Genomic DNA, 141,283 nt, shown 5'->3' with positions numbered 1-141,283 from the left:
CCCCATGTCAGTTTCAGTTTATTGGTTAATTTTTCTAGTAGGGCTGTTTCCCATACTATGTGGTACCACTGGTCCATGCTTACTCCTGACAGGTCTCTCCAGTGTCTGGCTATGATGCTTCTGGCTGCTGAAAGTAGGTGGGTAATGAGTGCTTTGTGGTGTAAATGGGCATTATTGTCTTGGAAGATGTTTAGTAGGGCCAATTCTGGGGTGATGTCTAATACTTGCGTAGTTATTTTACATATTTCTCATGTGGCTGTTGTCCAGAATAGTTGGATTTTGGGGCACTCCCACCACATGTGGAGGTATGTGCCTGTAGAGGTGCACCCTCTCCAGTATTTTGGTGAGGTTCCTGGGCATATTAGCACTAGTTTTCTTGGTGTTAGGTACCACCTGTAGTGGAGTTTCAGAGTGAGTTCTTTTCTTTTCATTGATATGGATTTAAAGGGGGGTTTAGACCACATTCTGGTCCATTGAGTGGGGTTAATCTCATAGCCTATGTCATTCTCCCATTGTTTTTTGATTGAATTTGTATACCGCCCTATACCCATAGATCTCAGGGCGGTTCACGTCATAAAAATTGCAATTTTCCTGATTATAATGCTGGCACTTCATGTTGTGCAGCTGTGGCTTTGGGGGCCGATATGCCAGCATGCCAAGCTAAATTTCATCTACATGGTATGACACAACAGGAATGCCATCGGACCATGTCGCCATTATCCCACTCTCTTGGCCCATGTGTGCTTCCTTTGCCCCACGAGTCTGCCACAGAAACAGCGGGAAAGAACCATAGGCCAGTAAGGTAAAGGTAAAGGGACCCCTGACCGTTAGGTCCAGTCGTGGCCAACTCTGGGTTTGCGACGCTCATCTCGCTTTACTGGCCGAGGGAGCCGGCGTACAGCTTCCGGGTCATGTGGCCAGCATGACTAAGCCGCTTCTGGCGAACCAGAGCAGCGCACGGAAACACCGTTTACCTTCCCGCCGGAGTGGTACCTATTTATCTACTTGCACTTTGACGTGCTTTCGAACTGCTAGGTTGGCAGGAGCAGGGACCGAGCAACGGGAGCTCACCCCATCGCGGGGATTCGAACCGCGACCTTCTGATTAGCAAGTCCTAGGCTCTGTGGTTTAACCCACAGTGCCACCCACGTCCCTTATATGTGCATTACGAAGACAATAAACGGAGCTTGATCCGGGTTTTGCTCACAGCAATTTCACATCCTCAAGGACAGGGTGTGAGACATGGCTCTGTGTGCCCAAGATTTGCTACTGTAGCTGCATCCACAAGGCAGAATATTCCTTTTCCTCCTACGTTTCCCTATCTGCTACGGTAATTTCCACATTGCATCCAGGCTTCCACACAATGTAAGAAAACCCATGCGTCATCGCACATGCTTAGTGCTCTTTCCCCCCATTATTCAGTTCCCTGTTATAGTTGAGCCACTTCTGGAAATCTAGCAAAATACAGTGGTACCTCGGGTTAAGTACTTAATTCGTTCGGGAGGTCTGTTCTTAACCTGAAACTGTTCTTAACCTGAAGCACCACTTTGGCTAATGGGGCCTCCTGCTGCTGCCGCCCCGCCGAAGCACGATTTCTGTTCTCATCCTGAAGCAAAGTTCTTAACCTGAAGCACTATTTCTGGGTTAGCGGAGTCTGTAACCTGAAGCGTATGTAACCCGAGGTACCACTGTATAATGGATGTTTAGCATGCTCCTGGCTTCTGGGGAAAGCCTGTTGCAGCCCACTTTAAGCGGGAGCAAAGGATATATCGGCCAAAATTCCGCAGGAACTGCAGCGTGAAATGAACATTCGAAAACAAGACGGATAGGGAAAGTCATACAATATTCCCCCATATCCGAATGCAACACACAGCCAGTGTACACAGCAGAGATGGCGAACCTGCGGGCCTCCAGATTCTGGTTGAACTCCAATTCCCATCATCCCCAACAGCTGGGGTTGATGGGAGCTGTAGTCCTCCGACATGTGGAAAGTCACAGGTGTCCTGCAGGCCGGTGATCATAGAACCCTACGGGGTCATCTAGCCCAACCCCTTGCAAGGCCGCAATCTATTGCCCTACATGGGACTTGAACCCACAACCATAAGAGTCTCATGCTCCTAGGTGGTTGTCCCCAATGGAGGCAAAGGCTGTGAAAAAACTTAATATGGAGTCTAAATGGCCGAAATATTGGGAAATTTTGGAGCAAGAGGGGGATATACTGAAATTGCAGAGTTATGAGAAATTGAAAGATAAAGTGCGAGACTGGCTTCATTATTATCAAATAATGGAGGTTTTTAAGTTAGACAGGAAAATTGGTTTCCAGGTGGAAAAATCAAAATTGGAGACAGAATTGTTAGAATCCAAAACTAAGAACTTGTCAAAAATGTATAACTTGCTGTTGGAATGGAATACACAGGATGAAACAGTTAAATCAGCTATGATCAAGTGGGCACAAGATATTGGTCATAACATTATGTTTGAGGACTGGGAACGGTTGTGGACCACTGGTATAAAATTTACGGCATGTAATGCCTTAAAAGAAAATATTATGAAAATGATTTATAGGTGGTACATGACCCCAGTCAAGCTCGCAAAAATTTACCACTTGTCTGATAATAAGTGTTGGAAATGTAAAGAGACTGAAGGTACATTCTTTCACCTTTGGTGGACATGCCCAAGGATTAAGGCTTTCTGGGAAGTGATTTATAACGAAATGAAAAAGGTATTTAAATATACCTTTCTGAAGAAACCAGAGGCCTTTCTTCTGGGTATGGTCGGCCAATTGGTGTCAAAGAAGGACAGAACTTTTTTTATGTATGCCACAACAGCAGCAAGAATACTCATCGCAAAGTATTGGAAGACAGATCTACCCACCGTGGAAGAATGGCAGATGAAGGTAATAGATTATATGGGACTGGCAGAAATGACCGGCAGAATCCGAGACCAGGGAAAAGAGACGGCGGAAGAAGATTGGAAGAAATTTAAGGACTATCTTAAGAAACATTGTAAAATTACTGAATGTTAGAACGGTGTTGATTTTGAAATTAAGGGGTTTTTAGCTGTAATGATTATGTAATTAAGAAAAGAAAGGTCAAAAACTATATAGAAATTAGGGGAAGGATTTGCTGAATTGAACTAATTAGAGATTGGAATACAGAAAGGGGAGGTATGAGGAGGTCGGGAAAGTAAGTTTTATGAATATTGGGGCTTGAAATTATACTTGTTGTTGTATGTGTTTTGTATGTATTTTTGTTGTTTCTGTTTGTTCTTTTGTTTTTTCTATTTTATATAAATCTTTAAAACCATAATAAATATCTTATTAAAAAAAAGAGTCTCATGCTCTACCGACTGAGTGATGTGCAGTATCACTGGGGTTGTGGCTCCCGCCCTGTGGAACGCCCTCCCAACAGATGTCAAGGAAGTAAACAACTATCTGACTTTTAGAAGACATCTGAAGGAAGCCCTGTTCAGGGAAGTTTTTCATGTTTGGAGTTTTATTCTGTATTTAGTCCTCTGTTGGGAGCTGCCCAGAGTGGCTGGGGAAACCCAGTCAGATGTGCGGGGTATGAATATTATTATTATTATTACATGTTTGAAGTTTTATTCTGGGGTTGCGGCGCTCATCTCGCTTTACTGGCCGAGGGAGCCGGCGTACAGCTTCCGGGTCATGTGGCCAGAATGACTAAGCCGCTTCGGGCAAACCAGAGCAGCGCACGGAAACGCCGTTTACCTTCCCACCGGATTGATACCTATTTATCTACTTGCACTTTGTGCTTTCAAACTGCTAGGTTGGCAGGAGCAGGGACGGAGCAACGGGAGCTCACCCCGTCGCGGGGATTCGAACCACCGACCTTCTGATAGGCAAGCCCAAGAGGCTCAGTGGTTTAGACCACAGCGCCACCCGCGTCCCTCAATATGCAGTAGTAGATGTTTAAAACAGGACTTATGGAGGGTATGGGGTGAAGTCCCGAGATTCAGAGAATCTTTATATAGTTTTTTAAAAAGAAATCTCTGTTTATGGGTACTTGGTATTTGTAAAACCAATAAAAACGAATAGTCCTCTGTTGGGAGCCGCCCAGAGTGGGGTATGAATATTGTTGTTGTTGTTATATTATAGATAGTCTTTGCGTATCCGGAAAAATGACAGGCAAATGCAAAAATAGCACAGCTTGAATTCTGAATTCCACCACCTCCAATAACCCTCCATTCACTGGGTCAAATCCTGCTCTGCCTTTGCCCTCTGCCCCAAGCTTGTTCTGACCCTCAAAGTTGGCTTTGCACTCACTTGAGCAAAGAGGACTTTGGCTCCTGATTTATTTAGCCGCAGAGGAGACAGCACCAAAGGGATGGCTCTACATAAAGGCATAGACAAAGTGGACTGTCCTCCACTGGAGGTTTTGAAGCAAAAGTTGAGGATTCTTTCCCTGTGATTCCAGCCTTGCGGGGTTGGACTAGAGGACCTTTGGAGACGACGGATTCTACGGTAAGTCTTTGCTCTGCAAATAATGCTCTCTGCTCTCCCCCAAAACCAGGCGTCTTGCAATAACGGCCGGCTAAAGAGCAGGCTTTTTGCTGCGTTTTTAAAACGAGTTCGATCAACATTTCTGCAGTTTCCCCTGAATTAAGCCCAGAGTTGTAGGAACTTAGGAATTTGCCTTATGCAGGGCTCAGCAATGCCTGCACTGACTGGCAGAGGCTTGAAGCTGGCATTTCCTGCATGCAAATGAGGCGCTCAATGGCTGAACTGATGTCCTTTCTTTCCATGCAAAGCAAGATTCTAGTCCTCATCGATTCAAACCAAAAGGGCCGATTGAGATGAGCGCATAGGAAACTGCCTGATACAAAGGTTTGCTCCACTTAGCTACACTGACTGGCAGCAGCTCCCCAGCATTTCGGGCAGGGATCCCGTTCTTTAATGAAATAATTTTTATTGGTTTTACAAATACTAAGTACAAATAAACAGAGATTTATTTTTTAAAGACTATATAAAGATTCTCCGAATCTCAGGACTTCCCCCCCATCCCCTCCATAAGTCCCATTTTAAACATCTACTACTGCATATTCAGGGACGCGGGTGGCGCTATGGGTTAAACCACAGAGCCTAGGGCTTGCCAATCAGAAGGTCGGCAGTTCGAATCCCCGCAATGATGGGGTGAGCTCCCGTTGCTCGGTCCCTGCTCCTGCCCACCTAGCAGTTCAAAAGCACATCAAAGTGCAAGTAGATAAATAGGTACCGCTCCGGCAGGAAGGTAAACGGCGTTTCCGTGCGCTGCTCTGGTTCGCCAGAAGCGGCTTAGTCCTGCAGGCCACATGACCCAAAAGCTGTACGCCGGCTCCCTCGGCCAATAAAGTGAGATGAGCGCCGCAACCCCAGAGTTGGTCATGACTGGACCTAATGGTCAAGGGTCCTGTTACCTTTTTACTGCATATTCATCCATTCTCCAGTTTCTATATCCAACCATATTATCCATGGTCATTTTTACACTACAAGTGAAATCAAAATCCTGCTTTTGTTTCCATCTCCTTACAGCGGTCTCCTGAATAACTTATAAATTACAGTGGTACCTCGGGTTACATACGCTTCAGGTTACACACTCCGCTAACCCAGAAATAGTGCTTCAGGTTAAGAACTTTGCTTCAGGATAAGAACAGAAATCGTGCTCCGGCGGCACGGCAGCAGCAGGAGGCCCCATTAGCTTAAGTGGTACTTCAGGTTAAGAACGGTTTCAGGTTAAGAACGGACCTCCAGAACGAATTAAGTACTTAACCCGAGGTATCACTGTATTCCCATTCTTTTATCAAGTTTTTGTCCTCTTGGTTTCTGAGTTTTCCAGTCGGCTTCGCCATCTCGGCATAGTCCGTCAGCTTGGTTTGCCATGGGCAGGGGTCCCTCTCAGTCTTAAGGTAAAGGTAAAGGGAACCCTGACCATTAGGTCCAGTCGTGGCCGACTCTGGGGTTGCGGCGCTCATCTCGCTTTATTGGCTGAGGGAGCCGGCGTACAGCTTCTCAGTCTTACTCGGGGGTTAAAACCGGGAACCTTCATCTCCAACCGGGAACAGCCTTTCTCAACCTGTGGGTCCCCAGATGTTGTTGAACTACAACTCCCATCACCCCTAGCTAGCAAGGCTCAGGGATGATGGGAGTTGTAGTCCAACAACATCTGGGGACCCACAGGTTGAGAACCGCTGCCCTAAAAGCAGGGGCTCTCCCACTGAACTACAAGAGACAGCCACTGCGATTTCCTTGCATTGCCGCGGGTTGGTCTGGATGACCTTTGGGGGTACCTTCCAACTCTACAGCTCCCCAAACCAACCCAAACTTCCTAAGCATCTGGCTAAGCTTGGCTGAGGAGCAATGCCCAGGGAACCCACCTCTTGTCGCTGATGAGCAGGAGGACGGACCCGTTCTGGATCTTGGCCTCCTTCACCGTCTCGTGCTCCTCAATCACCCGGGCGTTGTAGAAGAAGGTCTTCTTCCACGAGGTCACCCCTTCCCGCACCAGGTGGGCTCTCAGGTCCATCATGGTGTCGGTGGACCTCACCGTCAGAGGCAGCAGGAGGTCTTCGTCGGCCAGGTGGACCTTGATGTGGTACTTCTTCCACCGGGACAGGCTTCTCCGCAGGGTCTCCATCCCCTCCGGCTCGGCGAGAGAGGCAGGCGAGAGAGAGGCCAGCGAAAGCATGAAGCCGAGAGCAGGGAGACCAGGAACTCCCAGGGAGGTTTCGGAAAGGGAACGCCAGCCTGCCAGGCTAGACAAACCGGTCCGGCCTGAGCCCGTCAGGTGGCATGTTTCGCATTCCAGGCAAGATCTTGCCCTGTCTCTCATCCCAAGGAGTGCAGAGGCAGAGATCAGGGGCTTGGCGTGCGTCACAATATGGGGAGACCTATCACCACCACTTATTTCATAGAATCGCAGGATCGCAGAACGGGAAGGGACCACAAGGGCTATCCAGCCCACCCCCTGAAAAGCAAAGGTTTTTCTTTCTTTTTTCACAATAATATTTATTATTTTCCATACATAAACATAGCAAAAGAAACGATTAACAATAATAAAGGGGAAAGAAGAAAAAGAAAAAAGAATATAGACTATAAAATAGAACAAATCATCACTACAATAACACTTAATTAATTACTCCAAATCCATCTTCATAAACATATTATTTGACTTCCTCAAATCTCTTCCATCTGAATTTCTCAGTAATTATATGTAGCAGTTTCCAATATCATTATTTCATAAAACCATGTCACAGTCATAATCATATTTCCTAACTTTTCTTATCATACATTTTCTTCTTTATTTATTTAATCCCAATTTAGTCCTAGGCCTAATTGATTCTTTCAAGTGATTACATATCTTTAATATTACAATATTTATTCAGATAGTCTTTAAATTTCTTCCAGTCTTCTTGGTGTTCCTCTTTTTTCTGGTCGCGGATTCGCCCAGTGAGATCAGCCAGCTCCATAAACTCCATCACCTTCATCTGCCATTCTTCTACCGATGGTAGTTCTTGTATTTTCCATTTTTTGGCTAGTAAAATCCGTGCAGCAGTGGTGGCATACAAAAATACATTTACATCTTTTTTGGACAATTCAGAACCTGTTATTCCAAGGAGAAAGGCCTCTGGTTTCTTCATAAAAGTATATTCCATCTTTTTTTTTTAATTCATTATAAATTTTTTCCCAGAAGTCTTTAACCTTGGAGCAAGTCCACCACAAATGATAGAAAGTACCTTCCTTTTCTTTACATTTCCAACATAAATTATCACAATTGTGGTAGATCTTCGCCAATTTAACAGGAGTTAAGTACCATATTGTAATGGCTTTAGGGGTTGCTCGTGCGTAAGTTACCGCCGCTCTGGGCTAGGTTGCCTGGTTAAACCATTTCTCCCTGGACAGCCATCCACTCCGTGGCTGTTCAGTTGCTAGCAGAATCCGTCAGTGGGCGTTTCTTGAACCTCTTCCAGCAAAGAAGTTCTTTGACGCCAAGTCGCCGCCTACTTTCCCTGCGCAGAAGTCTTCTGTGCAGGGTGGGTGTGGGCAGCGGAGGACCTGTACTCTCCTTGCTGGTCTCCTGTGAAGAGTCCTGGAGCCTCCTCTCTGCTTCCTCCCTCGGCCCCCCTCTATCCCTGGTGTTGCGCTGATTTTCTTCCCCAGCCGGAGACGTGCCTCTCTCCCTGCTTGGCCCCTCTCCAGCATCGTTGTGGGGGCTCGCCTCCTCCTCTAGTTCCGATGGCAGTTCCCTGACATCCATCTCCCCCCCAGAACCCCCTCCACCCCCAGCCCGACCTTTGGATCCAACTTCGTCCCTGTCCTCGGCCGACGATGCAGGGAATCCCCGGAAGGAGCTGTCGCCATCCTCAGAGGATTCAAAACCCACTTCCCACCCGCTCTGATCTCTCTCCGCGGGTGGGCCTCCCAGTCTGAATCTTCCCTCTCCTACGCTTCTCCTCCCTCCTCTTCAGAGGCAGGAAAACCCTCAAAGTCCTCCTCGTCGTCGGTGGTGCCAAATTGCTCCTCCCAGAATCTCGCTGGTGGTTTTGGTTTGTGTGGGAACCAACTGTGGAACTCTTCCACTAGATACCCGTCATTGATTGCCTCCGCGGGAACCCACGTGTCTTCTAACCGGGCTTCTCCCTCCCAAGTGACCAAGTACTCTACCTTGCGCCCCCCCCCCCCGCCACCTGGAATCGAGTATTTCCGTAGCTTGGTTGTGGTGTTCCCTCTCCTCTACTTGCGGGTGTGTGGTGACTTCTCCCTCCCGTCCCGGGAATTCCCGCCCCTCCCAGTACGGAAAGAGTAGGGACCTATGGAACACCGGGTGTAACTTCATGCTGTCCGGCACCATTTTCATAACATTCTCCTTTAACATTGTACATGCAGTAAACTTAACCCCTTTCTTCCAAAGCTTCCCAATCCTGCAAAGCAAAGGTTTTTCACCCAACTCGGAGCTTGAACCCAAAACCCTGAGATTAAGAGTCTCTGCTCCACCCCAGAGCTTTCCAAACGTTTCGTGCTGGCGACACACTTTTTTATTTCATTTTTATTAAATTTTCTGTTTTACATTTCAGAATATTCATTTAAACAACCTTAAAATGTCAATGACTTCCCTCCTTCTCTTTCCATAGTTCGTTCCTCATAACATAAAGCCCTGCATATTTTACAGAAACTATACCATTCAGTATTCCATTATGGCATCCATCATAACTTATTTACACTGTTGAATTTATCTTAATGCCGCCGGCGTTTTCAGCTGTACACAGTTATTTCCCATATATTCAATAAACGTTTTCCAACCTTGTCTAAAGGGACGCGGGTGGCGCTGTGGGTTAAACCACAGAGCCTAGGACTTGCCGATCAGAAGGTCGGCGGTTCGAATTCCCGCCACAGGGTGAGCTCCCGTTGCTCGGTCCCAGCTCCTGCCAACCTAGCAGTTCGAAAGCACCTCAAAGTGCAAGTAGATAATATATTAATATTTAAATCTTAGAATAGCTTTGGAAGTGGATATAGGCTGTAGGGTTAGAAGTAGAAGATAGTGTATTTTAAAATAGTATTATTTGCAAGTTACAAAATGTGAAGATTTTTATGGTTAAAGTAAGCGTGATTTTAAAAAAAAACGGTCAGTAATTATGATATAGGTAAACTGCTAAAGATGAGGTAAAATGAAAATCAGATGGGGGGACTTGGGGAAGCCCACCTAACAATGTTTAGAAAAAATAAGGACAAGACAAGAATTTGTTTGTATTGGTTTGTTTTTCTGTTTGTGTTGTTTATTTGTGTTATAAAATGAATATTTTTTTTGGAAAAAAACAACAACAGAAAGTTCTTCCTGATGTTGAATCAGAATCTCCTTTCATCTATTTTGAATCTAATGGGTTTGGGATGTTGCAGGACTACATCTCCCATCATCCTTAACTGTTGGCTCAGGCTGATGGGGCTGGAGTCCAGCAAGATCTGGAGAGCCACAGGGTCCCCCCCCCCATCCTGAAGTCCCACGGTTCTCATGTTATTCTGACAACAACCCTGTGAGGTGGACTAAGCTGAGAGTCAATGACTGACTCCAAGATTACCCTGTGAGCTTCAGGACCAATTGGGATTTGAACCCAGGTCTCTCCCAAGTCCTAGACTCTAACCACTGCATCACACTGTATTTAGAGCTGACCCGATTGAAATGAATCGGACTAACTTGTTGTTGTTGTTGTTTAGTTGTTTAGTCGTGTCCGACTCTTTGTGACCCCCTGGACCAGAGCACGCCAGGCACTCCTGTCTTCCACTGCCTCCCGCAGTTTGGTCAAACTCATGCTGGGTAGCTTTGAGAACACTATCCAACCATCTCGTCCTCTGTCGTCCCCTTCTCCTTGTGCCCTCCATCTTTCCCAGCATCAGGGTCTTTTCCAGGGAGTCTTCTCTTCTCATGAGGTATTGGAGCCTCAGCTTCAGGTTCTGTCCTTCCAGTGAGCACTCAGGGCTGATTTCCTTCCGAATGGAGAGGTTTGATCTTCTTGCAGTCCATGGGACTCTCAAGAGTCTCCTCCAGCACCAGAATTCAAAAGCATCCATTCTTCAACGATCAGCCTTCTTTATGGTCCAGCTCTCACTTCCATACACCACTACTGGGGAAACCATGGCTTTAACTATATGGACCTTTGTTGTCAAGGTGATGTCTCTGCTTTTTAAGATGCTGTCTAGATTTGTCATCACTTTTCTCCCAAGAAGCAGGCGTCTTTTAATTTCGTGACTGCTGTCACCATCTGCAGTGATCATGGAGCCCAAGAAAGTAAAATCTCTCACTGCCTCCATTTCTTCCCCTTCTATTTGCCAGGAGGTGATGGGACCAGTGGCCATGATCTTCATTTTTTTGATGTTGAGCTTCAAACCATATTTTGCGCTCTCCTCTTTCACCCTCATTAAAAGTAATGACTCCAAAAGTAATGACTCTGTGGGTTTTACTCTGAGGAAAACTTAGCTGGATAACAATGCAGAGGATCTGTAGTTGTAAGCAGCAAAAATTGGGAAGCAAACGCAATCCCTGTAATATTTCACAGACACCAAACACAGTAGGCGAAATAATCTTTGGGATAACCTTTGGGATAAACAGACTCCCTGCAAAAACGAAAACAATACAAAGATAGATTTCTGAACATTCTCAGCTGTTCTTCAGCGGCGAGGCTGTGAAAGGAAGGGCACCCTTGTTTTACACCGCGAAGGCTTGTTTTAGTTTGGCTGCGCTTCCAAAATATGCAACAAACACAGAGGAACTGTTAAAAGATGTTGCCGTTTTCCCTTCAGGTAAGAAACCCAGGTTTCTGAAAGCATATCCAAAGGGCATCTCCACAAAGGTGCATATTTTTGCCATGGATTTGCTTTACACTGTGCCGCCAACAAGAAGGGGACGGCAGTGGACGAGATGGTGAGACAGTGTTCTCGAAGCTACCAGCATGAGTTTGACCAAACTGCAGGAGGCAGTGGAAGACAGGAGTGCCTGGCGTGCTCTGGTCCAGGGGGTCACGAAGAGGCAGACACGACTAAACAACTAAACAACAACAACAAAGTGCCACCAACATAGACGGGAAATGTAGGCAGGGCTCTGCACCCAAGGAGCTTACAAAATAAGACTGACAGCAGAGAAACAGAAGGAAGGAGGCGAAATGCGAAGCTGGCTGCAGGTTTGTGGGTGTTCTAGGTAAAGTGTCTTCAGATAGCTCTTTGTAGGCCTGGTGGAGGCTAAGGACATAAGACTAGCCTGTTGGATCAGGCCAATGGTTAGGAATGGGCCGCCCACCCATGAGGCAAGTTGAGACGACCGCCTCAGGCAGTGCCTCAGAAGAGAAGCAAGAGATAATGCCAGTGGCGGTCAGAAGGTCGAACTAGGACCTGGAGAACTGGGTTCAAATCCTCCACTCAGGCATGAATTTCACTCTCAGCTTAAACTATGCCGCAGCTTGGTTGTGGGGATTGAATGAGGAGAAGGAGAACCACTTACACCCCCTTGAGCTCCTTGGAGGAAAGGAGGGGGGCACTAATGCAATAAATGAATAACTTAAAGGTAAAGGGACCCCTGACCATTAGGTCCAGTCGTGGCCGACTCTGGGGTTGCGGCGCTCATCTCGCTTTACTGGCCGAGGGAGCCGGCATACAGCTTCCGGGTCATGTGGCCAGCATGACCAAGCTCGCAACTGGCGAACCAGAGCAGCACACGGAAACGCCATTTACCTTCCCGCTGGAGTGGTCCCTATTTATCTACTTGCACTTTGAGGTGCTTTCAAACTGCTAGGTTGGCAGGAGCAGGGACCGAGCAATGGGAGCTCACCCTGTCGTGGGGATTTGAACCGCCGATCTTCTGATCAGCAAGTCCTAGGCTCTGTTGTTTAACCCACAGCACTACCTGCGTCCCTAAATGAATAACTAAAACATGGCAAATGAGCGCATGCTGGAGGAAACAGCACCTGTTGGATTTCTGCCACGAAGCTGTTTCAAAGCTCAAAAGGTCCTCTGAATTCCTAAACGCTCCACCACCTTACTTCTCTTCCCGGCGGTGCAGCAATAAGACCGCTGGCGCTATTGCAAAGCTAAGCAGGGTCCTGTGCGGTTTCAAATTGGACGGGGGACCGCGTGTTGAGGTTTCCTGCATGGCAGGGGGTTGGACTAGATGACCCTCGGGGTTCACTTCCGATTCTGCGACCCTGTGATTCACCACAGCCAAGCGCAGCCTTGAAATATTAAGGCTCCCAAGCCCCTGTGCGATCTCCGAACGCCAGTTCCAATTAATTTTGAATTTTTCATTAAACCATTATTAAAAAGCAAGAGGGTAGCCGAAGGAAGGGGGGGTTGGGTTTCAACTCGGTCGGTATATTAACTGCCTTCGTTTTGCCTAAGGACTTTTTATTATCTGTCCCAAGCAATTATGTCAGGAAGTTCTGATGCCTCTTTGCAGGTTAACTGCGAGGATGTGCATGAACCTGGATCTTTAAAAAAATGATGGTTTCAGGGGAATCCCCAGGAATCCCTCGATTGCTCACTGGGGACGGGGCAGGGTTGCCAACAGCTATTTCTCAATGGGAAAATGGGGGGAAGTCTGGGGTCACAAAGGGAGAGGGCTCCTTCCTACAAGGTCCTTTTCTGGTGGAGAAATGTGGAGCCCCAAAAGCGAGATCTTAAATATGGGGGCAGCAAAAACTGATAACGGAATTTTATTTCTCCCTCTCTCATAACTTGTGGGCATTCAGTGAAGCCGAGCGATGGCCGGTGATGGGAATTAACGGAGGTACGCCTTAATAATAATTTTTAAAAAACTGGGATTCCCCCTTGGACTTCTCATGGGAGGATGAAGCGAATGAGACAGCAATACTAAAAAGACATATGGTCTGACAGAAAGTGAAGAAGGTGGATATTAACATGAACTGGACGCTTTAAATAGTCGTTTTCTTTCATATTTGGTGAATGGGTAATGGAGTATTGGGAAATGATTTATAATGAATTGAAAAAAAACTGTTTATAATTACTTTCTGCAATAAACCAGAGTCCTTTCTGCCGGGGATAATTCAGGCTGAAATTCCCAGGTGTCAGAAAAGGTTATTTACGTAGGCAACAACTGTGGCCCATGTTTCGCTGGCTAAAATTGGGAAATGAGCGATGCATATTCCGTCAACTTAAGTTGCCATTCCTCTTTGTAATAATAATAATAATAATTTATTATTTATACCCCGCCCATCTGGCTGGGCCTCCCCAGCCACTCTGGGCGGCTTCCATAAAAACCAAAAATACAGTAAAATATCACACGTTAAAAACTTCCCTGAACAGGGCTGCCTTAAGATGTCTTCTGAATGTCAGGTAGTTGTTTATCGCTTTGACATCTGCTGGAAGGGCGTTCCACAGGGCGGGCGCCACCACCGAGAAGGCCCTCTGCCTGGTTCCCTGTAGCTTTGCTTCTCGCAATGAGGGAACCGCCAGAAGGCCCTCGGCGCTGGACCTCAGTGTCCAGGCAGGACGATGGGGGTGGGACTTTGCTTGTTTTCCGTTTTGGGGCTAACAAAACATGGGCCGCAGTAGTGGCATACATAAATAACCTTTTTTTTGACACCTGGGAATGTCAGTCCGAATTATCCCCAAGGAAAAAAACTCTGGTTTGTTTGTTTTTTGGGAAAGTACTTTTAAACGTTTTTTTCAATTCATTATATATCATTTCCCAATACTCTTTTACCCTTTTACAAGTCCACCACATGTTGAAAGAATGTCCCCTCCGCTTTCTTGCATCTCCAGCACTTATCTGATTCAGTCTTATACACCTTAGCAAGCCTACTCGGGAGTTAAATACCACCTGTAAATCATTTTCAAGTAGTTTCCCTTCAAAGAATGTTGTTGTTGTTTAGTCGTTTAGTCGTGTCCGACTCTTTGTGACCCCCTGGACCAGAGCACACCAGGCCCTCCTGTCTTCCACTGCCTCCCGCAGTTTGGTCAAACTCATGCTGGTAGCTTCGAGAACACTATCCAACCATCTCGTCCTCCCTTCTCCTTGTGTCCTCCATATTTCCCAACATCAGGGTCTTTTCCAGGGAGTCTTCTCTTCTCATGAGGGGGGCAAAGTATTGGAGCCTCAACTTCAGGATCTGTCCTTCCAGTGAGCACTCAGGGCTGATTTCCTTCAGAATGGAGAGGTTGGATCTTCTTGCAGTCCATGGGAGTCTCAAGAGTCTCCTCCAGCACCATAATTCAAAAGCATCCATTCTTCGGCGATCAGCCTTCTTTATGGTCCAGCTCTCACTTCCATACATCACTACTGGGAAAACCATAGCTTGAACTATACGGACCTTTGTTGGCAAGGTGATGTCTCTGCTTTTGAAGATGCTGTCTAGGTTTGTCATCACTTTTCTCCCAAGAAGCAGGCGTCTTTTAATTTCGTGGCTGCTGTCACCATCTGCAGTGATCATGGAGCCCAAGTAAGCAAAATCTCTCACTGCCTCCATTTTTTCCCCTTCTAGGGAGAGTCTGTCTCAGAGTGTCACATGCAGTGACAAGGGACTGGCCTGTATCCCTGGCCATTGGTCCTTCTGGCTGGGGCTGATGGGAGATCAACAACCTGGGTTGATGCTGGGGAAAACTTTGGAAAAGCGATTTGAAATTTTACAGCATGTTATTCTTTGAAGGAAATCTTTTCTTAAGCAAACCAAGGAGAAGGGGACAACAGCGGACAAGATGGTGGGACAGTGTTCTTGAAGCTACGAACATGAGTTTGGCCAAGCTGCAGGAGGCAGTGGAAGACGGGAGTGCCTAGATGTTCCATCTCTCTCTCTCTCTCTCTCTCTCTCTCTCTCTCTCTCTCTCACACACACACACACACACACACACACACACACGCACACACACACACACACACACACACTGTGAGTCCCCAGCCTGCTTCGGAATCAGAAGGACGAGCCTAACATTAGTGCAAGTGAACCTCTCTCTCCCCACACTGCGCCTGGGCGTTATTTACAAATCAAAACCAACCTTATTGACTTAATGCTTTTTCCCCATCAGGAAGACAAACAAGAGACAGGTCTGCGCATCGCAGGGGGAGCATACATTAGGAAAACAAGGGAAGCAATTTAAAAAGGAGGCAGCCGGTGAGAGATAACACACCGATATCTCTAGCGGGGGGGACACACTGCATCAATATTAATAAAGGCGCCATCTCGATACCCCAATTTTTTTCCTCGTTCTTCATCTCCAAGTCCTGGAAAGGGCAAGGAGGGGGAGGGGGCGGGAGCCCTCCCTGAGCCACACATCGGCCCGCAGGGTGGAGGCAATGCTAAAGTGGAATCCTAGACTTGTGGAGTTGGAAGGGACACCGAGGGGTCATCTAGCCCAACCCCAACTGGAGGGGTCACAGAGCTCAAGAATCCCTGACCAGCCGGACTCCGACGAAGGAGAAGACCACCACCTTCCGAAGTCGCCTGTTCCGCTTGTCAAATGGCTCTTACAGCCAGGAAGTTCTTCCCAAGGTTTAGTGGGAATCTCATTTCTTGTCAGGACACGGGTGCCACTGTGGGTTAAACCACAGAGCCTAGGACTTGCCGATCAGAAGGTTGGTGGTTCGAATCCCCGCGACGGGGTGAGCTCCCGTTGCTCGGTCCCTGCTCCTGCCAACCTAGCAGTTCGAAAGCACGTCAAAGTGCAAGTAGATAAATAGATACCACTCCAGTGGGAAGGTAAATGGCATTTCCGTGCGCTGCTCTGGTTCGCCAGAAGCGGCTTAGTCATGCTGGCTACATGACCCGGAAGCTGTATGCTGGCACCCTCGGCCAATAAAGCGAGATGAGCGCCGCAACCCCAGAGTCGGTCACAACTGGACCTAATGGTCAGGGGTCCCTTTACCTTTACTTTACATTTCTTGTCACTTGGATCTGTTGACTCGGGGCCTACGCTTCGGAGCAGCAGAAAACAAGCTTGCTGTCCGGCTTCCATGGAGAGCCACTGACAGAGTAGTGTTATAAGAATTTTAAAGTCTCAAATATAGAACGAATATTCATAAATGCACATATATCTAAATATATGAACCATGTGTCTGAAATAGTAACGGTAAAAGTAAAGGGACCCCTGATCATTAGGTCCAGTCGTGGCCGACTCTGGCGTTGTGGCGCTCATCTTGTTTTATGGGCCGAGGGAGCCGGCGTACAGCTTCCGGGTCATGTGGCCAGCAGGACTAAGCCGCTTCTGGCGAACCAGAGCAGCGCACGGAAACGCCGTTTACCTTTACACCGGAGCGGTACCTATTTATCTACTTGCACTTTGACGTGCTTTCGAACTGCTAGGTTGGCAGGAGCAGGGACCGAGCAATGGGAGCTCACCCCATCACGGGGATTCGAACCGCCGACCTTCTGATCAGCAAGCTCTAGGCTCTGTGGTTTAATCCACAGCGCCACCTGCGTCCCTTATATATATATATATATATATATATATATATATATATATATATATATATATATATATATATATTAAAAGGATCACCAGCGGGCCTGATTTGGATGTGGAAGCTATTTCCACCCCCAAGCGACACACACACCAAAAGCCAGGTTTGCAAGGTGCTTGCAAGGCTCCGTGCCTTTTGCCCATGCAGTTTGATTTCAAACTGCACTGGCAAAAGCAACTGGCAGGTGACTGGCGGTGATTGGCAGGTGTGAGGCTCCACCCCTTGCCTCCCAGGCTCCACCCCTTAAGTCAAGAGGCCCCCGAATCCAGGCAGACTGAGCCAGGAATAAACCCGGCAATCTCCCACACCCTTCGGATGGCACCTTGTCAAGGAAGCCTGCTTTCGTTTAAGTTCATTTACCGCATCTATCAACAACCTTTCCAAACAGGTTCACGAGGCAAATGTAAAAATAATGATAATAATGCCAAAAAAAATCCAATTAAAACAGTTGTCAGCAAGTGCAAAACTGAGTTTAAAGCTGCTGTATAAAAATAGTCAACAATTGTCAACACCGACAGAGCGTTGTTGGGGCCTGTTTATATTTTTTAAAATTTCGCCTAGATCTACCTCCCACATTTCTTAGCCCCAGAAGGCCCTCCAAGGTAGCTGACGATAAAAAACCCATGGTTTATCAAATATAGCACATATATCACTAAAAACAAGAGCCACCTTAAATAGCAGAGCCTCCTATACGGGATCAGGACTGTCAACATGGGCTGGCAGCAGCTCCTTCGGACGGGTATTTTACAGAAGAAGGGGGGAAGGCAGATGTCAGAAGGGAAACTGAGGTAAAGGGAAGGAAAAGAAAGATAAGGGCTCATCCATATCTCATCTTAATGCAGATTAGTTCGCCTGACTTCCCAAGTGATGTGTTAAAATTTTCAGAGACACTGTTGATGGAATCTGTCAAGGAGCTGGAGATGGCGTTTATAAGTGATCCATGTTTCACACGCATACAGTAATGTTGGTAGTACAATAGCTTTGTAAACAAGCATTTTGGTTTCCCTGCAAATGTGCCCATCCTCAAACACTCTGCACTTCAGTTTACTTTCTTAACCAAACCAAACCATAGCACAGAGTCTTAAACCTGAGGACAGTACATTGGTCTAACTCCATAGCGTAAGATGGCCAAGCTAATATGATCAAAGTGCTTTAACTGAAGTGCTATAGAATAAAAAAAGGGGGGAGTAAGTAGAATGGAGATTAGGACAGCGTATTTTACCTTGACTGCAACAGAGAATGAATTAAGAAGCTTACGCCTCTTACATCGCTCGTTCTGACCGCTTTGGGGAGCTTCCTTGAATGACTGCTATTCTTGCAGTTAGATGGAGTAGCTTAGCTGCTTAATTCATTTGTGCAAAGGGTGTGGGGGGGAGGGATAGGGAGAATTCGATTGCAACACTCCTTGCAATAAAAGATAAGATATATGCAAGTCAAGAAGCAGATTTGTTAATCCACACTGACATCTGGCGGTGGGTCTGGAAATAGCTGGATAGGGTGGGGGGAATCTCAGGAGTCGATGAGATCACCCGATCTCAAGCTTCCCTCACCCCACTAAATATTTTGCAAATGAAAACAGGGAGGCTGTTGCAATGGATGCAGCAGGGAGGGCCGTTAAGTTAGGAGCAGAGCAAATGCAAGATTAAAGAAACTCTCAAAGCCTAGTCCAGATCATTCTGTGGGAGTGGACCCTTCTGGACTGCATTAGGGGGGTGCAGGTGGCGCTATGGTCTAAACCACTGAGCCTCTTGGGTTTGTCGATCAGAAGGTCGGCCGTTCAAATCCCCGCGACGGAGTGAGCTCCTGCTGCTCTGTCCCAGCCCCTGCCAACCTAGCAGTTCGAAAGCATGCCAGTGCAAGTAGATAAATAGGTACCGCTCTGGCAGGAAGGTAAACAGCATTTCCGTGCGTTCTGGTTTCCATCACGGTGTTCCATCTGCGGACAAACACCGGCTCCCTCGTCCTGAAAGCGAGAGGAGCGCCACAACCCCATAGCTGCCTTTGACTGGACTTAACTGTCCAGGGGTCCTTTACCTTTCTACCTTTCTCCTTTACCTGTCTAGATGAGCATCCACAACTCAATTGTTTTGCGTTTTTCCAACGGAGGAAAAAACTGATAATATTATAATTTTAGAATATCTAACTGTGAAGATACACAGAATGAAATCATTTAAGGTCAGTGAGAAAGGGGAGAATTGGTTTGAGAAGATATTGGATTATTTGGGTAGGTTTGAACAATTTGGGGCAATTAAAATGTTAAAAGTTAAATAAACCTTGTGGATGGAGGAGTGTTAACGTATATAAAACTGTACATATGGTTGATTTGAATATGTTATTGTTGATTATGTATACCCAATGTATCAGTCGCCTGGGGGAGTTTCACTGTTTGTGTTTTGGTTGTTGGTAAAAAAAAGAAAAAGTATAAGTGAATGCAGTTATATGTAATCCCAAGTAAACATGCATGGGTTTGTGGACTTGTCGCCCTATGAATGGCAGTTGGCCCACAAAGTGTGAGTCTATTAGAAAGCCCCAGCTACTGTTGGGTGGACTGTCTCTCCCCAACCGCCCCCCCCCGTGCCACCCCATCTCTCTTTGTACCACCCCTCCGCCTTCCTCTCACCCTCTCTGCTGCTGAATCTCCACTTGAGGAATGAGCCCCACAGGTTCTCCACCGCAAGCTGCCCTCAGCAGTTCAAAAATAAACATCACTAGCTGCATCCCAAGTAGCAAGCTGTGCACACTGGCAGGCCCTAGCATCCATGCACATGAATCGGAACAGGAACATACACACATGCGCAGCATCAGAAGCGGGCAGTGGGGGGTTAAAGGTAAAGGTACCCCTGCCCGTACGGGCCAGTCTTGACAGACTCTAGGGTTGTGCGCCCATCTCACTTAAGAGGCCAGGGGCCAGCGCTGTCCGGAGACACTTCCGGGTCACGTGGCCAGCGTGACATCGCTGCTCTGGCTAGCCAGAGCCGCACACGGAAACGCCGTTTACCTTCCCGCTAGAAAGCGGTCCCTATTTATCTACTTGCACCCGGGGGTGCTTTCAAACTGCTAGGTTGGCAGGCGCTGGGACCGAGCAACGGGAGCGCACCCCGCCGCAGGGATTCGAACCGCCGACCTTTCGATCGGCAAGCCCTAGGCGCTGAGGCTTTTACCCACAGCGCCACCCGCGTCCCTAGCGGGGGGTTAGCACCCTGCAAATGAGAAGCTGCAAATGAGAAGGCACTTTCACCTGTCAAAAATGTAACTGAACAAATTGCAACACTCAACACACACAGACCCAAAATCCTTCTTTTGCACATTTCACACAGCTCCACCTGAGACGCCACAAGGTGATTTATTTTTTTTGCAAGAGTGGCCTTTTGTGCATTTTGACCGCCTGTTTCTTCCAAGCGGCTCCACTTTTCACTTCCGCTTAACGTGGAGAATTGGAGCATAAAGAGGTTTAGGATTTGGGGGTTTGCTTTTAATCTCGTACAGGTTAAGTCGTAACCAAGTTAAGAAGTAATCCGACAGCACAGACAATTCTACTTTTATATGTGTATTATTAAGCGCTTAGTGGAGACGAGGAGTCTTACCAAGAATTTTTAAAGCAGGTGAATCCCTACTGGCAGGTTTGCAAATTGGGTGGGGGGAGAGGAAAAGCCAAGGTAACAGTGAAAAAGGAATAGAGGGTATGGATTGCTAGCTGCCCAGGGGAGGTGCTGTCAAAACCCTTGCCCTTGTGATGGCTTCACTAAGCTGGGGGTTGGTTCCCCTGACCAAGCTAGATCAGACTCAGGGGAAGGGAACTCAGAAAGCCATTTTGTTCACTCGAACAAGGAGTGGGGGAAATGCACAAAGCACTGCTCCTCAACCTCCTGTAGAATGGTGGTCGGAAGCAGGGAGCCTCCCCTAATTTAGGGTGGCACACCGTGCAGTTTGGAACCCAAATAATCCAGGCTTCCAAATAATGCACTGAGGCTCTACCGGGTAGTTCCACAAGTCGGACTTTCAGCCTCTGACCAGGCAACCAGGGTGGCAGCAAAGGGGGCGCGCAGAGGTCTGTGCATTCTTCCCCACTCACACAGGCTTTACTTGCAAGCACAGCACTAGAAGAGGCACTTATGCAACCAAAATTACCAGCAAGTAACAGGGACGCGGGTGGCGCTGTGAGTTACACCACAGAGCCTAGGACCTGCCGATCAGAAGTTGGGCGGTTCGAATCCCCGCAATGACGGGGTGAGCTCCCGTTGCTCGGTCCCTGCTCCTGCCAACCTAGCAGTTAAAAAGCATGTCAAAGTGCAAGTAGATAAATATGTACCGCTCTGGCGGGAAGGTAAACGGCATTTCTGTATGCTGCTCTGGTTCTCCAGAAGCGGCTTAGTCATGCTGGCCACATGACCCGGAAGCTGTATGCCGTCTCCCTCGGCCAGTAAAGTGAGATGAGCGCCACAACCCCAGAGTCGGCCACGACTGGACCTAATGGTCAGGGGTCCCTTTACCTTTACCTTACCAGCAAATACACCCTAGTCAAACCACAGTTCTGTCTTGTGTAGCACTAGGCAAACCCTTTTGCAAAGAACAGAATATTTGGGATGCGTCTTTCAATCCTTTTCCAGAAAAGGACCACCTGCCTAACACTAAACTTTCTTTAGAGACTTCAACTTTTTGTTTAGAGCACTGCTTAAACCTCTTCCACATTCCCTGAGGATTAAGATTTCTGTTGTTGCTAGCTTCATTTTTTCCCCCTCCCCAGAGAATTTTAGATTTTGCTTATTGCAAGCAGCTTCCAAAGTAGGGTACAGGTGGGGCAAGCAGGACACAGGCTTGCAAATCAAATCCAAACAGTGGTCTGGTCTGGCTTGGTGTCCCGTCCCCCCCCCCCCCAGTTCCACAAGCAGATATAAATAAAATTAGAACCATCTCACAGAAAAGGCTTCAGAGGCCTGGAGCTTTCACAGCTAGGATGTTACATCTGGTATCCCAAATGGAAGAGGTTATGTTAAAACCAAGAATATTCTCACAAGTTTGTTTTCCCCGTTCTCTCTTCCTCACATAGGCAACCAAGACTTGATATTCTGCAACGCTAGAAACCACCAGTTTCCTCCAATCCCTACAGGGGATGTACCGTATTTTTCGCTCTATAAGACGCACCAGACCACAAGACGCACCTAGTTTTTGGAGGAGGAAAACAAGAAAAAAAATATCCTGAATCTCAGAAGCCAGAACCGCAAGAGGGATCTCTGCGCAGTGAAAGCAGCAATCCCTCTTGCTGTTCTGGCTCCTGTGATAGCTGTGCAGCCTGCATTCGCTCCATAAGACGCACACACATTTCCCCTTACTTTTTAGGAGGGGGAAAGTGAGTATTATAGAGCAAAAAATACGGTAACTTCTCCTGATCTTGAATGGCTGCAAAGTTTCTTCAGGGTCCTGCGTTCCTAAACACTCCTCTAATTCTCAAGCTCCCGTCTGCCTTTGAGCTCTCCTTCACTCTTCCCAGACTTCTCCCTAGTCCTCACTGCCGTGCCATGCAAGTTTTATTCCCAACCATACTGACCACCCTCACAGAGGCTGGACTGGGAAGAAACTCCTAAAGCTCTCTGAACCTTCTGAGCTATGGCGGCGGCTCAGCCAATCAGAGTTAGAGACTTCACAAGTGCAATACAGATTTATTGTTCATGGAAAATGGAATGTTTCCTCCGAAACAACTGACTGGTGTCCTGCTAAGAACACGTTGGGGGGGGATGGGAGGCAACAAAACACACTTGAGTTCACGTCATACGCAAGCTTTAAGATAGGGCGCTGTGGTTTCGTTTCAGTTGGCAAAAGTTCAAGGCGATGACCAGGAATCAAAATTCGATGCAGTTGCCGCGCCGTGGCGAAGAAGCAAAAAGTCCTCAATAGCGCCGGGTGAATCGAGGGTCGCTGGGGCGGCTTGTTCTATCTGGGCTGGCAAAACTGCTTGGCAGACTGGCTCCCTGTGCCACTGGAGCTGGGGCGGCACCCTGCACGAACCCTCCGCGCCTGAGGACAAGAAGCAGAAAGTTGACTTCCTGCTCAAGGGCTCAGTGCAACACCCTGCACCCTCCTTAATTAATTTTGTTTCTTTATTAAATTTGTATACCACCCAATACCCGCAGATCTCAGGTCGGTTCACAACATAAAATTCCAATATATATAAGAAACACAGACTACATAATAAAAATAAAAACAACCCAAGAAGCCCCCATTCCACTGTTCAAAGGGCAGTCTTTAAAATCCTGGCCTCCAGGTTTCTTAATCCATACATTTTTCCTGACCAAGCATGCGTGCTAAGAGGCCACTGGGTCATCGCCACCCACCCCAAAGTCTTTTGCATGTGCACACAAACCTATCTATTACCTAACAAAGAGAACAACTATGACTTAAAATATTTCAACCACAATCCAAAGCCCCTTCAAACTCTCGGCAGAAGTAATGTGGGGTTTTTGCAGGGCGGGGAGAAGCAAAACCCTTTCAAGTAACTCTTACCCCGACATTCCTCCTCTGTTTATCACATGGCCAGGCCCTGACTGAGCAGGGGCACTCCTCTCACCAGCTAAGAAATGAAAAGAATGGGGCAGGGAGGCGGGAGGGAACAAGTCACTAAGGAATTATTGTATTGTTTAATTTTTTTAACAAATGCCTGCAGTCCCAACCACCCTTGCCCTTACCCTGAATTCAGTAGGACTTACTTCTGGGTAGACATGGTTAGGATTGCGTTGCCATGTTTCATTTATTTGTGCTTTTCTATACCCCCAAGGCTCCTGCCAAGCTAGCAGTTCGAAAGCACAAAGTGCAAGTAGATAAATAGGTACCGCTCCGGCGGGAAGGTAGACGGCGTTTCCATGCGCTGCTCTGGTTCGCCAGAAGTGGCTTAGTCATGCTGGCCACATGACCCGGAAGCTGTATGCCGGCTCCCTCGGCCAGTAAAGCGAGATGAGCGCCGCAACCCCAGAGTCGGCCACGACTGGACCTAATGGTCAGGGGTCCCTTTACCTTTTATACCCCCAAGGCAGCATTCGTGGTTCTCGTGCTTAGGTTACGCTATGAAACGGCGACAGGCCCAAGATCACTCAGTGTGCTTTATGGCTGAGGAAGGATTCAAACTCTAATCTTCCCATGTCTAACCAGGATGATGCTCTGGTATTCAAGCTCTCTGCACACTGGCTTTCCAGCTGACTTCTGCACACAGTTCAAGGTTTGGCTCATACACCTGTGGTCAATCTCCTTTCGTCTCCAAGAGAATGCAGGAAGCTGCCCTGTCGATTAATTTGTCCATTTAGCCTAGTGTGGCCTGACTCTGGTGGCCAGCAGATGGCCAGGGTCTATCTCAGGGAGTCTTTCATCACCAGCTGTCTGCCCTTTAAACCTGGGGCCTCTTTTGTGCATTTAGAGAGGGGGTCTTCCACCTGTCGGTTTGCATTTCTTAGTACAGAAAGTATTGATCTGATGTGTTGAGATCTTTCCTATTCTGCTTAATTCAAGAGTGTTCTAGGTGGTTTCTTTCTATGTGAAAGAAACAGGCAGGAAGTTCTTGTCTGGGTTATTCCTTCTGGGAAGCCAAGTACAGCTGGTTGAAACTGGTTCTGTTATCCTTTCTGTCAAGGTCATGCTGACTATAATAGTCAGGGCTGGAGGAGGCTGGGTTTCTCATTTCCTCCTTCTATCTCTTTGTTCTGGTGCAGTGTTCTGTTCTGTATGTAGTGTTAAGGTTTATATAAGCTGTAAGTTAAATTTAAGATAAGTCTGCTGCAACTGAGTTTCTGAGAGCCAGTGTGGTATAGTGGTTAAGAGCGGTAGACTCATAATCTGGTGAACAGGGTTCGATTCCCTGCTCCTCCACCTGCAGCTGCTGGGTGACCTTGGGCCAGTCACACTTCTCTGATGTCTCTCAGCCTCACTCACCTCACAGAGTGTTTGTTGTGGGGGAGGAAGGGAAAGGAGATTGTTAGCTGCTTTGAGACTCCTTCGGGTAGTGATAAAGCGGGATATCAAATCCAAACTCTTCTTCTTCTTCTTATGGACTGTGCCAATCTTGAATGTATTGGATTTGTGACCTCTATGCTCATTTGCCTTCAGCAGTAGTAAAACTCTGCTGAATGAAGCACAACTGCCTCTGGTCTATGTTGGGGGGAACGCTGCAGTGTGTTTAAGTTTTTGCTCCACACACGTCACCACCCAACTCCAGCCCTAGGCTCTTGGGAGCCGTTAGCGGCGCGCCTACAAATGGGGCTTGTTACAATTAACTTTTTTTCAATTACAGGCCTGAATCAGACATGCTGAGCCTCAGGAAGTGGGAAACCCACCAGGGAACACTTCGCTCCCCTGACTGTGCCACCCTTGCCCTTGGTTCTGAAATGCACCGCTGAACTGTGCTTGTTGGAAACAAAACATTTCGAAGGTAGAGAGGGGAGCGCCCTGCAAAGTTTCCTTTGATTTCTTTTTACCTTGCCACCTTTCATGCTCCCGGCCGATGATCCCTTCTTCCACACTGCCCTGCCAGGAACGGTCTTGGTGACCTTCAAGTTTGCGGCTGTGATCTCCCCAGTCGCGCCCGTCTCTGGATGAGGGAGCCGCCCACCCAAAAGAGAGAAGAGTGCCATTAGCAAGCATGGAAGGAAGCTAGTGACATTTCCTCGTAAATATGACTAGCCTTGACAGTGTACTTAGGTTACCTCTGGAGGGGAACCTCAAAGAGGGAGTCCAGCTCCCTTATGACAGAACATAAGACCTCCACTGGTGATCTTAGGGTGTGGGCAGAGGCCAGCCTTAAGATTTAAAATGGTTTAGTGAAATCCAATTTTAACATTCAGAGGCAGTCTACCTCCGAGTACCAGGCGCTGGGGATAAAACAAAAGGGGAGCCATTGTGTCTCCCTTCAATGACTTGTTGGCTTCCCAGAAGCATCTCCTGCTGGCTAGCAATACCACTCCTGTGCCCTTAGACCCCAGTTCTCTACCATCCAGACACTGCTTGGATTTTTCTGGCTTACCAGGGGCTAGAAAACCAAGGTTGCCTGTTCTGTGCTGCCCAAGCACACAAGAATTCACACACCACTTCCCAGCACACTAGCAGAGTGTTCAAAATTCCCCAGGTGCCAAGCGCGTTTTACTACCAGTGCAGGTGTCCAACTGCAGCCCCAACTACATGGAGATTTCTGGGCAACTGACAGCTCCGTCAAGCCTGGCTGACTCACACACAGACCTCCATCATCGCATCAAGGAAAATTAAGTGAAGGGCTGAGTACAGATATATTTGACTGTGCTGCAGGCTTTCCACAGGCATCCAAAACAGAACTCACAAAGCACTGTTTAGTCCACAGTTAATACCATTTCCATTTGTGTTTCTCCTTCTGGGGCCAGACACTGAGATCCAGCGCCGAGGGCCTTCTGGCGGTTCCCTCGCTGCGAGAAGTGCGGTTACAGGGAACCAGGCAGAGGGCCTTCTCGGTAGTGGCGCCTGCCCTGTGGAACGCCCTCCCATCTGATGTCAAGGCAATAAACAACTATTTTACTTTTAAAAGACGGCCCCCTTTAGGAAGTTTTAAATGTCTGACGCTGTATTGCTTTTAATATTTGGTTGGAAGCCGTCCAGTGTGGCTGGGGAAACCCAGCCAGATGGGCAGGGTATTAATAATAAATTATTATTATTATTATTATTATTATTAGAGCAAGCAGTGCAGTTGAGGCAATAGAATCGCAGAATTGTAGCACTGAAGGAAGAGGCCCCCAGCGACATCCGGTCCAATCCCCTGGCGAAGATATTCTGTTGTGGTGACTGCAACCTAGGTTTAAGGCGCCACCTGGTGCCCGGCTTCTATATCCAAGTTTCTAACACGGCACCGGCGTGCGACAGCTCTGCTGTACGGACACTCACCGGGACGGCAGAGGCAACCCTCGCCCTTTGCTGAGCCTCCTCTCCGACCCGTAACTTCCCCAGCTGTCCCGCGAGTGGCGGTCAGGCCCTCCGTGCCGCTCGTCAGAGTAGTGCTGAAAAGGCAAGCCCACACAGTTGGAGTAAAGCACAAGGCATTACCATCTGCAAAAAATGGGGGCAGGTGGATAGCTCCAGCCTATAGGCCACCGGTGAACCATCCTTGCCCTAGCCTGGTCACCACAATGGCTCAGAGAGCGCACCACCCGACTACAAGGACAGAGATGCACCAGCGGGGTTTTCTTGTACTTCTTGGGAAGGCTGCAGTGGATCTTCCTACAGCATCCAGGAGCTTTCCCTATTGGCCTTCAGCTTTAATCCTCCTTTCTCTGCCTTGCCCGCGATGGCTCTTCCGCAAAACCCGAGATGACGCTTCAGCAATCAAGCAATGAAGAAGGACATGAAAGAGAGTCCGTGGTGCTGAAGCAGCCGATGAGAATTTTGTGGCAGGGATCCGGATAAAGGGATCTTAGACCCTGGCTTGCCCAAGGTGTGAGCAATAGCCAACCTGGCTATGCTTCTCATGTGCAAATTGAGACAAATCATCTGCCACTCTTGTCTGGCCTGCTGCACTTCCAGCATATTTATAATGTCATGTTCTTATTGCTTTTAATTATTGCTGCTTTTTCATATTGTGGCTGCAAACCGGCCAGAGCAATTTTTTTAGCTGGAAAAACAGAGGTAGAAGGTATTTGAAATATATGTTTTTCTTCAAGAACACATGAAGCCAGAGGTTCGCGGTCTCTCTGCTACGAACAGTTCACTCCACTGCCAAGAGAACAGACCATTATCCAGGTGTAGGCTGTCTTTGGTAAAGGTAAAGGTACCCCTGCCCGTACGGGCCAGTCTTGACAGACTCTAGGGTTGTGCGCCCATCTCACTTAAGAGGCCGGGGGCCAGCGCTGTCCGGAGACACTTCCGGGTCACGTGGCCAGCGTGACAAGCTGCATCTAGCGAGCCAGAGCCGCACACGGAAACGCCGTTTACCTTCCCGCTAGTAAGCGGTCCCTATTTATCTACTTGCACCCGGGAGTGCTTTCGAACTGCTAGGTTGGCAGGCGCTGGGACCGAACAACAGGAGCGCACCCCGCCGCGGGGATTCGAACCGCCGACCTTTCGATCGGCAAGCCCTAGGCGCTGAGGCTTTTACCCACAGCGCCACCCGCGTCCCCGGGCTGTCTTTGGTTCTTGTTTAAAAAGGCTTGCCTCTTCAGCAGTGGGAATCGCTGAAGAGACACAAGTAGAATGTTAGTGCCTGTCTCTTATGGATAACAGGCTGGTGTTTTGAGTCTGATTTTCCAGGTATTTGGGATGTGGTGCAGCCAACAGGAAGCGATCATGCCTGGAAAACATGGCTCGAGAACAGTTCTTCTTAATCTGTCCCTACGCAGGAAGACACGCAAAAGCTCTCACGTAGCAGCAGGTAGTCCCTTCGTTTTACTTGTAATCTGTTTCTCTTTCCAAGAATCCAAATCGCCTTTCTTGACCAGGATCCCCAAATCTCTGACAGCCGAGGCTGTCATCAAGAATGTGGAGTTACACTTCATACGAATTCCTAATGGGATTTATTCTCAGACTATGTCAGGATTATCTGCTTTCCAAGGATCCCACCCCAGAAACAAATTGAGTGAAATGATCCCAGCGATGCTCACATGTGTGAGAATTGCACACACCCCTGTTGCATGGAGTGAGGCAGTGCCAGAGCAGGAATCATGCAGAGTTGCGACAGTTAGCTCTCTGTGGCTGCCGTATTTTTCGCTCTACAAGACGCACCTAGTTTTGGAGGAGGAAAACAAGAAAAAACATATTCTGAATCTCAGAAGCCAGAACAGCAAGAGGGATCGCTGCGCAGTGAAAGCAGCAATCTCTCTTGCTGTTCTGGCTTCTGGGATAGCTGCGCAGCCTGCATTCGCTCCATAAGACGCACACACATTTCCCTTTATTTTTTAGGAGGGAAAAAGTGAGTCTTATAGAGCAAAAAATACGGTACTTGTCTCCCGCTTGCTGCAGCCTTTGCCTGAATTAAATTGCTTGTGGCACTGCCTCAGCCTACTGCTCACAGCCTGGGAATTCCCAACCCATACCGTAAGACCATAAACCATTGTGCAAGCTTTTTGGACATCAAAGTATTTTTTATAACAATACTGCTTCGCATGGGCATACCTGTCCATCCCGATCTGGCACAGTTCTTGAACTTTCTCTCCTGGTTGGGAGGGAAGAGGAAATCCGTGTTAATGCACATAGGTGGGTAAGCTTTGGAAACAAGCAGGGGACAGGCTGCCACCTAGTGGTAGAGCCACTGGTTTGCATGCAGTTGCCCTGGTTCGATTCCCAAGGTGGGCCGGGAAACTCTGGAGAGCTGCTGGCAGTCAGCGCATTCAGTATTGAGATGCATGGACCATAGTCTGACTCAGGGACAGTTCCCTATATTCCTAAATTCTGCTGCTGTGCATCTTGTTAAAGGTAAAGGCAAAGGGACCCCTGACCATTAGGTCCAGTCGTGACTGACTCTGGGGTTGCGGCGCTCATCTCGCTTTACTGGCCGAGGGAGCCGGCGTACAGCTTCCGGGTCATGTGGCCAGCATGACTAAGCCGCTTCTGGCGAACCAGAGCAGCGCATGGAAACGCCATTTACCTTCCCGCCAGAGTGGTACCTATTTATCTACTTGCACTTTGACTTGCTTTCGAAATGCTAGGTTGGCAGGAGTGCATCTTGTTACTTTGGGATTAATCAATAGGAAATTACGATAACCACTGGCATCTTTTCAACTTCTTACAGGTCATGGCCAGGAGAAACCAACTTGGCAACTCTTAACTGGTCTGCTATCTGCCATGTGCATGGTGACTCAAGGTCGTTCCACACATTACAAAGCAAGAAACTGAACCGTTTTGGGTTCTGAGGTCAGTATACCAGTACAGCACGCTTGTCTTCAAACGCCAAAACGTCACCTTTGCACTTTACATTTTTGGGTGAACAGCGAAAACTGTGAAACAGCCAAAACCCAAAGTGGCCTAGGAGCAGAGGAAGCCGCCTTTATCTAAGTCAGACACTTCATCCGCCTGGCTCCATACTGCTTTCTCTGACTGGCAGCAGCTATCCAGGATTTCGAGCAGAGAGTGGTCTTTCCCATAACCTGCTGATGCTAGGGTTGGGCCTGGGACTCTAAAAACATTCTAGTTCTGAATGAAGGGTTGGCTTAAAGAGGAAGACAGGAAAGGGCCTTAAACAGAGACAGATCTTTGGTCCATCTAGTTCAGCACTGTCTTCCCTGACTGGCACTGGCTCTCCAGGGTTTCAGACAAGGGTATCTCTCCCACTCATACATGCAGGTGCCAGGGCTGGAACTGGGGAGTTCCTGGTCTGTCAACTAAACTATGCTCACTTCCTTAAAGAGCTGCGTATGAGTGAGGAAGAAGAGCACGAAAAGTTTCCATTGCTCATTTGAACCACAATGAGCCGTGCAGTTATTTCCATGGTCAGAGGCAGTAAACGCTTTTGAATACACAGGAAGCCGCAGGAGAGGGCGCTCTTGCGCCCGGGCCTTGCTTGCAGGCCCCCACAGGCTTCCCTCCCTGTGAGACGCGAGGGTACAGGGAACCAGGCAGAGGGCCTTCTCAGTAGAGGCGCCTGCTCCCAACAGATGTCAAGGAAATAAACCACTATCTGACTTTTAGAAGATGTCTGAAGGCAGCCCTGTTTAGGGAAGTTTTTAATGTTTGATTGTGTTTTCAATATTCTGTTGGGAGCCGCCCAGAGTGGCTGGGGAAACCCAGCCAGATGGGCGAGGTATAAATAATAATAATAATAATAATAATAATAATAATTATTATTATTATTATTATTATTATTATTATTACAGTGGTACCCCGCAAGACGAACGCCTCGCAAGACGGAAAACCCGCTAGACGAAAGGGTTTTCCGTTTTGGAGGTGCTTCGCAAAACGAATTTCCTATGGGCTTGCTTCGCAAGACGAAAATGTCTTGCGAGTTCCTGCGGGGGTTTTTTCCTCCCCCCCTTTTCCCAAGCCGCTAAGCCGCTTAACAGCTGATCCGCTAAGCCGCTTAACAGCTGATCCGCTAAGCCGCTTATCAGCTGATCCGCTAAGCCGCTTATCAGCTGATCCGCTAAGCTGCTAAGCCGCTTATCAGCTGATCCGCTAAGCCGCTTATCAGCTGATCCGCTAAGCCGCTTATCAGCTGATCCGCTAATCCGGCTAAGCCGCTAATAGCGCTAATCCGCTAATCCGCTAATGGGCTTGCTTCGCAAGACGAAAAAACCGCAAGACAAAGAGACTCGCGGAACGGATTCTTTTCGTCTTGCGAGGCACCACTGTACATAGGCATCTGGTCAGCCACAATGAGAACAGGGAGCTGGTCTGGATGAGCCACCAGCCTGACCTGGCAGGCCCTGCGTGGCCTTGGGTTTCTGACAATGTAAGACACAGGAGGGAAGATTTCGCTACCTGTCTACCGAGTGGTCCTGGTACCGGCTGCGGTCTCTGTGGTCAAAGCCATGGAAGCGATCTGGTCGACTGAAGTCAGAGTGGTACCCATCATCCAGGGCCACCCGCTTCGCTTCAGGCCAATACGAGTCGTCCCGCCTGCAAGGGAAACAGATTCAGCAACTCCTTGACTCCGTCACCCATATCCAGAGAAGCTGGCCTGCCGATGGTCATTAGCCTTCCAGCACCAGGAAGAGACCTTCTGCTTCTCCCATAGTTCTTGAAATGGCAGCTCTGGGTTGTTGTTTTTTTCAGGCTGCTTTTACTGGCACTCTTTTTTTTCATTTGTATTTTTTAAAATTAAACTTTTTTAAAAAAAACTCAGCAATTCTGCAAACCTGAAATTAAAGGGTGGCGTAGAATTTAAGAATATTTAGGTTTTTTAAAAAAATCCATATGAAAAAGAACCATATTAAGAGACACGAAGAGGCAGAAAACAAGAAAAGTGAATAAAAAAAATATTATCATCACACTGTTGCTAATACAACATGTGGATGAATTGCATCCTGCACCTTATCATTCCAAAACTGGATAAAAAAATACCCCGCTTTTCAAGACATAATCCATCACAAAGATATCTCTGCTAACATAAATAAGATTATTTATTTATTTATTTTTTAAAAAGTAAAAATCCAGTAAAATCCAATTCCTGAAGTGCTTTTTAATCTCCTCCTCCTAAAATAGAGGATGGGTGCATAGGGGTCTGTAAGCAACTGGGCACATCTCCAGCACAAACTGATAATGGTTTTATACTAGCAGTGGCTTTCCCAGGACTTTTCTTTCTGCTGCCAATCTCCCCGGGAGGAACGTAGCAGGGGTCAGGTAGGATAAAAAATCAGCCTGGCAAAGAGTTCTCTGAGCTGTACTTAAGTCAGGCTGACTCCTTTGGAAAGCAGCAAGACTAGAACCAGCCGTGCATCTTGCCTTCAGTCTTACGTCTTTATCTTTATTGAATATAATTTATATTATATTTATATTAAATTTTCCATTTTACAATTTAGAATATTCATTTGGACATCCTTAAAATATCAATGACTTCCCTTCTAATCTTTCCATGGTTCATTTTACATAGCGTAAATGCCTGCATATTTTATATAAACTAAACCATTCCGTATTCCATTGTTACTTGCATCGAAACTTATTTACACTTTTGAATTTATCTTAATGCTGCCCGCGTTTTCAAGTGTACACAATTATTCCCCATATATTCAATAAACATTTTCCAATCTTCTTTAAACAAATGTTCTTCTTGTTCTCTTATTCTGTAAGTTATGTCTGCCAGCTGCGCATATTCCAACTGTTTAAGATGTTTTGTTGGCCAAAAATGGAAAACGAGTGACGCAAATTCCGTCAAATTAAGTTGCCATTCTTCTTTGGCTGGGACCTCGCTCGTTTTCCATTTTGGGGCTAACAGAACATGGGCCACAGTTGTTGCATACATAAATAACCTTTTTTGACACCTGGGCATTTCCATCTGAATTATCCCCAACGAAAAGGACTCTGGGTGTTTGTTGGTTTTCCCCCCAATACCCTTTTACCGGTCCACCACATTTGAAGGAACGTTCCCTTAGTCTCATTGCATCTCCAGTACGTACCTGATTCAGTCTTATACATCTTAGCAAGTCTGCTTGGAGAATCAGCCTTACGTCTTCATTTATTGGGTCATTGATTTCTATTCTGGCTCCGTACCTGCGGGGCTTCCCAACCACAAGCAGCCCTCCTCCCTGCTCCCCGTATGACCAGGAGGAGACCCCAACCCTCAATTTAAGGGGCGGCTCAAATGACTGACACGCTTTGCTGCATTTGGGTAAAAAGCGGGGTATTCGCGATTTGCTGCAGGGAAGCAGCCTTTAGCACAAGCTCTACAGTTCCCCGAGGCACAGCTCGGCCGCCTCACCTCCCGTCCGTGTCGTACGGCCGCCTCAAAGCCGAGCGGCGCTCCTGCTCGTAGCGCAGCTGTTCATGCTGCCGGCGCAGCTCCTCCCTCTCGCGCTGGATGCGCTCCTGCTCCCGCCTCCTCTCGTGCTCGATGTGCATCCGCTCCCGCTCCAGCCTCTCCCGCTCCATCCGCTCCCGCTCCAGACGCTGCCGCTGGAACTGCAGCCGCTCCCGCTCCCACTGCAGCTTCTGCCTCTCGTCCCGCTCCCGGACGGCCTGGATGTGCTGCTCCCGCTCCCGGCGCTCCCGCTCCCTGTTCGGTATTTAAAATACAGGTTGCGCTCAAGCAGAAACATGAGTTGTACGGTCATACCTCCGCGCTGTGGGTTAAACCACAGAGCCTAGGATTTGCCGATCAGAAGGTCGGCGGTTCGAATCCCCGCGACGGGGTGAGCTCCCGTTGTTCAGTCCCTGCTCCTGCCAACCTAGCAGTTTGAAAGCACGTCAAAGTGCAAGTTGATAAATAGGTACCACTCCGGCAGGAAGGTAAACGGCATTTCCGTGCGTTGCTCTGGTTTGCCAGAAGTGGCTTAGTCCTGCTGGTCACATGACCCGGAGCTGTACGCCGGCTCCCTCGGCCAATAAAGCGAGATGAGCGCCGCAACCCCAGAGTCGGCCACGACTGGACCTAATGGTCAGGGGTCCCTTTACCTTTACCTCCGCTTACGTATCCCTCTGGATACGTAAACTTTGGGATGCGAACGCAGCAAACCTGGAAGTATTTTTCTGGGTGTCGCCGTGCATGCATACGCAGAAGCGCTTTACGCGCCATGCACATAAGCGCTAAATTGTGCAGCGCTCATGCACAGAAGCGGTTCTCTGGTTGCGAATTCCTCGGGATGCAGCCGGACCTCCTGAACGGATTCTGTTAGCAACCGGAGGAAACGCTGAACACCCAAGAATCATACGCAAAGTTAAAGACCTGGACCTCTACAATGAATAAATCATATGTTAAAAAAACCAGAATCTTCGATCTCAAGGGAGGCTGCATGGCTTTAGGCAAGCTGCGCAGCAGTCTTCACTGAGAATTAATTAAGTTGTTGTTGTTGTTAATTATTTAATTATATACCGCCCTATACCCGGGGGTCTCAGAGTGATTCACAGAATTAAATCAAGATATAAAACCACAAAATGCATAATAAAAATAAAAACAACAACCCAATAGCCTCCCCACACACAAAAAAAACACATTTTAAAAGGGCATAGGGTGCAAATCAGATCAACCAAAGGCCAGGTTAAAAAGAAACATTTTTGCCTGGTGACTAAAGTGTACAATGAAGGCACTAAGTGAACTTCCCTGGAGAAAGCATTCCACAGACGGGGAGCCACTACAGAGAAGGCCAGATCTCGTGTAGACCTTAGCTGCATTATATGTTGCAGACCTGCCCAAATGAAATAAGGTATTTAATCTTACCCATATTCTTAGGGTAGCAACCACTACTATGCACTTCTCCAAATATTTATGCCCAAGTGTTTCCTACAATTTATAGAACCGCATATAATATATGGTGTCCTCTCAACAATACTGCATAAGCCCCCAGCCGCCGTCCTCCAGCTTTTTTAAAGTTAAAAAGTGCTTGTATAGGGTAGACCCCCCCAGGGATCCTTGCAGTGGTGGACCGGTTTCCCCAGCAAGAGGATCAGTAAGGGCAGTGTGCCAGGCTGCTACTGAACTCTGCCTCCCCAGCCCCAGCAGCAGGAAGTCACCTGAGTGCGCTGGCTGTGTCCCAGGGCAGGGAGACTGCGTAGATCGCTAGGTTGTCATCTCACTTTATTGGCCAAGGGAGCCTGCGTACAGCTTCCAGGTCATGTGGCCAGCATGACTTCTGGAGAACCAGAGCAGCGCACGGAAACGCCATTTACCTTCCCGCCGGAGCGGTACCTATTTATCTACTTGCGCTATGACTTGCTTTCAAACTGCTAGGTTGGCAGGAGTGCATCTTGTTACTTTGGGATTAATCAATAGGAAATTACAATAACCACCGGCATCTTCTCAACTTCTGACAGGTCATGGCCAGGAGAGACCAACTTGGCAGCTCTTAACTGGTCTGCTATCTGCCATGTGCATGGTGACTCAAGGTCACATTACAAAGCAAGAAACTGAACCGTTTTGGGTTCTGAGGTCAGTATACCAGTACAGCACGCTTGTCTTCAAATGCCAGAACGTCACCTTTGCACTCAAGAATCATACGCAAAGTTAAAGACCTGGACCTCTACAATGAATAAATCATATGTTTAAAAAACCAGAATCTACTGAACTCTGCATTCACAGCCCCAGCAGCAGGAAGTCACCTGAGTGTGCTGGCTGTGTCCTAGGGCAGGGAGACTGCGTAGATTGCCAGGTTGTTTGCAGTAGATTAGGAAGGGCTTTTGACTCCCAATAGGCTTCCTCAAACTCGGCCCTCCAGATGTTTTTTGGCCTACAACTCCCATGATCCCTAGCTAGCAGGACCAGTGGTCGGGGATGATGGAAATTGTAGTCTCATAACGTCTGGAAGGCCGAGTTTGAGGAAGCCTGGTTTAAGCAATAGAAAGTCCCTCGCACGTGCAAAGCATGAGTACTGATTGGCTGCCCCTGGGCATATCTTTGAACAGTTCTGTCGGCTAGTGATGAAAGCTCAGGCTTAAAATGCTCAGCCTGTGGAGTTGTGCTTTCCACTCCATCCCCAGCACATAGGTCATGGGGTGCACTGAGTAATACAGATATCTCTCTTTAAAGCCAACATTTTGTAACTGGCTGCACAAACACACACAGAGCTACTATTCTGTTCCTGGGCTAGGGGTTGTCGCAAAAGCATTAAGTAGGTTCTGAAACAGTCCCATTCCTGTTTCAAGGCACTGTTCCAGCGGCTGAGTGGGAAGCCTCAAAAGGTTTGGCTGCCCCCCCCCCGTACTGGTTGAGCTGGTTGCCCACCAAAAAAGGCTACTGGCACACTGGAGATTTGTGGCAGACCCTTCGGCATATGAGCTGCTGCAGTGAGGATTCCTTGAATGTGGAAATCAGTAAAAGTCCTTGCCCCTGAAGAAGCAAAAGCGGAAACCCAGGATCCTCCACACGTCTAGAAACTCTGGCAGAGAACTTGCAAGACCGATTGAGAAAAAATAAAATGGAGGGAGCAGGGAAGGGAAGTGACAGAGACCTATAGAGAAGTGAATATATGAGCGCTGGGGTGGGGGGAGGGAGGAGAAATGTAATAATTACGTGTCAGAAAAGACAAAAAGGTACTCGGGCAGCGTTTAATCAGCGGAACGGGAAAGGAAGAAAGAGTTTCACCAGTCAGGCTACGAGCACCCGTCTAAGAGGGAAAATGTGTCAGGCTCTTACATAACAAAGAGCCCTTTAAAATATCCACTTGGAAGAATGGGAGCGGCAGGGGGGAAATATGCAGGAGGCTTCACTCGGGAGCTGAACAATCCCCATTAAACTGAAGCAGATAGCACAGATGCCGAGGCAAGTGACAACTGCATAATAGATAATGTCAACGGAGCACAAAGTCATCACTGGATAATGATCTCTGGCTGCTGTGCCAAGGCAGAAATATTTCAAAGCCGGGGGGGGGGAACGGGCGCAGAGAGAGAGAGAGAGAGAGAAAACGAATCCTCTGGGGCGCTCGTGCCATGCATGGAAACAAGGGTGAAACAAATGAGAGTCAGCCCGTATTGGAGTTCCACTCCATTAGTGTAAAAAGCCTATCAGTTCCTTTCTTCCTCCAGCCGCAGACTTGAACCTAGCATAAGCACACGGCTATCAAGCGATAGCTGCCTTTAGCACTGCCTTATTTTAAAAAAGGACAACAGCGCCTTCTTAGCACCAGCAACCAAGTGGGCAGCCCTTAAGCTGCACAGGAGATCCAGAAGCAGTTTTGGGGCTCCCTCCAGTGGTTCTGCTGAAAGTCACCCTGTGGTAAACGCTTGCCCCACACTTTTACTCCGAATAGGAGAGGGGGAGTTTTAAGTGGCAGAGTAAGCCCACACATAAACATCCTCTCTCTCTCTCTCTCTCTCTCTCTCTTTGCTACTGCCTAACCACAAAGCCCTGACAGCTAGGGTGGCCCCGGTGAAGTGCTCTCAGGAATGCAACCGAACAAGTTCAACCCAGGGAAATGGACGAACCTAAGTTAGCTACGTCCATTACATATCACTGGGTCTGCTCTAAGCGGGGTTAACAGAACAGATTACTTCAATACGCAGAGCTGCCTCTGAAGACGGTTCGGAAACTTCAGCTAGCGCAGAATTCACTGGCCAAGTCGCTCACTGGAGCAAGACAGTTTGAGCATATTACACCGATCCTGGTCCGACTGCACAGGCTACCAGTTAGTTTCTGGGCCCAATTCAAAGTGCTGGTATTGACCTATAAAGCCTTAAACTGCTCAGGACTGCAATACCTCAAGGACCACCTCTTTCCATATGAACCTACCCAGACCCTGAGGTTCTTTTGTTTACCTCCTCCTTGAGAGGTCCGGAAGGTGGCAACACGAGAACGGGGCCTTCTCTGCAGTGGCTCCCCGTCTGTGGAATGCTCTCCTCATGGAACTTCGCTTGCTCATCATACACCTTTAGGCACCAGGCAAAAACGTTCCTTTTTAACCAGGCCTTTGGTTAATCTGAGTGACATCCTATGCCCATTTAAAATGTGGCTCTTTTGGTGGGGGGTGTTATTGGGCTATTGTCTTTTATTTTGATTTTATATATTGTGATATTTTCTGTGAACCACACTGAGACCTGCGGGCATAGGGCGGTATATAATTTCAATAAATAATTCATTATTATTATTATTATTATTATTATTATTATTATTATTATACCCTATGCAAGGTATGTCACCATTCCAAGGCTCACCACCCAGAAGACTTTGCTGGTGGACAGCATATAAATAAAATGTCTGGAGATGAGAAGATGGATTTGATGACTGTTGCAGTTAAAAACTTTGGACAAGCGGTGAATACCTATATAGAAACCATTCAGGAACCAACTCAGGAACCTGTTGCAAGTGCAAGTGCAGAAGATAATGGAGGAGGTTGCTGTTGAACCTCAAGTAACACAAATGGAGAGACCCGAGGCCCTGCAGGAGCATAAGCCACTGTCCTTGAAGATTGAATCTGGAGTGGGCCAGGGGGGGTCTGGAGTTGTGGGGGCTCTCAATTTCGGAGGGACTTTGAAATATGCTTTAAAATATTTTCTGGACTCCACTGCTGACTGTGGGGAGTGGGACTGTGGGGAATGGGCTGATCTGCTGAGGGGAGATGGAGATAATTTTGGGCTGGAGTCTCCCCGAGACCTACTCCTCAATGAGAAAGGAAAAAAATTAAGAAAGAGATCAACAAAAGACAAGGAAAAGTGCAGGTATAAACAAGAAGATCTGCAGAAGGGACATGGAAAAGACTTAAGAGCCTCGGACATAAGACTACCAGGTTGATGGACTAGATGGAATGGACAGTAAGGACTGACATAACCCGAGACCAGGAAGAAGAGACGTTGGATGGAGATTGGAAGAAAGTTTTTTAAAAAATTTATTTGGGGAATTAGTGCAAAATTAACAAATATTAGGGAAAATGTTGGAATGAAACTATTTGGCTTTAGTAGAAATGATATAAGGAGTTATGTATAAATAAGTATTAAGTTTTAAGCTTTAAGGTATTTTATGGTAAGATAAGGTTAAAATAAAACAAGGCAAATTGAATGACAGAATATAGTGAAAGATGGAAAGGACTTGCTGAGTCAATTAATAGGTTAGATTGTTAAGATAAATTACCCAACAAAAATTGAGAAAGATGGAAAGAATTTGCTGAAACAATTAATTAAACTAGAACACAAAAAGGGAGGTGTGAGGAGGTTGATGAAACAAGCAAATGAAAGATAAAGATATGGAATATTGGATGTGGGTTTTTGTGTGGGTTTTTTGCTGTATTGTTGTATTGGTTTTTATGTACTTTTTTCCTTTTTTATGCATTGTAATGTATGTTTTGCTATTTTTTTTGCTGTTTTCTTTTTTTTCCTTTTTTCTGTAATCTTTAAACTTTTAATAAATATCATTTTTTTTAAAAAAAATGTCCGGAGATGCAAGCACACCTGCGCTTAAAACAGATGATGACGAGAGGTCCCTGTTTTAAGGCTGAAGATGGTTGGAAATGCCTGCTGGTGTTTATCTCAGAAGCAGGGACACCCTTTTCAGGCTGAAAGCTACATTCCCTCTTGGGTGAGCTTCTGGGGGGCCACAGGCTGGTGTTGTGGGCGTGGCCTGGGGGCCAGAAGTAGGAGTGGCAACAGCTAGGACTCTGTGCAGGAGGATACATTCCACCCACCCACAAAACCCAGAGGTTTCTCCGCCACCAGCACCTCAACACCTCTCCATCCCGGCAAGGAAGAGGAATCACAATTTGAGGACACATTTCAGTCAGGTAAAAGCACTCAGGGGTGGCGCAGGGTGCAGCCAATGAAAAGAGAAGGGGGGGACCGAAGAGAGGAGGGAGGGTCGTCTTAGGTCCACAGGTCAGAAATTGTGTCGACGCCAATCACCTGTCATTCTGCGGAGGGCAGAATTCCGCAGGTGAGGCGAGGGGGATCCCAACCTACCTCCTCCGCTCGGTCTCTCGGATTTCTCTCTCCCGTTGCCTCTGCCGCTCTCGTTCACGCTGCTCTTTGATTTTGTCAAAAGACAGAATGTCCTGCTTCTCTTTGCTCTCCGACTTGCGGTCGTGGCTTTTTGTGCTCTGGAGTCGGGAAGCGGGATGAAAGGCAAGGGTTAGAAAGATCGACACAAAAGAATGGGGAGATGTCCACTTTCTTGCCGAGAGGACAAGGAGAGAGATTACCACCACCACCCCAATCGTCTCTTCCTCCCAACACAGCGCTGGTGTAATCCTGTTAGGAAGGGCCCACATCCCTGGCTCAAGGGGCACTTTTGGACAGATCACATTTGAGAACGTAAGCCCAGCCCTACTGGATAGCACACCAGAGAAGTCCATCTAGCCCTGTGAAAAACAGGGGTGCTCAAGTAAGCTGAGGAGCTTTAGAACACAGGTAAGGAACTGTTTTTCCCCCAGTGAAACATGCCAGGGCTGTACACTGACAGGAGGGCAGCAGCACAGGCAAAAGTGGGAAGACAGACTCTTTTATTTCTGGTACCTCCCTTTCCTCTTTCTGGCACCCGTGTGAAATTGGGCTGAGAGCCATAGGTTGAACACACCCCTGCTTTAGAAGCAGAATGATGCCTCCTTAAACTTAAATCTCTGGGTCCTCCTCTCGCTGCCCACACAGGCTCAGTTGAAACCGTTCCAACTCCCGTGACACTATTCCATTACACAAAGGGCGAGAGGACTTCTCTGCACATCCAGGGACTGCTGGGTGTGACGATTTATTGGGACTACGAAAGAGAAGGGTGTGGCCTCCTCCCCTGGCCTTCCTTTCTTTGCACCATCTACTTTCAAGACACCAAAGCTAAAACCAAGGGCTTACTCTCTCTTTTGATGTGGTTGTAGTTTTCACACTAATCACCGGCTCTCCTTTGGACTTGTCCATGACCACCGTCCGCTCTCTTCCTCGGCTTTCTGCAAGGAAACAATGGGCTTAAGGCACTTCAGATCTCTGGAACAAGTGCAAAAATCAGACTAGTCATTGCTCTTTACTGGCAGGCAACTCCCCATTTACAAAGGAGTTGCGTTCTAAGGCAGCGTGAACGTCAGGACATGCGTGAGCCAGCCATGCCCCGTTCTACCCCCTTCTGGTGCTGAAAATGGCGCACGCCAAGAGTCGCGCATGTAACCATCATGCAGAAATGCGGAATACTGACCACATTGGCTGGGACTGATGGGAGCGGGCGTTCAGCAATATGGGAAGGAAGCTGCCTTATACGGAATCAGACTATTGAGCCATCTATCTCAATTCTGCCTACACTGACTGCCAGCAGACCTCTGGGGTTTCAGACAGGGGGAGGGGGGAGTGTCTTTCAAAGCCTTACTTATCAGAGAACTGAAGCTGATAAGTTCTTTAAGCAAAGTAGATGCTCTGCTACTCAGCTGTAGCCCTTCCCCTAGCACATAGGCAAACTAAGGCCCAGGGGCAGGATCCAGCCCAATCGACTTCTAAATCCGGGCCGCGGACGGTCCGGGAATCAGCATGTTTTTACATGAGTAGAATGTGTGCTTTTATTTAAAATGCATCTCTGGGTTATTTGTGGGGCATAGGAATTCGTTCATTTTTTTTTTCCAAATTCTAGACCCCACACAAGGTCTGAAGGACAGTGGACCGGCCCCCTGCTGGAAAAGTTTGCTGAACCCTGAGACAGAGGGCCACTGGTCCCTATCGCTTGCTGTTTGACACTTAACAAGACAGAAGTCCACCGATGCTACTGTTTGCCGAAGAAAATGGGGCTGGGGGGGGATGGAGAGAGAACAATTCAAGCAAGGTAAAATTAGAGGAAAAACAAAACAAAAAATTCCTTCCAGTAGCACCTTAAAGACCAACTAAGTTAGTTCTTGGTGTGCTTTCATGTGCATGCACACTTCTTCAGATACCCTATCTGTAACTAAAATTAGAGGCTGAGAGATGCCTTCTTGTTCTTATCCTTGATAGATCAGGCAGGTTGATTTGTGTCTAGTGAGGAAACCATCACAAAAGCAAATTGAACAAAGGGAACGACATATCCATATGAAACAGGATACATCACAGAGGGTGGAGACAAAAGCAATTGCTCTGAATAGGTCAAAATGTACTTCCAAGGTACCCCTCTGAGACACACCAATGAACACAAGCCTAGCATTTTCCAAAGCAAAGGTGCATTTCCCCCTCTGAATGAAAACGGAAGGCATGTTTCAATGCTGTTCTTGAAAAGTTTGCCTTCATCAAATGAGTCTATGCTCTGTATGTTTATCTGAGTCACTGTTCTGTCCAGAGTAAGCCGTCGTGTGGAGGAACGAAAGGCAGGCTCCTCTGAAGACAGGTCATTCTGCTGCACCAGGAGCAACTGAATGATCCCATCACACCAAGTGCAGTCACATGGGCTATCAGCACCCACTAACCCAACTTAGGCCAAATGGAAGCAGGCAAGACCAGAGTTGCAGATCATGCAGAGAAGCAGCCAGCAGCCTCGTCTGGGGCTGTTTTGGGCTCGAGGAAGCTTTTCAATTTCTTTATTTTATTCCCTACAGCACAGCAGCCGCTCTCACTGCGCACAGCAATTTGGGAATGACTGGTTTTAAGCAAGCCTCTTCCGAGAGCATTTGTTCAGCTGCCAGGATTGAGCCTTCTACAAGAGCTTCCCCTTGACGAAAAGGTTCAAACTGGTTAGTGAGAGCCTCTCTGCCAATACAATCCCACACACACCTTTCCTAAGGGTAGTGTGATATTATTCAGAGGCCTTCTATATCGGATACAAATGTCCAACCCACTCACACACCCCTCACACGTATGAATCAAGCTCTCAGCAGGGCCATAAATCACACTAAAAAAGGCCACCCACCCCCCACAGCTTTTGTTACCTGATTTAATCGATCGCGAACGGTCAGAGGATCCCTTTTTTTGCTCCTCCGTTTCAATCCCCTCTTTCCCGTCTCCCACCCCTTTCTCTTCTGACTTTTTGGGGTCATCCTTTTTCTCCAGTTTTTCTTCTTTCTTAAGGCTAGGAGACCTACAAGTAGATTATAGCACACACAAAAAAACTTAAAATACACACACACCTTTGCCGTAAAGCTACGGGATTCTAAAGGCGCAGCTAAGATGTCCTTGCAGATCAGACCATCCCATCCATGTTAACAAATAAAGTGGTCAGCAAAAAGCTTTTAAGAGGAAAAAAAGAACTGAGCACCTTTAAAATAAAATCTGAAACGCTTCCTTTGTTTGCTAGTTTAATTGTATTTTCTGTTTCCTTTCCTTTTTCATTTTATTTATAAGCAGACCTAGAAACTGATTCTGAAGGGCAGCAGAGAATTTCCTTCATAAGAAGTCAAAGCTGCAGAAACCAGTTTTGAGGAGTCTAGCGCAATGAGATTCCCATTCTTGACCATTGACTGCACACATCCACAACCCTGGGCTGGAAAAGGAGGAGGCAACGTGCTTCTCTGTGTGCACAAAACACAGCTGCATCGACCAAGAGCCCTGACCTCTTTTCCTTCAACTCCTCCCAAAACAGCTCCACTGCCCCCAAACCTGGAGGGCAGCAGAGAAAACACACACACAGGCTGTCCACATTTCTGGCTTAAGAGTGGCAGTAACCTTCATTCTCTCGGTGCTAGAGCTGAGCCTGGCCCAATGCTTCCAGCAGTAGCAGCCAGATCTTGGCTTGTTCAAGCAAGTTTGCAGCCCAGAGGTGAAGAACCTCTGGACCGCAAACCAATCATAGCAATTTCCCCAAAGCCACACCCACCCACCCAGTGACATCACTGGTGACATCACCGGATGGGCAGGAAGACCCTGTTTAATTCTTCATTGGCTGCTTGCCCTAGTCTCAGTAAGGAACAGGAACGTGCAGCCTAGGCAGCAGGATTTGATCGCCGCTCATCACCTAATGAAGCCCTGTGCAGAAGCATGCTCGGAAGCAGCTGTCACGTCGCAATGGCCATTAATTTCATGGGGTTCTACTCCAAACATGACTGAAGTCCCAGTGTCCCAAGCAGGCCGCAGAATGCCAAACTGCTTTCCCTGGTGGAAGGGCTGAGCCAGCAGCAGCCCTTTGCAAGGAGGTAAAGGTACCCCTGACCATTAGGTCTAGTCGCGGAGGACTCTGGGGTTATGCGCTCATCTCACTCTATAGGCCGAGGGAGCCGGCGTACAGCTTCCGAGTCATGTGGCCAGCATGACTAAGCCGCTTCTGGCGAACCAGAGCAGCGCACGGAAACGCCGTTTACCTTCCCGCCAGAGCGGTACCTATTTATCTACTTGCACTTTGACGTGCTTTCGAACTGCTAGGTGGGCAGGAGCTGGGACCGAGCAACGGGAGCTCACCCCATCAGGGGGATTCGAACCACCAACCTTCCGATCAGCAAGTCCTAGGATCTGTAGTTTAACCCACAGCGCCACTCGCATCCCTTATTTGCAAGGAGGTAGGAAATAACATAATGCAGAACAATGTGAGAACAGAAAGACAGCCTGCCAGATCAGGCCACTGGCCCATCTAGTCGAGTATCGTATTCTCACAGTGGCCAAACTAAATGCCTGTGGGAAGTGTGCTAGCCAGACCCAAACAAAAGAACACTCTCCCCTCCTGCGGTTTCCAGCAACTGGCATTCAGAAGCATTCCTGCCTCCATTTGCTCTGCTCACTCATGCTTTGTCACGAAACGGCTTCAAAGCCCGACACACAGGGGATTATTAAAACTCCCACTTTACTTTTCCGATTTGGAGTCCGTTGAGTGACGCCTGTCCTTCTCCTTCTTGGCTTCTGTTTCTTTCTTGTCTGATGATGCTTTTTTCCCGGCAGGTTCATTTTTGGCCTGGAATGATATTGAGGAAATTGCTTAGAGCCGGGGCATGCGTGTACACGAGTCAGTAGGATCGCACAATAAGCTGCTGTTCCTGGGATGAACCACTTGCAAAATAGGGGTGGAAGAAATTTTCAAATGCTTGTCCCCACCCCTGAAACCCAAGGCGGTACACGTGGTTCCCGCTTTCTGAACACAATGCTTTCCCAGAAAATCGTTCATAAGGCATGCATTCGCATAATGTGCTGATGATTTCCATTATTCTCTATGGGAACATTTCTATGATTTGCTCAATTTCTTTCCCCTCCCCCCATGGTTCCGTCCTGAAATGGCTGCAAGCAAACCAACAAGAGGGAAACAAAGGAAAAATGATTTGCCTGATCTCTCTTGCTCCCTGATTTGTCCCATCTCCATCTCTCCCTAAATGATTTCTGCCCCAAAATATCTGCCAGTGACCAACAAAACACAAACAAGTCAGGAAGTGGGCAAACCCTGGCTGTTCGGATATCTGAATTGTGAGGTTTGGGCATAATTCTTTACGTTCAGATAACTGAATTTGTGAATAGCAAGCATTCTCACCCTGGGACCTGTGCGTACGTTTCAGGGTAAAGTTTACCACGAAGGAGTGGGCTGTTTTCGGTCACATTTCTCGTGGGTAGCAAAAAGAACTCACTTTTTCAACGGAAATCATTTTCCCATGCAGTTCTGTCCGATGCAGATGGTTGATGCATTTAGTCGCTTCCTCGGATGAAGACATGGTGACAAAGCCATAACAGCGAGCGCCGGGACTGCGGGCATTGGTCACCACTTTTGCACCCACCACCTGCCAGGGAGACAGGGAGCAAAGGGACATGGGCAACTCTGGCACAGCAATGCCGGAGGAAGCAAAATTACCAAGGGGGGGGATCCGTTCCAGGAGTCCATTCAACTCCCGAAACGGTTCGAAAACCAAGGCGCGGCTTCCGATTGGCTGCAGGAGCTTCCCGTACTCAATCGGAAGCCGCAGAAGTCGCATAAAACATTCACAAACCCGGAACACTCACTTCCAGGTTTGCAGTGTTCGGGAGCTGATTTGTTCGGGAGCCAAGTCGTTTGAGTACCAAGGTACAGTGGTACCTCAGGTTACATACGCTTCAGGTTACATATGCTTCAGGTTACATACTCTGCTAACCCAGAAATAGTGCTTCAGGTTAAGAACTTTGCTTCAGGTTGAGAACAGAAATCGTGCAGCGGGGGCGCAGCAGCAGCAGCAGGAGGCCCCATTAGCTAAAGTGGTGCTTCAGGTTAAGAACAGTTTCAGGTTAAGTACGGACCTCTGGAACGAATTAAGTACTTAACCCGAGGTACCACTGTACAGTTACGAACTTAATTCGTTCAGGAGGTCCACTCCTAACCTAAAATCGTTCTTAACCTGAGGTACCACTTTAGCTAATGGGGCCTCCCGCTGCTGCCAGCACACGATTTCTGTTCTCATCCTGAGGTAAAGTTCTTAACCCGAGGTACTACTTCTGGTTAGTGGAGTTTGAAACCCAAAGTGTTTGTAACCCAAGGTGTTTGTAACCCAAGTTACCACTGCTTTGCAATATTAGAAGCAAGTTTCTGCCAGCTGTCAGCAACTGGATTAATGCCTTCTAAAATTACCATAGGGCTGGGGCCTGGAATAAACCATAATTTCAAGCACCCGGAGTTTCCCAATCCCCCCTCCTTTTTTGCCTGTCAACAGTGCTCCCTGTTTAGGGGGTTGGTTCCTAAATGTCTCATACAGTGAAACCTCAGTTTTCAAACGTGATCCATTCCAGAAGACCATTCGACTTCCGAAACCTTAAGAAACCGAAGATCAAAAGGTGGTTGGCAAAATCCATTGATAAAATGGAGCAACGTGCCTCAGTTCAAACGGTTTTCGGCGTTTGGGTTCCGAATTGTCTGTCAACGGAGACATTCAAGAGCCAAGGTTCCACTGTATTATTACTGTATACAACACTAAAGACAATGTATTGCAGAAACAGTTTGGGGTGCCATTCAGCACCAAATATTTCTGCCAAAAAGTTTCATGATTAAATCAGACATCATTAAGGGACAAATTACAATTTTCTTCACATTTACATTTGAATGAAAGAGTGCAGGTGTGCTGGAGGGGGGGTAATGCAAGTCTCACGCCACCCCTTTGCAGGAAATCAATGTAATGTAGCCAATGTGATCATCAATATAATTGATGCATGAATAATACACTGATAGACCTTCGCTGTTTTGGTTTCTTGGAATAAGGAGCTAACTTCACTGGCGCCAGTGTTAGTTTACTGCTGACATACACTTGACAGCTAGATCATTTGCAGAGGCAAGGTGAATGAAAATCCGTTACAAAGCGAATAGGTGTTTTCAGCTTAGAATGGTTTCTTCAAAACTAGTTGCAGCTTCCAGCCTGAAGAAAGCCCAGCCTGTTTATGTTCCAGAGCTATTTATTTGGGTTGGTTTTTAGTGATATGGGTTAAATCCAAGAAGGGTAGGGGCAGTGGAAGGGAGGGAGGATGAAAGACACTCACCCTGGCATGTACAAAAGGACAACTTGAATAAAAGACTGACGAGCTCAATACTTTCAGCCTTGTTTGTTTCTGGAAAATGCTTACCTTTCCATATTTGCTAAATAGGTTCTTCAGATCTGTAGCTCTGGTTGAAGAGGAAAGACCACTAACCCACAGATTTCTGCTAGAACTACCACCAGCCCGACCTAAGTTGGAAGGGGGGAAAGGAGAGAAATGGTAAATATCTACATCCAAAAAGAAAGGAAGACAGCATCGCAGAAGCAGACAGACTTGGAAGTTTTCTTTGGTTCCAGCCCACTTGAGAGCTCATGAGGGATTCTGATCTAACTTCAACAATACTATATCAAGATGTGCTTGAACTATGACTTCCATCGGCGCCAATATATGGCCATGCAGCCGATGGGAGTTGTAGTCCCAAACCAATTTTTTCAAACCCATGTGGTGTTTTAATGCGTTTCTCTCCACAGGGGCTGAAAATGTTTAAAAGTGCTTGTTTGGGTAGAAGCAACTATAGCTAAGAACGTTGGACGAGAGCCAGAAACACCATAACCAGACACTGGAGAGACCTGTCAGGAGTAAGCATGGACCAATGGTACCAAATAGTATGGGAAACAGCCCTACTAGAAAAATTAACTAATAAACTGAAACTGACACGGGGACAAACAGAAGAAGACACCTTCACCCCGGTATGGCTCCCCTTTATCACATACACAGCCCAACAGGACAATGACAATAATCCACCAACAGCATACAAATCAATATGGCGAACCTGATCCAAAACACCCACCCACCCCACTCACACATGAAAACAAAGACCACCACAGTCAACCACAAACAAACAATCACACCCTAGGCCAACCCCAACCTCTCTCACCACCAAAGGAACACAAGTGAACAACACAAGCAACGCTGACACCAAACTCTACATACATTAAGCATAATAGTAACACCGCTACCCGACCCCACCCCCATCCATCTCCCCTCCCTCCACCCCCCTTTTTTTCTTCTCCCCCTAATGCCTTAACAAATGAAACCGATTTGTAAAAATGTTACATGAAGGGGGGGGGAATACGAGGCATTACACTTACACTGTAAAAGAAGAAAACCCTTAATAAAATATTTCTTTAAAAAAAAAGAACGTTGGACGAGCATCACCTGAAGACTTATGGAGTAGACAAGAAGGGCTAGAAAGACGAAGAGCATAACTAAGCATCACAGGAATGACCGAGGACAATGCCAAAGATACCTTATTTCGTTGGGGGGCAGGAATGCCATTGTTTTTCATCAAGTTCACAGAGGTCACTTTTCTCATTTTTTTTCCCTTGGGGGGCCCAAATCAAGCTCACAGCAGGGCCTTAAATCACACTGCTGGTTTAGGCAAATTTGACCCCCCCCCTTAATTTCAGTGTATCATGTCATACGCGCAGAAGACCCACGGATATGGCTAGCTTTCAATGTGTCTATTCCATGTTTAGCTTAGTGATACTACCCACTATGTGCAAAGAGGATTGGAACCTTTGTAGGCATTTACATTTTAGAAACCATCTTTCTTTTTTTTACTGTCTATGTGTGTGGGAGTGAGCTTTATATAGCAGGGGAATGTCCCATTATCTTCCACCCATTCAGTAGAAGCGCTGATTCAAGTTAGAAATTACATTCAAGACCATTTAATATTACCCAAATTACTCTTCCAGAGAAACTTGGGTGTCCCACTTGGTCACACTTGGAAGTAGACCTGCTGAAATTAATGGAAATTCATTTAGATCCGTTAATGTCAACAGGTCGATTCAGAGCTTAGTTGGATTCTGGTCGCTACCTGCAAGTAGGATCTGAGGATAACTATGAACGACGACAGCAAAGAATCGTTGTTACAGCTTACCTTTCTCATCCTTTGAAACACTTTTAGCCTCTGAATCCTTATTAGAGCTAAAGACAGGGGGGGAAACGAAGAACTTTACTCAACAAGAATGAGGCCGTGAGAAAAAGAGCACGCAAGGCTGTGTCTGCTATGATCAGGTACCTACCAGAAAAGTAATGTGAAAGGAATTAACCCTTTTTAAGGGGTATCTTTAAGAACTCAACAAGGAGGGTCAGAGGTGATGAAACAGAGCTACCACTTAGAGTGGACAAAGGCCAACTTGCAAAACTGAGAAATAAAATAAATGCTTAATGAGAAATGGGCTGGGGGGGTGGGGAACATAGCGAACCACGTTCTACAAAAAAGGTGCGCAAGGACAACTAAAAAAAAAAGGAAAATATTAATATTTGGAACAAGCTATCATCAGGTTAAGGCCCTTGCAACAGGGCCCCTCTGGAGGAATTCACAGCGCATTTGCATTCATAAACGAACCAACAGGGAAGAAAAAAAGAGAGCATCTGGTCTAAAACGGAGAAAAAACAAACCTCGTGTTCTGATCACCACCCTCTTGGGCAGAGGACTCTTCCTCACAATTAGCCTTGGCTTCCATCTTCTCGGCATCTTGGCTAACCACCTGGAAACCTGCGTCCTTCTCCGCAGTTTCCTCACTACTGGCTTCCAGACTTTGGGCTGCTTTGCTACTCTCACCACTTCCTTCTCCTCCTCCTCCTCCTCCTCCACCACACCTGCTCTCTACCGCTAAAGAGTCAGAGTCCAGGTTAGCTTCCTCTACTGTCTCTTCGCTCGGCTCCCCTTTCGCTACCACTAAGTGCTTCGCTTCATCCTCCTCGCTCCTGGCCGCAGCCTGGCCTGACTGGCTGTCCGTATCTAAAAGCTCTTCGTCCGACTGAGCGACGGCAGTGGCAAGTGTGTCTTCCTCTTCCTGGGCTTCCTGTTTGACCGGCAACGAGATATTCTCTTCCTGTGCCTGCTCTGCTTCAGGAGCTTCTTCTTTAAGGGGCTCAGATTTACAAGTGTCACCCAAAATGTCGAGCATTTTCTCATTTTCTATGGATTTAACAGGAATAGAATGGCACAAGGTTTAATCACCAGGGAAACACAGCAAAGACAAATGCGGAACGGGCATGGCTGCCAGACTTAACACTGAGAGAACGGCTAAGGCTACACAGAGATTGGAAAACCCCTTGGGTATACCACATTCAAATGCCTAACGCTAACTTCAGTCTTACATGGCTATCAAGGCAACGCCTGGAAAGAGAGAAGGAAGAAAAACCTTTATGTGCGGCGTTCCCAGCTTGCTCCTCATTTGTCTTCACGCGGTTGTGCTGCTTTCCGTTTTTCCGCATTTTTTTCTCTCCCCGGAAATGAGCTTTGAAAGTCCATGATGCTTATACAGACCGCACAGATTCTCTTTCAGACAGTTCAACTCCCGGATTTTATTTATTTATTCTACTGAAATTCTTTCAAGGAGACCAGTCCATACGTGAACACCAAGAACAACTTCAGGTGGGAATGAGAAGACATTCATAGTCCAGAAAAGCAAGTGATGGGAATTTCCATGACCGACCCATCTTCCGTCTTTCCAAGTATCCACTTTGCAATTTTGGTCCCTGCCTTTGCTGTACACCTCTCTAGTCAAAGTTACAGAACCAAGGCACTGGGTAATATCACAAGATCTGCTCCGCACACAGGAATTGCTCTTTAGGCTCAGAGTACTCCCCAATTAAGGGATTTAAAAGCAAACTGCTGTCTTGAAAGACTGGTCTTGGGCCATATTAATAATAGGATGCTGTTGCAGATCTGGTGATATGACCATATTTCCAATCTCTGTGGCTTTTTCTCCCTTTTTTTTTTTTGGTGTGTGTGTGTGATCTGGACTGTGCGCCAGTTACGAATAAGTGAACCACAGATACTAGTGGAATAAAACCTAAAAAAAGTAACTAAAGGGATTTGTGTGCAAAATCTATGTGGAAGGTTAAGGGCCGGGGAGAGCAAGGTGTTTCGTTTTGTTTTTAAGTATCAGTACCTGATTCCAAGGGAAATTCTTCGAGCTCCTATTAAAATAATAAACAGGGGGAGGGTGGAAACAAGCAAAAGTTACAAAACTCCATTGTACGGCAAGGTGAAAAGTCAACGCGACGCAAAATCTGCCGCAAAAGCGTAACACCTTCCCTAGCGGTGACTCGGCGGCTAGCGTGAACCATCTGTATGCTTTGTCCCATCTCTGGGTTGTCTGAAACTATGTAGGTTCATTTAAATTAATGTAACCCAAGTTAGTCCTGCCTATCAGCTTCAAGGAGCCTAGTCTGCGTCAGGCAAGCTTCGGGTACAGCCCATAATCTCAATGCCACAATGATGGCTGAGGAGCAAAGGCAAAGAGCTACCGCAAATGTTTTTAACCCAATGAACCATAGTTCGTTAGCTGAATGAATCCCACCCTACCTATTTGCCGCCACCAGAATGTATGGCTCTTTCTTTCTACATATCTACTCTCCGTCTATTCTACATCTATCTATCTAGACACACACAGAGAGGAAAGAAAAAAAGTTACCTTCACGTCTGTAAAATCAGAGGGCACCAGATCAGAGGTGTTTCTGGCCTCTTCGCCTTCCACCTATAAGTAGTGAAGAACAGCGTCAAACTTCCTGAAACACCAGTTTCTTCACTGAAAACCAATAATGAATCGGAAATAGGGAGACCCCCTCCAACTGCCCTTTAGTTGCAACCTCATCCCCCCAAACCAGCTGGTAGTTAAATAATATTTTCTACCTCTTTAAGAACAGTGGTAAACGAAACTGGGCGAATTTAAAAAAACAACAACAATGAAAAATGACAGCAAATTCTTTGAGAGTGATGTTGCTGCAATGGTTAATGGTTTTAATGGGGTTAATGGGGAAGGGCCATAGCTGAGCAGTAGAGCGTTCCAGGTTCAATCCCAGGCAACTCCAAGTCTAGCAAGGAAACTCTAGGGAGCAGCTGCCAGTCAGTGCAGGCAATTCTGAGCTAGATGGGTCAAAGGACTGACTCAATATGAGGCAGCTTACTGAGTTCCCATGTTCCAGGGCACATCATGCCTTCAGATTCCTCCCTCTTACCTCCTCTCTAAGTCACCTGTTATATACACAGTAAGAGGATGTTGCTTAGAACGGAAGCAGACCGCTGGTCTCTCCACCCACACAAAAAAAACTAAACTAAACGGTGTTACACTAAAGAAGCAGGACCTAAATGTAGCCCCGGTAGGTTTTGTCTAAACCACTAGCAGTGCTACCCCAAACTGCAAGGGACATGAGACAATGCTATTCTATCCAGGGTGAGGCTGGGGAGGGAAGAGAAGAGAAGCTTGGCCTCCAGGCGGTCAAGCTGGACTCTGAAGTAAAAAAATAAGCCCTAATAAGCCTTTAGGTTTTAAAACCAGTGCTCCAGAGTGTGGGCAGGTGCACACGTTTTGCCACAACTGAACTGGGGATCACATATACTAAGGCCCGGCCTCAGCATTTCATGCACACACATACACCCTAAAGTAACGATTCCCCAGCACGTTTCCTTTGCACAGGTAAGCCCTTGCAGAGGTAGCATTCAAGCCCGCGTCTCCCAAATGCAAGCACTCCCTGAACTAAGCTAGCTCTTGCCCTTCCCCAAGACCTCAGGGAAGTTAAGATGCTTCACAAATGAAATCATCCCTGGCACCCCAATTCTAAACACCTGGCTTTGGAATCCGCTCACAAATTCCTTTTGAAGTTGGCGGGCCTGGCGTTAGATTCAGTGTTCGAAACTCTCATTGTTCTAGGCGCATTTTGCGATAGGGAATTTCATTAGCATGAGCAGTTTCTCAGCTCTGGGTGCAGTACTGTGCATAAGATTTCAGATTAAAACTGCAGAGTAGAAGGATAGGAGGATCTTTTTCTGCCTCCCCACTTCCAGCTACTCTCTGAAGACTGGAGAAGAGATCCTCTTAAGAATATTGGGGGGGGGGGTGGGCAGGGGAAGGACTAGACCATGTGAAAAATGAATGGAATATTTTAGCTGCAGTTCATTCATTTTCAGCTTTGTATTCTTGTTATTAAAAAGTGTGCCTAGACATTCCGTTGTTGCGCCCATATGCCATTTAGCTCCTAGCTTCCATATCTCAGTTTCTAACAATGGTTAGATCCCAAGCTAGCTTAAATCTGCACAGAATGACAGGTTAGGCTTCTGGGGTTGCATCCAATTAAGTTCAGCAAAGAGGAGACGCACTAAAACGAACAAGATTTAAGCTGGCCATGTGCGTTCATTTCACCGGATCTACTCTGGAGTAGAACAAACATAGGATACAACCCCTGATTTCTTTTGTTAACTACAAGTATAGAGGAGCTAAGCTGGCTATCAATTCTCGATAGATTCAAGTGTCCTGATTCTAAGAACAACAAACGGCTTGCTCAGAACCATTTTGCTTCAAGCAAAACTTGAGCTGGGCTGCATTCGGCAAAGGCCTCCAGACACACAGGAAGATGAGCAAATGGAAATGCATGTGAAAAGAAAAAGGAAAAAAAAATAACTATTTTTTTTTAAATAAAAACTATTTCTGGAATCTTTCTACTGCAACGTTTTTGATGCATGCATTTAAAGCTTATAGGTTTTAGTAAAAAGAAATTGCAACGGCTTTGGACAAACACGAGGGGGGGCAAGAATCAAATGGGATATTTAAAAAAAAACCCAAATTATTTCCACTTTAAGAAAATTAATGGAAGTTGTGGCGATTATTCAGACGGCATGTATTTTTTAAAAGAGATGCATACCATGGCTACTGGTATTTCTCTCGATTCTTCTTTAATGTCTGACATGTGTGGAAGTGCCTCCATGTTACCTACAGGACATCCTGAAAGCTGCTCTGGAAGTTCTCTCCTTTCTGCACCAGCATTTTCTTTACTATCAGACTCAGAGGAGGAGCCAAGTCTACTATCAGCACAGTCATCTACACCACTGCCGTTATCTATTTCAGCTTCATCTAACAAATTAATATCCATCTTGTCAATATCCTGCAAGTTATCCAAACTTGCTTCAATATCCTCCTGTGAAAAGAGAAAAAGGCCGCATATATAATTGCTGTCGGGACTCCAAGGCAGAACTGTTACTGTGCAGCTGCAAGGCTAGTTGTACCTGCCCATCTCCAGAGTCCTCCTCAAGCCCGTTGTCTTCAACTCCCTCTTCCTCTGGTCTACGCCCTAGTAAGATAAGGGTTATTAAAACGCATGCATGCATACATACAGACAGACAGACAGAATAATCTTTATTCAGGGCCCATTCTGCAATGCAAATGAAAAATGTAAATAGAATCAGGTTAAACTAAGGCCTAGTCCTCACTAACAACTCTGGATCTAAGCAGAAAGCCAGGGCAGTGTAATGATTAAAGAATGCTGGACTACGTTAAAGGTAAAGGTAAATGCTGGACTTGGGACCTTGGAGACCAGGGGTCAAATTCCCGATCAGCAACGAAGCAAACAGGGTGGCCTTCAGCCAATCACTCACTCTCAGCCAGGTTTGCTTTGATGATAAAAATGGAGTAAAGTATGTATGCCACCAAGGGACGCGGGTGGAGCTGTGGGTTAAACCACAGAGCCTAGGACTTGCCGATCAGAAGGTCGGCGGTTTGAATCCCTGTGACGGGGTGAGCTCCCGTTGCTCGGTCCCAGCTCCTGCCAACCTAGCAGATCAAAGTGCAAGTAGATAAATAGGTACCGCTCTGGCGGGAAGGTAAACGGCATTTCTGTGCACTGCTCTGGATCGCCAGAAGCGGCTTAATCATGCTGGCCACATGACCCAGAAGCTGTCTGCGGACAAATGCTGGCTCCCTCAGCCAATAAAGCGAGATGAGCGCCACAACCCCAGTCAGCCACGACTGGACCTAATGGTCAGGGGTCCCTTTACCTTTACGTATACCCCCTCAAGCTCCTTAGAGGAAAAGTGGAGTATAAATTTCACAAATAAATAAGGCCCACAATGTTGTCAAGACGGGTCGATGTAATGTCTACCTCAGTACCCTTTGCCATTTTTCACTACGATTCAAACATCCATTTGGAGATCCGTTGCTAAATGCTTTGCCGTATGTACGGCAAAGTGTGCTACTGCTGCCACCCAACCTAGATCAGGCTGCAACACAGCAGCGGGTCCTGAACCACTGGTTGATGATGAACAGCCTGCTCCAAATCAGCAGCCTTTTAGGCTAAAGGGCGATATCTAAATGGCATAAATGAGTAATAATTAAATAAATGCATTGCCCCAATAGGAAAAGGAAAAACCCACCAGAAAAATCAATGTATCTGCAAAACTCTGGGGGGGTTTTTTGGTTTGGTTTTTTTTAGTTTCCGCTTTGTTAAATATGCTGTTTGGCATTTTCATTTGTTTTGGTGTAAGTTGCCTAGAAGGTATAGATTAGGCAGGTCATAAATTGAATACATACAGCAAATGAAGCAGTAAACATATTTCAATGCTGCTTCAGACTAAAGGGGAAGGGGAGGGTGACTGAGTGCTTGATATAGGAATTCTTGAGCACAACTCTGTGATTTGTCCAGACACTCTGTCTTAAGCAAATGCTCTTTCTCAGCATTTTGGGGGAGGCACAGCTATAAGCAAGTTAACCCTACACATGCAAGCAGAACTCCTCCCCTATTCCCCGGCATACCTTTGCTGTTCCTCTTGGGCGTCTTCTTTGTGGTTATTTCTGTCACTACTGGAATCTCTTCAGGGTCTCCCCCCTCCTCCTCAACAGCCTGTTAAAAAGAACATAGGGTTAAGCATTTACTTTACAACTCACTCTTCAGGACAATCCCATGGCCCTTCTCTGGACAAAATAACTATACTGCAAGATTTTGAAGCAGGAATGATTAGATCTCCGGCGGGCTAGCGACAAAGGTGAAAGCTGTTTTCTAGTTCTGCTGGATTTCTCAGCGGCCTTTGATACCATCGACCATGATATCCTTCTGGACCATCTAGAGGAAGGGGTTGGGGGCACTGTTATACAGTGGTTCCGCTCCTTCCTCCTGGGCCGTGTTCAGAAAGTGGTGTTGGGGGATGAGGGTCCTGTCCTCTCCCCCATGCTTTTTAACATCTATATGAAGCCGCTGGGAGAGGTCATCAGGGGGTTTGGGCTGGCCATTCATCAGTATGCGGATGATACCCAGCTCTACCTCTTTTTCAAATCAGGACCAGTGAAGGTCCTGTGTGAGTGCCTGGAGGTGGATGGAGGATGGATGACAGCTAACAGATTGAGGCGGAATCCTGACAAGACACAAGTACTGTTTTGGGGGTACAGGGGGTGAACAAGTGTGGGGGACTCTCTGGTTATGAATGGGGTAACTGTGCCCCTGAAGGACCAGGTGCGCAGCCTGGGAGTCATTTTGGACTCACAGCTGTTCATGGAGGCACAGGTAAGTTCTGTGTCCAGGGCAGCTGTCTACCAGCTCCCGGACTGTCTCGCCAGAGTGGTGCATGCTCTAGTTATCTCCTGCTGCTTGGATTACTGCAATACGCTCTACATGGTGCTACCTTTGAAGGTGACCTGGAAACTACAATTAATCCAGAATGCGGCAGCCAGACTGATGACTGGCTGCTGAGTCCATATAACACCGGTCCAGAAAGACTACATTGGCTCCCAGTACATTTCCGAGCACAATTCAAAGTGCTGACCTTTAAAGCCCTAAACGGCCTTAAAGGCCCAGGATACCTGAAGGAGCATCTCCACACCCATCGTTCAGCCCGGGAACTGAGGTCCAGCTCCAAGGGCCTTCTGGCGGTTCCCTCCCTGCGAGAAGTGAGGTTACAGGGAACCAACTGAGGGCCTTCTCAGTAGTGGTGCCCGCCCTGTGAAACACCCTCCTGTCAGTTGTCAAGAAAATAAACAACTACCTGAATTTTAAAAGACATCTGAAGGCAGCCCTGTTTAGGGAAGTATTTAATATTTGAAGTTTTATTCTGTTTTTAGACCTCTGTTGGGAGCCACCCAGAGTGGCTGGGGAAACTCAGCCAGGTAGGCGGGGTATGAATAATAAAACTACTATTGTTATTATCATTATTATTATTAACTGTCACAAATTACTGTTGTGTTAACTGTCACTTATCAGACAGTACTTTTGCATTATACACACACACAAATGTACAGAAAAAATGCACTAAGCTCTACATATTATACTTTCTGCATTTCATTGCCTGTTGACTTCTGTTTTTATCACTTTTCCTTCTATGTATGCGTATGTATAAATACACACAAATATGTATGTGTATATACGTTGCTACAACACACACTATTAAATATAACATTTCATGAGCTTCAGTGAAACCATGCAGGGAGGGCTTTGTCTTTTTTTACGATAGGTTCGCGTCACAATACTGCTGCCATTATGAGCCATCTTAAGCTCAAACTGCGGCCCATAACTATGTCCTGTTTCAAAACCAAGACAGACCACAAAAGCTGTAGAAATAAAGCTTGAAACATTTCCACATCATGGGTTTGGGATGATGGGCAGAGCTGGTAGGTGCAATCAAGGATACTGTGAGAGTACAGCCCACAGTTCTTACAAGGTCCCCTTGTCCCACTGTCAAACTGCTCTTATTGCCAAAATGTTCCCCCTAAAGTTTAGTTTGGTTGAGAGACTTTTGATCCAATTCACTTTTTGTACGCTTGTGTAAGCATGGCTGTGAATTTTTTTCCGGCTTTTTCATGCTTCTACCTCTTTGCAAGCAGCTTTGAAGTCGCCGTTTTGTTTGCCTGCGAGCAGGCGGTGTGTGAGATTTTATTAAATCAACAGAGAACCTCCTTTCTTTTCGTTTGAACCCATTCATCTCCTTCCATTTTGGAGGAGGAACGGCAGCAGCAGCAGCAGGATAGTAATCGTAACAATTATAAAGCTTGCTAATGTTTTACAACTTTCTATGTATTGTAAGCCGCCCAGAGTGGCTGGGGAAACCCAGCCAGATGGCCGGGGTATAAATAATAAAATTACTATAATTATGAATGATTGTTGTCATCTTCCACGTGACAGTGCTTCGGATACCAGTAGATTGTAGCCTCTTCGGGGCAGGAGGACCTAGTGCCAACGCTCGACTTTCTACAGGCAACCAGTACGTTTCCGAGCACAATTCAAAGTGTTGGTGCTGACCTTTAAAGCCCTAAACGGCCTCGGTCCAGTATACCTGAAGGAGCGTCTCCACCCCCATCATTCTGCCCGGACGCTGAGGTCCAGCGCCGAGGGCCTTCTGGCGGTTCCCTCATTGTGAGAAGCAAAGCTACAGGGAACCAGGCAGAGGGCCTTCTCGGTAGTGGCGCCCGCCCTGTGGAACGCCCTTCCAGCAGATGTCAAAGCGATAAACAACTACCTGACATTCAGAAGACATCTTAAGGCAGCCCTGTTCAGGGAAGTTTTTAACGTGTGATATTTTACTGTATTTTTGGTTTTTATGGAAGCCGCCCAGAGTGGCTGGGGAGGCCCAGCCAGATGGGCGGGGTATAAATAATAAATTATTATTATTATTATTATTATTATTATTATTATTATTATTATTATTATTACCAGCGATAGATACCTAAGCGGACTCGGAATACCGCGCTCCCAAAGGGCATCTATCTGCTCTGAGTCTACAGATCCACAGGAGGGAGGGGGAGGGGAGGGCAAAGGCCACCGGAGGCGCATGCGCAGTACCCAGTTAACCTCTTGCACGCCGGCGCGTTTTTAATCTCCCCCCCCCCGACGCTTCTTCACCTTCTTGAGCCGCTCGAGGAGGACGCTCTTGATGCCGCTGCTGTCCAAGCTGCGCCGCTTCAGCTCGGCCCGCAGGTCGATCACCCGCAGGTCGCTCAGGCGACGCGTCGCCCCGAAGGAAACATCCGACTCGCCGCCGCTGAGGGGAACCGCCGCTTCGCCGGCCAGGTTCTCCGCCGCCATCGGAAGGAACTCGCCTCCTCGGCTCTTTTCTTTTTCTTTTTTAACAAAAACTGCTTTTCTTTAGAAAGGAATATTTAAAATATACAGTAATAATTTTTTTAAAAAAATAAAGTGGCAGTTTGCGCGGCGCGCGCCTCCTCTCGCTACGCACAAAATGGCGGCCGCAGCTCTACGCGCAGGCGCAGAGCAGGCGGGGCCCGCTGCGACGCATGCTCAGAGTGCACGATCCGCTCTGGCGCATGCGCCATTGGCTGAGCGAGCCCAGGCGGGAAGGAAAGTTGCTGCTTTGCGCGCATGCGTAATAGGCAAAGTGGTGGCGGGGGGTGATTTAAGGGACAAGAATTCTCAGTAGCATTTTGTCCTGGAAAAGCCAAATGGGTGGGCAAATCACTTTTCTCTCAGCCTCAGTTCAACAAAAACAACCACAACCAAATATGCCGAAATAATAATAATAATAATAATAATAATAATAATAATAATAATTTATTATTTATACCCCACCCATCTGGCTGGGCTTCCCCAGCCACTCTGGGCGGCTTCCAAAAAAATATTAAAATACTGCAATACATCAAACATTAAAAGCTTCCCTAAACAGGGCTGCCTTCAGATGTCTTCTAAAAATCTGGTAGTTGTTGTTCTCTTTGACATCTGGTGGAAGGGCATTCCACAGGGCGGGTGCCACCACCGAGAAGGCCCTCTGCCTGGTTCCCTGTAACTTGGCTTCTTGCAGCGAGGGAACCAGAAGGCCCTTGGTGCTGGACCTCGGTGTCCGGGTAGAACGATGGGGGTGGAGATGATCCTTCAGATATACTGGACCGAGGCGTTTAGGGCTTTAAAGGTCAGCACCAACACTTTGAATTGTGCTCGGAAACGTACTGGGAGCCAATATAGGTCTTTCAAGACCGGGGTTATATGGTCTCGGCGGCTGCTCCCAGTCACCAGTCTAGCTGCCGCATTCTGGATTAGTTGTAGTTTCAAAGGTAGTCCCACACAGAGCGCATTGCAGTAGTCCAAGCGGGAGATAACCAGAGCATGCACCACTCTGGGATTATAATGTTAATAGCACATGTCAATCTCCTGAAAGGGCGTTTCCCCTGCAGATAAAACAATAGTTTATTTTGCACATTACAATACTTATGCAAGGAAAACTACATTCGTAATATGGCTTGGCTATTGCAAAAAATGGGGAATTATATGTGGCCCTTAGGGTCTATGTGGCCCTCGGGGCTCTTCCCCAGGCCAAATCCCTCACTGGCCCTGGTTGGCTTATTTACTAAATTTGTATACCACCCTTCATTGAATGGCGGTTCATAACATAAAAATACAAAATGCAAATGCAAAATAAAGCGCCTTCTCTTCAGTGTTGGGGTTTTGTTTTTTGCTTAGCTGAAATCAATATCCTTATTTTATTTATTAAATGTACATACCACTCTTCAAAAGCTTACAGGGTTCTTAAAAAGCTCTTAAACTCGGAAAATCTTTTTGCTTGCCTGGATGGAGGATATGGAGGGAGGGTGTGGAAACTAGCCTATTGTAGGAAGGTAAAATTAACACCTGTTGCTCCGCCTACTGTTGCCTCCAGCCCCGCCCATCATGCGTGTGTGGCCCTCTCAGGAGGGAATGTGGTGCTCATGCTGAAAATGGCTTCCCATCCCTGGTTCAGGATCCTTAGTTCAGGATCTGGCAGACCAGGGTTCAAATCCTTGGTCAGCCATGAAGCTCCATGAATGACCTTGACCTGGGCGCAGTCCCTCAACATTACATTACCCTTAAATTACTGTTGTGATGATAAATTAGAGGAGGGAGAGGACCTCCCTGACCTCCTTAGTAGGAAAAGTAAGATATTAATGTCATAACCAGATGAAATAATGCAATAAGTAATATAATAAATGATGTACGGAAGTGAGAGCTGGACCATCAAGAAGGCTGATCGCCGAAGAATGGATGCTTTTGAATTCTGGTGCTGGAGGAGACTCTTGAGAGTCCCATGGACTGCAAGAAGATCAAACCTCTCCATTCTGAAGGAAATCAGCCCTGAGTGCTCACTGGAAGGACAGATCCTGAAGCTGAGGCTCCAATACTTTGTCCACCTCGTGAGAAGAGAAGACTCCCTGGAAAAGACCCTGATGTTGGGAAAGATGGAGGGCACAAGGAGAAGGGGACGACAGAGGACGAGATGGTGGGACAGTGTTCTTGAAGCTACCAGCATGAGTTTGACCAAACTGCGGGAGGCAGTGGAAGACAGGAGTGCCTGACGTGCTCTGGTCCAGGGGGGTCACGGAGAGTCGGACACGACTGAACAACAATACAGTGGTACCTCGGGTTAAGTACTTAATTCGTTCTGGAGGTCCGTTCTTAACCTGAAACTGTTCTTAACCTGAAGCACCACTTTAGCTAATGGGGCCTCCTGCTGCTGCCACGCTGCCGGAGCATGATTGCTGTTCTCATCCTGAAGCAAAGTTCTTAACCTGAAGCACTATTTCTGGGTTACCGGAGTCTGTAAGCTGAAGCATATGTAACCTGAAGCATATGTAACCCGAGGTACCACTGTATAATAAATGTAATCAGCTATTTGTTGGGAGGTGTTTTACTCCTGACAAAAGAGACTCTGAAAGTAGTTTGCAATGATCGTTCGCAATACAATTCCTGCCCTGCGGTGTACAGTCTAGAAGACATGACTAGGGCTGGCCCACCCATGAGTCAAGGTGAGGCGGCTGCCTTAGGCAACAGGATGTAGAAGGCAGCCGATTCTGGCCTTTAAAGAATGCATATTATGTAGATAAACTAGCAGGAAGGATTCGAAACTGGCGGGACCAGAAATTCACGGAAGACTGGAGTAAATTTACGGACTACTTGAAAAGTATTTGTGAAGATCAGACGACGTTTGTAGGGTTGCAAGAAGTTTTGTGAGGAGTATTATTCGAAGTATTGTAAAAATGGACAAGGGGGAGGAGGATTTGTTACGAGATGTAAAGGCAATATAAAGTTAAGAAATGCATAAGAACTGGTTAAAACGGTGGATCATCAGAGGTGCTGATGGAAGTCTAAAAAGATTGTATAAGTGATAAGTTTTGTGGTACATTTTATAATTTATATGTTAAAATCAATAAAATAAAAAATGCATATTATGCGCTACTGCTACAGTGGCGGCAGCGCCAGTCGTGCTCCTTGGAGGCAACTTTTTCTACAGCGGCCTCTGGACAAATAGGAGGTGCTGCTGGTCTCCTCCCACCCTCCACTCACCCATTCTTCCCTGGTCTTGTGGGTGGGAGGTGGCACCATTTGTGACTCGCCTCAGGTGCCAAAATGCCTTGGGCCCACCCTAGACAATGCACACAACGAAGAGGCGATTGGGAGGGAGAAGGATTGTGTCCCAGACTACACAGAAGTAAGGCTGCAATCCTAGCCCCATCTACTAAAGAGTAAGCCCCACCAAGTTCAAAGGGACTTACTTCTGAGCAGATATTGTTAGGATTGTGAAGTTAGCCAAGTCCAATGGTATCGGTAGGCCTGTTATGAACTTTATTAGTCGCATACAACCCAAAATAAAAAGATATCAGCACAGAAGTAATAAATACTATGTAAAGTTCTACTGAAACCAGAAATAAAAAATATAAAGTTTGTATCCAACTAAGTGGTATTAAGGGCAGACCCAATGAATTTGATGGATCTAAGTGGTAACCTTATTTATTCATTGGATTATGTATTTAACTTTATCCATTCATTTGATTATGTATTTACAGAGTTGTATCCAACTGCAGTGATGTACGGAAGTGAGAGCTGGACCATCAAGAAGGCTGATCGCCAAAGAATTGATGCTTTTGAATTCTGGTGCTGGAGGAGACTCTTGAGAGTCCCATGGACTGCAAGAAGATCAAACCTCTCCATTCTGAAGGAAATCAGCCCTGAGTGCTCACTGGAAGGACAGATCCTGAAGCTGAGACTCCAATACTTTGGCCACCTCATGAGAAGAGAAGACTCCCTGGAAAAGAACCTGATGTTGGGGAAGATGGAGGGTACAAGGAGAAGGGGACGACAGAGGACGAGATGGTGGGACAGTGTTCTCGAAGCTACCAGCATGAGTTTGACCAAACTGCGGGAGGCAGTGGAAGACAGGAGTGCCTGACGTGCTCTGGTCCAGGTGGTCACGAAGAGGCGGACACGACTAAACAACAATACAGTGGTACCTCGGGTTAAGTACTTAATTCGTTCTGGAGGTCCGTTCTTAACCTGAAACACCACTTTAGCTAATGGGGCCTCCTGCTGCTGCCACGCTGCCGGAGCATGATTGCTGTTCTCATCCTGAAGCAAAGTTCTTAACCTGAAGCTACAAACATGAGCCTGACCAAACTGCGGGAGGCAGTAGAAGACAGGAGTGCCTGGCGTGCTCTGGTCCAGGGGGTCACGAAGAGTCGGACACAACTAAACGACTAAACAACAACAAACATCTAACTGCACTCGGAGCACTGAATTTAAAGGACCTACATATTTTAGTGCTGTCCATTAATTTCTGAGGCTCTGCTCTAAATCTGGTTGCAATCCCATTAAATGTATAATAGATATACTGTGGAAAGTTCTACTGACACAGTGTTTCCTCCTAACAAGCAAATTTTAGTTAAGAGAGCAATTTACGTCACAAAATTAATTGTGTATAAGCCGTTTACAAGAAATGCTCAAAGTGGTTAGAACCCTTTGCAAATAATTAGCAATAAAAGATCGATACACCTTAACACCTACGTGTATTTTTATCTATTTAACAAAAACAACAAAATCACCCCACCCAAGTATAAGGAAAGTTGAGAACCACTATATGACCTTAGGGGCCAGTCACTGCCTCTCAGCCCTACATACATACATAATTTCTTTGTATGCTGCCTTTCCACAGTTCAAACCATGCTCAAGGCGGCTTACGACATGAAAAAAATACATAACCACAAAATAACATACTCTCCCTGTCACCCTCTTATGCAGGACTCCCCCCCCCCCATCTTGATCTCACTAGAAGAGGGTTTGGGAGAATGTGGTGCTAATGTAATGTCGCCCCAACCTGGCCACAGTGATCCATACGATGGTCACCTCCAGGCTTGACTACTGTAATTCGCTCTATGCGGGGCTGCCCTTGAAGCTGTCCCAGAAACTCCTGCGGGTGCAGAATGCTGCAGCGAGGCTCCTCACGGGGTCTCTGCCATGGGAGCATATTCACCCGGTGCTTTTCAAACTGCACTGGCTCCCGGTGGAGTACAGGGTCAGATTTAAGGTGCTGCTTTTGACCTTTAAAGCCTTTCACGGCCTAGGACCCTCGTACCTATGGGACCGCCTCTCCTGGTATGCCCCACAGAGAGCCTCAAGGTCCATGAATAGCAACACCCTAGTGGTCCCGGGCCCTAAGGAAGTTAGATTGGCTTCAACCAGAGGCAGGGCCTTTTCAGTGATGGCTCCGGCCTGGTGGAACGCTCTGCCTCATGAGACCAGGGCCCTGCGGGATCTGATTTCTTTCCGCAGGGCCTGTAAGACAGAGTTGTTCCGCCTGGCCTTTGGCTTAGAAACAATTTGACTCCCTCCCTCTCTTCCTCTTTTTTCCTTTCTCCTCCTGTGATGAGGCTGCATTTTAATACTTTAATGTTTCAATATTTTAATGTTGTATTTTAACCTTGTTTTTAAGTTGTATTCATTCAACTTGTTTTTTATTATTGCTTGTTAGCCACCCTGAGCCTGGCCTTGGCTGGGGAGGGCAGGGTATAAATAAAAATTATTATTATTATTATTATTAATGACCAATACCAAGATGGTCTACTAGGCACTGCTTTATGGAAGTGAGACGAGGGCACCACAGAAGCGACGCCTCGACGCCTTCCACATGCACAGCACCAGCAAGACTTGGGGCATCACATGGCAGGACAGAATCTCAAAATTCTGCATGTGCTCTTCTAAGCCCACATTCCCAGCACGTTCACACTTGTCTCAGTGACATTTATAATAATAATAATAATTTATTATTTATACCCCGCCCATCTGGCTGGGCCTCCCCAGCCACTCTGGGCGGCTTCCATAAAAACCAAAAATACAGTAAAATATCACACGTTAAAAACTTCCCTGAACAGGGCTGCCTTAAGATGTCTTCTGAATGTCAGGTAGTTGTTTATCGCTTTGACATCTGCTGGAAGGGCGTTCCACAGAGTGGGCGCCACTACCGAGAAGGCCCTCTGCCTGGTTCCCTGTAGCTTTGCTTCTCGCAATGAGGGAACCGCCAGAAGGCCCTCAGCGCTGGACCTCAGCGTCCGGGCAGAATGATGGGGGTGGAGACGCTCCTTCAGGTATACTGGACCGAGGCCGTTTAGGGCTTTCAAGGTCAGCACCAACACTTTGAAAGGTGGCTTCAGGCACTAGGCCTATTGCCAGACCAACTCTGCATTACAAATATGTTTGCAAACGTGATAAGGCTGGCAACATCAACCTTGCCATGTGGGAATTCCTTGCAAACAATCCCAATGCCTGGAGTCAGTCAGGTCCTGTATCTGCAGTAGAGAGGAGGAATGACAGCTGGGAGGAGTGCAGAAAGAAGAAAAGTCACGGTGCATCTGCAGCAGCACAGGCAGATGCCTTCGTCTGCCCCAGCTGCAACAAAACATGTCTCTCCCCCATCTGTCTCCACCCCCACAGCAGGCGCTGTAACTCTCCAAAGGTTTGACTTCACCCCTGTAATAAATGAAAATCTGGCCTTATTCCCTTATGGGGGACACAAGGGCCCTTATAGAGTCCTTTGTAGGTTCTCCATCAGTAGGAGAAAATAACAGAGGCGAACCAGAGAATATTGAGAAGCAAAGCAGCTAGTAAGCCTGATCTTTATTGAACTGTTGCAACAGGGTGCTCCCCTCACACGCAGGAGAAGGAGGAGGACCCAGAACAAAGGTGTGTCCACCCTTAAATTGCCCACCTTGGGAGTCAAAGACTACCCCCAGAAACATCATACCTACATCACAGAAGGGGTGTAGCTCAAGACACACACCCCCCGATACATTATACCTACATTACAGAAAGGGTGGGCTAAAGCAGGAATCTGAGTGGGTTGCTTACCTCCTGTCTGGCAGGTTACCTATTAATGCTCACTTGATTGGATACCCTAGGGAGCCTGGCCAGTCTTTTGTAATGATAAGTACTTAGTTCCTGAGCCAAGTCACAGGCTCCCCCTATTCATACACAGACATACTCTTATGACAGGATTTGTGAAGGAAAAGACCTTGGGGAGGCTCGTCCATTTGACCTTGCAGAGAAAACACCTGGTCAGTTTGGGAGTCAAAATGGCTCCATGGCTGCTCTCCTGTGCAGCTTCAGACATGTGGCCTATACAGTGGTAATAATAATAATAATAATAATAATAATAATAATAATAATAATAATAATTTTTATTTATACCCCGCCCTCCCCAGCCAAGGCCGGGCTCAGAGCGGCTTTCAAGCAATAATAAAAGCAAGTTAAATGATTACAACTTAAAAACAAAATTAAAAAATACAACATTGAGTGGTACCTCAGGTTAAGTACTTAATTCGTTCCGGAGGTCCGTTCTTAACCTGAAACTGTTCTTAACCTGAAGCACCACTTTAGCTAATGGGGCCTCCTGATGCCGCCGCAGCGCGATTTCTGTTCTCATCCTGAAGCAAAGTTCTTAACCTGAAGCACTATTTCTGGGTTAGCGGAGTCTGTAACCTGAAGCGTATGTAACCCGAGGTACCACTGTATATCTATGTACGTGTTTGCTTGGTACCTTTATTATATACATAAGACCTTAATTTATTTATTTCACCCCACAAATGCACACTCTTCCATTGTCTCTTGAGAAAAGATGGCTGCCAAGAAGGCAACTGAGAAACCCATGGAAAGGCCAGCTCAGAGCCGTGCACCTTGTTGAGCACGGGAAGGTGGGACCAGGTGCTCCACCTTGGAAGAAAAAAAGTGGGAGGTAAACGGAATCCATTAATCAAGTTGCCGCCTTAGTGTTTTTTTCCCCCCCTGGACTACAACTCCCATCAGCCCCAAAGCCAGTGGCCGCAGGAGGGGCTGATGGGAGTTGCAGTCCAAAACCTCCCCGAAGCTACCAGATTACGGGCGGGAAGGCTGGCGGCGGCATACAACCGGAAGCAGCCGCTCTAGGAGACGCCCTTCCGCGGGAATCTATGGCGTGTTTCCCCGCCCGCCTCCTTACGCGCGCTGCTCTATAGCGACGTCTCCTCGTCCTCTCCCCCCCCCACCGACGTCCGTGCGCGTCCTCCGCGCGTGCGCACTCGCCCTCTTACGGCGTCGTCGTCGGGCCTTCCCGCCATTTTGTCTGACGGGACGCGGCGCCCGCATCTCCTACCCCCGCGGCTCCCGCTTTTTTCATGAGGGGAAAAGCGGCGGCGGCGCCGCTGCTCCTCCCGTCGCGCTTCGCTTCAAGGCTCCATGGCAGCTGCGGCCGCTGAGGGGAGCGACACCTCGGCTGCGGGGGGAGAAGACGCAGCGGCGGCGCTCCTCCTTCCTTCGTGCCCCCTCAGCGCGGGCAAAGCGGCGGGGGCCGCCTCGCCGGCGGCGGGGGCCGCCTCGCCGGCCGGGTCGACGCGTCGCCTGAGCGACCTTCGGGTGGTCGACCTGCGGGCCGAGCTGAAGCGCCGCAATTTGGACACCGGCGGCAACAAGAGCGTCCTCCTCGAGCGCCTCCGCAGCGTGAGTTGTGAGGCGGGGGGGGGGGCTCTTTTTCTCCCTCGTCTGAAAGGGTTGTGTGAAGGCCGGTTGGGGGGGGGACGAAAACATGGAGGGGGAAGCACAAACCACCCCCGTCGTGTGTTACCCCCCCCCCCGGTTTGCTTCTGAATAACGGAGAGAGGAACCCCCCCCCCACCCGACGATAATACTGAGACCTCTGGCTATATAGGCCGGTGTATAAATTCAATAAATAAATAAACGGAAATATAGAAGGGGGGTCCAGGTTCTTGCCCCTCCCCCGTATTCCTGTGTGCCCCCCGCATATAAATTCATTGAATAAATAAAATATAAACGGAAACATGGAAAGGGGGGGAGTCCAGTTTCTTGCCCCTCCCTCGTATTCCTGTGTGTCCCCCCCCGCATGTAAATTCAATGAATAAATAAAATATAAACGGAAACGTAGAAGGGGGGTCCAGGTTCTTGCCCCCCCCGTATTCCTGTGTGTCCCCCCCCCCCGCATATAAATTCAATGAATAAATAAAATAGAAACGGAAACATGGAAAGGGGGGGAGTCCAGGTTCTTGCCCCTCCCTGGTATTCCTGTGTGTCTCCCCCCCCCCCGCATATAAATTCAATGAATAGATAAAATATAAACGGAAACGTAGGAGGGGGGTCCAGGTTCTTGCCCCCCCCCGTATTCCTGTGTGTCTCCCCACCCCACCACCCGCATATAAATTCAATAAATAAATAAAATATATGCGGAAACATGGAAGGTGGGGGGGAATCCAGGTTCTTGCTGCTTCCCCCTCCCCCACTTTACTGTGTGTCTCCCCCCCCCCCGCATATAAATACAATAAATAAATAAAATATAAACGGAAACATTGAAGAGCAGTGGGGGCGATCCATTTTCTTGCTCCCCCATTTTACTGTGTCTCCCCACCACCCACCACATTTGCTTCTGGGAAAAAGGGTGTTGGGGGGAGGGTTTTTTCTTTTATTTTCCCCTCTCCCCCCCCCCCGCCCTGATTCTTCTTGTTTTTCTAGTGGCGCAGCTGTTTTTGTTTTTTTCCGCCTTGGGGAAAAGGCTACAGATGTGAACTTGTTTTCCTTGACTCTGAAGTAAATTGGGGGAGGGGGGAGCACCCCCCCTATTTTTTTGTTTTCACACCCGCACATCATCATCATTGCTTCGGGGTCCGTAGTGATGTGAAGACGCCAGGGGTTTGGGGGGGGATTAATCCTGTTTTTTGTTTTTAAGTTTAAAAAACCGTATATCTCTTTTGAAGCCTTGGGCTCTAATAATCACAGTAGTAATTTTATCATTTATATGCCGTCCATCTGATATGGGTTGCCCCAGCCACTCCAGGCCACTTCCAACGAAATATCAAAACACAGAAAAACCCTCAGACATTTTAAAAACCTCCCTGTACATGTTAAATATAAATGCTAACACTGTATTACTGGTTTTTCCTGCTGCCCACGTCCCTAGTTCCCCTTAAGCAAATGAGAGGTTGTGGGTGTCCCCCCTCTCCGATATTTGCTTTGTTTTTATTTTTCAGTTACGTACCTTGTGTGCCTCCCTGGGGGTGTGTGGAAATATTAATTGTAAACACTTAATATTATTCTTTTCCCAGGTGCTCACACCCCCAGTGCCCCTTAAGCAAATGATATGTGGGGAGGGGGACTGTTTATCCCCCTCCCCCACTTATGTGCTTTAATTTTTTTAATCATGCATCTTGCTTGCCACCCTGGGCTCGTTGGGGAGAAGTAAAAATTAAATGCTATTCATACTGTGTTGTTGTTATTCCGGACCTTCACATCCATATTGACCCCTGAAGTAAATAAGATGATGGGTTGGGGGTGGAATTAGTAAATGGGTGAGATTATGATGATGGGATTTACTGGCTGGATGTGGGGAGAAGGAGGCTTCTAAACCTGGTGCAGCATTACATGATGGTAACGTAAATGAGATGGAGTTTGCCGGGAAGGGGGCGATGATAATGATGATGACAGGGTTTGGATTTTGGTGAGGATGGAGAAGATGGTGATGGGATTTGGGGGGGGGTGCAGGAGGGAGTCTCCTTTTTAGAGAAAACCAGATGTCCGTAAAGTAAATGAGGCAGGTTTGGGGTTGCTGCAGGGGGCAGGATGGGATTCAGGAATGGAATCCTAGAGTAGAATGAAGGTGATGGCCTTTTGATGGGGGGTCCTAAATGTGGGCTTGGATTATGGCAAATGAGATGAGGGAGTATTGGGGTTTCGGGTAGGATAATGGGGACAAGAGAAGGAATAAAAAAAGAGGGAGAGTTATGGGTTCGGTTTGGGGAGGAAAGTTAGGATGTTGGGCTTTGGTTTCCTGCAAGGGGGAGCCGGAAGTAGACATCTGAATAGGTGATTGGAAGATTCAGAAGTAAATATGTGATTGGGGTTCTTTCAGGGCAGCAGGGATTGAGGGGAATCAAAGGAAGGGCGGTGGGGTTAAGGATTGATAACAGTGAAATAATAATTTATTAATTTATTTATACCCCACCCTCCCCAGCCAAGACTCAGGGCAGCTAACACCAGGTATAAAAACAATTGATTAAAATACAACTTAAAAACAAGATTAAAATACAACATTAAGATGCAGCCTCATTTCAGTAGAAACTCAAATCAAAAACTTTTTGGGGATAAAAACCTCAAATCTTCACCAAGGCCAACTATCCAGACTGGTCTTACGTGGGCCAAAAAAAAAAAGCCAGGGAAGTCCCCAGATAGGAGTTCCATCACAGAAGAAGAAAAGGAAAACGGGGGGGGGGGGGGAGAGGAGGGGACCAAGTTGATTCCAAGCCAAAGGCCAGGTGGAACAACTCTGTCTTACAGGCCCTGCGGAAAGAAATCAGATCCTGCAGGGCCCTGGTCTCATGAGACAGAGCGTTCCACCAGGCTCTGGTTGAGGTTGACTTCCTTAGGGCCCAGGACCTCTAGGGTGTTGCTATTTATGGACCTTAAGGTCCTCCGCGGGGCATACAGGGAGAGGAGGTCCCGTAGGTACCGTGAAGGGTTTTAAAGGTAAAAACCAGCAAATTGAATAAGAAAGGATTGTGGTTTCTGCAGGGGGAGAAGATGGGATTGAGGGGTGGAATTAAAAGGAGGGAGGAGGTGGTGGTGTTGGGGTTTGTCAGTTGTGGGGCGGGGGGGGGCTCCTTCAGATGATGGTGATCCTATGCTGCTTGTCATCAAGGATCACAAGGCGACTTACAATATAAAAACACAAAAGTTCACACCACAGTAACAAACGAAAACAATACCCGCAATACAGTCATGTGAAGGATGGGAGAGAACTGGGGAGGGGATTGAGGGTTGAATGACAAGATAGAAAGGGGAAATAGGCAGGTGGGGGGGGAGAAGTAGGTTGAATGATGGTGAAGTCAATGAGATGATAAGGAATTGGGTAGAATTAAAGGGCGCAAGGTGCTGGTGATGGGAGTGGCTGGGGTGGAGAAGGCTCCATTTAAAAGACAGATTAGATGACCCAGAGGTAAATGAGATGAGGGGCACTGGGGTTGCTGTGGGGTAGATGATGAGAGAATGAGGTCATACAGTGGGTGGAATCACAAGGAAGGAGAAAGTAATGAAGAGGGGATTTGCTATGGGAAGAAGGTGCCTGAAGTTGGGATTGGATGATACTGTACTGAAATAACTGAAATGAAGGGGGGATTGGGGTTACTCCAGGGGGGAGAGGGAGGAAGAAAAAAGAATTTGGGAGGGGGAAGACAGGAGGGGATTAAGGGGCGGTTTCAAAGGGAAGAAGACAGTGATGGACAGAGGGGATGTGTTTGGGATCTGTTTGTGGCAGGGGCGAGAAGAGAGAAATAGGGAGTGGGAGAAGTGGGGTGGCAAGTAGGAATGGGCTGTGAGGAAGGCCAGATGATGGAAGGAGGAAGAAAAATGGCATGTTGAAATGGAAAATACAGAAGGTGCTGTGGGGGTAAAGGTAAAGGGACCCCTGACCATTAGGTCCAGTCGTGACCGACTCTGGGGTTGTGGCGCTCATCTCACTTTACTGGCCGAGGGAGCTGGCGTACAGCTTCCGGGTCATGTGGCCAGCAGGACTAAGCCGCTTCTGGCGAACCAGAGCAGCTCACGGAAACGCCGTTTACCTTCCCTCTGGAGCGGTACCTATTTATCTACTTGCACTTTGACGTGCTTTCAAACTGCTAGGTTGGCAGGAGCAGGGACCGAGCAACGGGAGCTCACCCAGTCGCAGGTCCTAGGCTCTGTGGTTTAACCCACAGCGCCACCCGCGTCCCTTGCTGTGGGGGTAGGAAGTGGTTAATTGTCCTGAGTAAGAGTGGTGAAATTTAGGGATGCAGTGAAAGGTGTACATTGCGAAGACAGAATGAATACTGCCTTTCTTGAATGCAGGGCAGACTTGGCGTTGCTGAGCTTCCTTGCAGAGAATCATACAAAATATGCAAGTAATATAAAATAAGAAATTTGCTGTTTCTGAAATGCGCACAATCTTTTCTTCCTAACAGACCATTGAGGAAGAAGGGGGAAATCCTGATGAAATTACTGTGGTGGCAGAGAGCCCCGGCAAGAGAACTCCCAAAAGAACAGTGAAAGGTACGGAATGGGATGGCTGTGCTTGCACCCTTGGCCCTCTTGCAGATTGAATTTGCTTTTTTATCTTGTGAACAGCTGTTCTCTTTCTAGACCAGTTCGTTAGCGTGTGCAGATTTTGTGCTAGTTTGGATTTTCTGGGTCAGCTGTACAAATATTTTATTTAGTTATTTGCAAAATGGGTAGCATGTATAAGTTTGGGCACCTAGATATAAATGTTTTCCACTTCCCCCACCTCATATCTCTCTCTGTTTATGCGGTGTCTATTAGATTGTAAGACTTGAGGGCATGGCCGTGTGTGTGTGTGTGTATAAAAACTTTGCACAGTGCCTGGAAAACACCTGTTGAGCCTCCAATCTGTTTGCTGGTTTTTAGGGCGTAAGCCAGAGGAAGAAGGTGGAGAAGATAACGGGTTGGAGGAAAACTCGAGAGATGAACAGGTATGGGGAAGGAGAAAAGTGATTTAGTGTTCCTTACAAGCTCTGTTTTCAAGCTACAGGCATTGCAGTTTCCTTTTTTATTTACCCCCACCCCCCCACCCCCTTTACAGGAGGACATTGAAGCAAGTTCAGATAACATCCAGGATATGGATGTGATGGATATTAGCATTTTAGACGAAGCCGAAATAGATAACACCAGTGCTGTTGATTGTGGAGATGACTATAGCTCTGAGAACCTTCTCGACTCTGACAAAGATAACATTGATGCGGAAATGAAAGAACTTCCTGAACAGCTAATGGAAAGCGAGGTCAGTAATTGGTTGGTGGCATCTCCTCTTGTGGTGCAAACCCAAGATTTGTGCTGGTGAATTGTGTGGAAAATTCAGCCCTGCACACCCCAGTCTAATCACTATTCTTCCCTTGGAGTGTTTATTGTTTTGTTTTGTGGTTCAAACAACACAAGCCCTCTTAACCTTCACAGGTAGTCCCTCTTCCTCACTTTGATTCCTTATGTGTCAGCATTGTGTTGCCCACACCTTCACTTCAGAATTTGGAATGTTTGCAAACATTTTGTGGTTTGGTACAGAAGGGAAGGCTGGCTGGTAACAGTTAACTCTCTGTGTGACTTCTTATATCATCGCTTCAAGCGCTGGTAGCATTTTTAGTCTGTAAGGAATAACTTTTTTTCTTCTCTTAGGAGAATGGTGAAGAACTTGATGATCTGCTTGACGCTACTTCACCTGGTTTAACTGCAGTGAAGGTAATGTACCTGTCTCTTGATCAACACCTGTCAGCTTGATCATATTCTGGAGCCCTGAGCTAGCAAATTACTTTGCTGTAGTTGTTGTAATAGAGACTGTGTTTTGATGTTGGCTTAACCTAATATTTAGCTTCCATGCAAGCCGAATCAAAAGGTTTCTGAGCTCCCCATTTCCTAGTGTGAATGGTAACCTCAGTGCATAAACAGCTGGGACTGATTTAAATCAAGGCAATGCGTTGTACCCAACATTTGTCAATTCAGAATAGACCTGTTGAAATTAAGGCACATGACCAGCAGCCGTGACCATTTGTGACAATAGCTATGAGAGTATAGGAACTTTCAAACTTGGCAAATTGGCCTTTGCTTCTTTTTTCATTGTTCTTTTCTGCTTCCCTATCTTGACCCAACAGACAATAATGAAATGTTTGTGACTGATAGTTTGAAGCAAGATCTGATAGTGACTAGATAAACTAGAGCAGACTATTTTCACAAGGTGAAAATTACATGTGCCTAACAGGTAAAATTGTAAACATTGATATTTTAAAAGCTATCAGATTGGCTTTTCCTTGATATAGAAAGTATCTTATCCCCATTAATGTGGTTGGGGTACCGATTCAGGTTAGAAATTATCTGCAGAGCTAAAAAATACATGCTTATCCTCATTTTCGTGGGGGTTACGTTCTGGGCCCCCACACGTTGGCGAGGCCCACGTAAAGCATTTCGGCACTGCACAATTCTGCATCAATCAGACATGCATAAATCGGTCATTGCCTATATTCAACATTATTTGCTATTAACCAAATTATTATTCGAGAGAAACTTGTTATCTGGTGTAAGCCATGCTTGGAGTTGGCCAGATAGAATCAATGGATGTGACTAACTCGAATCTATGCTGAATAGAACCTAGTTGGATTGAGCCCTCTATATTTTTTATTGAGTTTTTATTTTCTGTCCTGTTTAAAGCTGGAAGCTGATGGCCCAGAAGGATAATTTTACTTGCCACAGCAAAGATCACATACTTTTTTTTTCCTGTCTATGATAATTGTAGAGAGGAACACAAAAAGTAGTAGGACCTCAGAGCCGTTGCTGCTTAACTACTGGAAATCTTATTCAGAGATTTTTAACAGAAGTTTCCCCACACAATTCATGTAAGTTGTAGTATATTCATATCCATAAGGCCTAGAAACATCCACACAGTTTTAAGCACCGTATTTTTCGCCCTATAAGACGCACTTTTTCCCCTCCAAAAATGAAGGGGAAATGTGTGTGCATCCTATGGGGCGAATGCAGGCTTCAGGCAGCTCTGCGCAACCCTAGGGAGCCTGGCGCGAAGTTGTGCCGGTCTCCCAAGGGTTGCGCAGAGCTGCCTGCATTCCGAAGCCTGGGGGGCGCTGAAGAGCGTGCCCGGGCTTCGCGCAGCTCTCCGTAAGCCTGGGGAGACCGGGACGACTTCCCGCCGGGCTCCCAAGGCTTGCGGATAGCAGGCTGTTCTCAGGGCTGGGGTCGGGGGAAGCTCGGGCTCCCCCCGCGCCAGCCCCGCGCCGGGGGGGGATAAATTTTTTTTCTTTGTCCCCCCCCCCAAAAAAAACCTAGGTGCGTCCTATGGGGCGAAAAATACGGTAATAGTCCCGCTTCATTCTACCTTGGTCAGCCCACACCTAGAATCCTGTGTTCCGTTCTGGGCACCGCAATTTAAGGATATCCACAAGCTAGAACATGTGCAGAGGAGGGTGACCAAGATGAGGAACAGAACAGTTCGGGGAGTTGGGTGTATTTAGCCTTAAGAGGAGACTGATAGCCATTGTCAAATACAGCGGTGCCTCGCAAGACGAAATTAATTCGTTCCGTGAGGCTCTTCGTATAGCGGTTTTTTCGTCTTGCGAAGCAAGCCCATTGACGGATTAGCGCTATTAGCGGTTTAGCGGCTTTTAGCAATCAGCTGTTAAGCGGCTTATCAGCGGATCAGCTGTTAAGCGGCTTAGCGGCTTAGGAAAAGGGAAAAAAACCCGAAGGAACTCACAAGACTTTTTCGTCTTGCGAAGGAAGCCCATAGGGAAATTCGTTTTGCGAAGCGCCTCCAAAACGGAAAACCCTTTCGTCTAGCGGGTTTTCCGTCTTGCGAGGCGTTGGTCTTGCAGGGCACCACTGTATCTAAAGGGCTGTCCCGTGGAAGATGGATGGGACCCAAACTAAGCTACAAAAAGGAAGATTCCGACTAAATATCAGGAAGAACTTCGTGACAGTAAGAGCTGTTAGACAGTGGAACAGACTCCCACAAGAGGTGGGGGCTTCTCCTACCTTGGAGGTTTTTAAGCAGAGGTTGGGTGGCCGTCTGCCATGAATCCTTTAGTTGGGATTCCTGCGTTGCAGGGGGTTGGACTAGATGACCCTCAGGTCCCTTCCAACTCTATACAGTGGTACCTCGGGTTAAGTACTTAATTCGTTCCAGAGGTCCGTTCTTAACCCGAAACTGTTCTTAACCTGAAGCATCACTTTAGCTAATGGGGCCTGCTGCCACGCCGCTGGAGCACAATTTCTGTTCTCATCCTGAAGCAAAGTTCTGGGTTAGCGGAGTCTGTAACCTGAAGCGTATTTAACCTGAAGCGTATGTAACCCGAGGTACCACTGTACCAGCTTTGCAGAAACCGTAGGCTCTTTGGAAATTATAAATTTATTTCGCAGCTGAAATAAATTACTGTTTTGAATTTGCTTTCTGTATTGGGGACAATAGTTCTGGGCCTAAATCCTATCCACAATCTTTGACACACACTCTAGTTTCCATCTCCTAAGCCTGAAATAATTACACATTATACCCTTATTTGCCTCTCCCTCCCCTCCCTCTGTTACTTTTCTAGAGCTAAAATTTAGGTTGGAAGCTTCTTGGGCCTGAGGCCATTCATGTTTATACTCTATAAAGTAAGGTGTCTAACTTTGTGGCAGTTTTTAAGACACTGAAAAATGTAATGCGGGAAACTGGGGAAACCTTTAAAGACTCATGTAACCTTTGTGTTGGGCTTTTTCCTTTTGTTGCAACAAATAAACCAGGGGTCAGCAAACTTTTTCAGCAGGGGGACGGTCCACTGCCGGACCGGGGGCGGGGAATGAACAACTTCCTATGCCCCACAAATAACCCAGAGATGCATTTTAAATAAAAGGACACATTCTACTCATGTAAAAACACACTGATTCCCAGACCGTCTGCAGGCCAGATTTAGAAGGTGATTGGGCCAGATCCGGCCCCCGGGCCTTACTTTACCTACCCATGAATTAAACTATCAGGCCTACTGGCTGCTGATTTGCTTCTTTGCTTGGCTGAAGTCTCTTGTTTTGTGACCAATCAAAGATCTGCGGGGCTAGACTGTAGCTAAGTTGGGAAACGCTTTAAGTAGCAGACCCCCAAGATTTGTCCTTTTCAGCCATCATTCCTCTGCTGCCTGGGGCTGTTGGTACAGTCGTACCGTTCGACTTCCAAAACGTTCAGAAACCAAAGCATGGCTTCTGATTGGCTGCAGGAAGATCCTGCAGCCAATCGGAAGCTGCGGAAGCCCTGTCGGATGTTCGATTCCAAAGAACGGTCGCAAACCGGAATACTCACTTCCAGGTTTGCGGCGTTCAGGACATAGCTGCCAACCTTCCCTTTTTTGACAGGAAATTCCCTTATTCCAGTGCCGTTTCCCGCTGCTATCCCAGATTGTTAGATATCCCGTAGACTGTCCCCGAGTGAGGCTGCTGATCCCTTATTTTCAAATCTGACAGCTATGGTTCGGGAGCCAAAACGTCTGAGTACCAAGGCGTTCGGGGTCCAAGGCATGGCTGTAATTGGAAGTTCAACAGCATCTGGAGGGCTACAAGTTCCCTGCAATAGGGCATTGCCTTGCTTGGATTCAACCGTCTCTATGGTGCAGAACTGTACATATTAATGCATAGTATTGCACTTTAACGCAGCACAGGAAGCCCTCAACTTACAGGGGCGTTACATTTTGGGGAATGGCGTTGAAGCGAGAATTTTTTATAGTGAAAACACATTAGGTGCCATGGCAGATGGGATTGCTGAAGTCTTTCCCCACCATCATTTTTATTTCAATATTATTTTTTTGCCAAGTGCATAATACTGAGTGTGCACAAGTTAAATGTGCACAGATTGCGGGCTTACTGTATGACCTACTTCAGGCCTTTTTTTTGCGCCATTTAACACCACACCCTTTTCTTCTTTCAGGACTTGGGAGAGCAACATTCAGAGCCAGGTACCTTTCGATTAATTTCTTCTAGCTGATTTTTAAAATGAGGTGGAGAAAAGGCCCAGGACTTTAACTAACTAGACTTCTTACATTACTGAGTAGTCAACAATCCGCGTCATTCCAAAGCTCATAAAGATTTTAAGCCTACGGTAACCCTTATTGCTAGCTCTGAGAAGTAACGCCTTTCGTTTCGCAGTTGCTCTAGACCTGAAATGTTCTTTTTTTTAAAAGAGAAAAATAATAATAATCTCTATTTAGCTTCACAAATGCACTAGAAGAAATGTTAGCATCGCGTATGAAAGCAAAAGATTTCTACCTGTAGCACAGGTTGTAATATATGATTGTGTGATCGGGGAGAATAGTGAAGGCAGTTTAAAAGTTATCATAGGGGAAATACAGTGTTTTTAAGTGAGTTACGGCGTAACAGAAGAAGGAAGACAAGAGGTTCTACTTGGAAATTCCATAATACTGTTTCCTTTCTTGGACTTTCACATGTTCACACCATCAGAAGATGTTCCAGTTGACATGTTGGACCGCCCTGCCTTAAACAAAAAGAGAGAAAGCAATTCAGAATTTGAAATGGAATTTTGTGTTCTTTGATTCATTTCTATTTAAGCCTCTTGGAATTTGGGAAGAACAAACCTCTTGAAGACTTGTCAAGAACGAGCCAGAAGGTTTTCATTAAACTAATAGGGTCATTTTCTTCTTCATAACTTATGATCTTGCTATAATAAACCATGTCTAGTTAGCGTTAGGCATTTGAATGTGGTATACCCAAGGGGTTTTCCAGTCTCTGTGTAGCCTTAGCCGTTCTCTCAGTGTTAAGTCTGGCAGCCATGCCCGTTCCGCATTTGTCTTTGCTGTGTTTCCCTGGTGATTAAACCTTGTGCCATTCTATTCCTGTTAAATCCATAGAAAATGAGAAAATGCTCGACATTTTGGGTGACACTTGTAAATCTGAGCCCCTTAAAGAAGAAGCTTCTGAAGCAGAGCAGGCACAAGAAGAGAATATCTCGTTGCCGGTCAAACAGGAAGCCCAGGAAGAGGAAGACACACTTGCCACTGCCGTCGCTCAGTCGGACGAAGAGCTTTTAGATACGGACAGCCAGTCAGGCCAGGCTGCGGCCAAGAGCGAGGAGGATGAAGCGAAGCACTTAGTGGTAGCGAAAGGGGAGCCGAGCGAAGAGACAGTAGAGGAAGCTAACCTGGACTCTGACTCTTTAGCGGTAGAGAGCAGGTGTGGTGGAGGAGGAGGAGGAGGAGGAGAAGGAAGTGGTGAGAGTAGCAAAGCAGCCCAAAGTCTGGAAGCCAGTAGTGAGGAAACTGCGGAGAAGGACGCAGGTTTCCAGGTGGTTAGCCAAGATGCCGAGAAGATGGAAGCCAAGGCTAATTGTGAGGAAGAGTCCTCTGCCCAAGAGGGTGGTGATCAGAACACGAGGTTTGTTTTTTCTCCGTTTTAGACCAGATGCTCTCTTTTTCTTTTTTTAAAAAAATCTCGTTGGTCTGTAAGAGATCAGGGTCACTGTTTTTCTTCAAAGCGTACTGAAATTATGTTACCTTATTATAAAAGCCATCTTTTAGGTTTTGTTTTCCCCATTCCCCATGTACAATTTAAAAAAAACAAAACCCAGAAAGGTTTGATTTCTTTTTTACAACCTTCAGAGGTTGTTTTCTTAAATCTTTGCCTTTAATTGTCTGTAAGATGTTCTGTCTTTAAGGTTTACTTCCCATACCTATCTTAGCAAGATGTTTTTCATTGTTGGCTTTCCTTATTTTTATTTTCTTTTTTTACAACTAATTCTGGTAGGTATTGAGTTCTAGTGTGCTATATCTATCTATCTTTTGTATTAATTTGCCTTGTTTTCTTTCCTGATTGGTTTTTCTTTTCTTTTTCTCCTTCTTTCTCCTTTAGTTCTGAGGAGATCAAAGAGGAAAAGCCAGCTTCCAAAGAGGAGAAAGGTAATATGTTTTTAAATATTGGTGCCTGTGCATAGGCAGAACTCAGCCTTCCTTTGAAGCTGTTTGATTTATTTATTTAGAATAACGGACATGATTTCGTCTTTCTTGACGTGCTTAACGTGAGTCATGCAATAGCAAAAAAAAGTTAATGCAACTCTGGGCTACATCAACAGAAATCTAGTGTCATAGTACTGCTCTATTTTGCCTTGGCTAGACGCCCACCTTGGATTCTGGGTCCAATTCTGGGAACCCCTTACATAGAATATTGGCAAGCTGGAATGTGTGCAGAGGAGGATTATCAGAGTGATCAAGGGTCTGGAAACCAAGCCTTATGAGGAACACTTGAAGGAAAAGCCATCTTCAGATATCTGAAGGGCTGTGACTTGGAAGATGGAGCAAGCTTGTTTTCTGCTCCGGAGGGGATAGGACTGGGACCAATGGATTCATATGAAAGAATATTCTGGCTAAACATTGGGAAGACCTTTCTAACAGTAATAGCTGCATGTCAGTGAAACAGAACTCCCCTTTACTGGATGTTTTCAAGCAGAGATTGGATGGCCATCTGACAGGGATTCTTTAGCTGTGATTCCTGCATTGGACTTGGAAGGTACACAAAGGATAATCCAATGCCACAAAAATTCTGTGATTCTACTCCTGAGTATGACTGCAACAGCAACGAAAGATGGCGCAGGCTTCTTCCGGTCGCCCAATACCAGATGCTAATTGTTTATTTTCAGCCGTCAAAGGCTATCATGAAACTGAAATGCAACCTTGGGACCAGATGCATCTTGTCCGAGCTACTGTTGCACTCTGAAATATCTAATTTACCTGCCTGCCTTCCCATAATACTAATATGACTAGAAGGAGCCATTCCCAGAGCCCCTGGCCATAACTCACATAGTTTAGGTGCTGTTTTCCCTGTCATGAAAGAGGAAGGTTAAGGGCCAAAGCTCAGTGACAGAGCACCTCTTTTGAATGCAGAAAGCCCCAACTGAATTCATGACATCTCCAGTTGGGTCTGGGATAAACTCCTGGTCTGGAGCCCTGGAAGGCTGTTGCCAGTCAGTGTAGGCAACACTGAGCTAATTGGACCAACTTCCTATGCCAGGCTTGCTAAAAAGGAGCTGTGTCCACCCAGTGTGGCTGGGGTCTATGGGGACTTCAAGTGTATCACCTGTTGAGAAACTGGCCCCCAAAAAGGCATCAGCTGGAAGCGTGGGATCCCCTGGGGAGTTTTCCGATCCTGCCAGTTGTTTTGCCTCTCTAGATGTTTTCTCTAGAGAGTAGTTGTGCTGTGCCTTATGTTACAGGATTTCTCATTAACTTGGGAAAACTAATAGCTCTTTTTTTAACTCACTGTATTTTAACTCACTTTTTTTTTAACTCACTGTATGTAAAAGAAGGGACGCGGGTGGCGCTGAGGGTAAAACCTCAGCGCCTAGGGCTTGCCGATCGCATGGTCGGCAGTTCAAATCCCCGCGGCGGGGTGAGCTCCCGTCTTTCGGTCCCAGCTCCTGCCCACCTAGCAGTTCGAAAGCACCCCTAAGTGCAAGTAGATAAATAGGTACCGCTTTATAGCGGGAAGGTAAACGGCGTTTCCTTGTGCTGCGCTGGCTCGCCAGAGCAGCTTCGTCACGCTGGCCACGTGACCCGGAAGTGTCTCCGGACAGCGCTGGCCCCCGGCCTCTTAAGTGAGATGGGCGCACAACCCTAGAGTCGGACACGACTGGCCCGTACGGGCAGGGGTACCTTTATGTAAAAGATAATGATAATAGTAATAATAGATTGCCCTTAGAAGAAGCCACCTCAGAATAGGCCCTGTTGAATATTTTCCAAGACAATAATGCTCACACACTATCAAAGAGCTTATAACCCACCTACTCTCAGCAGCCAGGAGCATCATAGCCAGACACTGAAGAGACCTGCCAGGAGTGAACATGGACCACTGGTACCAAATCGTATGGGAAACAGCCTTACTAGGAAAGCTAAGCAACAGATTGAAACTAACACGGGGACAGATAAAAGAGGATGCCTTCGACCCAGTGTGGGTCCCCTTTATTATGCACACACCCCAACAACAAGAACCCACCGAAAGCATACGAATTGATGTGGATAACTTGACCTAACAACCCCTTCCCTTTCAGCTGCAGTCAACTGAAGGCAACCCCAGCCTCCCCCTCCCGACCTCTCTCACTGCAAATGAAAACTAATGAATGGAAAGAGAACCTACCCAAGTGACGCTGACACAAAAAGCTCACACATACACTAAGTAAAAGAATGCAGGTTTACCACCACACGTCCCACTACTCACTCTCCCCACCTTCTCTCCCGACCTTATACTATACAGTGGTACCTCAGGTTAAGAACTTAATTCGTTCCGGAGGTCCATTCTTAACCTGAAATGGTTCTTAACCTGAAGCACCACTTTAGCTAATGGGGCCTCCTGCTGCTGCCGCGCCGCCGGAGCAGGATTTCTGTTCTTATCCTGAAGCAAAGTTCTTAACCCAAGGTACTATTTCTGGGTTAGCGGAGTCTGTAACCTGAAGCGTATGTAACCCGAGGTACCACTGTATATGACATTAACACCTTGCATCAAATGAAAATGACTTGTAGAGAAAACTCTGAAATGGAGACAAAGCATGTACAATTGAAACACAAGAAAATCCTTTAATGAAAACTCTTAGAAAGAAAGAAAGGGACTCATCAAGTCTGAGAACGAAGTACAAAATGACTTTTGGCCACATCAGTCAAGCCACTTCTTCCTCGTGGAAGTGACAATGTAGCTATGCCTCCCTCTCGTGGGGAAGAGCCTGATTTGGACGCACTGTGTGTGTGTGAGAGAGAGAGAGATCCAGAGACTCCCAAGTTTTTGAAATTCTGCTCTAGGCTTCCTCCAGAATTCCTCTTAGCAGCTCTACTCCCCGACCAGCAATTTCCCCCCCTGCTATAGCCATCGAAAAAGTGGCTTGGAATCCTGCAAAAACAGTGAACCCCAGCAATAACAAAGTGAGAAACTGGACACGTGGAATTGGCCTAGTGGTACTTCCCACCAAACAGTTTGCACGTTGCCGCGAATGAATGTTGACATACAGAGCTTGAGTGTCGGCAATCCCAGGCACATTTTGTAAATGTCCAGAAACCCATGGCCAGTCCTCACTAGCGAGTATAAACGAGGCTGTCAAGTGTTTGCAGTGAGTATCTGACAAGCGGGGATGTACATCGGTGAAGGCGGTTCTTCTGGGATTACTATCAGATTTTTGGATGTTGGGGTCTTAATGTGCCTTTTCTCCAGGTTAGATTTCCTAGGGCTGCATTTCCCCTTCCAGAGGTGGGGTGGGCTGCCTTGTCGCGCTAAATATGCTATAAACACTTCCTGTTTCCACGTAGGCCGCAGTGCTACCACAACTGGTCGGAACTTCTGGGTGAGCGGCCTCGCTTCCACCACCCGAGCGACAGACTTGAAGAACCTCTTTAGCAAATATGGGAAAGTAAGGCTGCATTGATTATTGTTGAAGCCTTGTGATGGAGAGACAAGTTGAGGGCCTGTAATAAAACGGTGCAGAGTATCGTTATCTCTTAACGAGAGTGACCTTGTTCAGGGTTCCTGCCAGCCATGTCCTTTCCCCAGGATAAGTTACAGGGAACCAGGCAGAGGGCCTTCTCGGTAGTGGCGCCCTCCCTGTGGAACGCCCTCCCACCAGATGTCAAAGAGAACAACAACTACCAGACTTTTAGAAGACATCTGAAGGCAGGCCTGTTTAGGGAAGCTTTTAATGTTTGATGTATTACAGTATTTTAATATTTTTTTGGAAGCCGCCCAGAGTGGCTGGGGAAGCCCAGCCAGATGGGTGGGGTATAAATAATAAATTATTATTATTATTATTATTATTATTATTATTATTATACATTCATCTTCTATTTTCCTGTTTTTTTCTTACATTTGGAGTTTCTGGCTACTTTTAAAAGATTTTTTTTAAAAAATTGAATTTGTTATAAAAATGTAAAGGAAACGGCAGTAATATAGAGGACATTTCATGAAGCATAGCAATATCAGCAGGCCCAGCAATGAATATAAATTTTATTAGATGATTCCGACACTACAGTTTTTGTCCCAAGGTGGTTAGCTAGGTGGCCAGCATGTGGCCTGTAATTGTTTTCTTCATCAGAAGCAAACTTAATGAAGGTGTACCATGTGTCCCAAAATTTGTCTAGTCCAGATCCCTTTCCCAGAGGTTTTAGGTTTTTGTGCTAGCTCTTGGTTCAGCACTATAGGGGATTCTGGCTACTTAGCACGAAGTCCTCATTGGGTTGGTTTTTGTGGGGGGGTGTCCCTCTTAGACTCTTCTTTTTAAAAATATGTGTTTGCTTCGGCCAACTCCAGATCGTGCTGATATCTCTGTTTCTCCGAGCCCCACTGGGGTCCATTCAGTACTCCCCACTTGCATTTACTATTACAATGAAGGCTGTAGAAAATTGCTACTTGCAAGTGAACAGAGTTATGCCTGTGAGTTATGCTACTGCATACGACAGAACGGAATAAGTCACACTGTCCTATTACAGGCTGCTTGCTGTTGAGTCTTTGGCAACCCCCCACTTTCCCTTTGTGTATGTACCAAGTAACCCAACTGGCTTTTCTTTCTCCAAAGCGAACTGGTCACTTGACACCAAGCTGTGGCTAAGTCTATTTTAAATATATGTCCTTCCTTTCTTCAAGGTTGTTGGAGCAAAAGTGGTGACTAATGCTCGGAGTCCAGGAGCGCGGTGTTACGGTTTTGTGACAATGTCCACAGCTGAAGAAGTGACAAAATGCATTGCCAATTGCCACAAAACAGAATTACATGGGAAGATAATATCTGTTGAAAGAGTAAGTGGTGGTTCTCTCTTTCCCTTCACGCTTAAAACAAAAATAACCTAAGGGATGTTTTCCCAAATGTTACTTCTTTTTCTAACAAATAAACGTAATTTCAGGCAAAAAATGAACCTGCTACAAAGAAGCTATTGGAGAAAAAGGATAGTGAGGTGAAGAATGAAGCTTCAGCCACTGATAGGTAATATGCTTTACACTTGTTTTCCTTTCATTTTAAAAACATGTTTTCAGGTTGTTTTTTTAACAGTGTGAACTGCTTTTCCCCTATGTACTTTTTCTGTTTGAAGGAATAGTTGCATTCTTAACTTAGAAACACACACAACTTCCTGAGTGAGGATGCAGTACTGGAAAACCTGCCTGAAAGTGCAGGTGCTGGAGCTACATACCTGGTGTGAAAGGACTGCATTTACAGTCCTCCCAAGATGTGTGCCATTCGGAATTCTCATCAGACTCCTTTCCTCCAAAAATTTACCACGTTGGGAAGATGAGAGACAGCTTGGCACTCTGTCTGTCCATCAGGAGAGACCATTCATACATATAATATTCTTATATTCTGAATTTTTGCCTTTCCAGAAGAAACTTAATACATGGGTGTATTTTATTGATGTAATATACATTGCCATTTCAAGGATCTATAGACTTAGCCTGAGGTTTCTTTGGGAGACTCTTGATAGGAGCAGCGAAAAACAGGAGTGCGGCCTCTGTATATATTTCACACCCACCCACACACATACACACACACACACACCCATGGCCCAAGTGTAGCAGGCAGGCAAGACTAGCTGCTTGTCAACCAACTGATTCAAGAGACCCATTTTCACTCCCTGTATTGCATCCATTTCAAAGCCCCAACAATCAGTCAAGGCTTCAGAGCAGTTTACAGCTCTGTGCAGGCTCTGGTGAAAAGCTGATAGTTTGGGTTTGCTGTAGACATGGGATTTCAAAGTGCCATACAAGCACACACACACACCCCTTTTTGGCCCAGCTCCGTCTTTGCCTATTGCACACCTGACAGCATATGAGACAGCAGGTGGGCATGGCTTGGCCAAATGGGGAGCATAATGGCCAGAGACCTGCGGCCAGAGATTAGTCTGACTCAGACCCATGTGTCAAATTGAGCCTTATTGCCCTGTTGGGTTTCCTTCCCTCTTAGTTTTCTTTCTTGCAAACCTCCCTTTATCATTGTCCCCTACTGCCCCTACCACCAAAACAGCAGACACTCCAGGGATTTGGTGTGGTTTTTCTGTCTTCAAAATTGACCGTGAAAATTGTCCTGTTTGTGGATTTTTTTTACTGCTGATACAGTCACCCTGGGTCATTTAAAAGGTGTTCTCAGGTATGCCATAGACATTGCCACAACCAGGAGAGGGATTGCGTTGTTGCCCTGCTTTTCCTTCCTGCGTTTTGAACACGCTGGTTTTGCAGGTCTGCCAGTGTGAAGAAGAGCGAGAAGGCTGACCCAAAAGAAGATGCTACAAAAGCAGAAGAAAAAGATGAGAAGGGGAAAGAGGAGTCAAGATCTGGATCGGTGGATCAGTCCAAGACACCAAAATCAGGTAAATTTACTAGGCTGCCGCATTAGGGGAGGGGGAAGAGTGTAAATGGCTGGTCACTGTCATGTTTAGAACATCAAAACCAGATTTTGTGTTGAGTATCTTAATTCCCACCCCTGTTTTTATGTAGGAAGCAAGGGTACAGAAAGGACTGTGATAATGGATAAATCCAAAGGCGAACCAGTTATCAGTGTGAAGACAACAACTAGGTCAAAAGAGAGGGTAAGTGGAACCAGAGCATTTCCCTTGATATGTGTAACTATATAAAGGTTTAATGAAACATTCAACTTGGCTCAAAAAGTTTTAAGCTTCAGCTGATAAGAAGTACGTAGATCCTAGTAAATCTTAGACAATAGAAAGGGCAGAAGTTTAGATTGGGTTTTCTCCTTCTTTTAAATGCCTCCCAAATCTTGTCAGAAATTACCTTCATTTACGACTCCCTTGCTTCAGTTCTTTAAATTTTTTGTCCAGCGGGAGAAAGAGGCATCCAGTTATCAGTTGCCTCCCGCAACTACCTTGCAGAACCTTGCGACACAGGTTCAAAGAATTATGATAGTATCTTCATTTCTACTCAGAATAGACTCATTGGATTAATGCACTGAAGCTAGTTGTGTCTGTTAATTTCTGCTCTATGATTTACGCGTATATCATTATTATTTATTTATATGCCGCCCTATACCCGTAGATCTCAGGGTGGTTCGCAACGTAAAATTACAATATAAAAAACAAGCTATCGTTAGCTTACCAGCGCTGCCTAAAATTGCAGCATGTTCTACCAGGGCTGCCTCTACCTCTGCGGCCTTTTCTACTAATGCTCCCTTAGCTGAGCTTGCAGGGCTGCAGTGCGATCTTCACCAGACATCGTTTCCAGGTACTATAAAGATGAAGGTGGCTCTTCGCAGGAGAGTGCTGTCCCTCCCATTGAATAGAGAATAGAATGGGATGCATCTAACCCAACCTAGGGCTGGGCAATGTCTGCTTTTCAACAGCTTGATATATCGGCAGCTAAGTATTGTGATATGCTGATATATCACAATATCTGCAATGGATGTCAGTTGCTTCTTCCTCAACACCTTAGCCAGAAGGTGTGAGTACGTCCTTAAACTGCTCAGCTACAGGACAGGAAGCTGTGTTATTGTGTTTTAATGGAATTTTTTTATTGTTTAGTTAAGTTACAGATATTTTGTTTATAGTTGAAGAGATAGCAAGTCATACTTGGCCAGGATTTTGGAAATTTGTTCTGTATAGAAACATGAAATAATCACTTATTTTTAAAATTAAGTCCCTCTAAGTAAATTGGAACCAGATTTGGTCAATTTGAGTTGCCTTTAAGATCCCTTGTTGGAAGCCGATTCAGACTGTTAAGAGTATATCATTTTCTCATAGCAACTGGGCCCGCATTCCTTAAGCCCACAAACGGCACAGGACACATTTGTGAAGGTTGTGCAGTAATTCTAAAATTTTTGTGTACTGCTCAATACCCACTACCTCATGTTGAAGACTACTTTGGTGCTTATAATGCTGGGAAATGTTTCCGTAAATTAGACATTTAGGAAATCGATGATCTCACTGGCATTCTGAAATTCAGCAAGAACAAATATGGGCCACAGCTACTGGTCTTCTCAAAAATGGATATCAGGAATTCAGATTGGGGAAGAGCATCTCTTTCATCTGTAAAAGCATCAAATGGCTGATTCGGTTGGGCAGTCTGCGAATTGAAGGAACATATTGGGGTTGCTGAAGTCTAGTCTTTGTCAGTTGTCTTCTGAAGAACTTTTGGAGTTTGCCATTTTTTGTGGCAACTGGATGTCATTTATTCTGGTGGTATCCTTACACGGGGAGCTAGCCAGGCGTTCAGTGATTTTGGACGGTAGATGTAAGATGCTCACATTAGTAGTCATAGGACCTTTGTTTTGCAAGGATGTTCTGTCTGGTTGAAACCTAGTTCCTCCTCATCTAGATATCTCATTTTAGTCCAAAAGCCCAGAGAGATCTCCCTGGGGGTGGTTTTCCTTTTAGGGAGCAATATACTGCCCTCCCTTATGTGTTGTGCTTTCATAATTAAAGGCGAGTTTATCTCTACCTTTACCTGGAGGTTATGTGGACACCAATCTGCTGAGTCATATTCCTGTGTAGGAATCATTTTGGAGGAAATCTGGCCCTTTTTTAGATCACCCTCCTTGGTATCGTTATATGCGTCTTTCCCAGTCAGTCTGATTCTTAATGTTTCTGGTCTTTCTAGAATTTCAGCTTGGACTGAGGACGAGAATGACCAGAATTGACTTATTAGAGTGTTTTCTTCTGTAGAGAAATTGTCCTTTCACTCGCTCACAGGGCATTCATATTGGGGTTGGGTCCCCCCCCCCCAGAGTGAAATTGCCCTAAAATCATACTTTTCTGTTAACTTTTTACAATTCTGGGTGTTTTCATTTAGAGCGTCAAGAGCCAGGATCGCAAATCGGAGAGTAGAGAAAAAAGCAGAGAGAGGCCCTTCAGCAAAGGCAGAGATCAGAAACGGCTGAGCGAAGAGCCACACCGGTAAGATCCTGTTTTGGCAAAACAAAATTTGCTTCTCAAACAAATTTTCTCCACCACCACCCTTCCTTTCATCCTTCCCTTTTCCCTAAATGGTAAGCATGTGATATATATTTCTGTACTTGGATCAGCACCTCACAGGCTAACAGTGAACAAATAGGGTGTGCACACACCCCGGTTCAGCAGCTAGTTTTGCTGGTGATCTACTATGGATGGACCTAGGGGTCAAGACCCCAAAGTACCCTGCCTGCAGAACCACCCAGCCACAATCCATCACTTTCTTCAGCCTGCTGGATTGGCAGTTGGGGCAGGCAGGCAAGCAGTGCTACTCGTGGAGACAGATTTGTTCCTAGAGGCCCTGTGCTTGCCTCACCCTAATGGCTCATCTGTTAACACTTAACTCCTCCTACTCCAGGTCTGAAGTAGCCTGCATCTTATTTTTAAACCTTGGCTCTGGTGGCTCTCTGCGGCAGGAGCCTAGAGAGCCAGAGGCAGCATCCATCGCAGTAGATGTTTCCTCACCACCTGCAGAGTGAGGAATAAAAGGGATATCATGTCCATTCTGCCTTCAAATGTAGAACAAGGAGGTTCTGCCCTTGAGCTCTAGCCTGGACCACAACCTGCGCGTGTGTTTCCTGTCTCACTCTGGCATAGGTAAAGAAAGACTTTGCTTGATGCTGGCAGAGCCTCTTGGTTGGCACTGACAACAGAGCCATTCCTACCTAGTAACAGCCTGATGATCTTCTGTTCTGCTCACGATCATCTAGCTCTGGAGAGGAAAGGAATAAGCCGTGGGAATTCTGATACTTTCCTGCCAAATCTGGATCCTTTTTGGCCACAGGCCTGGAGAAAGGACAGCAGTGGGTCACCATGGCAGCCCTGTGTCAGATTGCTCAGGGAGAGAGTTTTCTGGAACTAAGAACCAGGAACAACCAGCATCTTAGATGCAGGCTCCACCTCTGTCTGAGGCCCTCCTGACTCTTGGGACATTAAGCTGGTCATCCAGTCCTAGAGATTCCCGCAGAGTATTTCCCAGAAGATAACCAGATGCCTTGATTCTGTAAAATATCGCTCTCAAGAATCCAGGAAAAGGGAATTGATCTATGTTGGCTCAGGGAAGCCGGAATTCCAAATACACAGTTCCAGCACCATTCCCTCCAGTTGTAAGGTGCAAATGACTCCAGAATTCAGCAGTGACAAGGACACGGAGTCGGAAACTACAGTATTGCAAATTGCCTTCCAGGCTGCCACGTGTATACTTGAAATCTCGTGTAATGGAGAACACTGTCTGAAAATCCTGTAGAGGTAAAGGGACCCCTGACCATTAGGTCCAGTCGCGGACGACTCTGGGGTTGTGGCGCTCATCTCGCTTTATTGGCTGAGGGAGCCGGCGTACAGCTTCCGGGTCATGTGGCCAGCATGACTAAGCCGCTTCTGGCGAACCAGAGCAGTGCACGGAAACGCTGTTTACCTTCCCGCTGGAGTGGTACCTATTTATCTACTTGCACTTTGATGTGCTTTCGAACTGCTAGGTTTGCAGGAGCAGAGATGAAGCAACAGGAGCTCACCCCGTCGTGGGGATTCGAACCACCAACCTTTGGATCGGCAAGCCCTAGGCTCTGTGGTTCAACCCACAGCACCACCCGCGTCCCTTCAAAAATCCTGTAAGCGCCCTATAAACCTTGAAATCCAAAACCAAAAAACACCAAATTCCACCACAATTGTTCCTTCCAAACCTCCTTTCTCAAACTCCCAACTCTCCACAGGTTGCAAAGGTCAGCATAAAAGTTCATGGGATTGGTAGCCGTTTCTCACTCTTTTCGGGCCATTTTTGCACCTTTTCGCAGTGTGTTTATTTTCCAGTGCACGCAGTTGCACGCAAATTGAACGCGTGTAACTGGAGAGACACCTGTAGTAGCAAAAGAGCCAGGCTAGGTTTCTGGCTCATAGCCTGGGCATTACTAAACCTGAAGCTGCCAGGCCCGCTGATGGAGCAAGACCTGAAGAAGCAGAGCCAAGATCCCTCACCAGGTGCCTTCCCTGGGCTGGAGAAGCAGTGCCTCCCTTGATAACATTGCAGGTCTGGTAGGAGAGGGAGCAGTGGAATGCAGGAGAAGTGCCCATCTTTCAGGCCAAAGAATTGGCCATTTTGAGTACTCCGAAAGGGAGTGGACTGGAGTCCAAAAGGGCTCAGCTCAGAGCAAGATTCTCCCTTGGAGGCATCCTAGGTGCTGCAACAACAGACCTGCCTTGGCCGTTTGCTCCTCCACAAAGTCAAGGTATGTCCTCTTTGCTGATGCTCCAGCAGCTGCATGTTAATCTCTGGATCCTGGGGATAAGAATGAACAGTGCAGAATTCATTAAAGGCTTGGTGATGGGACCCTGCAGAGCCCCTGTCAGATAATGGACCAGATGGGCAAATAGACTGGCCTGGTATAAATCAGCTTCCGGGTTCTCATCAGATCATGTTCAGCCAGAGGTTATACTCCCATGTCTACAGCGTCTCAGGTTCATGGTTTTCAACAGCTCTTCTCTATCTACAGACCCCAATGTCTAAAACTGTGTTGAAAGGGCTCTTTCTGTCTCCAAATCCCCTTCAGCTGTGTCCAAAGTCTGCAAACCTCATGCACCAGGCTCACAATTCTGTTCGATTCCATAGCACCCTGAGGAAGCAAGGAGGACTTCCACACACGTAATAAATCATTTCTTGGGGAGGGGGGTCTGCTTTATTTATGTTCCTGCTGCCCACATATTCCCCAGCTGAAACTCAACTGTAGCTTAAAGATTTCCCCCAGCCCAGCCCGAAAACCCTTGGAACGCCACCTCTGACCTGTTACAGCGCACTTCTAATCATGTCTACTCAAAAGTACTGTTGAAATCAATCCCAGGTAAGTGAGGCTAGGATTGCAGCCTTTGAGAACTTACCCAGCAAGTGGTGGTTTTGGTGCACCTCATGCGCAAGGATGTGGGGAAAGCATCTCACATTAGCCAAGCAGGAAGAAAGAAGAGGTAACCTGGCCGCTCACTGGCACAAACAATCTCTCATGCAGTTCGACATAAAGACAAAGCCTTCCTTCTGGAGCTTGAAAAACCTGGTGGTTCTTCAGATTCTTATCTATATTTTTATATGTAATTGTATTTTTGTAATACAGTGGTACCTCAGGTTAAATACGTAATTCATTCCGGAGGTCCGTACTTAACCTGAAACTGTTCTTAACCTGAAGCACCACTTTAGCTAATGGGGCTTCCTGCTGCCAGAGCACGATTTCTGTTCTCATCCTGAAGCAAAGTTCTTAACCTGAAGCACTATTTCTGCGTTAGGGGAGTATGTAACCTAAAGCGTATGTAACCTGAGGTACCACTGTACTTTTAAGAGGTCTGTTGTTGCTTCAGTTCTTTGTACGCCACGTTTTAAATATATCAAGTGGCATAGAAATTAAATAATAAACGATGCTTCGAAGAAGCGGCTTGAAACGTTATTTTCTCTTTCCGCCCCCCGCCAGGTGCCAACTTGAATAAAATGGGGGGGTTAATCCCCACCCTGCATAATTGATCACAACGCACACCCACACCATTGAATGGCAAAGCCCATGAACTTTGGCCTCAAATATTTTACTGAGGGGGTGGAGGGATCTCGGCCCCTAGGAGTTTGCTCCTATGCCCCCTGTCCATCTTTAGTTTGACAAGGGTTTGTGCTGATTTCGTGATGACACTTCTGTTCGCAGAGCCATCATTTTGCCCCCATGGTGATCAGTTCTCCCTTTGCCTAAGGGTTTTCCCAGTCCTTCCTATCTTAAAGAGTAATCTTCATTTATTATGTATTTGCATATATTTATATCTTGCCTTTTCTCCAAGGAGCTCATGGCAGCAACATCCTCTGCTCCTTTTTATCCTCTGTGAGGACCATGCTGGCAAAACCTAGGTATTCAACGTGTCTCCAGGACATATATGTTGAAGGCATTTGGTGCATTAAGACATTCTGACTGTATCCTGTCGTTCTTTAGTTGCTGTGTTTGTGAAGGCTGTAGAAGGATTTTGTTGAGTACTTGGTTTAAACTGTGTAAATTTTGGGTTGTGTTTCAAGCGTATGCTGCTTGAAGAAACTTAGTCGCATGCACCATATCCAAATGTGGTAAATAAAATTTTTAAATACAAGCCTATCCCTCAGGAGTTGAGGCCCCTTAGGTCCAACCTCAGCAGGCAGATTGGTATAGCGCAAGAAGTCAGTAGGGGGAAACGCCACCAACAGAACTGCTGTCCACCCAGTGCGCCTCACAACCACTTTGACCATGGGTAGGTAAACTAAGGCCCCGGAGCAGGATCCGGCCGAATCGCCTTCTCAATCTGGCCCGCGGACGGTCCGGGAATCAGCGTGTTTTTACCTGAGTAGAATGTGTTCTTTTATTTAAAATGCATCTCTGGGTTATTTGTGGGGCATAGGAATTTGTTCATTTATTTTTTAAAAATATATTGTCCGGCCCCCCCATGAGGTCTGAGGGACAGTGGACCGGCCCCCTGGTGAAAGTTTGCTGACCCCTGACTTTGACCATTTGGGTGTGCTGCTGGAAGGACTCTGCACAGGACTGCTGCCTTGGCTGCACCCCTCCTTGCTTCAGGCATCACATTATCTCCCTCTTGCCCCTTCGGATCCCTTCTTCAGCAGGAAGGGTCCTCCTAACAGGTTCTCTTTAATTCCACCCTGTGATGTAGACGCTTTTCTTGTACATCCCTTTTCTGCCTCTTCTGCTGAGCAAATGTGAATGGAGGTGTATGGCATGAGGATCTCTTCTGAACAAACAGGAGAGCAAGCAGACCTACAACTACCATCACTGCCAGCCATCATAGAGGGCTGTGCTGTGAGGCTTACGTAGGCGTTCATGTGAGTGTGGAGGGGTTTTGTTTTTGCCACATACAACACCTTTTTTAAGGGTCACCTGGGAGTCCTTTAATTGTTAATGGTTATGTGAGGACTTTTGTAAAGTCCTACACCTCCTCCACATCCTGAAACAGAAGTTTCACTCCTGGTTTGGGATGTCAAAGTTTGCTGGCTCTGCTTTTTGATGGAAGCAGAGTTTAATCCTTTTACTACCTGAGCTCCCACTTGCTGGAAAGAAGGAAACAGAATGGTAAGTCTCTTTACCTTTACAGATTTAGGCAGCTATTGAAGACACACCTCTTCTCCTTGGACTGTCAACGATTAGGCTCTTATTATAGTCAAAGCCTCTCATTTTCTGAAACTTGGGAAGCCACAATCTTGGCAGGTTTGAAAATAGATCCTTTATGTGCTCTGCCTATTTAATTACATAATCTGTGCATCAAGAAAAATAAGTAAATCATGTGGTCTGATGTTAAGAACGTTGTACAAACTTGGTTTGTGCAAATATTTTGTTGCTGCTTCTGCCTGAAAATGGAAGGTGGCTCAAATTACTTCTGCTGTTTGTACAATTCCTCTTGTTTGGAGGGGGGTGGCTTGTACAGTTAAGCTCTGGCTTAAGAAAATAGGCCTTCCTCGGACCATAAAGACTCAAACTCATGTGAGTTCTATCTCATGTGAATTGAACATAGTAGGAAATCATCTTCAGTGAGGGCTAGAGAGAATGAAAGGTGTTTGGTATTACCATTTTAGAACAGTTTGTTACAAGACAAATAGGCACCCCCCCCTATATGTATGTGGTTAAAAATAAATCGAAGTGGGTTGTTGTTCTTCCATCAAAATAATGTAGCTGTTCAGCTGAAACCACAGCAGTACAAAACAAACAAACAGATGGAGCAGTTGAATAAGCATCCATTTAAAGGTACAGGTGTTTTGTTCCCAAAGCAGCTAACCGCAGAAAGAAAGCAGCTCAATCAATAAAAAATAGCAGAATACTGTAATCAAAATATCAGAATAATGCTTTGCTAACCAAACTTAACCAATATTCAGATGTAAAACAAATCAAAGCCACCTTTTTGTCAAGCGCAGTAATACAATAAATAACGACAACAGCCTTCCCTTCTGGCCTCGATGTCCCCAATGTTACCTTCGTTCCCATGATGTTGGGAGCTTGTGTTCCACGGAGGTGATCCCATGCTACCTGTGGGCTGAATATCTTCAAGCCTGTGCTCTTAAGTTTCTGCCCCCTCCCCATGGGCGTTGTATAAGGCAGGTGAAGCAACGATTGGACCTGTTAGAGGGGCGCTCTAGACACTGCTCTAGATAGCCCCAGTCAACTGGCTGCTCAGTGCCAACGGGAGTGAGAGGAGCACTGGGAATGATGCAAAATAAGTAGCAGCCTTAGGCCCTTGGGTTTCCAGCTCCTCATCTTGCCAGTGTCAGCATTCCACTGCTTCCACCATTGCTAGAACCCCCGCTGCAGGCTGATGGTCTCTGCTTGAAGGCTGCAAACCACAGGGCAAGAGCCAAAGGGCTGGTGAGCCCAGGGGGTTTTTACCTGTAGAGGAGAGGAGACAAGACACACCCTCGGAAGCTACCCCACTTTCCCTCTCGGCCTTAAACCTTTACATGGGCGCTAAGGCTCCCATCTGTGGGGGGTGGGCCTTCATAAAATTTCACCCGCCTCCTTTTAAACCAGGAACCGTGATCGGCAGAAGCAGCGCTTGCACTCCATCTGGGAGCAAGAGGAGCGCGAGAGGCTGGAGATCACCCGGGAGAAGCTGGAGTTTGAGCGGTCACGCCTGGAGAGAGAGCGGATGGAGAGGGAACGCCTGGAGAGAGAGCGGATGCACATCGAGCGCGAGAGGCGGCGGGAGCAGGAGCGCATCCAGCGCGAGAGGGAGGAGCTGCGCCGGCAGCACGAGCAGCTGCGCTACGAGCAGGAGAGGCGGGTGGCCCTGAGGAGGCCGTATGACATAGACGGGAGGTAAAGCTCGTCTCTCCCCATGAGCAGACTTCAGGAAATCCCTCTGGTTGTAGAGGGAGGCGTGGGGAACTTTTCATAGTCCCAACAACATCTAGAGTTGGATTCAGTGTGGTGCCTTTAGCTAGGCAAGCACTGCCCTTCTACCAGCCTGCAAACTGCATATATGTGCTTTTGGAAATTGGAAGGAGGGGTGTAGGTGGGTTTCTTTGGTGACCACACCACTGTGATCTTTGAGACAGATTTACCCAACGATTTACTAATGATTTTAACTGTTTACAATGGTTTTTAAGATAAATTATAAATTTTCCCCATTCCTTATTAAACATTTGGGTCTTCCTGATTTCCGATTCTTCCCATCGTTTTAGCCATTTTAGCATAATCCATCAACTTAGTAGAATTGGTGGTTTAATGGTGAATTTTGGACACAATGGAGAGGTTAAAAGATTTGGAGTATCATAAAAGGTGCAGGAGGAAATGATTAATGATAGGACCCACAAAGGAGGAGGGAAGTCCAGGAGATTCTTTAGAATCTTGTTATATAACTTTACGCATGCATAGAAATTCTATTTCCCATTCTTAGAGGGAAAGTATACCTGCGAGAAGGAACAGGATGCTTCCTGTCTATCAGACTAGCTCCAGGACATGTTTTTCCTGCCTGAACATTTTTGGCATCTTGAATCAGCAGATTTCCCTAACAATATCCTTTCATGCTCTTTTTAGGCTTTCTTATCAAAGCATATACTAGGGGTCTGCAGGCATTTGAAGAGCTGTATCGGTCTCTTCATCTATCCTAGCGAGTCAGGACATTCCACACAGTTTGCACTGCTGCAGAGTGGGAAACCTAGAAAACGGTCTTATAACTGATCAGGCTATTGGTTCATCTTTGCTGTCTCATGCCAACAAAGGTCTGACATTGAGGGAAACGGACCTTTTTTCCCTGTGAAGCTGTCTCTTTGCCACAGCAGGGGCTTTTATCATCAAATTGTAACAACCGGTGCATAGCCTGATGAAACGAATAACAAAGGATTGGGAGGAGCTGCCCCTCAGTTAAAGCATTCAGTTAAGTGAAGATCGCCCCGGGACAGCGGAGAAGTCTCCGCTGTCCGGGGGCTTTTAAAATGCTGGCGGGCGGCAGCGCAGCCTTCGCTGCCGCCCGCCAGCATTTTCAGATCGCCCCGGGACAGCAGAGAAGTCCTTGCCCCCCCCCCCAGCCTTCTGAAGAGGTCGGGGGACAGACTGTCCCCGGACCTGGTCTGAAGGCGGTTTCCATAGGAACGCATTGATTGATTTTCAATGCATTCCTATGGGAAACCGTGCTTCGCAAGACGAAAAAACTTGTGGAACGAATTAATTTCGTCTTGCGAGGCACCACTGTATGTACTTTAGCGATTGAGGGGCAGAGTACGGTAATTTCTTCTTTATCAAAGCTGTTTTATTGTCCATGGGATGTCTTTATTTCTTTCAATCTTGTTTTGTCGTGTTGGTATATCAAGAACACGGAGTGGCTAGAAATCCCCTGTCTTGACCTCTTCCTCTACCTCCTTCCTGCCCCCCTGCAGGAGAGACGAACCATATTGGCCAGAGGCAAAGCGGATGGCTTTGGATGACCGCCATCGCTCGGATTTCAGCCGCCAGGACCGGTTCCATGACTTTGATCACAGGGATCGTGGGCGGTACCAAGACCATTCCCTGGACAGGTGAGCCAGCAGAGTGACGAGCTTTGCCTCCTGCTGGGGGAGATGCTTATTTATAATCATTTATATGCCTTCAGCGGGTGGCACTGTGGGTTAAACCACAGAGCCTAGGACTTGCCGATCAGAAGGTCAGCAGTTCGAATCCTCGCAACGGAGTGAGCTCCCGTTGCTTGGTCCCTGCTCCTGCCAACCTAGCAGTTCGAAAGCATGTCAAAGTGCAAGTAGATAAATAGGTACCGCTCTGGCGGGAAGGTAAACGGCGTTTCCGTGCGCTGCTCTGGTTCGCCAGAAGCAGCTTAGTCATGCTGGCCACATGACCCGGAAGCTGTACGCCGGCTCCCTCGGCCAATAAAGCGAGATGAGCGCTGCAACCCCAGAGTCGGCCACAACTGGACCTAATGGTCAGGGGTCCCTTTACCTTTACATATGCCTTCAACAACAAAAATTCCCTAAGCAGGTTATACAGCTCAATTTCTGAATTGTGTCTTACCCAGACAGAAATTTCTGGGAAGGATTGTCTGGGGCGGGGGAGATGTGAAGAATACAGTGTCATTCCTACCTAGGGCATCCTAGTTAAAAGGTGTGGGATTTATTTGGGTACCCGCAAAATGAGCCAGTGTTCACTAGCAAAATGCCTTCTGTGGGGAAGGGAGGCGGGGACCTATTTTGCAGACTGGGTGGCTCTCACAAGCCTACACTGAGATGCTAAATCAGTCACCCCTCGAGTCTACCTGTAACTCCTCTGGAAGGGAGAGCCTTTTCACCAACTGCTGGAGAATCTACACACCTCGTTTCAGCTTTCTGTGTATTGTAACAGTAAGCTGCTTTGGGAATCAGCCTTGGATTTAAAAAGCAGTATATAAATCTGGGAAGAGGACTCTTCAGGTGTTGCTAGGCTACAATTCTTACAATCCCTGACCTTGACTTTTGGGGCTGGAAGGAGTTAAAGTCAGCTTGGGGGGGTACAGTTTCTGCACCCTAGGATAAATATGGATTCTATCCTTAAGCAAATGTTGCAGTTGAGTGAGTGTAGCATGAATTTCTTCCTCTATCCAAGAGGAACAGGTTGCCGGTGCTCCTTTAACCTTGAGCCTGATGTCGATTATATTGTTCTTTCCAGGAGAGAAGGGTCACGAGGAATAATGGGAGAGCGAGACGGACAGGTGAGCTGCATTGGTTGTGAGCCTGGTAGTGCCAAACCACTTAAGACAAAACGCTGCTTGCTTTCTTCGAGTGCATGACACCATTTCCTGTCTCTGCTCCTGCAGCATCACACAGATGACCACCATGGGGGACCAGAACGCCACTCACGGGATGGCTGGAGCAGCTATGGGTCTGACAGGCGCTTGAGCGAGGGACGGGGAATAACCCCACATTCCCGGTGAGTGTACTCAGGTGGTGGTGGTGGAGCAGCTGCCACACCAGCGCTAAAGTCTTGGTGTCCTTGCAAATATGGAGCAGCTTAACTGTTTTTCTTAATAGTTCTGTCGCCCAAAAGGCTCACAGTTGAAGAAAGGAGTGTGTTTTCAGCGGGGCAGAATAATCATAAAATTTCAGAGTTGGAAGGGTCTAGACCCGTGGTTCCTAACATGGGGCACATGTCCCACAGGGGGGCGATTTTTATTTTTAAGGGGGGCAGTTTGAGAATGAGTTATTAACAGTTAATGGCCTTTTAGGCTCCCTCCACATGAATAGTTCACTTTTTGAATAATAAGAATTACCGTATTTTTCGCTCTATAACACGCACCCGACCATAACACGCACGTAGTTTTTAGAGGAGGAAAATCCGTAGGCATGCCACCCGTAGGCATTCCCTCCATAACACGCACAGACATTTCCCCTTACTTTTTAGGAGGAAAAAAGTGAGTGTTATGGTGCAAAAAATACGGTATATGTCACGGGGGGTGGGGGTGCAGTGCATCAGGATTTTAGAGGTGCTTAGGTGAGGCATGGCCAAAGAAAGGTTGGGAACCACTGGTCTAGACCCAAGGGTCATCTAGTGCAACCCCTTGCAATGCAGGAATAAGAGGTTGGGTAAATAATGTTGCTGAAAACACAATCAGCTTTAAAAGAAATATTGGATCTTCATTACCAATCTGCATTTGAAACAAAAAGCAGTCTTGTTTTTTAGATTACTCCTGCTGACATAACAGGCAATCTTAGAGGGTTTGATCCTAAAGGGAGGGTGTTTTTCAAGATAGTGCTTGCCATCTACATTTTTCTTTTTTAAGTACTTGTATCTGTTTAAAAAAAAAAGGCCACTGTAGCATAAGGTGTTTGTTTTTGTTTTTTAAAGTTGATTAACTAATTAAAAGCCTTGCTTTTATTCCACCTTGAGAAGACACTCAAGACTTGCTCTTTGGCGAGTTGCTGAAGAAAGTGTATTCTGCAACTGAGGGGGTCAGGCACTAGGAATGTCACTGTGGGCGCTTGGCAGTCCTGACTCAGCCTAAGTGGGAACTTACGTTGAGCCTTCATTGTGGCAGAACATGAAGGCTTCGGGGCTGCTTTAAAGCTTTATAGGTCATCAGCACACTGAAGTGAGCCCAGAAGGAAACAGGGAGGCCGTGTTGGAGCTTTGATACATTCTGCCCAAGCACCTTCCGAATGAAGAGGTGCAAGATCCTGCAGCAGCTAGTGATTCTGAGCCATCATAATAGAATTTGATTTTCATGATCTTACCTAAGGACATTAAAAACTGCCTTACAGCAGCAGGGTTTGCCAAGCTTTTTGGACCAGGAGGCACATTTGGAATTTTGAGGGGGGGCTATGGGTGCCTGTCACAAAATGGCTAGAGTGGGGGCTGCCACATCTAAAAGAGCAGCAAAGTGAACTGAACCATGAAGTGGTTTTGGCATGCCTTTACCTGGTGCAGTTTTTCTAGAAAAAGAGGTGCCAGAACTCTCCATGGACACCTCCCTTGTTCTCTTACAATGGCAGTGGCGCTTACCTGACAGATGCTGGAACTGAGTTCTGGCTGGGGGGGGGAATAAGCGCTGCCCTTGCCCCATCAGCTGTCCCGTTAAATGGGGACAGGGAGGGACAGATGGGAGAGGGGGCATCCAGTCCTGGCCTGCAGTGAAATGTGGGCTTGTTTCAAGGTGTGTGTTTGGTATCGAAGAGGCCAATCCAGTGCAAACAGGAACTGAGCAGGAATTGCAAAACGGCCTCTCATTTTGGATGGGATACCCAGAGAAACCTTTCGTGGGCAGCCAGGGACGCGGGTGGCGCTGTGGGTTAAACCACAGAGCCTAGGACTTGCCGATCAGAAGGTCAGCGGTTCAAATCCCCGCAACGGGGTGAGCTCCTGTTGCTCGGTCCCTGCTCCTGCCAACCTAGCAGTTCGAAAGTACATCAAAATGCAAGTAGATAAATAGGCACGGCTCCGGCGGGAAGGTAAACGGCGTTTCCGTGCGCTGCTCTGGTGCGCCAGAAGCGGCTTAGTCCTGCTGGCCACATGACCCGGAAGCTGTACGCTGGCTCCCTCGGCCAATAAAGCGAGATGAGCGCCGCAACCCCAGAGTCGGCCACAACTGGACCTAATGGTCAGGGGTCCTGTTTAGGAGGCAGCAGCAGACCCACAGACGCCACTACAGTCACCTCTGTCTTGATGGAGTGAGGGTCCGCCTAGTCCCATCATCCCGTTTCCAACCGCTGGCAGCTACGGTACTCCCAAAAAGTATCCCAAGCATAGCACGACGGCAATGCTGTCCTCCACTGCCTGTCCCCAAAATCTGGTATTCAGTGGTGGAACACAGAGGCTTCATTTTTCTATCATGGCCCAGAGAGAGAGAGAGAAAGAAACTTTCAGGAAATACAGCTATCAAATTTGAGAATTCAAAATATTTGTCTGTGTGTTTTGAAGGGATTTAAGTGTTTTCTTCTGCAGGTAGATTAAAAAAACCAGTGTCTTTAAAATAAAATAAACCTCGCACTTCTTTTTTCCCAGAGATGGGCGTGACTGGGGACATCATGGTAGAAAATTTGAAGATCGCTCCTGGCAGAGTAACAATGGAGGTGCGATGGGGCGAGATCATGACCGGTGGCGAGGTAACTCTCTTCCTGTTCAGCTGCTGGGTTCTCTCTCTCTCCCCGCCACCAGGGATGCGGATGTTAAGCTCTACTCAAAAGTAGCCACATAGAAATCAGTGGACCCAAGTTGGTTGTGTCCTTCACTAGGCCCAGTGGTGGGTACTTGTCCGAAGAGCCTGTTAGATAGACAAGGGAAGGGTGGAAGAGAGAAATCCATTAGAGCAGTGTTTCTTCACCAGGGACGATATCTGAAGGTTGGGAAGAGTGTTTCCAAAAACATGTACTGCAGAAGTAAGAAAAATTAAAAGTCGTGAAATTTCAATCCATTCGAAAACTGAAATAAAATACTTAGGAGGAGCTAAGTTTTAAGGGGGACGTGGGATTTTTATGTTGGCGAAAGGGGCACATGGGCTTCAAAAGGTTGGGAGACACTGAGCAGCAGGGCATGTTTGTTGTTACAGTGGTGCCTCGCAAGACGAAATTAATTCGTTCCGCAAGTTTTTTCTTCTTGCGAGTTTTTCGTCTTGCGAAGCACGGTTTCCCATAGGAATGCATTGAAAATCAATTAATGCGTTCCTATGGAGACCGCTTGCCAGGCTGGCGGTGTGGAGAAGGGCTTTTCTCCCCACCACAAGCCTTCAGGACAGGTACGGGAACAGAGGGGAAGGCGCGCAGCGCTTCTCCTCTGTTCCCGGGGCTTGCGGTGGGAGGAGGGTTTTTCCTCCCCACCACCAACATTCAGAACAGCATTCTGAATGATGGCGGTGGGAAGGAAAACCCTCCTCCCACCGCAAGTCTTCAGGACAGCCATCCGAAGGCTGGCGCGGGGAGAAGGTCTCTCCGCCCCACCGCCAGCCTTCGGAGGAGGTCCGAGGACAGTGGGGAAGACGCGCTGCGCTTCCCCGCTGTTCCGGAGATTTCCCTATGGGCTTTCATCTTGCGAAGGAAGCCCATAGGGAAATTCGTTTTGCGAAGCGCCTCCAAAACGGAAAACCCTTTCGTCTAGCGGGTTTTCCGTCTTGCGAGGCGTTCGTCTTGCGGGGCACCACTGTACTTGGAATCCTGTGGAATTTGCCAAGCTGCTGTCTCTGCCTCAGTTCCTGCTCTGTAAAATGGGAACATTTATTGCCCTACTCGATAGGGGTACCACCAGGACTCTTTAGCCTTGCAGGCTCACAATCACTCTGCTTTCAAAGCTCTTGGGGGGGGGGCATTTTTTTGGCCTTTTTGGTGTAGTTCTAGGGAGAAAAACATGATAAACTAGGCTGAGAGCATCTCAGATGTATTTAGTGTGCCCTGCACTTAAACTTCCTCTTGGTTTTTCCCCCAGGTGGGGGCAGAGGGAGGCGTGGCCACATCTTTCATCGAGGTGGAATGTCTGGGTAAGAACCCTCTTTCAGCCTTGCCTTCAGAATTACTTACTGCGTAAAATTAATAATTGTTGTTGTTATTACTGTTCTGTATTTATATATACCCTGCCTTTTTCCCTGACAGGGACTCAAGAGACTTACACACAGCTTGATTGTAAAACAAAAACCCTCAAATCAGGTTTAAATAATAATAATAATAATAATAATAATAATAATAATAATAATAATAATAATAAAAAATGATTGGTTAAAACAAGTTTTAAAAAAATCAATTTAAAACATTAAAAAAATTAAAATAAGTAATAAAGCAACTACATTTGTCTTTTTTCTTGTTCTGTGTTGCATCCGACTGCTCTCCCCGCCCCGATCTCAGAACAACTCTTTCCAAATCTACCTCCCGGCTTCACTAATAAGAGTGACTATTTTTTGGCATTGCGTTACCTAATTGCTGCCTTACACACACATCCTGTGAGGTCTGGTGGCACTAGAGATGCCACTGCCATTTAATTTCCTGTTCTGTCTGAGCGTTATCTAGTTGACGGTTCTTGTTGCATAACCTCCTCCTCCAGCAAGGCCAAACAAACCCACAGCCCCATTGCTGCTGTTGCTCCTTTCGAGTTCCGCAGTGTTGCTTTCTCTTTTTTTAAAAAAAAAGTTCAGTTTTAACTATTTCATGTCCACCTTGGCTTAACACACCTTTATTTAAAGAAAAGAAAAATATTGTGCACAAGCGCAGGTCAAAAACTTGATTTCCAGGTGCGGGAAACTGCAGTAGGGAAGAGAGGGCTCGATTCATGTTCGCAGGTTTCCCACGGGTGTCTGGTCGGCCTCTGAGAACAGGAGGCTGGACTAGATGGGCCCATTGGCTTGATCCAGAAGGTTCATCTCATTCTGTTAAGTGTTTGACCCAGTCTTGCTCACGAGGGCAAGAGTTCCCTTACCACTTTCCCTGCACCTGGGGCTCAAATGGACCCCTGCCACACAACCCCCAAAGCTTCAGGACCCCGCTGCAGATTTGAGTCCTGGCAAACTGAGATGCAAGGCAATATGCAAAAACTTTTCTTAATTTGTTTTTCCCCAACTTTTTTTATTGATTTTCCAAACATTTAAACAAACATAAATCTCAGCCATATTTAAACCAATTTTGGTGACATTGTTAAGTGACTTCCTTGAATCCCCCTAGTTGAATTTCAGTGTACAGTGGTGCCTCAAGTTAAGTACTTAATTCATTCCGGAGGTCCGTTCTTAACCTGAAACTGTTCTTAACCTGAGGCACCACTTTAGCTAATGGAGCCTCCCGCTGCCGGAGCACGATTTCTGTTCTCATCCTGAAGCAAAGTTCTTAACCTGAGGTACTATTTCTGGGTTAGAGGAGTCTGTAACCTGAAGCGTATGTAACCCGAGGTACCACTGTATATCATTTTAACAGTTTTCAAAACCAATTTTTTCATAAAATTAACTTAATCACTTAACATCTTTCTTTCTATTTTAGCTTTAAACATATTAATTCCTAACATTACATATTTAAATCCTAAGCCTATTTGATATTTGCAAGCTTTTCCAATTAAGTTATTTTAACATATTGAACTAAATAGTCTTTGAATTTCATCCATTCCTCCTGGTGGTACTCCTCCTTCTGGTCACAGACTCTTTCAGTCAGGTCGGCTAGCTCCGAAAAATCCATCATCTTCATCTGCCATTCCTCCACTGTTGGGACTTCTTGTGTTTTCCAATTCTTAGCTAACAAAATTCTTGCTGCAATTGCGGCATACAAAAATAATTTAACATCTTTCTTGGGCAATTCCAAACTTGTTTTTCCAAGAAGAAAGGCCTCTGGTTTCTTAATAAATGTATACTTCAACATTTTTTTCAATTCATTATAAATCTTCTCCCAGAAGTCTTTCACCTTGGGGCAGGTCCACCACATATGATAAAAGGTACCCTCCTTTTCTTTACATTTCCAACATCACTGTTGTGGTAAATCTTTGCTAATTTTACAGGGGTTAAGTACCATCTATACATCATTTCCCATAATATTTTCCTTTAACACCGTACATGCAGTGAACTTGACCCCTTTCTTCCTCAGTCTTTCCCAGTCTTCAAACATTATGTTGCGTCCCACATCTCTTGCCCAATCTATCGTCACAGATTTATCGTATTTTTGCTCTATAAGACGCACCAGACCACAAGCCGCACCTAGTTTTTGGAGGAGGAAAACAAGAAAAAAAATATTCTGAATCTCAGAAGCCAGAACAGCAAGAGGGATCGCTGCGCAGTGAAAGCAGCAATCCCTCTTGCTGTTCTGGCTTCTGGGATACCTGCACAGCCTGCATTCGCTCCATAAGACGCACACACATTTCCCCTTACTTTTTAGGAGGGGAAAAGTGAGTCTTATAGAGCAAAAAAAACGGTAACTTGTTCAACCTTTGTATGCCATTCCAACAATAAATTATAAAAAAAAATTGGCAAATTTTTTAACTTTAGACAACTCCGTTTCCAACTTAGTTTTTTGAAACTTTTGTTTGTTTTATGTTGGTTTGTGATTCCTTCCTTAGGCGGGGAGGATTCTTGCCCAGTGCCCCGCCAGCCCAGGCGTCTCACAGCGAAGAGTCACAAGGAGAAGTCTTCTCGGGAGAAGACAGAGGGAGTAGGCCTGGCGACCCTCGCTTCAGCCGCCGCTACTGAATGTTCCAGCGTTGTTGTTGTTTTTTTTAACTGTACAATTGGCAACAGATGGGGGAAGACACACACACACACACACACACACACACACACACTACTGCTACTCCTCCCCACCCCACCCCCAGTGTACCACTGACTGTGACTTTTAAGTTAACCTTCATTCTTTTACTTCATAGCTCAATATGTGAAAGAAACAAAAGCCATTCGGGTTTTTTGGTAACGTGTATTTTCTGTATGTGGACCCCCCCCCCCCTCCTCGCACACACACGCAAACTTGCCCTCCTCTCCCCCCCTCATTAAAAGAAAATGTTTCTTTTACGGGGCATTCCATTTTCTATAAATAAAGAAACCCAGTTTACAATTACGTGACAGCTGCTTTTTTTGGTAGTCTTTTGCGTGATCTTGGTTTTCCCCCCCAAATTGCATATTTTGAGGAGGGGTGTTGGAATTGCAATCAAAATTAGAGAATAGGAGGATGAATGGAGCGGTCTTAAATTTGAAATCAGTTTTTTGCTCCTGATGGAACTGGGAATAGATCTTCTGTTGAGTAACAAGTCTTATATATTGCTTATCTTGTGACATGTTCAGCAGGCAATAATTTTGAATGCATACACAGTAGTGGTGTGCTTCAGATTCAAGTGGGCTGCTTTGGGTAATTGTCCTCATACTGCATCACGGTGTGGTACGCTGCTTTGACATCATCTGATAGGAAGTGCCTACAGAGGGTGGTGAATACAGCACAAGATACTATGGGCTGTCCCGTAAAGCCACTGGATGAAATAGCGGAAGAAGAGTGAAGAAAATTCTCTGGGATGATTTACACCCTGGCCAGCACTTTCTTGATCTCCTGCCTTCAGGCAGAAGATATAGAAGCACAATTAGTCACACCAACAGGGTAAATAAGAGCTTCTGTCCATGGGCTGTTAGGCTGCTGAATGAAAAGATAACAACAGGGCAACTGACTTTCGGGTTTGGTGGGTGTGCGTCAGTAAACGAGGGGAATTAAGACTTAAGCTGAGTGGGGGGGGGGGTGCTCGTGTAATCTCACTGTATACAAGTTGTACAAGTGACAATAAAGTATTTCAATTTGGGACCTGTGGAGCTTGTCTAAAGCAGGATCTTTCTGAAGCGCAGACCTCGATAGCAAGTTGAAGACCGTGTCTAGTGTTACTCCTGCCCAGAAACAGACCCATGGAAATTGATCAGCACAACTAACTCAAATCCATTCCTTTCAGTGGTTCTATTCTGAGTATCCATTGAAATTGGTAGACCTAAGTCAGGTGTGTCAATTTTAATGCTTACTCTTCAGTACGGCTCATGTTGGATACAGTTTGCATGTTTCTCCTGCTTGGCATGTAAGGAAAAGACCAGGTTGGGTAGATTTGGGGACAGGTTTGGTGGGGGGGAGTGACCCTCAGAAACCAAGCCCAAACCCCAATCCTATAACAATACATAAAACATGCCAGAGAAGCACATACGGTAGGGGGTGGCAAATATGCTCCGCCTCCAGGACCACAGTCTTAGACTTTACCGACTGGTGGGGTCTGCATTGCTCCCGGGAGAGAGAAAGGAAGTCAAATGACACTGAGGTTGATTCAGAGAAAGAGTTTATTCTGCTCTCCGGGTAGCAGAAGGCACTTGCGTGGTCCGTCCACAGCAAGTCCAAAGAAATGAGAAATTTCATGCAGTATATATATCCTCCAGGCACCCTCTCCCCCCTTCCCCAGGAATCCAACCACGTCAGCTTATACACGTAAGTTGACATCCATGACCATAAACAGATATTCCTGTTCCGGTACTCTTGACCATAAAAGGTTCCTGTTCCTATACTCTTATCTTGGGGCAGGAAGGTCACTAACTCCTGGCACTGTTCCCAGGTCTCTTGTCAAACCTGACAAGGTATGTGCGTCAGTGTGTAAGATAAGACCCCGATGTGCCATCCCTTCTCCACTCGGAACTGGCAAGGCCATCCATTGCCGTCACAGACCGATAAAGGAGAGGGCTTTGAGCACTTGTTTATACAGCTGGGTTTCTGTTTATACATTGACTCAAGTGCTTAAGTTAATGCATTTTAGAAATGCTCCCTTGGAAAAGGAAAAAAGTGGATTTTGGGTCCCGTTTCAGACTGACTGCACAGAAACCCATTCCATCACTTCGTGGGGAACCTTCCAAAGGCCACATGTCAATCAGGGCCAGAAACAACATCCCAGACACTGGTCAGAGGTTTCTACGGGGCAGAGAGTGTGTAGCAGTCAGGTGCAGCTGGGGGAAGTAGCATTGCTCACCTGGCTTCCCAATGTGCTGCAAAGAGCCGGAGCAGCCAGGCTGTGGAGAAACTGGTGCTCGGTAGGCTAAGCAGTGGCACCAATCCGACACTCGTGCTGTTGCGCTGCTGCTGGTGGTGTCACTGTTTAAGCCATGGGTAGGCAAACTAGGGGCCGGATCCAGCCCAATCGCCTTCTAAATCCAGCCCGCAGGCGGTCCGGGAATCAGAGTGTTTTTACCTGAGTAGAAGGTGTCCTTTTATTTAAAAAGCATCTCTGGGTTATTTGTGGGACCTGCCTGGTGTTTTTACATGAGTAGAACGTGTGCTTTTATTTAAAATGGGTTATTTGTGGGGCAAAGGAATTCATTCGTGGGGGTTCTTCAAATATAGTCATGCCCCCCGACAAGGTCTGAGGGACAGTGGACCAGCCCCCTGCTGAAAAAGTTTGCTGACCCCTGATTTAAGCACACATTGCAGCCAGGCGCATGAGATGGGGATGTGGCAATGCCACTGAAGGGTGTGGTCTTGTGGGAATCCTGAAGGGCCACATTTCACCATAACGGTGAAAGACAAGGCAAAGCTGAACAGTGCAGTGCTTTGCACACACAATAGTATTGTTGCCCTCCCAAGCAGTGCCTGCACTTTCCCAGGTTCTGTTTCCTTGGAATGAAGGTCAATGGAGGCTGACCCAAAGTCAATAAGACCACCTGGAACCGCCCCTATCTTAATAGGCTCTGGAGAGGTAATGCGAGACTTCTGGGAAGCTGTGAAAGCTTTCCAGAGGCCTCACACAATCTTCCGAAAGCTCAGTAAGCAAGGCGGATAGCTCAAAAACTTTCCTTACCAGGAAAACAGCACAGGGAGAGCTTTTTAAAGCCTTTCTTACCGGGTTCCAGACAGGTCATAAGAAATCTCAGGAGATCTTGTAAACAGAAATTGCCCTTTTCCCTTACGGGGTATCCAAGAGCCCATATAGAGTCCTTACATAGGTTCCCAGAGAATATTGAGAAGCAAAGCAGCTAGTAAGCCTGATCTTTATTGAACTGTTGCAACAGGGTGCTCCCCGCACCCACAGGAGAGAGGAGGGACCCAGAAAAATGGCGCGCAAGGCCTTATAAAGACTTTTGAAATTGCCACCCTGTAGATCAAGACCACCCCGTCGCGGGGATTCGAACCACCGACCTTCTGATCAGCAAGTCCTAGGTTCTGTGGTTTAACCCACAGTACTGGAGTACTGTGTCCAGTTCTGGGTGCCACAGTTCAAGAGGGACACTGACAAACTGGAACGTGTCCAGAGGAGGGCAACCAAAATGGTCAAAGGCCTGGAAACGATGCCTTATGAGGAACGGCTAAGGGAGCTGGGCATGTTTAGCCTGGAGAAAAGGAGGTTAAGGGGTGATATGATAGCCATGTTCAAATATATAAAAGGATGTCACATAGAGGAGGGAGAAAGGTTGTTTTCTGCTGCTCCAGAGAAGCGGACACGGAGCAATGGATCCAAACTACAAGAAAGAAGATTCCACCTAAACATTCGGAAGAACTTCCTGACAGTAAGAGCTGTTTGACAGTGGAATTTGCTGCCAAGGAGTGTGGTGGAGTCTCCTTCTTTGGAGGTCTTTAAGCAGAGGCTTGACAACCATATGTCAGGAGTGCTCTGATGGTGTTTCCTGCTTGGCAGGGGGTTGGACTCGATGGCCCTTGTGGTCTCTTCCAACTCTAGGATTCTATGAACCCACAGCGCCACCCGCATTCCTTCAAAAATAGTATGCAGCTCATAAAACATTTTTACTAGGAGAAAGCAATACAGCTTTTGAAGAGAAATGGCGGGACAGCTCAGGCCATGCTCTTGCAAAGGAACTTCGTTCAGATGCCTCTTATACTAGAATCTAAACATCCTAGGACGAACTGAGGCTGCCCTCACCTGGTTTTGCTGGCCAGTCAAAGCCATTTCTTGGGACTGTGGCCGCTGTCACCTGCTGACAGCTTCTAGGAGCCACAGGTGAGAGCTGAGTGCAGGGTAGGGACCAAAGGTGGACAAACTGCCCCCCCCCCCCACCAGAGGTACTATCCCCTCCCCTAACACCCCATACATTATGTTTTTAATGCTACACCACAGTTGCCCAGTACTGGCAGCAAGGAGCTGGAACTCAACTATCACCAGCCCAAGCTGCAGCCTTCGAATTCAACAAGTCCGTGCAGGACCCTTCCTGTGTTGTGATACCTTTGCCTCAAATGACGAACCTTCTCTGAATTCCGGCACGCCCTAATCGGAAGAAGGAAAAGAGGTCTCTTTCGCGCCATGCTGGCCTTCTGGTATTTAAGTTTCCCTTTTTGGAGAGTGATTCTTTCCCAAACGCCTGGCTCAGGTAGGATTCTAATACCATTTTTCTTTTCCCACTTGCTCTCTTCCCTTGGATTATGTCCCACGAACCTCTGGTTTTTTTATTATGCTCTCCATGAATCAAAGATATTTCACATTACTTCAATAGTCTGTACCCCTGCCAAAAAAAACACCCCTCCATGTATGTTTACATAGCAACCGCTATCAAAGTTCAGGCAGAAAACTTCCAATAGCCATTTTTTTTTCTTTGTTTTTAAAGATATTTGAGACAGCAGGAAGTTGTTGCAGGAGTCATGTATATTAGAATAGGGTAGAATAAGGTGGAATAAGGGGCACAGGTGGCGCTATGGGTTAAACCACAGAGCCTAGGACTTGCCGATCAGAAGGTCAGCAGTTCGAATCCCCGCAATGACGGGGTGAGCTCCCGTTGCTCGGTCCCTGCTCCTACCAACCTAGCAGTTTGAAAGCAGAAAGTGTAAGTAGATAAATAGGTACCACTCTGGTGGGAAGGTAAACGGCATTTCCATGCACTGCTCTGGTTCGCCAGAAGCAGCTTAGTCCTGCTGGCCACATGACCCGGAAGCTGTACGCCGGCTCCCTCGGCCAATAATGAGCGTGGCAACCCCAGAGTCGGCCACGACTGGACCTAATGGTCAGGGGTCCCTTTACCTTTACCTTTAAGGTGGAATAAGGGCTTAACTCCATCCAGAGTTTAACATGAAACTCCCCCTCCCTGGGCCTGCTCCACACCCTCCCATGGAAGGTTGCCTGGAAGGAAATAAAAATAAACAATTTATTGTACCCCGTCCATCTGGCTGGGTTGCCCCAACCACTCTGGGTGGCTTCTAACAGAACAACACAACGCACCACCAACCATTAAAAACGTCCCCATACAGGGCTGCCTTCAGATGTCTTCTAGAAGTTGTGTAGTTCATTATCTCCTTGGCATCTGATGGGAAGGTGTTCCACAGGGCAGGTGCCACTACCGAGAAGGCCCTCTGCCTGGTTCCCTGGAACCTCATTTCTTACAGTGAGGGAACCACCAGAAGGTCCTCGGAACGATGGGGGTGGAGATGCTCCTTCAGGTATACTGGGCCTTTGAGGCCATTTAGGGCTTTAGAGATCAGCACCAACACTTTGAATTGTACTCGGAAACATACTGGGAGCCAATGTATGTTTTTCAAGGCGGGTGCTATGTGGTCTCAGCGGCCGCTCCCAGTCACCAGTCTGGCAGCCACATTCTGGATGAGTTGTCATTTCCGAGTCACCTTCAAAGGTAGCCCCACAGAGAGCGCATTGCAGTAGTCCAAGCAGGAGATAACCAGAGCATGCACCACTCTGGCTTGACTCAGCCGACGTACAAGATAGAATGTGGCCCTCAGTCTGAAAAGGAGAGAGACCCTTGGTGCTATCAGCAGCAGGGATATTGATGGATGTGTGGCAACCAGCTGACTGAATTCTGACCCTCAGTTCCTGCCGTCCCAACAAAGCCCCCTTTGAGTTTCTCCCTCTCCGTTTAAGCAAGCGGGGTCACACACCCAAGAGCCTACGTCAAGCGCCACGAGAGGCTGTCTTACGACAGAGGAGCTTTGGAGAAGATGCATCAGGAGTCAAGGAAGGAAGGAGACGGGAGATCGATCTTGCTCGAGTTCCAAGCCTACCAGAGGTACAGTAACACCATCCGTTCTGTTACGGAAAGGGGGGGGGCATGTCTTCTTCACCTTCTTCTTCGCTACAATATATCCATTTATTCCCAATTGTCAATGTCAAAAGGGACTAAAATCTATAAAATCCATAGAAAATCAACGTGCCAATTTGCTCAATTTCTCTAGGACTCTATGACACCTCCCCTGTCCTCCATAATCCCTCAAGTAAGGTGCTCTGCCAAGCCTTTCCTCCGGGCAATGCCAGGTGGCAGACTATGCATACATGGACCATTGTCTTCCCATCACCGGCACTCAGGAAGCGCTTATCTGCGCATATCTCCAGCTCTGCATATTCCCCCCTCCCTCCTCCATATGTTAATCCGGTGTAACCCAACCTCTCCTTAATGTATTCATGATGTAACTGGGGTGTATTTTGCACTGTATTCTGGGACATGGGGGGGAGTTTCAAAAGTTCATGTCACCCCTTTCTCGCTGTTCAATCTCGTCTTGAACCTGTTGCGCAATAAACTTGGATCTTCTGCAGTTTGCTCCTGTCCGGCTGAGCTCATTTTCTTCCGCAGGGACCCGCGGACTTAGTCCAATGAGCTGGGTGGCAGAGTAGCCCCGCACCCAGATTTTAGCCGTAACAGTTCAATGTAGGGATTGCTATGGGATTGCTATGAGGAATTATAACAAATATAGAGTAAGCCATCTGTGTCAGCAATGAAAGCATTGCGTTGACTGGGTTTAAACTATTTTGATATGATTCTTGATCAATCCACACCTCTGCATCCCTGTTCCATTTTTCTTTTTTGACAAGTCAGGCATCCTGGGTCATCAAAGACAGTGGGCAGTTTCTTTGATGTAGCTTTTCTGATATGTTAATCTCAGGATGTTAATCTTAGGGCCAGGAAACAGATCTCACCTGAAGGTGATAATGATGCTGTCCTTCTTATCATGTATATTGCTTGTTTATCACCTCTGGGGTTGCCCAACGACACTCCTTTTGTAGTTCTGTTTTGTTTACCCCAGAAATATGTGCTTAATTGGTTTTGGTAGTTTAACTTTTCCCCACGTGGGGTTTGTTGAAATGCTCAGAAGAAATCTGATTGGTTCTTACGAACACTCTGTAAAAAGTTCTTTTGTGAATAAAACGACCTGGGCCAGGGGGTGGAGACAAGAGATTATTATAGGCACCCTTCCCAGAGTCTTGCTGGTTCAAGCCTCTGTGTGTATTCTTATTAATCAGAGTTCAATCCTTCCTTTACTTTGTGAACAGCCTAACTTTTGCATAAGTGGGGCAGGTATCTGTGGGTGACGCTCAGTCAGCACAGCATGAGACTTGATCTCAAGGTCATGAGTTCGAGACCCATTTCGAGCAAAAGATTCATGCATTGCAGGGAGTTGAACCAGACAACCCTTGTGGTCCCTTCCAACTCTACAATTCTGTAATAATAATAATAATATTTTTTATTATCTATACCCCACCCATCTGGCTGGGTTTCCCCAGCCACGCTCCCAACAGAATTAAAAGCACAGTAAATCATCAAACATTAAAAACTTTCCTGAACAGGGCTGCCTTCAGATGTCTTCTAAAAGTCAGATAGTTGTTCATTTCCTTGACATCTGGTGGGAGGGCGTTCCACAGGGCGGGTGCCACTACCGAGAAGGCCCTCCGCCTGGTTCCCTGTAACCTCACATCTTGCAGGGAGTAAACCGCCAGAAAACCCTCGGTGTCTGGGCTGGATGATGGAGAGACCCCACAATTTGTCCCTTTAAAAAAAATGCAACAAAAGTATTCACTCTGGTGTCCACATCAAGCAATGAGTTCCGCAAGCTAAAGGCATGTGTCGAAACTGTGTTTCAGGGTCTTCAGACTGAGACTATGGAGGGACAGGAGTGTTTTTGCAAGAGGCATTGAGATCACCAGGAGAAACGGTGACGCCGGGCCCACGAACCTCTCTTTCATTTACACTGGCATCCTGGAAGGTGACAATTTATTTATTTTTTTAAAAAAAGGTCTGGAAAGATGTCAGCATCTCACAAAGGGGGATAGAAAAATAATATATTCTCTGTGTCTCCCACCTGCCTTTCTTTCTCTCTACCGGAACAGAATTCCAGACAAGTCTGCTTTCCACATAACTCCTATTCAGAGCAGACACTCTGAAATTAATTAATTTGAGCTTTCATTTTAAAAGGAGGGGGAGAACAAGCTTCGGTAGTCCTTAAGGCAGTGAAACTGTGCTTGCAAAGTCCTGGGGCAATGGCTGGGAAAATCCCAGAAGGAAGGGTGAATGAATCAAGATGAATAAATTGTGCAAAATGGATGCAGATTTACAAAGCTTCCCCAACTTCAGGGACTGGGAGCCCCTGGCCCTCTCAGATGGACTACAACTCCCATCATCCCTGACTGTTGCCCATGCTGGCTGCGGCCGATGGGAGTTGGAGTCCAACGACATCCCACCTGATGCCTGCAGTTTACAGAGTTTCACATGGGTCACATAATTATGGTCTGTGTGTGTGGTTTGGGAGCTGCGCGGTCAGGGAAAAAACAACGCTGTCCAGGGTTGTAAAGTCTGCGGAGAGAATAATTGGGTGCACTCTTCACACCTTGGATCAAATCTATGCTTCCAGGTGCCATAAGAAAGCTGCAGAGATAGCGCAGGATAGTGCGCACCCTGGAAATTATCTCTTTCAGCTTCTGCCTTCTGGAAGAAGGTCCAGGGTTATAAAGACTAGGACTAGCCGCCTGAGAAACAGTTTCTACCCAAATGCGATTTTGGTTTTAAACGCAGTGTAAGGTAGTCTCTAGGGGAGTATATTGTATTTAATTATGGGGTATCAGAGTTAGGACTTGCCAATCAGAAGGTTGAATCCCCGCGACGGGGTGAGCTCCCGTTGCTCGGTCCTTGCTCCCGCCCAACCTAGCAGTTCGAAAGCACATCAAAGTGCAAGTAGATAAATAGGTACCGCTCTGGCGGGAAGGTAAACGGCGTTCACCAGAAGTGGCTTAGTCATGCTGGCCACATGACCCGGACGCTGTATGCCAGCTCCCTCTGCCAATAAAGCGAGATGAGCACCGCAACCCCAGAGTCGGCCAGGACTGGACCTAATGGTCAGGCGTCCCTTTACCTTTTAACAAGGCTGGTATAGCAGGCTTGTTGGTTTTTGAATGTCTGATGTAGATTTTTTTCAATTTCGTTGTTCTGTATGGGACAGTGACAATAAAGATTATCGTATTGTATTGTATAATGTTTGGATGGATGGATTTTAGCCCAGCCTGCGCTAATGACCCTGCTGACCTTCCCGCAGGAGAGCCAGGTTCCTCTTGCCACGGGTCCATCATCAACGGCCTCTTTGAGGGATTCATCCGGACGCAGAACGGCACCTATTATGTCGAATCTGCTGGGTCGCCTTCCTCCAGCCAGACCTCTCCAACTCATTCATTCATCCATCATGAGAGTGACTTAGGTCAGTGGCTTTCAACCTGTGTGCAGTTGCACCTTGGGGTGCCTTGAATGGTGATCGGGGTGTCACAGGCAACACTGACCTCTGCCCTTATTCCCTTATGGGGTATCCAAGAGCCCATATAGAGTCCTTACATGGGTTCCCTATTGGTAGGAGAAAATAACAGAGGCCAACCAGAGAATATTGAGAAGCAAAGCAGCTAGTAAGCCTGATCTTTATTAAACTGTTGCAACAGGGTCCTCGCCACAAGCAGGAAAGAGGAGGAACCCAGAACAAAGGTGTGCAAGCTCTTACATAGACTTTTTAAATTGTCCACCCTCAAACTCCAGACCACCCCCACAAACATCATACCTACATCACATATTTTAGAATCAGAGAGTTGGAAGGGACTCAGAGGATCAGATTGCGTTATCATATTCCTTAGTGGCAGTGGCGTTGCGTGGGTTGTCAGCACCCGGGGCAAGGCAAGTAATTTGCACCCCCTAACCCGTGGATTTGCGCCCCCTAACCCGTGGATTTGCCCTAACCCCAGATGTTGCGCCCGGTGCGGCCGGCCCCCCTGCACCCCCCACGCTACGCCACTGCTTAGTGGGGGGTCATGTAAACTGGTCTGATGAATTATGCTTTTTATGGAGTAGGGGGGCACTGGGGGTGATGGGTGGTCAGAGACCCCCTGGTCTAGATTGATTCTAGATCCTGCCGTGTGGCTGGTGGATTGAAAACCCTCCTCTTGGCGAGGTTATCCACACCTTTTCCTCTGCGCATGCCCAGGTGAACGAAGGAGCATGTGGCGGATCTTGGTACAGACCCACGCACAACATCGCTGGGCAGGTGTGGTGACATAACACTCCTCAGGTGGGAAAATGCAGCATCAGTCTGCAGCAGGCTATACCGTATTTTTCGCCCCATAAGGCGCACCGGACCATAGGGCGCACCTAGTTTTTAGAGGGGGAAATCAAGGGGGAAAAATCTTATTTCCCCCACAGCCCCAAAGAGCAGCGTACAGGCTGCGCACAACCTCTCCCTGCAGGAGGGGTTGCGCGCGGCTATGGCACAAGCCATATGGCACAAGATCCATCCTGCTCGCTGTCTTGGCTTGTGCCATAAAGAAGCCATAGCCGCATGCAGCCTCTCCCTGCCGGAGGGGCTGCGCGGGGCTATCCCTGAAGCCTTCTGAGCGCAGCGCAAGACTCTCCTGGCTTCAGCGAAAGGAACCTGAAGCCTCCAGAACGCAGCGGGAACTCACGCTGCACTCCGAAGGCTTCAGGCGGTTATCCCTGAAGCCTAGAGAGCGAGAGTGGTCGGTGCGCACCAACGCCTCTCACTCTCCAGGCTTCAGCGAAAGCAACGCGAAGCCTCCAGAGCGTGGAGGGAGCGCTCCCTCTGCGCTTCGGAGGCGTCGCGTTGCTATCGCTGAAGCCAAGGAGCCTGCATTCGCTCCATAGGACGCACACACATTTCCCCTTAATTTTTGGAGGGGGAAAAGTGTGTCCTCAGAGTTCCCCACAAAGCACTTTTCAGGGGCCAGAAAGTCTGCTTTAAATCTCGACTGTGTGTGAGGAAAACAAAACCCAAGTGCTTGTTGGACTTCGAAAACAAAAATCCCTCAGGGGAGTTCCGCTGCATGAAAAGATTTCCTCTTGTCTTGAGACTCTGCAGCGCCATTATGGATTTTTTTTTCTTCCCCACTGCTAGACTATCAACTCTGGGGAGATTCTGAATCTGTGACTTTGGCTCGGCAGACACACCAGCGCATGCAGGATTTCCAGCAAAAGCTCGCAGCAAAGGTGAGCGTTAAAAGCTGAGAAAGGGGGCTTTTTAGTTTTGGGGAAATGAGAGCAAGAGGTGGCAGGGTGGACGTTGATAAAAGTACCGTATTTTTTGCTCGATAAGACTCACTTTTTCCCTCCTAAAAAGTAAGGGGAAATGTGTGTGCGTCTTATGGAGCGAATGCAGGCTGTGCAGCTATCACAGAAGCCAGAACAGCAAGAGGGATTGCTGCTTTCACTGCGCAGCGATCCCTCTTGCTGTTCTGGCTTCTGAGATTCAGAATATTTTTTTTCTTGTTTTCCTCCTCCAAAAACTAGGTGCGTCTTGTGGTCTGCTGCGTCTTATAGAGCAAAAAATACGGTACTTAAAAAAACAACAACAACTAGAGTCCTTTTTGTTGGGGATAGCTCAGACGGAAATTCCCAGGTGTCAAAAAAGGTTATTTAGGTATGCAACAACTGTGGCCTGTGTTTCGTTAGCTCCAAAGTGGAAAACAAGTCTCAACTGAAGAAGAATGGCAACTTAAAATTGATGGAATATGCGCAGCTTGTGGATCTAACACATGGGTAGGGAAACTAAGGCCCGGGGGCCGGATGTGGCCCAATAGCCTTCTAAATCTGGCCTGCGGACGGTCTGGGAATCAGTGTGTTTTTACATGAGTAGAATCTGTGCTTTTATTTAAAATGCATCTCTGGGTTATTTGTGGGGCATAGGAATTCGTTCATCCCCCCAAAAAAAATATAGTCTGGCCCCCCACAAGGTCTATCTCCCTGCTTCACCTTTTCTCCACAACAGGATCCGGAGCATTTGCTGCGGCGGAAGAGAAGCCTGGATTATTCAAAGACCTCTTGCTTGCTGCACATTCAGGCTGACCACCTTTTCTACCGAAGGTTTGGCTCCATCGAAGCCGTGATCGCCCAGGTACCAGAAGCTACAAAGGAAGCCTCTTAACCAGGGGCGGGGGGTGGGTAGGGAAAGTTGATTCCATTCTCATTTAAGGATGGATTGATCCAATTTGCAATTTCCCAAATTGCATGATTTCCCTCACAGACACTCAGAAAATTGGAACGAATCTCACAGGTTTTGGAGAGTTTTTCCTTTTCTTTGGAATGATCCTAATTTTTGACAAAGCACTTTTGGCTATTGGGAATGTTTTATTCGTGGCTGGCCTGGCTTTTGTGATTGGTTTAGAAAGGACTTTCAGATTCTTCTTCCAGAAACACAAAGTGAAAGCCACAGGTTTCTTTCTGAGTGGTGAACTTATAGTTCTTATTGGCTGGCCCTTGATAGGAATGGTCCTTGAAATTTATGTCTTCCTCTTATTCAGGGACTTTTCCCCTGTGGTGGTTGGTTTTATTAGAAGAGTGCTGGTCCTTGGCTATCTCTTGAATTTACCTGGCATTAGCTCACTTGTAGTTAAAGTTGGAGGGACGCGGGTGGCGCTGTGGTTAAACCACAGAGCCTAGGGCTTGCCGATCAGAAGGTTGGCGGTTCGAATCTCCGCGCGGGGTGAGCTCCCGTTGCTCGGTCCCTGCTCCTGCCAACCTAGCAGTTCGAAAGCACCTCAAAGTGCAAGTAGATAAATAGGTACCGCTCCGGCGGGAAGGTAAACAGCATTTCTGTGCACTGCTCTGGTTCACCAGAAGCGGCTTAGTTCTGCTAGCCACATGACCAGAAGCTGTACGCCAGCTCCCTCGGCCAATAAAGCGAGATGAGCGCCGCAACCCCAGAGTCGGCCACGACTGGACCTGATGGTCAGGGGTCCCTTTACCTTTACCTAGCTGATACCGAGCGAGACAATACAGGTCATTCGTCAGCAGACCATGCAACTCTTCATCTCAGGGAAGCGTAGGGCAAAAGATTCCTGCATTGCATTCGGTTGGATTAGATGATCCTTGGGATCCCTTCCAACGCTACTATTCTGTTATTCTATGGCTAATATGGGCTATTTAGAGTCTTTCCTAGCCCTCCCATCTCTCTCTGTCTTTCTCTCCCACCAGATTGCCAGCTACGTAAAAGCTGTAAACGCCATTTACGAAGGGGCAGAATTTGATGGAATCAGGAACATCGACTTCAAAGTTAAGACCATCAACGTAAGCACAGCTGTCTTCTTCTTCTTCTTCTTCTTCTTCTTCTTCTTCTTCTTCTTCTTCGTCATGTGATTATTTATACATTTTTATTGTTTTTTTACATATCATTTCCAACAATCATTTAACATAACTTCTTATCTTACACAATATTTTTAGACTTCCGTCAACAACCTCTGAATATTTTCCGTTCTTTATCACTTATTCTGCATTTCTTAATTTCTCTATTACTCTTAATTATCATTAACTAATAATTCTCTTCATAGTCTTTCTTGCAATATTTCAAATAGCCCTCCTTACAGAACTTCTTGCTGTCCTACTAGCGTAATCTGTTCCCTACAATTGCTTTTCATATATTTACTCCAGTCTTCTAAGAATCTCTGATCCCGCAGGTTTCAAATCCTTCCTGTTAATTTATCTAATTCTGCATAGTCCGTTAATTTCATCCACCATTCTTCTTTCGTCGGTAATTCTTCTTGCTTCCATTTTTGTGCCAATAATATTCTTGCTGCTGTCATTGCATATATATATATATATATATATATATATATATATATATATGCGCACACAGCTGTCTTCTTAGTAGAGTTTACAAAAAAATAATAATAATCCCGGGATGAGTGCCCTTAAGGCTTTCTTTAAAAAGAAAAAGAAAACACCTTCCTGGTAAAGAACAGATAATATTATCCTTTGCATGAGGATTTATTTACAGGAAGATTGGACTCTTCCTGAGTCCATATAGCTTAGTCTTGTCTACACTGACAGCACCTGCAGAAGGATTGTGTCCGTCCATCTGGTTTCTTCACACCAGGCGTTGATTTTTCTGCACCGCAAAATATCGCCTCTTCCTTGCCTTTTCTCTCAAGTAAAAAAATCCCAGACACCACAACGTTTCCTCATAGGGAGTTACTCCACCCCCTTGATTATACGGGCTGCCCGTTTTTGAATCTTGCCTAGCTTCACAGCACCCCCTTTCTGAGACAAGGCGGACAGAACTGCACATAGTATTCCAAGCCTGGTCTCGCCAGCAATTTGTATAATAATGGCATCAATGTCTTGGCAGCCTTATTGTTCTGTCTCTTTCCTGGTGATGCCCAAACGGTGGAGTTTGTCTCTTACCCTTGCTGCATGGGGGGGGGGTCAGCTAGCGGTGAAGACATTAGTGTTGGGGTGGAGAAAGCTTTGGCCTGGGGACCACAATGTGGCCCTCGGGGGCTTCCAATCTGGCCCACGAGGCAACTCCATCTCAGTCTCACCTTCTTTCTCTGCACCTTGGATTCTGACTCTTCCTCCTTTCCTGCCTGACTGGGAGACACTTCTTGGCTTGTTCTGTTTCCTCCAGAATAGCACTTTTCCTTGTTTTTATACTTATTGATTTATTGGAATATACATAGGCTGCTAATTCAAATAGAATAATAATACAGTGGTGCCTCGCAAGACGAAATTAATTCGTTCCTCAAGTTTTTTCTTCTTGCGAGTTTTTCGTCTTGTGAAGCACGGTTTCCCATAAGAATGCATTAAAAATCAACTAATGCATTCCTATGGAGACCGCCTTCAGACCAGGTCTGGGGACAGTCTGTCCCCGGACCTCTTCTGAAGGCTGGCGGGGGGAGAAGGACTTTTCTCCCCACCGCCAGCCTTCAGAACAGCCTTCTGAAGGCTGGAGGGGGGAAGAAAAGCCCTTCTCCCGCCGCTAGCCTTCAGAAGAGTTCCCCAGGGCTGCCTAGGCTGAGGATAGCAGCCTGCTGCCCGGTGTGAGGGGCGCTCTGCTTCAGAGCACCCCTCGCGCGGGGCAGACATTCGCAGCTTGGGGAGCCCTGCAGGACTTCCCCGCAGGGCTCTCCAAGCTGCGGATAGCAGCCTGCTGCCCCGCACGAGGGGCGCTCTTAAGCAGAGCGCCCCTTGCACGGGGCAGACATTCGCAGCTTGTCCCCGGAGATTTCCCTATGGGCTTTCGTCTTGCGAAGCAAGCCCATAGGGAAATTTGTCTTGCGAAGCCGCTAAAAATCGGAAAACCCTTTCGTCTTGCGGGTTTTTCGTTTAGCGAGGCATTCGTCTTGCGGGGCACCACTGTACAATAATAATTTATTATTTATACCCCGCCCATCTGGCTGGGTTTCCCCAGCTACTCTGGGCAGCTCCCAACAGAATGCAGTGGTACCTTGGTTCTTGAACTTAATCCATTCCGGGAGTGCGTTCGACTGCCGAAACCATTCACAAGCCAAGGCACAGCTTCCGATTGGCTGCAGGGGGTTCCTTCACTTGATCAGAAGCCGCGGAAGCCGCGTCGGATGTTTGGCTTCCGAAAAATGTTTGCAAACTGGAACACTTACTTCCTGGTTTGCAGCATTCCGGAGCCGATTTGTTCGACAACTTAGCCGTTCAGGAACCAAGATACAACTGTATTAAAAATGCAATAAAACATCAAACATTAAAAACTTCCCTGAACAGGGCTGCCTTCAGATGCCTTCTAAAAGTCAGATAGTTGTTTATTTCCTTGACATCTGATGGGAGGGCGTTACATAGGGAGGGCGCCACCACCGAGAAGACCCTCTGTCTGGTTCCCTGTAACCTCACTTCCCGCAGTGAGGAAACCGCCAGAAGCAGCAAGAATACTCATTGCAAAGTATTGGAAGACACAAGAATTACCCACCTTGGAAGAATGGCAGATGCAAGTAATCGACTATATGGAAATGGCTGAGATGACTGGCAGAATCCGGGACCAGGGAGAAGAGTTGGTGGAAGAAGATTGGAGGAAATTTAAAATTTATTTACAGAAGTATTGTAAAATTAATGAATGCTGATGACATTGAAATAAAATGAAGGGGTTCTAGTAATAAGAGATAAAAATTTGAAATTTGGGAGGTAAAATGTATAAGGACAAAGTAGTAGGATATGAATTTGCTGAACTAATTGTTAAAAAGGGATATAAAAAAGGGAGGCGTGAGGAAGTCAGGAAAATAAGTTAATTGAAGATAAATAATTAGAAAAGAGTGATTTGTGTTTTTTCCTATTTTATTTTGTGTGTGTTGACTGTTCTTCTTTTTTTTCTTCTTGTTAAATGTTTGTATTTTATGTATTGTGAAAGTTTGTATTGTTGTGTTTTATATTGTTTTTCTGTGTTTTTATTGTCCTATTTTTCTATTGTTAAACTTAATAAAAATATTATTTATTTTTTTTAAAAGAGGGAACCGCCAGAAGGCCATCAGCCCTGGACCTCTGTGTCCGGGCAGAACGATGGGGGTGGAGATGCTCCTTCAGGTCTACTGGGCTAAGGCCGCTTACGGCTTTCAAAGTCAGCACCAACACTTTGAATTGTGCTCGGAAACGTACTGGGAGCCAAGAAATAAACCAACAGAACAGGTTAACACTTATACATAAAACCATTCAATGAAAACCATATTTTAAAAGTTGAAATCACCAGATTACGAGTCCATCGCTCTTAACCACCACACCACACTGTCTCTGTGCAGGGTTTCAGGCAGTCCCTGAGGTGCCCTGGGTCAAAGTGGTTTCTAGACTTTGTAAATCAATGCAAAATACTAAAGCAGCGTCACGTGCCCAGGTGTGTCTTATCCTTCTTTCGCAGATCGTGGAGGAGGAGGACCACTCAGAGTCGCCCTTCATCAGTCCAGAGATGCTCCTGATGATGCACTCTAAAGCGAACTGGAACAGTTACTGCTTAGCTTTCCTGCTCACCGACAGGGATTACAGCGGAGTTCTGGGCATCGCTTTCAACGGACAACCTGGTGAGTGAGCGGTGTGGCGGTTCAACAGCCCCAGTCCTTATCTTTGGAAGGAAGAACATACAGCCACAGACCGACCTATGGGGGTAATTTTTTATTGCTCTGTTAATAACTCGCCACCCATCACCAAATAAATCTTAGATAAATACCGTATTTTTCGCTCTATACGACACACTTTTCCCCCTCCAAAAATTAAGGGGAAATATTTGCGCGTCCTATGGAGTGAATGCAGGCTCCTTGGCTTCAGCGATAGCAACACGAAGCCTCCAAAGCGCAGAGGGAGCGCTCCCTCCGCGCTCCAGAGGCTACACATTGATTCAGGGATAGCCGCCTGAAGCCTTTGGAGCGCAGCGGGACCTCTAGTTTGGGGATGGCTGCGCAAAGCCTCCGCAGGGCAGCGGGATGAAGGTGTCGGAATCAAGCCTTAGTCTGAGGAATTTGCCACTCTCCAGGCACCCGGCTTGAGTTCCTTGTTGACCTCCCCGTCTGCGACTCCCGGCAAGATCAGGCGAGGTCTCAATCGGCGATCCTCCTCTAACGTGAGAAGAACACACCACTCCTCCTCTGCCATCCCCAGGGAGGGGAAAGAGACAGACAGAAATGTATTTACATGCCTTTATTTCTGTCCTTCCAGCAGTACAGAGAAACGTGTCTGCACTCTCTTAACACCAACAGCAGAGAGAGAATAAACTCCTCCCCTGTACTTCCAGTACAGGTCAGATGACACTCTGAGCTAACATCCGGTGCTCAGTGGTGTGAATAGACTGTCCCTTTGTTCCCACGGTACAGTCATAAACATCAACATCCTGTTTGGCTTTCCAGCCACCTGGAGCTCGCTGCTGCATTGCTCCTTTTTCGTAACAGAAGGCACCCCGCTGTCCTGCGGAGGCTTCAAAGGCTGTCCCAGAAGCCAGAGCAGCGCTCCGTCTCGCTATTCTAGCTTCGGGGTTAGCGGCGCAAAGCCTCTGCAGGGCAGCGGGGTGCCTTCATCCCGCTGCCCTCCGGAGGCTTCGCAGGCTGTCCCAGGAGCCTCCACAGGGCACAGGGATGAAGGCTCCCCTTGCCCCGCAGAGGCTTCGCACGAAGCTAGACCAGCTATCCCAGCGGCTATCCCAGAAGCCAGAACAGCAAGAGGCTTTCCCAGAAGCCAGATCCCTCTTGCTGTTCTGGCTTCTGGGATTCAGAATTTTTTTTTCTTGTCCCCCCCCAAACTAGGTGCGTCCTATCATCTGGTGCGTCCTATAGAGCGAAAAATACGGTAATATAAGCCAACAACACGTCCAAAACACTGGCGACACAAACGTGAATAAGTTAACAATAAATAAGAGGATAGGGTTTTAAACACATACACACATTTAGAACCACAAAACAGGTTGGGGTTTTTTGACAGCTGCTCAGAGAACAGGGGGACATGATAAGTCTTTTCTCACACACACACACCCCAGACCCTGCTTTTGACGTATAAGGCCACTTTCCATGTTTCTTTGATTTCTTCTGCCTCACGAATCTTGTTGTTGTTGTTTAGTCGTTTAGTCGTGTCCGACTCTTCGTGACCCCCTGGACCAGAGAACGCCAGGCACCCCTGTCCTCCACTGCCTCCCGCAGTTTGGTCAAACTCATGCTGGTAACCTCGAAAACACTATCCAACCATCTCGTCCTCTGTCGCCCCCTTCTCCTTGTGCCCTCCATCTTTCCCAACATCAGGGTCTTCTCCAGGGAGTCTTCTCTTCTCATGAGGTGGCCAAAGTCTTGGAGCCTCAGCGTCAGGATCTGTCCTTCCAGTGAGCACTCAGGGCTGATTTCCTTCAGAATGGATTGGTTTGATCTTCTTGCAGTCCATGGGACTCTCAAGAGTCTCCTCCAGCACCATAATTCAAAAGCATCAATTCTTCGGCGATCAGCCTTCTTTATGGTCCAGCTCTCACTTCCATACATCACTACTGGGAAAACCATAGCTTTAACTATACGAACCTTTGTTGGCAAGGTGATGTCAAGGTGACGAATCTTACATTATCTTTAAAGAAAGAACCTTAGGTTTGTTCCCTGCCATCTCCAGGCAGGGCTGGAACAAGACCCTGGAATCCTGGAGAGTCGCTGCCAATCCATGTTGACAATATTGAGCTCCGTGGCCTCATGGTCTGACCTCCAATGTCCCTGATCTCTCAAGTTTGGGTTTTTTTCCTTGTTAATATCTACCTCCTGGGATGCGGGTGGTGCTGTGGTCTAAACCACTGAGCCTCTTGGGCTTGCCGATCGGAAGGTCTGTGGTTCGAATCCCCACAACAGGGTGAGCTCCCGTTGCTCGGTCCCAGCTCCTGCCAACCTAGCACTTCGAAAGCACACCAGTGCAAGTAGATAAATAGGTACTGCTCTGGCGGGAAGGTAAACGGCGTTTCTGTGCACTGCTCTGGTTCGCCAGAAGCAGCTTAGTCATACTGGCCACATGACCCGGAAAAACTATCTGTGGACAAACGTCGGCTCCCTCAGCCAGTAAAGCGAGATGAGCGCCGCAACCCCAGAGTCGTTTGCGACTGGACTAAACTGTCAGGGGTCCTTTACCTTTTTAAATCTACCTCCCAGGTGATTCTGGAGGGATTTGCTCGAAGCAGCGCACTTTCCAAGACAAGGAGGTCTCGATGAACACAGGGCTGATCACGTTGCAGAAATATGGACAGCTCCTTCCTCCGAGGATGATCCACATCACGCTTGCCCACGAGCTCGGACACAGCCTGGGCGCCTACGTAAGTTTGTTGCTTTTCTGGCATGGAAAAAGCCAGCTTCCCACACCGTTTCCTTTTGTGATGAGTGCACCGTCCTGGGTGCTGAGCTCAGATAGAACGGGCAATGCTGTGTCATCCGAAAAGGAAAGAGCAAGCTGACTTTTTACTGCTGATTCAGGCTCCACGCCGTGGCAACCCTACAATAAATGCATTTATTATACGTTTCCGAGCACAATTCAAAGTGTTGGTGCTGACCTTTAAAGCCCTAAACGGCCTCGGTCCAGTATACCTGAAGGAGCATCTCCACCTCCATCATTCTGCCCGGACGCTGAGGTCCAGCGCTGAGGGCCTTCTGGCGGTTCCCTCGCTGCGAGAAGTGAGGCTACAGGGAACCAGACAGAGGGCCTTCTCAGTAGTGGCGCCCGCCCTGTGGAACATCCTTCAGATGTGAAGGAAATAAGCAGCTATCTTATCTTAAAAAGACATCTGAAGGCAGCCCAGTTTAGGGAAGTTTTTAATATTTAATGCTATACAGTGGTACCTCGGGTTGCATACGCTTCAGGTTACATACACTTCAGGTTACAGACTCCACTAACCCAGAAATATTGCTTCAGGTTAAGAACTTTGCTTCAGGATGAGAAGAGAAATCATGCTCCGGCGGCACGGCAGCAGTAGGAGGCCCCATTAGCTAAAGTGGTGCTTCAGCTTAAGAACAGTTTCAGGTTAAGAACGGACCTCCGGAACGAATTAAGTGCTTAACCTGAGGTACCACTGTATTGTTTTTAACACTCGATTGGAAGCTTCCCAGAGTAGCTGGGGAAACTCAGCCAGATGGGCGGGTATAAATAATAATAATAATCACATGGCTCAAAGTCGGAGTTAACTCTTTATTAGCAAGGACACGATCTGCACAGACTTGGCAGTGTCTAATGAGGAAAGCAGCTCATCCCTCGTAGATCTTGCCCCATGGAAGTCCCCACCTCCCCACAGCTGCCTAAATCCCCTGCTCTCCAGGGCTTCCCCAAGCAATCGGAGACTGCGCTTGCTTGCATGCAGCCAGCCTATGCTCCACTCTTTTCATGCCTCTCCTGTTTCTCGCACACTGCAAGAACACAATTGAAGAGGGTGTTTGACAATGACAATGAACTTTATTACGGTCACAGACCAGGATAAAAAGCAATAACATATAAATAAAATGGCAGTTAGGATTTTATTTTTTTTAACTAATAAATGTTGGAGCAAATACAGTGGTGCCTCGCAAGACGAAATTAATTCGTTCCGCAAGTTTTTTCTTCTTGCGAGTTTTTCGTCTTGCGAAGCACGGTTTCCCATAGGAATGCATTGAAAATCAATCAATGCGTTCCTAGGGAAACCGCCTTCAGACCAGGTCCGGGGACAGTCTGTCCCCCGACCTCTTCTGAAGGCTGGGGGGGGGGCAAGGACTTCTCCGCTGTCCCGGGGCGATCTGAAAATGCTGGCGGGGGGCAGCGAACGCTGCGCTGCCGCCCGCCAGCATTTTAAAAGCCCCCGGACAGCGGAGACTTCTCCGCTGTCCCGGGGCGATCTGAAAATGCTGGCGGGCGGCAGCGCAGCCTTCGCTGCCGCCCGCCAGCATTTTCAGATCGCCCGGGACAGCGGAGAAGTCTCCGCTGTCCCGGGAAGGCAGGCGGGGGGGAGCAAAGACTTTTGCCCCCCGCCGGCCTTCAGAAGAGGTCCAGGACCTCTTCTGAAGGCCGGCGGAGATTTCCCTATGGGCTTTCTTCTTGCGAAGCAAGCCCATAGGGAAATTCGTTTTGCGAAGCACCTCCAAAACGGAAAACTCTTTCGTCTTGCGAGTTTTTCGTTTTGCGAGGCGTTCGTCTTGCGGGGCACCACTGTAAGGACAAAGAAACAAGCACAGGGTAAAACATCTGAATAAAATACAAGATTAAACACGGATAATGGATGGATAAAAACTGATAATTAAAACAGATAAGAACTAAAAAAACAAATAAAAACATGCAGTTAAAACTTAACTGTAAGAGCGTAAGAACTAAAAAACTTGCAGTTAAAACAACTACAGTGGTACCTCGCAAGACGAAATTAATTCGTTCCGTAAGTTTTTTCTTCTTGCGAGTTTTTTGTCTTGCGAAGCACGGTTTCCCATAGGAATGCATTGAAAATCAATTAATGCGTTCCTATGGAAACCGCTTGCCGGGCTGGCGGTGCGGAGAAGGGCTTTTCCCCCCACCGCAAGCCTTCAGGACAGGTACGGGAACAGAGGGGAAGGCGCGCAGCGCTTCTCCTCTGTTTCCGGAGCTTGCGGGGCTTGCGGTGAGGAGAAGGGCTTTCCTCCCCACCGCCAACATTCAGAACAGCATTCTGAATGTTGGCGGTGGGAAGGAAAACCCTCCTCCCCCTGCAAGTCTTCAGGACAGGTCCGGGAACAGAGGGGAAGGCGCGTTGCGCTTCTCCTCTGTCCCCAGACCTGTTCTGAAGGCTGGCGGTCCACCGCCAGCCTTCAGGACAGCCATCCGAAGGCTGGCGCGGGGAGAAGGTCTCTCCGCCCCACCGCCAGCCTTCAGAGCAGCCTTCCGAAGCCTGGCGGGGGGAGGAGGTCTCTCCACCCCACCGCCAGCCTTCGGAGCAGCCTTCCGAAGCCTGGCGGCGGGAGGAGGTCTCTCCGCCCCACCGCCAGCCTTCGGAGGAGGTCCGAGGACAGTGGGGAAGACGCGTTGCGCTTCCCTGCTGTCCCCGGAAATTTGCCTATGGGCTTTCGTCTTGCGAAGGAAGCCCATAGGGAAATTCGTCTGGCGAAGCACCTCGAAAAACGGAAAACTCTTTCTTCCTGCGAGCTTTCTGTCTTGCGAGGCATTCATCTTGCGAGGTGCCACTGTATAAGAGGCTGCAGAGTAGAAGCCTCTGAAATAGAGGACACTCACAGCATTAGAGACTGATGTGCAAATATGGTTAAAACAGACAATTAAAACAATGTACAACAATAAATTTAGAAACAATGTGCAACAGTAAACTATCCCAGGGAGTTGACTCGGAGTCACCAATGGAACCGAGTTTGGGGATTTTCATGCCAGACTATTTTGAGTTGGGCGATGGTCTGCGCCTACAGATTTGTACACAGAATCTGGCGACCATCCAGGTCTTCTTCTGATCTCTGCCTAACAGCAAAAGGTTAAATTTTTGCTTTTGCGGGAGGTCGGTGAGCCTCACCAGTAGGGGATCAATGAACTTACTACGAAGAGGGTGTTTGTTTTTCAGCACGACGAAAGCAAAGAGTGTTCCAGTTTCCACATCGACACCACCAAGGGGAAGTACCTGATGTTCAGCTACGCCACGGATGGGGAAGAATTCAACAATGACAAATTCTCCCCATGTAGCCGCGCCTACATTGCAAACCTCCTGAAGCTCAAGAAGGACAACTGTTTTGTTGGTGAGAGCGCCTGACTGTCCTTGGGTGCTTGTTTAAACCCGCTGCCTTATATTGGCTGAATTGGTAGGGGAATGAGTTATTTAGGGCTGTCAAAAGTAGGAAGGGATGGATCAGACTATTTTCCTTCCACGGGGCCCAACAGAATCTTCAGTCCACTTTTCACTGTCTGCAGAATTATTAATTTCTTAAACACATAAAAATTTGCATTTAAATCATTGCAATTTTCCAGATGCACTTTCCATAATAATAATAATAATAATAATTTTTATTTATACCCCGCCCTCCCCAGCCAAGGCCAGGCTCAGGGTGCCTAACAAGCTATAATAAAAACAAGTTGAATGAATACAACTTAAAAACAAAATTAAAATACAACATTAAAATATTGAAAGATTAAAATATTAAAATGTAGCCTCGCAGGAGGAGAAGGAAAGGAAAAAAGAAAGAGGGGGAGGGAATTAAATTGGCTCCAAGCCAAAGGCCAGGCGGAACAACTCTGTCTTACAGGCCCTGCGGAAAGAAATCAGATCCTGCAGGGCCCTGGTCTCATGAGGCAGAGCGTTCCACCAGGCCGGAGCCAGTGCTGAAAAGGCCCTGCCTCTGGTTGAGGCTAATCTAACTTCCTTAGGGCCTGGGACCTCTAGGGTGTTGCTATTTATGGACCTTGAGGCTCTCCGTGGGGCATACCGGGAGAGGCGGTCCCATAGGTACGAGGGTCCTAGGCCGTGAAGGGCTTTAAAAGTCAAAACCAGCACCTTAAATCTGACCCTGTACTCTACCGGGAGCCAGTGCAGTTTGAAAAGCACACAGCATTATATTGAACTAAAGCCCTACTCAGAGTAGACCCATCGAAATGACCAAACTTCAGTTAGCCACGCCCATTGACTTCAATGGGTCTACTCTGAGTAGGACTTACTGATAAGCTCAGTAAGCAATATCTTTTCCAGCATAGCAGGAGGTTGGATTAGATGCCCTTTGGGGGTCTCTTACAACTCTATGATTCTATATCTCTTTGGATTTCCTGCACATCCTATAAGATCCAGTTCTGCAGGTACGATCCAATTTTCGCAAGGCACAGCTGTGAAACGAAAAGAAAAGCTCTCGGACCCCTGGGAATTAATCAGGACACAATCCAACCACAATATGGGTCAAGCAAAAGTGTGGATGAATCCTAAGAAAGCAGGCAATGTGAGAACCAATGTGTTAGTTAATATTTGGTTAAAAGTAGAAATACTATAGATTATGGTAAAATAAAAGGAGAATTCTCTGGATATCCAGGTTTGGGGCAAGTTTTCTTTTGTGAGAGAGCTCCAGCAGAGATTTAAAATATGCAGCAAAGTAAATTGTGGAAATATAGGTTGTTAGACTTTTAAAATATCCCCTCTCAAAGTTCCTCCCCTTCCTTCGCCATAGAAAGAAACCACTTTTGGTAAGTTACAAATGGTTTACTTACAAAGTTTCCAAAGGTCAGATTCACGTGTTTTTCCATATAGCAGCAGCAAAAAAACGCAGGCAGTTTAATTTAGGTTCCCAAAATGGTAAAATGTTTCTAAATCATATGTATAAAAACACAAAGATGGCTTGCTAAAGCCAGGTGGTTAGAGCCCCCAGCTTAGACCCCTTATTGGTAGGGTTCACATGGTGGAAGCGGGAGAACAAATAGTTTGGTAAGGTACGTAGAAGAGTTTGGATTTGATATCCCGCTTTATCACTACCCGAAGGAGTCTCAAAGCGGCTAACATTCTCCTTTCCCTTCCTCCCCCACAACAAACACTCTGTGAGGTGAGTGGGGCTGAGAGACTTCAGAGAAGTGTGACTGGCCCAAGGTCACCCAGCAGCTGCATGTGGAGGAGCAGGGAATCGAACCCGGTTCACCAGATTACGAGTCTACCGCTCTTAACCACTACACCACGCTGGCTCTCGAGGGGTGTGTGACCTAGCTAAGCCTGGCAGGACAGCTTACTCTATGGTCTTAACCCCTTCATGCATTAATTAGGATTAAGCACGTTGGTTACATGAGGCTGGATATATCCCAGAACTGCATCTTTTCTCCACAACCTCTTCTTTGGCATTTCCCTTCTAGAAACAGACCGCCCCATCTGCGGGAACCGGATTATGGACCCAGGAGAGGAATGTGACGTTGGCAATGATGCCACAGACCCCTGCTGCTATGGTGCGGCAGAGCCCAGTGGGATCCGTTGCCGGTTGAAACCGGGAACTCTGTGCAGGTAACGGTAGGGACATGTGGCTCGCTTTGCCCTCTGCTTTCACAAATTTGTGCTTATAGTACTCACCGTTAAATCTCTCCTCCATCCTCTCTCCGTACTCCACGAGCTCACCTGCATAGCTGTCAACCGTCCCTTATTTGGCGGGAAAGTCTCTTATCCCAGTGCCGTTTCCCGCTGCTGTCCCTTATTGATGATGTCCCTTAAATTTCCCGGGTTTTAAAGAAAGCAGCTCCTCTCCCTCCTTCCCTTCCTGCCAGCCAGGGAGGAGGGAGGCTCCAACTGTGTTGCTTGGCTGCGTTGCTCACCCAATGAGTCTGAGAACGACTGGGGGGTGGAGCTTGCATGCCTTGTGCCGATCAAATCAACCGCGTTGCCTGGGGACTCGCCTTTGCTCAGCGCTTCCCAGCGGAGAGGTGACGGTGGTTTTCCTTGCTGCATCTCCTTTGCCGGGTTGCTGCGCTGTGGGAACCACCGCTTGAGGCTTCGTTTGCCTGCTGGCTGGGCTTTCTGCCTTTGGCTCGGAGGGGCTCAGAAGTTGAACCTAGCTGTGCTTGGAAAATCCCTTATTTTGGCTGCTGATCCCTTATTTTCGAGGCTGCCGGTCCCTTATTTTCAAATCTGTAAGTTGACAGCTATGCTCATCTGTTCCTTTGCCCTGTTTTGCCTCTTCCTCTTATCCCCCCCCAATAATTTTTATTAAGTTTCATACAAATATGACACATACTGTAAAACAAGTAACACAAAAATTAAAAAAACAAATAAAACTAGTAAGACGAATAAAAACAAAAAATATAACAACAAACACATAAGCAACACAGATTAATTAATTAATTAAACTTCCAATCTCTTAAACTTATTATTTGACTTCCTGTAGTCCCTCCCATCTGAATTTCCTTGTATCTGAATGTAACAGTTTTCCAATATCATAATTCCAAAAACAATATTCCATTTATAATCAGATTTCTTAACTTTCCTTGACATTCTAAATCTCATTTCTTTAACTAACTCCTAATTTAATCCTAGGCCTGTTTGGTACTTTCAAGTAACTTCTAGTTTTTAACATTACAATATTTATTCAAATAGTCTTCCAATCTTCTTGACATTCCCCTTCTTTCTGGTCGCAGATCCTACCGGTAAGGTCAGCTAGCTTCATAGTAAAGGTAAAGGGACCCCTGACCATTAGGTCCAGTCGTGGCCGACACTGGGGCTGCGGCGCTCATCTCACTTTATTGGCCGAGGGAGCCGGCGTACAGCTTTCGGGTCATGTGGCCAGCATGACTAAGCCGCTTCTGGCGAACCAGAGCAGCACACGGAAACACCGTTTACCTTCCATCCGGAGCGGTACCTATGTATCTACTTGCACTTTGAGGTGCTTTTGAACTGCTAGGTGGGCAGGAGCAGGGACCGAGCAATGGGAGCTCACCCCGTTGCGGGGATTCGAACTGCTGACCTTCTGATCGGCAAGTCCTAGGCTCTGTGGTTTAACCCACAGCGCCACCCTCAGCTAGCTCCATAAAGTCCATCAAAATTCAAGCAGCGGTTGTGGCATACAAAAATACCTTTATATCTTTCTTGAGCAATTCAAGACCTGTTATTCCGGGGGAAAAGGCCTCTGGTTGTTTTGCCTCCTCCTCTTAGGGTCTGCGTGCTGCACCCTGAGAATCTCAGCTCTCTTTATTTGTTTTTAAAAGAGAATGTTTCGGGCCTTAAGGTTCAATAGGTAGATCAATTTGAAAGCAGACAGAGATAATCCTGGGTGTTCATTTTCCTCTATGGTTTGGTAGAAATTCTGGGCTGTCCATTACATGTGTGGATGACAAAGGCGTTGAGTGTTTTTTTTAATCCTCCGGCTTGTCAAGAACTCATCCCATCCTGAAAAAATGAGAATGGCAGGAGAGAGAGGTTTAGCACAATCCTTTTCCTCGGGTGCTTTATCTCTACATTGTTTCGGGTTTTCTGATTCAAGTATGACACACAAACATCCACGCAGGGGTGTCGTTGCCCAGGGTCACAGTGGTGTGTGTGTGATAGACCCATTAATTTTTGGGAGGTGGGTTCCAGCAGATTATCTATGTCAGCATCCTACAAATCCAACTCCCTCTAAGTTACCGTATTTTTCGCTCTATAGGACACACCGGACCACAAGACGCACCTAGTTTTTAGAGGGGGAAAGCAAGAAAAAAAATCTCCCAGAGCTTCTCGGGGCTGCGGGGGAAGCCTGGGTCCCCCCCCCAGCCCCAAAGAAGCCAAGACAGCCAGCAGAATCCATCCCGCTGGCTGTCTTGGCTTCTGCCATAGCCGCGCAACCTCTCCAGCCGGGAGCTAAACCTCTCCAGCGTGGCTAAAGAAGCCAAGACTGCGAGCGGGATGGATCACGCTTTCTGCCTTGGCTTCTTTAGCCTTGCGCAGCCTCTCCTGGCTGGAGAGGCTCCGCGCGGCTATGGCAATTCCCCCACCTCCCGCAAAAGCCCATAGTAGCCGTGCACCCTTTAAGGAGCATGTGGCTCCTGCAGGCTTTTCTACGAGGAGGGAGAAGGGACTAACTGGCCGCATCAGTCCCTTCTCCCTCCTGGGGAAAAGCCCGCAAGAGCCGCGCAAAGCTTGTGTGCGGCTCTTGGGGGCTTTTCCTGCCTGCCTCCCCCCTGCATTCGCTCCATAGGACACGCAGACTTTCCCCCTTAGTTTTTAAGAGGGGAAAAGTGCGTCCTATGGAGTGAAAAATACGGTACATTTTGCACCAGTTCATGCCTTGCTGCTGCAAATTTCTGGGGTTAATTGCCCTCTAAGTAGCTAAAGAAGGAGCCTAATAGATCATCAGATTCCTCACCCAACTTAGATTTGTAGTTTTGCAAGAGAACATCCATAGCTAAGGGTAATGGCTCTGCTTTCTGCTTCCTCCTCTCCCCAACTTCCATTCTCTGGAGAAGAGCTTGAAATGGGCTTCATATGAACTCCATTTGAACAGCCATAATAATAATAATAATAATAATAATAATAATAATAATAATAATAATAATAATTTTTATTTATACCCCACCATCCCCGGCCAGAGCCGGGCTCAGGGCGGCTAACACCAATAAAATTCCAGTAAAAACATAATAAGAAAAAAAGAAAAAGAAAAAAACAATTTAAAATACAGGTTAAAATGCAATTTAAAATGCAGCTTCAATTTAAAAGTCAAAACCATAAGGGGAGGGAAACATAAGGGTCAGACTGAGTCCAAACCAAAGGCCAGGAAGAACAGCTCTGTCTTGCAGGCCCTGCGGAAAGATGTCAAGTCCCGCAGGGCCCTGGTCTCTTGTGACAGAGCGTTCCACCAAGTCGGGGCCAGCACTGAAAAGGCCCTGGCCCTAGCTGAGACCAACCTAACCACCTTGCGACTTGGGACCTCCAGAATGTTGTTATTTGTGGACCTTAAGGTCCTCCGCGGGGCATACCAGGAGAATGTCATTAGAGTGGAAATAAGTCCGCAGAGTGGTCCAGTTGAGGATTTTGCAGAGCATGTTGGATGGTTCTTTCATGTATGTGTGTTGTTGTTTTTTAAGCCCTAGCCAGGGACTCTGCTGCAGCCACAAATGTGCCCCCAAACCCCGAGGGGAGCGATGCCAGGCGGAGACTGACTGCGCTTCAGAAAGCACCTGCTCTGGGACAGCAGCAAAGTGCCCGGCACCCCTTCCGAAAGCAAACTTCACCCTCTGCGGCATGCAGTCCCGGGTGTGTCTGAACGGGGTGAGTTTTCACAGAGTTGGAGGCTATTGGCCATTGGCCGTGACGTCCAGGGGGATATCTCCAATTTCCTGGTGCACTCTGCCTTCCAAATACTGGCAACTGAGAGCCTTCCTTCCTTTGTCTCTTTCAAGCTCTGTGTGGGTTCCCTCTGCATGCGCCACGAATTGGAGCAGTGCGATTGCGTCACCGATTCCCTGAGAGAGAGGTGCCAGCTCTGCTGCCAGCTTCCAGGTCCTAATTCATTTTTTATTCTTTAAGCAAATGTATTATGGTGATAGCGTTGCAAAAACCAAACTCTACAAGCATCTCTTATTACAAAGAAGTGTGTGTGGCGGGGTGTAAATCCTGGATAATTTGTCTTCCTTGCATCAGGAACAGGAGATGGATCTTCATTTCACTTGGTCCCCTGGCCACCAGCGAGAGAGAAAACTGGATGCTTATAATCCATAGGAAAATAACTCCAGAGCAGAAGAGGCACTAGAGCCATGTGGATTTTTTTGGGGGGGAGAACACCCTCTAATGCACAATTCACAGTAAAGGGACCCCTGGCCATTAGGTCCAGTCATGGCCGACTCTGGGGTTGCGGCGCTCATCTCGCTTTACTGGCCAAGGGAGCCAGCGTACACTTCCGGGTCATGTGGCCAGCATGACTAAGCCGCTTCTGGCGAACCAGAGCAGCACACAGAAAAGCTGTTTACCTTCCCTCCGGAGTGGTACCTATTTATCTACTTGCACTTTGACGTGCTTTTGAACTGCTAGGTTGGCAGGAGCTGGGACCGAGCAACGGGAGCTCATCCTGTTGCGGGGATTTGAACCGCCGACCTTCTGATCGGCAAGTCCTAGGCTCTGTGGTTTAACCCCCTAGGGAACCCCCAAAGGAAAACTGCTCAGAGCCCAGGGAGGGGTGGTGGGATGACAATGAGTGGTCAGAAGGAGAAGACTGGGACGAGGAGGAGGTGTCGGAATCTGAAGAGGCAACAGGGTTTACTGAGCAGGAAGAGTCTGTGGCAGAGAGAAGTCAAAAATCGGAGGCTGAAGCAAGAGAGGTGGGAGGCCAAGAGACAGAGAGGGGTGGAAGGTCAAGAGGCAGAGAAGAGTCCAGCTGTAGCCACGGGTGTCTTCTCCTTCTGCTGCAACCAGCTCTTCTTCCCCCTGGACTCACAGAATCAGGAGAGGCATGAAAAGAGCGGAAGAGAAGTTAGCTTCATGCAGGCGTAGTCTCAGATTGCTGGGGAAAACCCTGGAGAGGAGGGAACTTAGGGAGCTGTGGGAAGGTGGGAGCCTTCAGTCTTGGCAACTGATCCATGGGGGCAAGACCTGCCAGAAGATGAGTTGCTGTGCTCATTAGGCCTGACACCCCTGTGCAGATCGTGCTTTTGCTAATAAACAGTTAATTCCCACTTGCATGGTGGCTCACTCCTGACAGTTCCCCATCTCTGATTGTTGTTGTTGTTGTCGTTTAGTCGTATCCGACTCTTCGTTACCCCCTGGACCAGAGCACGCCAGGCCCTCCTGTCTTCCACTGCCCCCCTCAGTTTGGTCAAACTCATGCTGGTAGCTTCGAGAACACTATCCAACCATCTCGTCCTCTGCCGTCCCCTTCTCCTTGTGCCCTCAATCTTTGGACGCCTTCCGGCCTGAGGGGCTCATCTTCCAGCGTCATAACTTTTATATGCCTGTTGTCTTTGTCCATGGAGTTTTCTTGGCAGGGATACTGGAGTGGCTTGCTGGTTCCTCCTCCAGGTGGATCACGTTTGGTCAAAACACTCCACTATGACCTCTCCATCTTGGGTGCCCTGCTCGGCATAGTTCATAGCTTCTCTGAGTTATTCAAGCCCCTTTGCCACGGCATGAATCCATGAAGGGGTCCCCATCTCTGATAGAACATGTAAAATCTACACAGAGGACAACTGCCCCTGCCCAGTTTTCATTGATTCAAAATATTTCCAACACGACTTCTGAGTCTATTCATTTTTTTTAAAATAAATGTTTATTAAGGTTTTACAAAACATAAAAATCATAAAATCACATAAATCAAACAATCACATATAACAAAACAGAGAACAGAAAACAAAAAACACACAGATAGCAAAGAAGAAGAAAAAAGAAGAAAAATCCACTTTTAAATTTCAAAATTCCATATCCCTCTGTCCTGACCTCCTCACATCTCCCTTTTTTGTGTTCCTCTTTATTCCGTCAAATTCAGCAAATTCTAGCCCTCTTTCAAGCCTCATTTATAATTATATGTTTCCACTTATTATGTCTCTAATTTCCCTTATCTTGGTCCTTTACTCCACCTTGTATACTTTGACATAATATTGTTCTAGTCATACCCCCCTTCTCCTTTTTAAGATTCTTCTTTTCATAGCTCTTTTAACCATATCCCAAATGCCGTGTTACCTTCACATCCCACATCATATTAACACTCAAACATTTTACAATATTTCTGTAGATAGTCCTTGAACTTTTTCCAATCCTCTTCCATACTTCTGAGTCTATTCAGCTCTAATTTATTGAACAGCCTCCAAGGAACTGAATGCAGGCAGGCAAGAAAAGGAAAATTGAATTTAGACTGCCCCTGAGCCTTATTGGTCTTGGCTAACTCTCTTTTCCTAAACCACTTCTGCCAGGGAGAGCCGACACGTGTGCCAGCACTGCCTCTGCCACCTGGGGCCGTTTCTTCAACGGCTCCGAAATCCTGCTGATTCCGGGTTCGCCGTGTGGGGGCAAGGCCGGCTACTGCGACAAATTCCACATCTGCCGATTCGTCGATGAGGACGGGCCCGTCGCGCGGGTGAAAAACTTCATCCTGGACTTCATCGAGATGGAAGACGTCGCCACCTGGATGAAGGTGAGGCGCAGGTTTCAGAGACCCTCCGTGGCTCGGTGAGAAGATAGCTCAGTCGGTAGAGCGTGGGACTCTGAATTTCTGGGTCGTGGGTTTGAGCCTCACGTTGGGCAAAAGATGCGTGGCAAGGGGTTGGACTAGATGTCCCTCAGGGTCCCTTGCAACTCTACAATTCTATGCAGGAAGAGTCCCAGCTTCAGTCTCCAGTTGTTGTTGTTGTTTAGTCGTTTAGTCGTGTCCGACTCTTGGTGACCCCCTGGACCAGAGCACGCCAGGCACTTCTGTCTCCCACTGCCTCCCGCAGTTGGGTCAAACTCATGCTGGTAGCTTCGAGAACACTGTCCCACCATCTCGTCCTCTGTCGTCCCCTTCTCCTTGTGCCCTCCATCTTTCCCAGCATCAGGGTCTTTTCCAGGGAATCTTCTCTTCTCATGAGGTGGCCAAAGTACTGGAGCCTCAGCTTCAGGATCTGACCTTCCAGTGAGCACTCAGGGCTGATTTCCTTCAGAATGGAGAGGTTTGATCTTCTTGCAGTCCATGGGACTCTCAAGAGTCTTCAGTATCTCCATACAATTATAGATGTGATGGCCTGGGATTCGGACTCAGATGTTGAACCTAAGAGATCCCAGCCTCCACAGGATTCCCCGCCTCCAGAACCAGCTGTGCTGGGTCCCCAGGTGCAGGCACCAGCTGAGTCTGCTCTGGCTCCTGAGGTGATGGAGACCCATTGCCTGCAGGTGCTCCACTCTCAGCCCCGTCAGAGGAAGCTGAGGTTGCCTCTGGGTCCGGTAACCCTCCAGCCTCTCCTGAGCTGCAGAGGCTCAGGGCAGAGAGGCGGAGGGCTCGCCTCCAGGCCAGGAGAGGCGAGTCACCAGAGGATCGGGGCCGCCCTATGCCTCAGGGCACATAAAAGCCAGCCAGCCCCAGTCCCAAGTTGTGGGAGCAACATTGTTGGTTGCTAGTTCCTGCCTGAACCCTGTCCTGCTTTCCTGCCTGAGCTCCTGACCTGCCCTGGCTCCCTGCTTGCAAGCCTGTTCCTGACTTCACCCGACTCCCTGCCCTGCACCCAGCTTCAGCTACTACGGACTGCCTCCACGTTGCACCTTTGGCCACGGACCGGACTTGGACCTCGCCTCTCGGGTAACCCACGGGACCAGCACAATAGAGTTGGAAGGGATCCCTAAGGATCATCCAGCCCAACCCCCTTTCAACACGGGAGGGAGGTGATGGCAAAGACCCATGCCCAGACCCATAGCAAGGAGGGCTTATGAAAATCAGAGGCCCCTCCTGTTGTGGTTCAGTGATGGAGGGCATCCTTGAGCCTGCGGATTCAATCTATCTCCAGTTAGGTGCGAGGAACGTGCCTCTGACACCCAATTTAAGATTTTGACCTTGGCTAGGAGAACACGGCCGTCTGGATTTGGAAACCATGACCTACTGGCTTAGCAGTGGCTTCCCCTTCTCTCTCCGCAGACACGCTGGTGGGCCATCCTTCTGATGGTTTTGACTTTGGCCGCGATGATGGCAGCAACCATCTTCCTCTTTGGGAGGACGGTTGACACTGAAACAGGTACTTTTGGGGGGAAAGGTGCATTTCAGCATTTTAATTCCCACCCCATCCTGTGGCCTGTCTTGCAGTGTCAGAACCCTTTTGAGATCTTTACCGACCGTTGGCAAGGTAAGGCGAAGCGAGTTGCAAAATTCAGAGACGTTTTCAAACAAAGGGTGTACTTTAGTTTGGCTATTTCAAATGATAACTTTAATAATAATAATAATAATAATAATAATAATAATAATAATAATAATAAATTTTTAGTTACAGAAAGGTAGCCTGTAAGACCTATTGCAGTCGTTAAGAGTCGTCAACAGGCTCATCACAGCTATCTGCCAATCACCCATTCCCACCACCCTTCTGAGTAATACCCCTCCCCACCTTCTCACTATATAGAGGGATCTGGCAACTTCTGTTTCAAGTGTATCTGAAGAAGTGTGCATGCACACGAAAGCTCATACCAAGAACTAACTTAGTTGGTCTTTAAGGTGCTACTGGAAAGAATTTTTTTTTTTTGTTTTGAATAAATTTTTATTTATACCCCGCCATTCCCGGTTCAGGAAACTGGGCTCAGGGTGGCTAACAACAAATTTAAAACACTTAATTGTAGAAGCATCATAAACGACAGTATAAAAACATGAATAACAATAAAATTCAAAGTTCAGAAATCAATTTGGAGAAAATCCATCTAATAAGCATTAGATAGTCACCAGGGCTAGCTGGCTGAATTGGTCCTACTTGGGCCAGCGAGGGGAGAATTAGCTGTGGGGTCTCAGAGTGGGTAATCTTCATCATCATCATCATCATCATCATCATGCTGCTGCTGCATCCAACTATGTTCTACTCAAAGTAGAACCCATTTAAATTAATAGACCTAAGCTAGTCATATCCATGTATTTCAGTGGGGCTATTCTACATAGCAAGAGGGCCGCGGGTGGCGCTGTGGGTTAAACCACAGAGCCTAGGACTTGCCGATCAGAAGGTCGGCGGTTCGAATCCCCATGACGGGGTGAGCTCCCGTTGCTCGGTCCCTGCTCCTGCCAACCTAGCAGTTCGAAAGCACGTCAAAGTGCAAGTAGATAAATAGGTACCGCTCTGGTGGGAAGGTAAACGGCGTTTCCGTGCGCTGCTCTGGTTCGCCAGAAGTGGCTTAGTCCTGCTGGCCACATGACCCGGAAGCTGTACGCCGGCTCCCTCGGTCAGTAAAGCGAGATGAGCGCCGCAACCCCAGAGTCGTCCACGACTGGACCTAATGGTTAGGGGTCCCTTTACCTTTACCTTACTCTACATAGCACATGCAAAACATGGCTTGCTTTGGATGAGCACTTCTGAAATCCAAAAAATCCAGGCAGCGCGCACCTCTCTATCCCTCGCCTCTTATGAGAGAGAAGCTGAGTGATTTCCCCCTCATTTCCTGCAGATGAGAGAGCGACGAGGGCTTCCGATAAGAAGATTTCCCTCAACCAGCACCCAGAGAACCAGCATGCTTTCTTCTACTGGGAACACGAAGAGATCTATATCGAATCCCTGCGGCAGGAGTACGAAACCGTTATATAGAGCCCCCCACTCCTTCAAAAGGCTATGTTTGAATCTCCTGAGCCTGCAGCTTCTCAAGGAATCCTAGAGTTGGAAGGGACACCGAGGGTCATCTAGTCCAACCCCGCCTGCAATGCAGAAATCTCAGCTAAAGCATCCATGACACATGGCCATCCAATCTCTGATTAAAAACCTCCAAGGAAGGAGACTCCACCACCTCTCGTGGAGGTCCGTTCCATTGTTGGGACAGCTCATACTGTCAGTTTTTCCTGATGTTTAGTTGGAATCTCCTTTCTTGTAGCTTGAAGCCATGAGTTCGAGTCCTACCCGCCAGAGCAGGAGAAAACAAGCTTGCTCCATCTTCCATGGGGCAGCCCTTGAGATATTTGAAGATGGCTATCATATCTCCTCTGAGTCTCCTCTTCTCCAGGCTAAGCGTGCCCAGATCCTTCAACCGTTCCTCATCAGGCTTGGTTTCCAAACCTTTAATCATCTTGGTTGCCCTCCTCTGCACACCTTCCAGCTTGTCAACATCCTTCTTAAGTTGTGGTGCCCAGAATTGGACACAGGACT

The 141,283-nt window shown here is 47.1% G+C and overlaps 5 protein-coding genes across 8 annotated transcripts in view; 3 read left to right on the top strand and 2 right to left on the bottom strand.

Annotated features, from left to right (window-relative positions):
- Window positions 1-6,701, bottom strand: part of TINCR (TINCR ubiquitin domain containing) — a 19,104-nt gene extending 12,403 nt beyond the window's left edge. Inside the window, exon 1 of the mRNA XM_053372424.1 lies at window positions 6,373-6,701. Within this exon, the coding sequence (XP_053228399.1) occupies window positions 6,373-6,683 (311 nt within the window). The 5' untranslated portion in view covers window positions 6,684-6,701. The remainder of the gene's footprint in view (window positions 1-6,372) is intronic.
- A 15,885-nt stretch (window positions 6,702-22,586) lies between these two features.
- LOC128405610 (scaffold attachment factor B1-like) lies at window positions 22,587-59,165 on the bottom strand. 4 transcript variants are annotated; one of them, XM_053372411.1, is made up of 21 exons: window positions 58,896-59,165; window positions 55,823-55,910; window positions 54,301-54,365; window positions 53,940-54,212; window positions 51,716-51,778; window positions 51,191-51,218; window positions 49,689-50,211; window positions 49,165-49,211; window positions 47,370-47,470; window positions 45,419-45,568; window positions 44,654-44,757; window positions 42,809-42,957; window positions 40,788-40,879; window positions 39,906-40,042; window positions 33,292-33,585; window positions 31,356-31,493; window positions 29,055-29,094; window positions 26,835-26,947; window positions 25,406-25,518; window positions 23,448-23,514; window positions 22,587-22,961 (listed from the first exon to the last, which is right to left on the bottom strand). In XM_053372411.1, exons 1-21 carry the CDS (start codon window positions 59,076-59,078, stop codon window positions 22,835-22,837), a joined length of 2,895 nt encoding a protein of 964 aa, XP_053228386.1. In that variant the 5' UTR covers window positions 59,079-59,165; the 3' UTR covers window positions 22,587-22,834. The 4 variants fall into 4 exon arrangements, with proteins under 4 accessions (XP_053228386.1, XP_053228388.1, XP_053228387.1 ...); XM_053372413.1 differs by having other exon boundaries at window positions 54,012-54,212; XM_053372412.1 differs by lacking the exon at window positions 23,448-23,514.
- Window positions 59,166-67,424: 8,259 nt separating this feature from the next.
- Window positions 67,425-105,713, top strand: LOC128405611 (scaffold attachment factor B1-like). The gene is made up of 21 exons (XM_053372415.1): window positions 67,425-67,775; window positions 72,275-72,362; window positions 72,735-72,799; window positions 72,910-73,107; window positions 73,497-73,559; window positions 77,776-77,803; window positions 78,713-79,235; window positions 79,710-79,756; window positions 83,144-83,244; window positions 84,471-84,620; window positions 84,725-84,804; window positions 86,049-86,179; window positions 86,307-86,398; window positions 88,611-88,714; window positions 95,284-95,571; window positions 97,131-97,268; window positions 98,386-98,428; window positions 98,534-98,646; window positions 101,215-101,315; window positions 102,628-102,679; window positions 105,223-105,713. The coding sequence occupies exons 1-21, from the start codon at window positions 67,515-67,517 to the stop codon at window positions 105,350-105,352; spliced, it is 2,796 nt and encodes a 931-aa protein (XP_053228390.1). The 5' UTR covers window positions 67,425-67,514; the 3' UTR covers window positions 105,353-105,713.
- A 4,115-nt stretch (window positions 105,714-109,828) lies between these two features.
- Window positions 109,829-141,049, top strand: LOC128405612 (disintegrin and metalloproteinase domain-containing protein 10-like). The gene is made up of 16 exons (XM_053372416.1): window positions 109,829-109,981; window positions 111,478-111,622; window positions 113,470-113,591; window positions 114,915-115,073; window positions 116,766-116,857; window positions 117,636-117,761; window positions 118,841-118,933; window positions 122,517-122,676; window positions 125,254-125,414; window positions 128,649-128,820; window positions 130,901-131,045; window positions 134,591-134,774; window positions 134,906-135,005; window positions 137,405-137,625; window positions 139,096-139,192; window positions 140,595-141,049. The coding sequence occupies exons 1-16, from the start codon at window positions 109,915-109,917 to the stop codon at window positions 140,729-140,731; spliced, it is 2,181 nt and encodes a 726-aa protein (XP_053228391.1). The 5' UTR covers window positions 109,829-109,914; the 3' UTR covers window positions 140,732-141,049.
- LOC128405841 (vesicle transport protein GOT1B-like) lies at window positions 117,875-118,692 on the top strand. Its single transcript, XM_053372840.1, has 2 exons — window positions 117,875-118,284; window positions 118,683-118,692. Exons 1-2 carry the CDS (start codon window positions 117,875-117,877, stop codon window positions 118,690-118,692), a joined length of 420 nt encoding a protein of 139 aa, XP_053228815.1.
- Window positions 141,050-141,283: the final 234 nt, after the last annotated feature.

Source organism: Podarcis raffonei, chromosome 18, assembly GCF_027172205.1.
Source record: "Podarcis raffonei isolate rPodRaf1 chromosome 18, rPodRaf1.pri, whole genome shotgun sequence".
Lineage (NCBI taxonomy): Eukaryota > Metazoa > Chordata > Lepidosauria > Squamata > Lacertidae > Podarcis > Podarcis raffonei.
The sequence above is the reverse complement of the archived record's forward strand: the minus strand, read 5'-3'. Positions and strand labels throughout refer to the sequence as shown.

What these genes read in the sequence shown, in the direction of transcription:
- LOC128405610 (XM_053372411.1), bottom strand. Translation starts at nt 59,078, where the DNA reads ATGGCGGCGGAGAACCTGGCCGGCGAAGCGGCGGTTCCCCTCAGCGGC. An exon ending in GAGAAATACCAGTAGCCATG is followed by an intron (nt 51,779 to 53,939) that starts GTATGCATCTCT and finishes CACTACTTATAG; the next exon opens with GTGGAAGGCGAAGAGGCCAG. An exon ending in CAACCACATCAAAAGAGAGA is followed by an intron (nt 40,043 to 40,787) that starts GTAAGCCCTTGG and finishes TCCCGACTCCAG; the next exon opens with AGCACAAAAAGCCACGACCG.
- LOC128405611 (XM_053372415.1), top strand. Translation starts at nt 67,515, where the DNA reads ATGGCAGCTGCGGCCGCTGAGGGGAGCGACACCTCGGCTGCGGGGGGA. An exon ending in GTCCAAGACACCAAAATCAG is followed by an intron (nt 86,180 to 86,306) that starts GTAAATTTACTA and finishes GTTTTTATGTAG; the next exon opens with GAAGCAAGGGTACAGAAAGG. An exon ending in CAACTAGGTCAAAAGAGAGG is followed by an intron (nt 86,399 to 88,610) that starts GTAAGTGGAACC and finishes GTTTTCATTTAG; the next exon opens with AGCGTCAAGAGCCAGGATCG.
- LOC128405612 (XM_053372416.1), top strand. Translation starts at nt 109,915, where the DNA reads ATGCTGGCCTTCTGGTATTTAAGTTTCCCTTTTTGGAGAGTGATTCTT. An exon ending in CCATCATGAGAGTGACTTAG is followed by an intron (nt 115,074 to 116,765) that starts GTCAGTGGCTTT and finishes CCCCACTGCTAG; the next exon opens with ACTATCAACTCTGGGGAGAT. An exon ending in ACGTCGCCACCTGGATGAAG is followed by an intron (nt 137,626 to 139,095) that starts GTGAGGCGCAGG and finishes CTCTCTCCGCAG; the next exon opens with ACACGCTGGTGGGCCATCCT.
- LOC128405841 (XM_053372840.1), top strand. Translation starts at nt 117,875, where the DNA reads ATGATTTCCCTCACAGACACTCAGAAAATTGGAACGAATCTCACAGGT.